The 144179-nt window shown below is 46.5% G+C and overlaps 2 protein-coding genes across 3 annotated transcripts; one reads left to right on the top strand and one right to left on the bottom strand.

The window, feature by feature from the left end:
• Positions 1 to 76011: 76011 nt before the first annotated feature.
• On the bottom strand, positions 76012 to 110495 carry EXOC5 (exocyst complex component 5). The gene is made up of 18 exons (XM_053392985.1): positions 110193 to 110495; positions 102393 to 102487; positions 100130 to 100277; positions 98134 to 98328; positions 93285 to 93349; positions 92667 to 92695; positions 92434 to 92543; positions 90684 to 90728; positions 90451 to 90591; positions 88766 to 88848; positions 86890 to 87099; positions 85404 to 85551; positions 83061 to 83169; positions 82497 to 82617; positions 80913 to 80999; positions 80352 to 80460; positions 77197 to 77412; positions 76012 to 76539 (listed from the first exon to the last, which is right to left on the bottom strand). Exons 1-18 carry the CDS (start codon positions 110301 to 110303, stop codon positions 76351 to 76353), a joined length of 2211 nt encoding a protein of 736 aa, XP_053248960.1. The 5' UTR covers positions 110304 to 110495; the 3' UTR covers positions 76012 to 76350.
• A 375-nt stretch (positions 110496 to 110870) lies between these two features.
• AP5M1 (adaptor related protein complex 5 subunit mu 1) lies at positions 110871 to 130097 on the top strand. Of its 2 annotated transcripts, XM_053392761.1 has the most exons (8): positions 110871 to 111474; positions 115571 to 116219; positions 117180 to 117407; positions 119039 to 119178; positions 120001 to 120086; positions 127764 to 127879; positions 128923 to 129019; positions 129963 to 130097. In XM_053392761.1, the coding sequence occupies exons 1-8, from the start codon at positions 111407 to 111409 to the stop codon at positions 130043 to 130045; spliced, it is 1467 nt and encodes a 488-aa protein (XP_053248736.1). In that variant the 5' UTR covers positions 110871 to 111406; the 3' UTR covers positions 130046 to 130097. The 2 variants fall into 2 exon arrangements, with proteins under 2 accessions (XP_053248736.1, XP_053248824.1); XM_053392849.1 differs by lacking the exon at positions 128923 to 129019.
• The last annotated feature ends 14082 nt before the right edge of the window (positions 130098 to 144179 follow it).

The raw sequence follows: 144179 nt of genomic DNA, 5'->3' as shown, positions 1-144179 counted from the left end.
GAGCAACAGGAGCTCACCCCATCGTGGGGATTCGAACCACCAATCTTCTGATCAGCAAGTCCTAGGCTCTGTGGTTTAACCCACAGCGCCACCTGCGTCCCATTCAACTAGGTACATAACACCAAAGGTTCTGACCTCCTTTCTACTCCTTTCCCTAGTCCTCAGGCCTTAGTTGGCACAAAAGAGTCTTTGAGAAAGAGTATTCTTGCTGCTTTTATTCTTAAAAGGTCTTCTCCAACCACGACCGACAGCTTTTACAAACACCAAATGCAACCAGCTTTCTACCATACAACCAACCCAACACAACACTAATGTTGACCACTCTATATATACAGGTACAATTTGGTGAAAAGTTGCATGAGTCATTGTAGGCCGCTGACTCATGTTGACTTAGTTCTTTTAGCATTAAAGAAACAGCGGCCTGTTTTTAGCAGTGACAGTCCAGTTGAGCTGCTGCAGATGCACCACAGCGTTTCTTCTTTCTGTGCTCCTCACAGCTCTCATTCCTCTTCTGGTGACTTCTTGCATCAGGCTTTCTCTCCCAAGTAACCCCAAAGCAGTTTGCATAAACCAGCACAGTAACATCCAGGGAGTTCACAGCATATAATCAAAATGAGCAATACAGCAACACTCCCACGAAGAAATGCAAAGATTAAAGGCTGAAATTAAACCAGACTTGGCCTATAAGCTTGGGGAAATAGATCAGTAGCTATCAGTGCAGCTGCGAGCACAGCTCAGGCTGGTTGATATGGCACTCCAGCAATGGCTTAGGTCCCAGGCCACTGTGGAATTTATATGTTAATGTTCATCCTTTAAACAAGGCCTGGTAGGTGATAACATACAGACGTGCATGCAGATCTCACAGAATCGGTGTAATATGACATTACACAGTGGTGCCACTTAAGAAGTTTCCTGCAGGATTCTGCACTAGTTTCTGGACTGTCTTCAAGGGCTGCCCTACAAAGAGCACATTGCAGCAGTCTATATCTGAGGAATCTTAAAAAGCAGAGACATCACAAAGGTCCGTATAGTTAAAGCTATGGTTTTCCCAGTAGAGAGCTGAGAGCTGGACCATCAAGATGGCTGATCGCCAAAGAATGGATGCTTTTGAATTCTGGTGCTGGAGGAGACTCTTGAGAGTCCCATGGATTGCAAGATCAAACCTCTCCATTCTGAAGGAAATCAGCCCTGAGTGCTCACTGGAAGGACAGATCATGAAGCTGAGACTCCAGTACTTTGGCCACCTCATGAGAAGATGGAAAAGACCCTGACGTTGGGAAAGATGGAGGGCACAAGGAGAAGGGGACAACAGAGGACGTCCTGGTAGTGTTCTAGAAGCTACTAGCATAAGTTTGACTAAACTGTGGGAGGCAGTGGAAGACAGGAGTGCCTGGCGTGCTCTGGTCCATGGGGTCACAAAGAGTCGGACACGACTAAACGACTAAACAACAACAATATCTGAAGTGTCTAGAGAACCCAGTGTTGTGCCTGGAAAACAAGAGACTTGGAGAAAATATGATAGCTGTCAGGGAACTGACATCAGAGATCAACGGAGAGGGAAGTCGCTCCGAGGATGCAGGGGAGGGAACCAGCAAGGAGAGAGGGAGAGCTTCCGCTGGGGAAGGAAACCAAGGTGACACCAGGAAGAAAGGGGAGGCTGAGAGTACTTCGGAGGGAAGGCTCCGAGACTCTGCCAGTGAGACCAGTGGGGAGAGCGCAGGACCTCCGCTTGGCACGCCTACTCTGCGCAGAAGGCTTCCGCGCAGAGAAGCTAGGCGGAGACTGGGGGTCAAGGAATTTTTATGTTGGAAGAAGTTCAGGAAACGCCCACTGACGGATTCTGGCAGTGATTAAGACAGTCACGTTGCAAGGCGCTGTCAAACCAGGGAAAGTTTGAGCTATATAACCTGCTTGGAGCAGTTTGGAGTTTTACGCATGAGCAACACCATTTCCCATTACAATAGCCATCTTCAAATATCTCAAGGGCTGTCACATGGAAGATGAAGCAAGCTTGTTTTCTCCTGCTCTGGAGGGTAGGACTTGAACCCATGGCTTCAAGGTTCAAGCAAGGAGATTCCTACTAAATATCAGGAAGAACTTTCTGATGGCGAGAGCCATTAGCTAAAGTGGTGCTTCAGGTTAAGAACAGTTTCAGGTTAAAAACGGACCTCCGGAACGAATTAAGTACTTAACCCGAAGTACCACTGTATATCAATAAGCATGACCCATCCACCACCCCATTCACCAGGGTACTGAGAGAACTACATGCCGCTCTTTATATACTATACCCAACTGCTGACGCAACTTAATTAACACAACTTAACAGCACCTGCTATACTGCTTCACAGCTGTAAAACTAGGTCATGTTATTTGCTCTGGCCTTTAAAGAGACACACATCTCGTGAAACAATAATGAACCTTAATACTTAAAGAAACCATTCAACACAACCAAGCCTTATGAGGAGTGCTTGAAGGATCTGGGCATGCTTAGCATGCAAAAAAAGAGGAGACTGAGTGGAGATATGATAGCCATTTTCAAATATCTCAAGGGCTGTCACATGGAGGAGGGAACAAGCTTGTGTTCTCCTGCTCAGGAGGGTAGGACTCGAACCAATGGCTTCTAGTTACAAGGATGTTCCTACTAAACATCAGGAAGAACTTTCTGACAGTAAGAGCTGTTCAGTAGTGGAACAGACTCCCACTCCTTGGAGGTTTTTAAGCAGAGGTTGGATGGCCATCTTGTCGTGGATGCTTTAGCTGAGATTCCTGCATTGCAGGGGTTGGACTAGATGACCCTTGGGTCCCTTCCAACTCTACAATTCTACGATTTTATGATTCTATTTTGATCCACAAACTGCTGTAGCTGGTGAACCAGCCATAGCTGGAAGTAAGCTCCCCTAACTAACAAGACCACCTGACACAATACCGTGAGAGGTGGCAGAAAATGTTCAGCTGGTTAAATGCAGCTCAATACTATTTTAAGCAGAATCAAGTTATTTAATCGATCGATAATAATATTAATTTAATTTAATATTTATACCCTGCCCATCTGGCTGGGTTTCCCCAGCCACTCTGGGCGGCTTCCAACAGAACATTAAAATACAATAGTCTATTAAACATTAAAAGCTTCCCTAAACAGGGCTGCCTTCAGATGCCTTCTAAAAGTCTGGTAGTTGTTGTTCTCTTTGATATCTGGTGGGAGGGCGTTCCACAGGGCAGGTGCCATTACCGAGAAGGCCCTCTGCCTGGTTCCCTGTAACTTGGCTTCTTGCAACGAGGGAACCGCCAGAAGGCCCTCGGCGCTGGACCTCAGCATCCGGGCAGAACGATGGGGGTGGAGACGCTTATTCAGGTATACTGGACCATTTAGGGCTTTTAAGGTCAGCACGAACACTTTTAATTGTGCTCGGAAACGTACTGGGAGCCAATGTAGGTCTTTCAAGACCAGTGTTCAAGATCGATGCTTCAGACGACATTCACTCGGAGGCTAACCACATGGAATAGGGACATGACTTGTGTGTCAAGAAAAATGGGAAACTGTAAAATCTTTAGATTAATTAATTTAGATTAATTAACAAAGATTTAACTGGGGTTTAGGTGGGGAGAAAGAAAGCAAGAAAGCAAGAAAGCAAGAAAGCAAGAAAGAAAGAAAGAAAGAAAGAAAGAATACTAGACAATTATATCATTGCATCCCACAAGTTAATCTCTGGGGTTGGGTGTTTGTGCATGTGTAGGAAATACCCGGGGGGGGGGGTTAAAATAGGACAACAAGCACAAAATGCAATATGGTCCCTAGTATTGCTTTGAAATGCCAGTAGCTTTCCACGTAACAGCAGCAGGAGCAAGCCTGGAATCTGCTAACTTCAGCAAAGATTTTAATTGCAAAGAAATGGCACTATTCAGCTACCCCTTCGTTGAAAGAATGGTTTGGGAAGATTTCAAGACTGGCTGAAATTTCCGTGTCAGCTGAATGGGTCCCCTTGAGAGAGAGAGAGAGCAGAAAACAATTACAGACCTCTGTGTGGTGGTGGTCGAGGCGATAGTCCCCTTTTATTAACTTTACAAAAGCTAGATATTATTTGGATATTAATGAGCACAACAGCTTTCCTCTGTTGGGAGCGGCTTGCTGATACTTCTTTTGTATACAAAAGGCATTTAAATGTTTTGCACCTTTTCCTCCTCATAATAAAATCCATTTAAAAAAGGGGGTTTCTCACAAGTCTTAAAAGTTTGCTGACAGATTCCAAAAATGGTTGGAGCGAACATTCATAGCTGGTAAACTGATTCCTCGGTAGATATGTGCATTTTTCTTAAGTCTTTGCTCCAGAGTTATGGTGTGGTTAAGTGCAAATGTTGGCCGCGGAGGAAAAGATTCCTGTGAAGTTCAGCTTCTATATGCAACCGCAACAAGTGTCTCTCTTCCACTCCCCAGGGGGGAAAATGCTTCTAAAAAAAACAAAACAGAATACCAGAAGTCCTGGAAAATAGCTGACCCCTTTAGCAGAACGCTTAAATATTCTAGCGCTGTGCCAAGGCAGCGCGCAGAGTGTAAATATTTTAATCCCTAATTAATCACTTTGGTTAGATTGGAAAAACAGAAGTCTAATGAAAATAATTTGAAATTTCCTTCCTGAATAATTGCATTGTTCAAGGGCTTCTGGGAAGAGTCAAATCGCCTGACCTTCCGCTCTCGGACGGCTGGATTGCTGAGAGATGCTTAATACATGTCCTTCAAGCCCCTCATCTCAGTCGCCGACCTGAGATTAAAGAAATACCTTTTCACACAGTTGGGCAGGGACTGGGCCAAAGGAGAGGGCAGGTGGCTGGGAGGTGGCAGAAATAAACAAATACCCATGGTTCTCTGCAAGGAGGTATAAGGGCATAGGTCATGCCAATATCTTTATTGATTACATTTGCGTGGACAGGCGGAGTCCCCCAAACCCTGGGCGGCCCCGTGTGGAATAACGAGTCAAGACAACGTGCTATGGGATTAAAATTGGCCACAACTTTATTATGTTTCAGATGTGAGTAGACCTTGGCTCAGCCAGTGGGCATTTATCCTTCCCAGTCCCCCGCGGGGGATCTGGGGAACATCAGGGTTATCCAGAAAGTGTGTGTGGGATGGGCTGGCTCTGGAGAACATACCGTATTTTTCGCTCCATAAGACACACTTTTTTCCTCTTAAAATCTAAGGGGAAATGTCTGTGCGTCTTATGGCGCGAATGTGTGGTCCCTGGGGCTGGGGGGGGGGGAACCCGGGCTCCCCCCACCGCCAGCCCCACAAGCTTGGGGAGCAGCGGGAAGGCCCTCTCTCCTCGGGGAAAAGCCTGCAAGCGCCGCACACACGCTCCACGCGGCTCATGAAAGGGAGTGCTGAGCAGAGCCCGGGATGAATACAGGCTCTGCTCAGCACTCCCTTTAAATAATATTTTTTTTCTTGAATTCCCCCCCCCCCAAAAGAAGGTGTGCCTTATGGTCAGGTGCGCCTTCTGGAGCGAAAAATATGGTATGTTCAAGCAGAGAGAGCCCGCCCTCGTTACGCCACCGTCACAGGGGAGAGCAATGACAACCTCTCGGCGTACAGCCAAAGCCTCCCCTCAAAACAACCCCTTTAACGGGGAACCCTGGTATCGCTGTCACAAAGAGAAGGGGGGCTACACGCCCACCCCCAATTTAGGGAAGATAGACTAAAGGATTCCGCCCAAGGCCTGATACCGCCAAAGTTGTGACGTTTTGCTACGGGAAAGGCAAACCTGCCAATGCAGAGGGATTCCTTTCCGGCCCTTCAACAGCGACCTTGACGTAGCAGCGCCCACGTACCTGTGGAGAAAAGGTTAACCTGCAGAAGAAGTCTGGGAGAAGCTCTGGAGCCAACTGACGATTCCCAGGTAAGATCCTCCCCCAATTGTGTGGGCAGGGTGGTCCCTCCCCCTACCTGGCCTGGTCACCTTGGCAACGCCTCCCCAGGCGGGATTGGACAACTGGCTGAGGTAGGCGGAGACCTCCAGGTATCCCACCTGGGGAAGGTGAAGCCAAGCCTGTGCTAATGGTGCCTCATAGGGCCCAGGGGGCTGCGCATGACCACGTAAAGGGCGCCCCCATTTAATGTGGGGAGCGGTCATTATATCCCATTTTTCCTCCAAGGAGCTAAAAGGTCAGGACATACTTCCCCCCCTCTGCCCATTTTAGCCCCCAAACAACAACCCTGTGAGGTAGGTTAGGCTGAGAGCGAGTGACTGGCCCAAGGTCACCCAGTGAGCTTCCTGGCTGAGTGGAGATTCGAACTGTGGTCTTCCAAGTCCTAGTCCCGCAATCTAAGCACTGCACCACATCACCTCTCTTTGTTACTATTTACAACATTTCCTTTCCTTACTTTGCTTCCCAGCCAATAAATAAAGCACTGCTTTATTAACACGTTCACTCGCATGTTAAAATTTATTTTCGGATTGCATTTACCGTATTTTTCGCTCTATAGGATGCACTTTTTCCCCTCCAAAAATGAAGGGGAAATGTGTGTGCGTCCTATGGGGCGAATGCAGGCTTTCGCTGAAGCCTGGAGAGCGAGAGGGGTTGGTGCGCACCGACCCCTCTCGCTCTCCAGGCTTCAGGAAGCTATCCGCAAGCCTTCTGAGTGCAGCAGGAGTTCCCGCTGCCCTCTCCAGGCTTGCGGATAGCTGCTTATGGAGCGAAAAATACGGTATATTTTGCCATTCCCCTGAGGAACTCAAGGTAGCATGTGTGCCATGGGTTCTACCCCATCCACCCTGTTTCACCCTCACAACGACCTCATGAGGTAGGTTCGCGTGAGAGGCAGCGACTCTCGTTTCATGAGGAACTGGTTTGATCAGCTCTGCTGGAACAACCTGCAGTCTTTGATACGAGGTTTCCCCTGGGGGAAATTGCACGTTTCGGATGCTGGGTGGCATTTCAGAGCAGGTATTCATCTATATGTTCTGCTGCTTTACATTTCCATCGTTTTGATTCTTTCCTGTGGGCACCTTCGCTTCTTTCATTCTCTCCCGCCCCCCCCCCCTCCCCATTTCATCCATCTGTTCCAGAGCAGCTAATTTTTTTAAAAAAAAGAACTCGTAAATAATTGTGAGGAAGTTGTGTGAGCAGATCCACGGCTTCAGGGATTTCAAGCTCAGAGGCCAAGCCTGGGTGTTATATGTTACTTGCAAGAATGGCGTATTCAGTAGCTAGAAAAGTGGCTGTCGGGTGTTCTGGAGCCTTGGTAGCTAAAACTTTGAATTAGGACCAAGTAGGCACAAGATGTTCTGCTTTGGATCTCCTCCCAGGGACTGGCAACTGCTTTTTTCCTGGCACTTCTGGAGCCAGAGCTCCTGGCTCCTTCTCCATTGCTGCTTCCAGTATTCTTGGGGACATTTCCTCCCCAAGTTTCAGACCACAAAAGATTAGTTCTCGGCTGAAGTATTTGTAACTGTGGGTTGCAGCATCAAGACAAAGCCTGGTGTGGGAAAATTTTGGCCCTCACCTGTCGTTGAACTACAACTCCCAGCACCCCACACCGCTTAGCATGGGTGCTGGGGTTGATTAGAGCTGTGGTTCAGCACCACAGTTGGTGCTTTGAAGGTGACCCAGAAACTACAACTAATCCAGAATGCAGCAGCTAGACTGGTGACTGGGAGCGGCCGCCGAGGCCACATAACACCGGTCTTGAAAGACCTACACTGGCTCCCAGTACATTTCCGAGCACAGTTCAAAGTGTTGGTGCTGACCTTTAAAGCCCTAAACAGCTTCGGCCCGGTATACCTGAAGGAGTGTCTCCACCCCCATCGTTGAGTCCGGACACTGAGGTCCAACGCCGAGGGCCTTCTGGCAATTCCCTCCCTGCAAGAAGTGAGGTTACAGGGAACCAGACAGAGGGCCTTCTCGGTAGTGGCACCCGCCCTGTGGAATGCCCTCCCATCAGATGTCAAGGAAATTAACAACTACCTGACTTTAAGAAGACAGCTGAAGGCAACCTTGTTTAGGGAAGTTTTTAATGTTGGGTTTTTTATCGTGTTTTAATATTCTGTTGGGAGCTGCCCAGAGTGGCTGGGGAAAGCCAGCCAGATGTGTGGGATATAAATACTACTACTACCACCACTTTCTCCTTCTCTTCTTCTCTCCTTCTCCTTCTCTTCTTCTTTTCTCCTCCTCTCCTTCTTCTCCTCTTCTTCTCCTTCTCCTCTTCTTCTTCTCTCCTTCTCCTTCTCTTCTTCTCCTTCTCCTCTCCTTCTCCTTCTCCTTCTCCTCTTCTTCTTCTCTCCTTCTCCTCCTCTTCTCCATCTCTCCTTCTCTTCTTATTCTCTCCTTCTCCTCCTTCTCTCCTTCTCCCCTTCTGGTGCCTGAAGCCAGCTCCCCGTAGAGCACATCCTTGGGGCTCCTGCTATCCTATACTATCAACATGACCAAGACAGCAGAGATGTTGCTGAGACAAGAGCACAGACAAGCTTGGAATGTTGGCTTCGGAGAGCACATCTTTGTCTGAGACTGTGTCCTGCCAGGCCATGCCCAAAATCTTCATGATGCAACACATGTGGGAGGCACTGAAGCATCACTCCTGGCAGGTAAAAGTCACCCATGTCTCACTACCATAAAGCAGCATGTGTGGTGTAGTGTAGTGGTTAAGAGCCGTAGACTCGTAATCTGGTGAACCGGGTTCGCATCTCCGCTCCTCCACATGCAGCTGCTTGGTGACCTTGGGCCAGTCACACTTCTTTGAAGTCTCTCAGCCCCACTCACCTCACAGAGTGAGGAAGGGGAAGGAGAATGTTAGCCGCTTTGAGACTCCTGAAGGGGAGTGAAAGGCGGGATATCAAATCCAAACTCCTCCTCCTCCTCCTCTTCTTCTTCTTCTTCTTCTTCTTCTTCTTCTTCTTCATGCTCATCAGACAAGCCTGGTAGACCTTCATTGGTCGCTAGTATCAGACCTAGTTAAATTGATGTGAATGGGTAGCTAAGGTTCATTCATTTCATTCAGATATAGGTATGGATATAGATATTACAAGGCACCAACAGAAGAGAGAGAAAGTAATGCAAATTGAATTTTAATGGGTCTACACTGAGAGCGACTATCAGCCCTAAGGATATGAATGAATATATATTTATATTTATATCTTTATCTACCTATGTTCCATAACAAAAACATTTGGGGACAAATGCATTCTGAGAAACATCTTTATAAGGTAGCTTTCAAATCGGGTTTCACTGGCTCATTGCATCTTCCTCTCGGCCCGGGCTTCCACACATCTTCATTACCTGGATGAATAAAAAGTGTGCATTGTGTGCCACATTCAAAGAGCAATCTTTACAGCCATTTCCTAAGAAAAGCCATTTCAATTCGCAAAACCGTATTCATCAAAATGCGATAAACAATGGCAATTTTTTTGTTCCGATGCAAATCTATAAAGTGTTTTTAGAGGGTTTCTCTCTCTCTTTTTGTCTATCTTTACAGCTGCGGTTATCTTAAAGTACCTAGAGTCTCATACACATGGCTTTTATAATTGAACAACAAAGAACAATGGGAGATTTACTAGTTTATTAAGAACCAAGATGAATGTAACTGAATATCCTCCTTTTGTTGAAAGCTACCTAGCCAAGAAGTCGGCAAGCATGTGACATGAATAATCTTCCCAGGTTACACTCACACTTCCAATATATTACCACCTCCTCAAAGCACAGGAACGGGGGGAAACAGGTTAAGAGACAAAACGTTTCCCCTTGTAAATTATATGTGGTTTTCCTGCTCCTTTTGCAATACTTCAAAATGTTTATCAGATGTTGGGCAAGTAAAAGAGGACAATATAGAGACGAATGGAATAATTCCATGGTGTGAAGAAGGACTATAGAGATGCCCACCTTTCATAATAGTAAAACTCAGGGACATCCAATAAAGTTCAATGCTGGGAGATTCAGGACATAGTTAAACTATGGAATTCAATCCCAGAAGAAGTAGTGATGTCCACCATCTTAGTGGCTTTAAGAAGAAGAGAAGAAGAGTTTGGATTTGATATCCCGCCTTTCACTCCCTTTAAGGAGTCTCAAAGGGGCTAACAATCTCCTTTCCCTTCCTCCCCCACAACAAACACTCTGTGAGGTGAGTGGGGCTGAGAGACTTCAAGAAGTGTGACTGGCCCAAGGTCACCCAGCAGCTGCATGTGGAGGAGCGGAGACGCGAACCCGGTTCCCCAGATTACGAGACTACCGCTCTTAACCACTACACCACACTGGCTTAAAAGAGGTTAGAAAAAATTCACAGTGCATACGGCTGTCCTTGACTATGTCATGGGCTGGTTGGACACAGGAATGGTGGGAGGAACCAGTTGGGGAAACCCCAAGGGAAGAAGGCTCAGAGCCAGGGGATTGGTGGTGGGACAGTGATGAGCGGTCAGAGGGAGAAGACTGGGAAGAGGAGGAGTCAGAAGCTGAAGATGTAACAGGGTTTAGTGAGCGAGAAGAATCCGTGCCAGAGAGAAGTTCAGAATCAGAGGCAGAAACTGAAGCAGGAGACTGGATAGGAAGTATCCTGTTCTTCTTCTCTGGCGATCACTCAAGGTAAAGGTAAAGGGACCCCTGACTATTAGGTCCAGTTGTGGCCGACTCTGGGGTTGCAGCGCTCATCTCACCTTATTGGCCGAGGTAGCCGGCATACAGCTTCCGGGTCATGTGGCCAGCATGACTAAGCCGCTTCTGGCGAACCAGAGCAGCGCACGGAAACTTCCCTGAACAGGGCTGCCTACAGATTCCTTCTAAAAACCAGATGGTTGTTTATTTCTTTGACATCTGATGGGAGGGCGTTCTACAGGGCAGACGCCACTACCAAGAAGGCCCTCTGCCTGGTTCCCTGTAACCTCACTTCTCGCAGGGAGGGAACTGCCAGAAGGCCCTCAAGGTGGACTGAGCAATGGGGGTGGAGACGCTCCTTCAGGTATACTGGACCGAGGCCGTTTAGTCTAGCTGCCGCATTCTGGATTAGTTGTAGTTTCCAGGTCACTGAGAAACCATTTGGGGCTACCTCCCCTCCTGATCCACTGACATCTTGAAAGGTACTGGAGGCATCTCCCAGTTTTGTCGCAGCCACGCAATCTATCGTTGTTGCTCCACCTCTCCTATTTCGGTTTAACAACTGAGTAATATTCTTAATTGTTTTGACTTGCAACTCCTACTCTGCTCGAACGTGGGATTTCCGCCCCGCTCCCTCCTTCTTCCTCCCCACCCCTACAGATGTTTATAATGAAAGAGGAAGAAACGTAAAGGAACAAATTGAAATAAGAGCTTGTCAGACCCAAAAGAAAGAATGCATCTATTATGAAATAAAATCTCTTTTAGCAGCTATTAGAATGCATTAGAAATAGTCACAGGACTCTGCCTTGCAGTTAAACTGCAAAAAGCCACACGTATAATGGCTGGGCCTGAGCTCACTGCAGTGACAGTCAATATTGTTCCTCCCAAGCCAGCGCTCGTTATTCTTTACGAAACTCATGCATTTTGTGAGAGATCAAAAGATTTACATATCCTATGGAGTGCTTTAGGGAAAAGCTTGCTGTGCACTTTAAATGCACAATGTTCCACAGCCATTTAAATACAGATTTTATTTCTCTCTTAGAGAGGGGGGGAAAGAAAGACAAGATTGAGTTATGCATTTCATTCCCTACACCACACAGGAAAACATTCTCTTCTGGGGAGGTGGGGGGATGCAATTATATAATTTAATTGTGATATGTTATTAAGTCTTTTGCCTTTCTCAAAACACAGAATGAATGCACACACGCATTATCACACCCCACAAGCCGCTGAACTGCACTGCAAGCAAGTAGACTCTGGATCCTAGAAGGATAAAAGAAGCACATAACTGTAGAATTGAAAGGGACCCCCAGAAATCATCTAGTCCAACCCACTGAAATTCAGGAATCACAGCTCAGCAATCCCTGGCACGTGAACATCCAACCACTGTTTAAAAGCCTCTGGTGAAGTCTACCACCTTCTGAGGTAGTCCTTTCCCCTGTTGAACAGCTCTTAGCATCAGAAAGTTCTTCCTGATGTTTTGTCAGAATCTCCTTTCTTTGCTAACCAACACTAAACAAGGATACAGTGGTACCTCAGGTTAAGAACTTAATTCGTTCCAGAGATACGTTCTTAACCTGAAGCGTGCTTTCGCTAATGAGGCCTCCTGCTGCCGCTGCACTGCCAGGGCACAATTCCCATTCTTATCCTGGGTCAAAGTTCTTAACCTGGATCAACACTTCCTGGTTAGCAGAGTTTGTAACCCGAAGCATCTGTAACCCAAGGTACCACTGTATATGGAAAATAAGTGAATGACAAAACAGACAAATTTAACACAATTTAGCTAAATGTTTTGCCTTTGACCTTCCTTAGTAATGCAGGAATAGAGCTCTCTCTCTCGCTCTCTCTCTCTCTCTATATATATATATATATTTCAGCGGTATTACTGAAGAGGGTGGATCTCAAAACTTTTAACTAAACAGTACTAAATCTAACTCCACTTTATCATTCACTATATTTTCCCTTCTCAATATAGACAACTGGAGGGGATGAACATTTCATGAAAAATCTACTGATTCTGTGCGGGTGGCACTGTGGTCTAAACCATCAAGCCTCTTGGGCTTGCTGATCAGAAGGTCGGCGGTTCGAATCCCCGCAACAGGGTGAGCTCCCGTTGCTCGGTCCCAGCTCCTGCCAACCTAGCAGTTCGAAAGCATGTCAGAGTGCAAGTAGATAAATAGGTACCACTCCAACAGGAAGGTAAACTGTGTTTCTGTGCGCTGCTCTGGTTTTGCCAGAAGCGGCTTAGTCATGCTGGCCACATGACCTGGAAAAACTGTCTGCAGACAAACATCAGCTCCCTCGGCCAATAAAGCGAGATGAGCACCGCAACCCCAGAGTCGTTCGCGACTGGACTTAACTGTCAGGGGTCCCTTTACCTTAGCATGAGAACTTGACCTGAAACTTCACACTGCTTTACAACTGCAAATGAGGTTGTATCTGTGGTCCCGGAGGACATTGGAAATGCTACAAAATCGTGCTTGTACATTCATGGAAGTAAGTAGCCGATGAAACACTTTAACTGTTGGGAGAGTGCTGTTGAAATCAGGCTTCCTGTAAGTATTTGATTGGCCACTATGAGAACAGGATGATGGACTGGGCGGAACCTTGGCCTGATCCTGCAGGTGATTCTGGTGCTCATCTTCAGCTGCTGGGCCTGAGACTCTCCACTCCTGAAGGATACAATATTGGGCTGGTTAGTCCAACCTGATGCAAGGCAGCTCAAGAAGACAAGAAGAGTCCTTGTGGATCAGGCCAAAGTCCCACCTAGTCCAGCACCCTCTTCCTTCAACAATGGAGAGAGAACATAGATAACTTCTGAAGGACCTTCCTTCATTCCTTCTACCTCAGCCATGTTTTCTTAACATCCCAGCTGGCAACCGAGGGTGAACTAGAAGACGTGGTTTTTTTCCTCCTGCAAACCAAAAAAAAAATTTTTTTCTTGTTTACACAGAAGGAGAAGCAGGAGGAGGAACACCCCAAATAGGAAACCAAGACACTTGTTTGCTCTTGATACATTGTGCCTCACCGTCTGAAGGCAGCGAAAGGAATCCCTCTTTAATGAGGCATAACTCTGTTGTGATTAAGGCTTATTCTGTCTAAATATTGATTCTCATAACACTTTTCTGAGGAAGAACACACAGCAGAGCCCAGAAAATCAGCCACAAAGTGAAATATGATGGGGGGGAGGGAAGAGGTTTTTCCTCCCTCCCCTTCTCCTGGTTTTTGTTTTGCTTTGTTTGAAGAGAAAACTCAATACATCCGACGCAGTAATCAAAGTCCCTCTCATTATTTACAACATCCATCCGTCCGTTTAAGGAGAGTGTGGCTTTCTTCTTCTGCTAAACTTTAAAGTTCAGACAGAGACCCTCTTCCTTCTAGCCCTCTGGGGCTCAGCTGGTAGACAGAGAGGAAGGGGAACAAGGAGGTTGGTTGCAATGGGGTGAAACAACTCTATTATTGAGGAGCCAATTGAAGGATGGCTGCTGGTTCTTTGAGCTGCACCTGCAAGGTAGACATCAGGAGTGGATGCACACAGATGCTAATCCTGGCCTCAAGAAGCCAGAAAAGGGAAAGGCCTCCCTTATCTTTGATGGGAGCGTTACAAGGAGAGAAAGTTTACTAAAGGAAAGCATACTTGAAAAGGGGTCTTCAAAGGGGAAGTGATGTTTTGATGGTGCTCCACATCTCCAGGACGACATGGTACGTTCCATCAAGAGCAATACCTGCCATGACCCCCAAATCAGTCCCTCACACTGCCTACAAGAAGATATAGATTAGGAGTTTCCAAGGTGGGTAGTATCACCCGGGGGGGCAGAATTACCTAGGGGGGCACTAGAGAGGCAGCGGTGCTGGAGTTGTAAATCTCAGACTCTGCAAAGCTGGTACTGTTGGATCATCCATTTTGTTTCATTAATTAAACTAATTGGATTTTGAATGAATGTGCAATTGTCACGGTCCGGGTTACAGGCAGCCAGAGTCCTGGCTTGGTGCATCAGGAAGCAGGAAGCAGCAGTCCAGGGTCAGCAGTCCAGGGGTCAGGAAGCCAAGAGTCCCCGAATCAGGAAACCAGGAGTCAGGAAGCCAAGGGTCCAAGAGTCAGGAAACCGAAGCACAGCTAGGTGGGTAGTGTGTTGCTGTGGCAAAGAGCAAGAGGGAAATGTTGGTCTTATATACCCCTCCTGGCCCTTGCCACCAGGTGCTACAAGTCTTCTGTCAAGCCTCACCTGTGTGGCCGCGCCTTGCCCTTCCAGGCCAAACTCAGGAAAGCCCCAGTCCTGCGAGGCCCTACCAGTCACAGGGCCTGGCTCCTGCATGCACTCCTGACAGCAATTAATTGTTACTGTTTTGAATTTTATTGTGCTATTATCTTCCTTAGTAGGTAGTGCAAGCCACTATTCTGAATAATGCTTTTAATACAGTAGGGTAGGGACCACTGGGGGTGAGTTTATGGAACCAAAGGAGCAGTGACCGGAAAAAGTTTGGGAACCACTGATATAGATGATTAAGAAATCCTGTTTACTTAATCCAGGTTACTTGATGTTTTATTCTGTTTTTAATCTAAAGTGGTACCTTGGGTTACATACACTTCAGGTTACATACGCTTCAGGTTACAGACTCTGCTAACCCAGAAATAGTGCTTCAGGTTAAGAACTTTGCTTCAGGATGAGAACAGAAATCGTGCTCCGAAGGCGCAACGGCAGGAGGCCCCATTAGCTAAAGTGGTGCTTCAGGTTAAGAACAGTTTCAAGTTAAGAACGGACCTCCGGAACGAATTAAGTACTTAACCCGAGGTGCCACTGTATTGGGAGCCACCCAGAGTGGCTGGGGAAACCCAGCTGGATGTGTGGGGTATAAATATTATTATTATTATTATTATTATTATTATTATTATTATTATTATTATGGGTGGGGGGCTCAGTGGGTACTTCTGATTTGAGGATGTAGCTTTTCTGCATTGTGCAGGCTCAGAGGATGATCCCTCAGTAACATCCCCATCCCTTCCATAGAGTACAAGTCAGCACCTGCAAAATCAGACATGGACCTTTAAAATCAGCACAGCCAGCTTCTCAAGGAGACAAGGTCAATTGCCTTTCCAACCTATACAAGCCCTCAGATGTCCCCAACTCATTGCTGAAACACCGCCTTCCAAAGCTCAGCTAGCAAGGTCACGGGCAGCTGTCCAGGGTCCTGACCTGCCTGAAGAGAGCTGCTTCGTTCTTGCTTCCAGTTCCTTTGTCTCAAGTCCCAGCAGAGCAGGAAAGTGGTCATGTAGCCTACAGTGGGTTTTCTTCTTTAAAAAATATTCTCGAGACTCTCTTTCCTAGAATTTCTTTTCACCGATAAGACCCCTTCAACCCCAGAACCTCCCCTTGTTGAGCTTTGGGACAGAAGCATTCAAGAAGTCTCCCTGTTGTTGTTTAGTCATTTAGTCGTGTCCGACTCTTCATGACCCTTTGGACCAGAGCACGCCAGGCACTCCTGTCTTCCACTGCCTCCCACAGTTTAGTCAAACTCATGCTGGTAGCTTCGAGAACACTGTCCCACCATCTCGTCCTCTGTTGTCCCCTTCTCCTTGTGCCCTCCATCTTTCCCAACATCAGGGTCTTTTCCAGGGAGTCTTCTCTTCTCATGAGGTGGCCAAAATATTGGAGCCTCAGCTTCACGATCTGTCCTTCCAGTGAGCACTCAGGGCTGATTTCCTTCAGAATGGAGAGGTTTGATCTTCTTGCAGTCCATGGGACTCTCAAGAGTCTCCTCCAGCACCATAATTCAAAAGCATCAATTCTTCGGCAATCAGCCTTCTTTATGGTCCAGCTCTCACTTCCATACATCACTACTGGGAAAACCATGGCTTTAACTATACAGACCTTTGTTGAAGTCTCCCTAATGCCTTTTTGTGCTGAGCAGATGCCACCCCTATCTCCTTCCAAAGGCCCACCACCCATCAGACTTTTCTTACGACAACCTCCGTGCCATTGTCGGCGGGGGGGGGGACAAACAAACACACAACTTCTCAAAGTCGAGCTCTTTTGCTTCCAGAATTTTAAGACGTGTACACTGAAGAAGCGGGCAGGTTAGCAAAGTGTTTGCAGGAGATAAAGACCGTTGTTTGCTTTTGAGGAGAGGGAGGCAGGAAAGGAAGGGAAAGCACCCAGCAGATTCGCAAGGGCCCTTGCCAAAAACCTTAGAGTGATGCTTTTGTTTCTGTACCAATTGCCGCTACAATGCTATAGGGTTGGTGTTCGGGACTTACCTTTGCTTTTTCACTGGGGGGGGGGCAAAGGAGTGTGGGGCGGGTGGGGTGGGGGTAGGAAAACCCAGCCAACATCAAGGATTATAAACACCCAACATGGGGGTTGTGGGCATGGGGCTAGCCGCAGTGTTGATGCTGAAGAATTCCCTGTGTTTGCAAGCTGGCAAGCAGAGTGGAAACCCAGATATCTGACAGCGTGCCAAATAGCCTGGCACATCTTTTGGCTGGCACAGGACCATCCTGGTAGCAGGCTCCCACTGCCGCTGGCTCCCTTACAGCTGTCTCTCTTCATCCCGCTCTTCCCAAAGCAGCAACCATTCCAACAGGTGTTTCCATAGACGCAAAGGGGGGGGGAGGAAACACCACTCCTGGTTGCCAGTTTCTTCTTCTCCTCCTTTCCTCTCAATATTATCTCTGGAATACATTTTTCCCTCCAGTGCCGTTTGGGTCCGTTGCCCAGCAGCAATGCAAGGCGAGAGCAGCAACCATGGCATCCCTCTGGCAGGGAGCGAGAGGAAGGGGCTGAGATGACCGTTTCGCAAGTAACCTTGGTTAGCAAAAAAGCGTGCATCAAAGCTCGTTGCTGCACCGTGGTGTCCTCTGTCATCGTTCAAACGCTGCTTAGGGGGGGAGTAGAGGGGGGAAGAGGGAGGACACGGGTTCCTGACCAAAACACACTTTACAAAATTTGTTCCTCTCCCTGGTCGAGAGCCGATGAAAACAGCAATTCAAAAACCAACAACAAGAACCACAAAAGATTATTTGAAAATAATTCAGGGTGCTCATACAGGAAGCAAATATTTGATAAAGTAACATGGCAATAAACACTGTTGAGTTAGAAGGGACACCAAGGGACAAATGACAATATTTTGGAGGTCCCAAGTCACAATGTGGTTCGATTGGTCTCAACTAGGGCCAGGGCCTTTTCAGTACTGGCCCCGACTTGGTGGAACGCTCTGTCACAGGAGACCAGGGCCCTGCGGAACTTGACATCTTTCTGCAGAGCCTGCAAGACAGAGCTGTTACGCCTGGCCTTTGGTTTGGACACAGTCTGACCCTTATGTTTCCCTCCCCTTATGGTTTTGATCTATGGGCCACTTTTAAAATGAGGCTGCATTTTAAATTGCATTTTAACCTGTATTTTAAATTGGGGGTTTTTCCCCTATTTTGTTTTTACTGTAGTTTTTACTGTTGTTAGCCGCCCTGAGCCCGGCTCTGGCCGGGGAGGGCGGGGTATAAATAAAAATTATTATTATTATTATTATTATTATTATTATTATTATTATTATTATTATTCAGGCCAACACCCTGCAATGCTGGAATCTCAGCTAAAGCATCCCTGACAGATGTCCATCCAACCTCTGCTTAAAAACTTCCAAGGAAGGAGAGTCCACCAGCTCCAGAGAGAGACCGTTCCACTGTCAAACAGCTCTTTACTGCCAGAAAGTTCTTCCTGATGTGGAGTCGGAATCTCCATTCTTGTAACTTGAAGCCATGGGTTCGGGTCCTAATAATAATAATAATAATAATAATTTATTATTTATACCCCGCCCATCTGGCTGGGCCTCCCCAGCCACTCTGGGCGGCTTCCATAAAAACCAAAAATACAGTAAAAGATCACACGTTAAAAACTTCCCTGAACAGGGCTGCCTTAAGATGTCTTCTGAATGTCAGGTAGTTGTTTATCGCTTTGACATCTGCTGGAAGGGCGTTTCACAGGGCGGGCGCCACTACCGAGAAGGCCCTCTGCCTGGTTCCCTGTAGCTTTGCTTCTCGCAATGAGGGAACCGCCAGAAGGCCCTCGGCGCTGGACCTCAGCGTCCGGGCAGAATGATGGGGGTGGAGACGCTCCTTCAGGTATACTGGACCGAGGCCGTTTAGGGCTTTAAAGGTCAGCACCAACACTTTGAATTGTGCTCGGAAACGTACTGGGAGCCAATGTAGGTCTTTCAAGACCGGTGTTATATGGTCTCGGCAGCCGCCCCCAGTCACCAGTCTAGCTGCCGCATTCTGGATTAGTTGTAGTTTCCGAGTCACCTTCAAAGGTAGCCCCACGTAGAGTGCATTGCAGTAGTCCAAGCAGGAGATAACCAGAGCATGCACCACTCTGGCGCGACAGTCTGTGGGCAGGGAGGGTCTCAGCCTGCGTACCAGATGGAGCTGGTAAACAGCTGCCCTGGACACAGAATTGACCTGCACCTCCATGGACAGCTGTGAGTCCAAAATGACTCCCAGGCTGCGCACCTGGTCCTTCAGGGGCACAGTTGCCCCATTCAGGACCAGGGAGTCCTCCACACCTGCACGCCTCCTGTCCCCCCAAAACAGTACTTCTGTCTTGTCAGGATTCAACCTCAATCTACCCTCCTACCCTCCAGAGCACTGATTATCATCATCATCATCATCATCATCTATATCCCACCTTTTCCTCAGACCAGGACCCAAGGTGGCTTACAGATCAATCCATGCATGCTAAAAAGGACATCTGCCGAGGCCTTTTGTGTCTTGGCATCCCTTTGATCATTCGGGTTGCCTTTGGGGGACCATATTAAAGAGCATAAGAAGGGCCTTGCTGGATCAGACAATTGGTCCATCTAGTCCAGCATCCTGTTCTCACTGTGGAAAACCAGATGCCTGTAAGAAGCCCACAAGCAGGATCCGAGCACAAGAGCCCTCTCCCATACCATGGCTTCCAGCAACTGGTATGTTTGCGCAGACTGAATATTTGCCATAGCGCAATGCTGAATTCCACCCTAAATTTGCAATGCAGCTTCTTTTCAAAGCCAGGTTTGCACTGCCAGAAGGAAAGCAAGCTATGGCTCCTCTGTTAACAAGTTGTCTGGTGTCACCCCGTGTTTTGACTTTGAGGGAGACGCCGGTGGGAGGGGGGGAGATTTTGGATGTGTGCGCACAGCGCACTCAAATAGTGCGTGCCCATCGCTGAGCTATAAAGCAGGCAATTTTTTCTTATTAAGGGGGCGGGAGAGATTTCCCACAACTATCTTTGCCGCAGACTTCAAAATAAATGTGCTAATTCTTACTTTGCAACATCGCAGGCACTCACTTCGTGATTAGGAACTTCCTGAGTACGTTCCAGCCGGCCCTCCATCTTCCCAACTCTCCCCCAATTCCGTTCCATTAATATGTAAAAGCTTAAGCTTGCTAAAGGGATTATTTCACATCCTATCTGATTGTAAACTGGCATTTCAATGATTACATGTATCTTTTTGTCATTTTCGCGTAAAACATCTCACTCTTGAACAGCATAATTGGCCTCTCCCTAATGTTTAATGAACGATTAAATCAGCCGCGCTGTAGCATCTCGGCTTTCTGTGGTAAGCTCGCTCTCAACCTCCAGGGCCAAAGGGATGGATCTGTGTGACAGGATCGTTTTGAAATCCATCTTACTCCGCTAACCATTTGGTTTGGGGGGGTATCTTCCGCTAACTCTAGCCAGCGCTCCTGGTTAAGCTTAAGAAGCCCTTTAGATAGCATAAAGTTATATTCAGAACGCCTGAGCACTCCATTCTACAAAGTGCTTGGGAGAGGTGCTTAATGCTCATCCATCTTCAAAGGGTGCTTTATTCCATCTTCGTTGCTTCAGAGGGGCTTAAACGAGGGACCTCAAGGACTCTAGATTCTTATTTCTGCCCACCAACACTGGGGGAACCAAACAGGGACAGGAACTGCTCATTCTTCATCTCAAGTTCCTTGTCTTGTCTATAGGGTGGCTAGCGCTTTCAACTCCAGAAACACACACACACACCCCTAACCTCCAAGCAGGTTCCAGGTTCTTACCTGGGGTTCGGTGAGCCAGTGTGGTGTAGTGGTTAAGAGAGGTAGACTTGTAATCTGGTGAACCGGGTTCGCTTCCTGCTCCTCCACCTGCAGCTGCTGGGTGACCTTGGGCCAGTCACACTTCTCTGAAGTCTCTCAGCCCCACTCACCTCACAGAGTGTTTGCTGTGGGGGAGGAAGGGAAAGGAGAATGTTAACCGCCTTGAGACTCCTTCGGGTAGTGATGAAGTGGGATGTTGTTGTTGTTTAGTCATTTAGTCATATCCAACTCTTCGTGACCCCCTGGACCAGAGCACGCCAGGCACTCCTGTCTTCCACTGCCTCCCACAGTTTGGTCAAACTCATGCTGTTAGCTTCGAGAACACTGTCCAACCATTTCGTCCTCTGTCGTCCCCTTCTCCTTGTGCCCTCAATCTTTCCCAACAATATAATATAATATATTATAAACATCATAACATAATATAAAACGGGATATCAAATCCAAACTCTTCTTCTCTTCTTCTGTTTCCTTGAAATGAAGGTCAGAAGAGCAGCGGCAGAGACCATATAACACCAGTCTTGAAAGACTTCCACTGGCTCCCAGTATGTTTCTGAGCGCAATTCAAAGTGTTGGTGCTGACCTTTAAAGCCCTAAATAGCCTCAAAGGCCCAGTATACCTGAAGGAGTGTCTCCACCCCCATCGTTCTGCCTGGACACTGAGGTCCAGCGCTGAGGGCCTTCTGGCAGTTCCCTCGCTGCGACAAGCCAAGTTACAGGGAACCAGGCAGAGGGCCTTCTCAGTAGTGGCACCCACCCTGTGGAACACCCTCCCACCAGATGTCAAAGAGAAGAACAACTACCATGTTTTTAGAAGACATCTGAAGGCAGCCCTGTTTAGGGAAGCTGTTAATATTTAAGAGGTTATTTTATTTCAGTGTTCTGTTGGAAGCCACCCAGAGTGGCTGGGGAAACCCAGCCAGATGAGTGGGGTATAAATAATAAATTGTTGTTGTTTAGTCGTTTAGTCGTGTCCGACTCTTTGTGACCCCATGGACCAGAGCACGCCAGGCACTCCTGCCTTCCACTGCCTCCCGCAGTTTGGTCAGGCTCATGTTTGTAGCTTCGAGAACACTGTCCAACCATCTTGTCCTCTGTCGTCCCCTTCTCCTTGTGCCCTCCATCTTTCCCAACATCAGGGTCTTTTCCAGGGAGTCTTCTCTTCTCATGAGGTGGCCAAAGTACTGGAGCCTCAGCTTCAGGATCTGTCCTTCCAGTGAGCACTCAGGATTGATTTCCTTCAGAATGGAGAGGTTTGATCTTCTTGCAGTCCATGGGACTCTCAAGAGTCTCCTCCAGCACCATAATTCAAAAGCAATATATTATTATTATTATTATTATTATTATTATTATTATTATTATTACAGTGATATACACACACACCTGACTGGGTTGCCCCAACCACTCAGGGCAGCTTCCAACATAATATACAGAAACACAGCAACAGCAGCAGCAGCAGAACATGACACATTAAAAGCACCCTCAAGCAGGGCTGCCTTCAGATGTCCACGGAAGGTCATATGATTATTTATCTCTTTGACATCTGAGGAGAGGACATGGCTGCTGAGAAGGCCCTCCGCCTGGTTCCCTATAACTTCACTTGCCAGACTAGTTCAGCAACAGAATCTTGTGTTAGGTTCGAACTCTCCCTGGGTACAGGATCCCAAGAACTGGAAGGATCCGTTCGTTAATGTGCTTATTTTATTCCAAAGCCAAATATTTCCTTTTTATATATCTAAAAAAGCAAAGAAAGAAACCACCAGAGAGAGGAACAGCATGCTGCCGCTGTTGTAAATGGTGTGCCTTGCATTCCTCTTCGGAAAGTTTGCCGTAACTAAGCAAAGGAGCTTGACACTAGGCAGGAGCCGACCAGCAGCGACGCACTTGGCTCTCCAGCATCATTCAAACAATTCCCATGTCAATTACGCCGTTCCATTCAAAGTACATTTAGTTAGCATCGAATTACAGGACGGCTCATAACTGAAATTCTGGTTCATTTCAAGGTTAACTTTGTCAAAAGGAGCTGTCAGCCCTTGACATCTTGTTTAGCTGTTACACTGTGGGAAGATGACTCTTACAAACATGATCCTCGGGCAAATGTTCTCCTCTCTGCGTGTCTCTTTTCACCGCATCTGAAACAGACACCTGCTCTTGGAGTTGTCAAGCAAGTATCTGCTTGTACCATCAAAGCCAGAACTCACGCTTGTGTGGTCAAAACAGATAGCCCAGGAGGTTCAAAGAAAGCCACTTAAGAACGCAGGCTGGGGAAGGGACAGGACCGGTGAGTTTTTGTGCAGGGCAATTCAGGTTGCAGGGGAAAGTATCTTCAAGGTCTTGAGACAGGGCCTAGTGCCCTCAAGATGTTCTTGGGCTCTCAACTCCCATCGGCCCCGGCCAGCATGGGAAAGAATCAGGCATGGATGATAGGAGATCATAGAATCAAAGAGTTGGAAGGTATCCCATGGGTCATTCAGACCAACCCCCTGCAATACAACACCCTAGAGGTCCCGGGCCCTAAGGAAGTCAGATTAGCCTCAACCAGACCAGGGCTTTTTTAACACTGGCCCCAGCCTGGTGGAACGCTCTGTCTCATGAGACCAGGGCCCTGTGGGATCTGATTTCTTTCCACAGGGCCTGTAAGACAGAGTTGTCCCACCTGGCCTTTGGATTGGAATCAACTTGATCATATCTCCTCTCAGTCTCCTCTTCCAGGCTAAACACACCCAGCTCACTCAACCATTCCTCATAAGGCTTCGCTTCCAGACCCCAGATCATCTTGGTCGCCCTCCTCTGCACACGTTCTAGCTTGTCAATACCCTTCTTAAATTGTCATTCCCAGAACTGGACACAGTATTCCAGGTGTGGTCTGCAAGGAGTGTTCGGAGCTGGACCCTATACCTCTGTTGATGCAGCCTAAAATAACATTAGCTTTTTTGCTGCTGCTGCTGCACCACACTGTTGACTCATGTTAAACTTAAAATAGTTGAATAGTTTGTTTAAATGTTAGGGTTCATTATTGTGTACCACTTTAAAAGCGGGGTGCATACCCTGACCTAGTTTTTACAGCTGTGTAGCAGTGCAGCGGGTGCTGATAAGTCACTGTAATTAGCTGTGTTAGCAATTGTGAATAATATATAATGGGCTGTGTGTACCTTACTCTGCCCTGGTGGATGGACGGGTGACAATTATAGACACTATGCAAGATGTATGTTTGGGAAGTTGTTATTAAACCTTGCAAAGATATCTTTGCGTCTCTTCAATGTTTCCATCTGTGCGGTCCACTCTGCACGCACTCTGTGACATGTTTCAATGCCCAATAAAAATTCCTGGAGCATGTCAGACAAGGATTTGATCTGTGTATCAACCAACAAGCTCTGGTCAAAGGTGGGTATTGCACGATGAGCAGCCGCGCTAGCAAAGAATCCTCTGGAACAGCAACAAGCCAAAAGTTCCCCACATGAATGCTTCCAGGCCACGACTGCTCCCTCACATGGGCAATAATGGAGTTATGATCTTCATCAAAAGGATGCAAGGAGAATGATCCTGGATGAAGTCAAAGCACCCTGGCGCCCTCTTTCCAGCAGACCCTGCATGACAGCGATGACCATTTCCTGTTAACCACCTAGACCTGAGGGTAGACTGTCTCTAAACAAGGAGGTTCTGATTCGCATCCATGGCTAATTGCCATTGCTAGACCTATCCTCACTGGGATTGTCTAATCCCTTTGAAAGAGACACCTACACCAGATCAACACCACACCATGAATTTCATAAGTTGACTGGAAGGACAGATCTTGAAGCTGAGGCTCCAAGACTTTGGCCACCTCATGAGAAGAGAAGACTTATACTCGAGTATATATGGTATGGTGCTGGAGGAGACTCTTGAGAGTCCCATGGACTGCAAGAAGATCAAACCTCTCCATTCTGAAGGAAATCAGCCCTGAGTGCTCACTGGAAGGACAGATCCTGTAGCTGAGGCTCCAAGACTGGCCACCGCATGGGAAGAGAAGACTCCCTGGAAAAGACCCTGATGTTGGGAAAGATGGAGGGCACAAGGAGAAGGGGACAACAGAGGACGAGATGGTTGGACAGTGTTCTCGAAGCTACCAGCATGAGTTTGACCAAACTGCGGGAGGCAGTGGAAGACAGGAGTGCCTGGCGTGCTCTGGTCCATGGGGTCATGAAGAGTCGGACACGACTAAACGACTAAACAACAATGTTCAGATGTATTTTGTTTGGTCTGGCCAAAACCTGTTCCTAAGCAGCTTCATTGAGTTTTCGGGAGGATGCAAAAAGAACTCACCTGCTCCTCTCTGCACTGCGCACATGTGTTTTATCTTATTGTTAATTAATTCTATGCCACTTTTTATTAAACAAAAAACACCCAACAACCTACAGATCCTCCCAAAACAGCTCACGGTCGTGGAGAAATTATAAGCAAAAGTCAAAAAATTAAAAACAACATCTTCTGAATCCAATCACTCACAAATAGGAAATTTAAAACAGCCATGAGCTAACAGAGCAAAATGAAAACAAAACAGCATATGGCATGGTAACAGCCAGACTAACATCGTCAAATCCCAGGATACTAAAAATAATAAAATCAAGTGTGATATTAAATGAAGACCACTCTGACTTTCCTAGCTAAAAGCAGGCTAGAAATGCCAGGAGAGCCAGCGTGCTGTAGGGTTTAAGAGCAGTAGTCTCGTAATCCAGTGAACTGGGTTCGCTTCCCCGCTCCTCCACATGCAGTTTCAAAGCGGCTAACATTCTCCTTTCCCTTCCTCCCCCACAACAAACATTCTGTGAGGTGAGTGGGGCTGAGAGACTTCAGAGAAGTGTGACTGGCCCAAAGTCACCCAGCAGCTGCATGTGGAGGAGCAGGGAAGCGAACCCGGTTCACCAGATTACAAGTTAACCGCTCTTAACCAGTACACCACACTGGCTCTCCGTTGAAAGCACTCTTATACCACTTGAAAAGTCATGGCAGTGTCCATGTGCATCACATGATGGCTGAGCCAGCTGGCCTGGGATGCATCAAAAGGGTTTGGACTAGATGACCCTTGAGGTCCCAATTCTACAATTCTATGATTCTGTGACCGGCTCTCAGTTTGCCTGCTCAGTCAGGGGCCTTTCCCGGTGGCATTGTCTGTCATGAATTGGGAGAAGGCAACCAGACACGGGTGGCGCTGTGGGTTAAACCACAGAGCCTAGGACTTGCCGATCAGAAGGTCGGAGGTTCGAATCCCTGCGACGGGGTGAGCTCCCATTGCTCAGTCCCTGCTCCTGCCCACCTAGCAGTTCGAAAGCACATCAAAGTGCAAGTAGATAAATAGGTACCACTCCGGCGGGAAGGTAAACTGCATTTCTGTGTTGTGCAGCTCTGGTTCACCAGAAGCGGCTTAGTCATGCTGGTCACATGACCCGGAAGCTGTCTGCGGACAAACACTGGCTCCCTTGAAATAAAGTGAGATGAGCGCCGCAACCCCAGAGTCGTCCGCGACTGGACCTAATGGTCAGAGGTACCTTTACCTTACTAACCAGGCAAGAGAGCCAGCCCAGGACAACATGAAAGCATTGCCACCAATGGGGTACAAGCACCAGGAAGCTAGAAATAGATGGAGGGAGCACTTGACGGGGGGGACTGGGAGTGGGGCAGCTGCCAGCTGCTCCCATCTTCCTAATGGTAGGGCCGGCCCTCAGCTCTCATGACAGCGCAGCAGTTAAACCATTTCAAAAGACTGTGAAATTGAAATAAGAGTAACTGAATCCGCCAAACGAACCAAATTAAATCCGAAATGTTTCGCAACAGCATCTCCCTCTTTGGAAAACAAGGCTCGTCGTTTCTTCTCTGGCAACAACCAAACCGTCGCCAAGGACATAAATCCTCGCCGGTTGTGTTTGAGGGCATCCCATGAACCTTAACAAAAACCACAAAGAGGCTGTATTTACATTCTCCGCAACAGGAGTGCAGCTTAGTCAACAGAGATACCTAGAAGCAGGAGACTTCTTCAAACATTGCAGGCTGGGCTGAAGCAAGCAGAGGCTGAGCAGCGGGGAGGAAGACAGAACAAAACAAAACAGAATAGACAAAAAGGTTGGTGTAAGGCTAAGGAATAAGGATAGATCTGCACCAGCTACCTGAGCTCTCTGTAACTTACCCTGTAACTTGCAGCCATCAATCCTTCTGCCTCTACCCAGAGTGACATTTGTTCCAATGCAGCAGTAAAGAGCAGGTTTTCCTGGGGAAACAGGCGGGACAAAACGAAAACCTCTCAGACCCACAGGATCATAGAATGCAGAAATCAAGGGACAAATGAAAATGTGAATGAGCCCTAAGTTTCTTAGTGTGTGATGGAAACTACCTCATAATATAATTCCTTACAATTCTGCACACAAACCAATGGTTCCCCTTTCACTTTTTAAAAATGTGTTGTTGTTGTTTTATAAAAAGCACCCTGGAACATGCCAAAGGTGCATGCCATCCAACTGGGAGCTGCCATTTTAATTTCCCACAATGCCCCTGACATGGCAAGGCTCCAGGCATTGTGGGAAATTTAAGCGGCGGCTGCCTGTTGTTGCCACTACCAAGTGTTTGACTGAAAAAAGAGGTGGCACCTCCGCAGGACATGTTTTCCAAGGTTCCCCCCCCCAAAAAAAAAAATCCCCACCTACAGCACGCAGTTGGTGCTAACTCTGAGCAAAGCTGGAGCGGCAGAAGACTTTGCTGGCCTGGGTTCAGCAGTTGTCAAAAAGAACTGGACTCTTACAAACGTTTGCAGATGGATGAGCATAAAGCACAGCTGGTCTTTCTGCTCGCATTGATGCAATTAACCAGCCTGCCAAGCAGTGATTTTTCTGGACTTGAGCATTCCCAAAATGTGACAAACAGGAACAGAATGTTGTTACCCACGGCAGACGATGCTACACAAAGGCCGAAAAACCAAGCTGATGCAGGGGCCAGGAAACATCCCCTTCCCACAGGACAGCGCATGTCGCCTCCTGAAAGCTGTTCAGGTGTGTGTTCGTGTTGGAACAAACCGGGTGGGGGGGGGTAAGGCCTGAGCCCCAAGGGACACCATTCAGCTCCTCCTAAACGAGCGTCATGAATTCATCTGTTTGCCTTATTTCAGGAAATCTATGCACCTCTGGATTGTAAAAGCAAAGAAAGCTCAAAGCGGTTTAAGATAAAACAATAATTTAAGCAGGCTGTCATACGTCCAGATTATCCCGGTGGTTTGCCCTGGTGTTGTTGCTTTTTGGCATTTTTGCCCAAACTTTGTGGTTTGTCTAAAAAAAAAAAAGCTGGACAACTTTTGGGGTTGTTCTGGTTTACTTTTTGAAATATGGCAATCCGAATTGAAGACTTTTGAAAAGTTAAAACAACAATAAGCCAAATGCAGATTAAATCTTGTACCAACTTTCAAAACATCTTGGTAGGCTTGCAGGAAAAACAAAACCTTTTTAGCAGGCATCTGCCTGATATCAATAGGCAGGGAGTTCCAAAGTGTAGGTGCTGCCACACTAAAATAACCATTTCTTACAGATGTGTAATGGGTGCTATGTGGTATCTGTAACAGTGATATTTCTGCAGATTGAAGCGGTCCAGTGGATGCATATGGAATAAGCCAATCTCATAAGTAAACTGGCCCCAAGTTGTTAAGAGCTTTATACACTATAAACAACAACTTGGACCTGGCTAACAAGTTGACATGTTTTTGTTACTCACATTTGTATTGGGTGAGGTACACCTCTCTATAATAGCAGTGGCAGCAGAGCTAATTTCGGCATCCTCCACCTTATTTTCCCAGGATACCCTAAATTTATCACTCTGGGGAAATTGGGCGTATTGACATGTGCGAGCTACCAGTTTTGTGGAAGCCACCAATTTTCTCCCAAGAATGCCCTGGAATTGCACGACAAAAGCAGCTGCCCCGCGACAACAGAAGAATAAAAGACCAGTGGCATTTGGTTATTCCTCTCTACATCTTTCTATTCCAAATGTTTGATGCGACGAGCTTCAAACTATAACTGAGCCCAAGGTTTTCTGTGTTTCCTCTTCCCTCCTCCCCTCAGAATTCCTTTTCCTTTTGTGATGTGTAAGCCAGAGAGAAGGAATGATGCCGTTACTGACATTTGGCAAGAAAGGAGTATGTTTGTTTGTTTGTTTGTTTGTTTGTTTGTTTGTTTGTTTGTTAATAAATTACCTAATCCAGGAACCTTTATCAGCTGAAAAGTGGAATGGATATTATTTTAATCCTGGTGTACATTTTTGTTGGAGAACAGAGCTCTGGGCACCATAGCCCCATAACTAGATGTGCTGGGGGATAATATCGCATGGCCAGCACTGAAGGTTCAACTGCCAGTCCAGTTGGTTTCTGTAATATGGAAGAAGGGGATGCTATCTTGCCCTTTGCCTGAAGCAAGAAAATGCCTCAGAGTGGCCTTAGTGAGAAGGCTAGAACCCCATGTCACTGAAACGGGGGTGTAAAAGATGTACAATGTGTGGAACAGCAGCTGTAGCAGGAAAATGTGTGTGTGTGTGTGTGTGTGTCTGAGTGTGTGTGTGTTCAAGGCCTTTTGTCAGAAAAAGGGATGGGGGGAGGCAGAAAGAGAGAAATCCTGTACAGCAGCATTTCAATTAACAAAGTAGGATTGGTTTACCTGATAAAATGCTCCCCGTGTGAGTGTAATTGCATATTTATGCCCCACAGAGATTTTTTAATTTCTGTTCAGTTTGTTTGCCTTGAAAGTATTTGTCACTAGAAAAAGGTTCTTGATGTGTAATTTTTAAGGCAGTGTGAGCCGACTGCGCAGCATGTTTTCGTTTTAGATTTATTTCACCGCGGAAGGGTTTGGGAGACGATGCCTTTTGCAGCCCTGTAAATACAATATAATCTTTCTCAAGAAGAGAGGCAATATTTCAAAAAGCAACAGAGAGAAAGCACGCTGAATGGAGACTGTCGAGGACCTGTTATTATAGTTTTCAGTCTCTGCAATGTTTCCTATTTTTCTTCCTTTTTTAAAAAAAGAAAAATCCTCTGTGGCTTGCAACAACTTTTATATCCCTTCCAATATTTTATTCTTTTGTCACTTGCCAAATGGAGGCATCTCCCACAGTATCAATTACAAAACAAAACTCAAAGTAGCATATCCCTTTGCATATTGTTAACATGAAGTTTGATTTACCCCTCATTAACTCAGCGTGTAGTGAGTTCATACAGAAATAGTGGAAGACAATGCATGGTTTTAGAAGTGGGATGGACCGTGGCCTTCTCAGAAGAACACATGAAGTGTGCCACCCACGGAGTCTGAAACTGGAAGCGCAGCAGAAATGTGTGTCAGATGAAAAGTGTTAGTGGAGCTCCTGTTTGCAAGACCAGAGGCAAATAAGCGGATTGCAGCGACATGCACTTTTGTCGATGCCTTGGACGAAAGGGCGCAGACAACTGTAGAGCTTTGATCTCCAGCTTACAGGAGAAAAGACAAATCCAAGCAGGCTGTCTGAACTTTTTGAGACCTACTACATGGCGAGAAAGGACACCTCCATAACAGAAGAACCTTTTCAATGAGAGAAACCAAGGCCCAACAGAGACAACTGACCAATGGGTATCCCAGCTGCAGTTCATCCTCAAAGACGGATCTTTGACTGATGGGGATGACCTGCTAAAGGACAGGATCCTAATGAGATCAAATGCAAAAGACATACAGGAGAAACCGCTCGTGAAGGATGACGTCACATTAGAAAACACCTTAAGAATAGCCAGAGTGCATGAAACATCTAAGGCGCAAGTGAAAATGCTCAACAGCAATAAGCAAAATGTGTGGTACGACAGAGAAGCAAGGGTACAATTGCACAGATCGTGTACGGAAAGAAAAATACACAGCAAGAAAGCAAACCTCTGAGGTCTGCAGCAGATGGGCACTGTGAGGGAGATTTATGTCCAGCCACAGGGCAATATGCAGGAATTGTCACAGAGCAAACCGTTCTGCAAAGGCATGCCATGGAAATGGACCTCAATTAGTCAACAAAGCCATTAATTTCAATGGGTCTAACTCTATGACTAGCATTGAATATATCCCCATATGTTCAAAAGGATACTCATACGAGGCTGCAGCTGCTGATATGATATACTCTAGTTCTTGTTCACTTTAAGGCAGAACGGTTACTCACTTTTTATGCCCATAAGAAGAGGCTGTTGATTGATGAACAGGCTAACACAACTACATAGTTGGCTTGCAGCCATTGTGAGTTTCTATTCTCTTTTAATAGTCTTACCAAGAATCTGTGGTCTGTTATAACAGGGAAGGGACCCCCATACAGATACTGGTGAAACGTCTTTAGGCAAATTATTATTGGTAGTAGTTATTTGTACCTTGCCCATCTGACTAGGTTGTCCCAGCCACTCTGGGGCATATGATTGCTGTACTTTTCTTTTCCACCTGAGAATAGACCCATTCTGATTTACTTAGTGTCCTGGAGGCATAACCAAAAAGGCATTTTCCCACTGGATCTATTTCATGGGACAGAACAGCCCCAGACCACAGGATGACGCATCATAGGGCAGACTTCACTGGGGTCGAAGTGGATCGACAGGTTTGAACCTACAGAGTGGAAGGTTGGAGCACCTTCCCTGCAAGGAACAACCTCCAGGTGATGCCTTAGTGTACAGGTGTGTGCTGTGCCAGAGAATGCATGCGCGTGAACAGCAAGGCTCGGCTGGGATGCTCTCCTGACATCTTGTCCTCCAGTTCAAGCAGCTGATACAAAGAGGATGAGACAGTAGGTTCAATCCTCATATGGGACAGGTGCATATTCCTGCATCACAGTGGGTTGGACTAGATCGGTGGTTTTCAACCTTTTTGAGCTCCAGCTACAATCCCCTAAACAATATCCAACCTTGACGGTCTCTAAGCATCAAGTGTACCATATTCCTCCTGATTTTACCATGGTAGTGAACAGAAGGAATTCTCAAGACCATCGGGAGCACCATAAATGTTTCTTGCAGAGTATTCAGCTATGAAAAGTTGCAAGCAGGGCCAGCTCTTCCATAAGGAAGATTAAAAGCAGTTGTCTCATGCAGTAGATGTTAGTGCATGAGCTCCAACTCTTGGGGTTCCTTTCTCCATCTCAGCAAGGCTACTCAGAACGTCTTCCTGCGTCTTCATGGAGGCAGCAGCAGTCCAGCCCTCTCTTGGTGAATTCCCATGACAGGAATAACCACCTCACCCGTCCAGTTCTTCTCTGAAGTCTTTATTACAGTGGTACCTCGGTTAAGAACTTAATTCGTTCCAGAGGTCCGTTCTTATCCTGTAACTGTTCTTAACCTGAGGTACCACTGTCGCTAATGGGGCCTCCCGCTGCCGCCGCCGTGCGATTTCTGTTCTCATCCTGAAGCAAAGTTCTTAACCTGAGGTACTATTTCTGAGTTAGCGGAGTCTGTAACCTGAAGCATCTGTAACCCGAGGTACCACTGTATTTGCTTAACAAGTGGCATTAACACTAAAAGGTAAAGGTACCCCTGCCCGTACGGGCCAGTCGTGTCCGACTCTAGGGTTGTGCGCCCATCTCACTTAAGAGGCCGGGGGCCAGCGCTGTCCGCAGACACTTCCGGGTCACGTGGCCAGCGTGACAAGCTGCATCTGGCGAGCCAGAGCAGCACACGGAAATGCCGTTTACCTTCCCGCTATTAAGCGGTCCCTATTTATCTACTTGCACCCGGGGGTGCTTTCGAACTGCTAGGTTGGCAGGCGCTGGGAACGAGCAACGGGAGTGCACCCCGCCACGGGGATTCGAACCGCCGACCTGACGATTGGCAAGTCCTAGGCGCTGAGGTTTTACCCACAGCGCCACCTGCGTCCGACATTAACACTACTGGTCTACAAATGAAATAAGAAACTAGAGTTATATACAGATCTCTGCTCCCTTCAGCCATCCGGCCAGAGAGACAAGCTCACAGACTTTCACATATTCTGGCTGACAAACTGACCAACACCGACTGCCTCACACTCAACTGCATCTCTCCACAACATGCCCTGATAAAGGCACCTGTTGCTGGGGAGAATTCTCGTTGCTAAGCAGATGCTTTAGGTGTGGCCTCACAAGGATGTGCTTCAAGGCTCCTTTCAAGTTTATTTTGGCAATACACCAACAGTAGATGCTTGGGGGTTGGGAGCAGCCTAAGGACATTGCCTTGTCATCAGTGCTGAATAAGATTTGGCTGCTATTCTGATCTGCTTTTATGTGTGGGGTGGAGAGGGGGCAGCAAAATGTCTTGTCATGGGGACCAGTTATACACATCCACACCCTCCAGCATTTCTCCAATGAAAATAGGGACGCAGGTGGCACTGTGGGTTAAACCACAGAGCCTAGGACTTGCTGATCAGAAGGTCGGAGGTTCGAATCCCCACAATGACGGGGTGAGCTGCTGTTGCTCGGTCCCTGCTCCTGCCAACCTAGCAGTTCGAAAGCACATCAAAGTGCAAGTAGATAAATAGGTACCACTCCAGCGGGAAGGTAAATGGTGTTTCCGTGCGCTGCTCTGGTTCACCAGAAGCGGCTTAGTCATGCTGGCCATATGACCCGGATTCTGTACGCTGGCTCCCTCAGCCAGTAAAGTGAGATGAGCACCGCAAACCCAGAGTCAGTCACAACTGGTCAGGGGTCCCTTTACCTTTACCTTTAGGGAAAAGAAGGACATTGTGGGATCAAATCAGAAACCAGGACGGCTTCCGTAAATCTGGGGCTGTCCCTAGAAAATAGGGGCACTTGGAGGGTCTGCACATCTGGTGACAGTTACAGCTGTTCCTGTTTTATCTATAAGTCGCCTTGAGTCTCTGTCGGGGTATAAATAGAAATTGTTATTATTATCATAGGTTAGCAGCTCACAATGCCTTTTTCAACAGCGATTGGGACACTCAGAAGTTGCTTTTGCAGCAAGAGTGATGGAGAGGGGGGACTTAACACTCATTACTTTTTGTGCCCCACAGGATCTAGAGAATGTGATGCTGCCTTTAAAAGGTTTTCAGATATATTGACATGCAGGACTGGCTAAATATCTACTTTTCACCTGTTTTCAGTGCTAGGGGCCCCGGTGCATTGCAGTGTCCGTCTGCAAAGTCTCCAGTTCAGTTTGGCGATAACCACCAAAATGCTAAACAGAACAAGCGAGGTTTTGTAGCCTGGAGCAATCTGTAGGTGCCACATCAACCCATCTCTCCCTTTAGACACCCACATGGAAAAGATAACGCACCATATTCAGCAAAGGAGCTTGTCAATTCTCTTCTGAATTTAAAATTCGCAAATATATGCATCTCTGTAGAAAACTGGAGTGGGGGCATTTGGGAGGGAGGAGGGAAGGGGGAAATGGGAGAGAAGCATCATAATCTCTACAGTCAGTTACTGACGCAGGTTTGGTTGGTTGTTTAATATTTACCCACCTTATCCACTGAGACTCCGAGCAGGGAATTGCATTTTCAAAGGCAAGGAAGAATATTGATGAATCTATACACTAGGGATAGGGAATCTGTGCCCCCACCCAAGATGTTGTTGTATTCCAACTCCCATCAGTCCCAGCCAGTGCTGGGTCAGGGATGATGGGAGCTGGCGAAAAGCTGGAGGGCCAGAGGTTCCCCATCCCTGCTGAGATTCCAAAATCTCAGGCAGTGTGTGGATAAAACAGGTGTGATGGCCTGGGATTTGGACTCGGAGGCTGAACCTGAGGAATCCCAGCCTGCACAGGAGTCCCCGCCTCCAGAACCAGCTGAGCCAGAGCTGGGGCTTGAGCCCGAAGGGTCCTCACCTGTGCTGGATCCTCAGGTGCAGGCACCAGCTGAGTCTGCTCTGGCTCCTGAGGTGATGGAGGACCCATTGCCTGCAGGTGCTCCACTTTCAACCCCGTCAGGGGAAGCTGAGGTTGCCTCTGGGTCTGGTAACCCTCCAGTCTCTCCTGAGCTGCAGAGGTTCAGGGCAGAGAGGTGGAGGGAACTAAGTTCCCGCAGGAGGAGTGCTCGCCTCCAGGCCAGGAGAGGTGAGTCACCTGTGGACTGGGGCCGCCCTATGCCTCGGGGGAGATAAAAGCCAGCCAGCCCAGTCCCAGGTCGTGGGAGCAACGTTGTTGGTAGCCTGTTCCTGCCTGCACCCTGACCTGCTCTTCTGCCAGAGTTCCTGACCTCACCCGACTCCCTGCCTTGGACCCAGCTTCAGCTTTGACAGACAGCCTCCATACCGCACCCTCGACCTCAGACTGGACTCGGACCTCGCCGCACGGTTAACCCTTGGGACCAGCACAGTAGGTTTCATTCTGCTCTTTAAGGATATCGCACACATGTTAGAACTATACAGACTAGGACTGTGGGCAACAGTGGTATTCTCAGTCAGGGCCGGCCCACCCATGAGACAAGATGCGGCAACCGCCTTGAGCAGCAGGATACACAGGGGCAGTGGATCCCAATGTAGATCTTTATCCCCCACCACCACCTGCTTGTTGCTGATTTAGATTTTCATTCATCCCTTCTTCCCTGGTGGGGAGGGGGTGTCTTTTGTGGTTTGCTTCAGGTGCCAAAATGTCTTGGGCTGGTCCTCTTCTCAGTCCCCAGTAGGCCAAAGACCTGCTATGCGGAAAGATTATACATGAATCCTAAGCGTGCCTACTTGAAGCAAAACCTTTAGGATCCCATCCTCAACACTATAACAGGAGACGCTTGCATGTGAGCAAGGAAGAAAGCTTTCTAGCAATGTCTGGCATTCACATTGGCTATCCCTGCTATTAACTTTCATGGACTACAAGCCCACTTTAGACGTTTGACGAAGTCGGCTGTCACCCAAAAAGCTTACAGCTGCATTCAGACGTGGAGTTTATCATGCTTGTTTTACCGGTTATAATGCTCGTTCTTCGGTCCCAATTTCTAATGTTCCTTTTGCATTGCGCTGCCTGTTGCATTATGAAACTGTGGCTCTTGCTATACCAACATGCTACGCTGCATTTTAAATGGTAGGAAAGGAATGTGTGTCAGGACACCAGCCCAAATTTTGTCAGGTAGCATTACAATGCAAACATCCACAATCTTCCAAGTTAACAGGGTTGTAAATGGAATTTTCTTGGGGGAGAGGGGGTAAACAGTTGATATGGAAATGAGTGTTGAAATTCTGGATTCCACTAGATTTCCGGAAGTGGTGTTATGCTGTGTGGAAGATCACATGGAACGTGGAAAATATCGGGAAAGGAAACAGCAGCTGAACGGAATAAAGTGCAGAACGTCATGCAGATCAGTTAGCCTTTAGGGCAGTGCTAGGTTGTCAGCTGTTTCTAGACTACAACTCCCATCATCCCAAGCTAGCAGGCCCAGCGGTCAGGGATATTGGGTACTGTAGTCCAAAAAAGAAAAAACAGGAGATATTTAGGGTGTCCCATGGCTCTTCGTTGTTTTTGTTACAACGGACTTAACACGGCTACCCGTCTGGAAATGGTTTAGACACAGTTGTGAAACCTGAGTAGCCCTGCAGATGTTTCTGGACTACAACTCCCATCATGCCTGATTCCATTGGCCATGCTAGATGAGACTGATGGAAGCTGGAGTCATGAGGGGCACCACATCTGTATTAGACATTCCTGGGTTGGATACTCTTCCTTGGTATAAGTTTCTTATGTTCAACACATGTGAAGATGTTCCCTCGGTACAAATACAGAGTTAAATTAAAAGGATTTGGAGAAATTCTGCAGAGAGACTTAAGCTGGTGTGGGTGATAAAGAAGACGAGGACAATCTGCTTTGGTGTATCTTTAGCAGAATGTGATAACCCTGGAAAATTCCTGCATTGTGGGGGGTGGAGTAGATGACCATTGGTGTCCCTCCCAACACTACAGTTCTATGATTCTACGAGCGCTTGAACGAAACGATCGTGTTTTTTAAAAAACAGAGGCTAAAGCGAAACGAGATATTCACAAATATTTTAAACGTTGAAACATTTGGGTGCTGCTGTTTTATTTACGCCTGAACATTTGAAAGGTTATATTTCAAACTGCCCTCTCCCAACAGCCCCCGTGTGTGGTCTAGACTTGCCGATCAGAAGGTTGGCTGTACGAATCCTTGCAACAGGGTGAGCTCCTGTTGCTCTGTCCCAGCTCCTGCCAACCTAGCAGTTCGAAAGCACGCCAGTGCAAGTAGATAAATAGATACCGCTCCGGTGGGAAGGTAAACGGCGTTTCCATGCCCTCTGGTTTTCCGTCACGGTGTTCGTTGCGCCAGAAGCAGTTTAGTCCTGCTGGCCATATGACCCAGAAAAGCTGTCTGCGGACAAATGCTGGCTCCCTCAGCCTGAAAAGCGAGATGAGCGCCGCACCCAATAGTCAAATTCGACTGGACTTATCCGTCCAGGGGTCCTTTACCTTTACCTTACATAGCCGCCTTATTATTATTATTATTACTATTCTTGTATATTATTATTATTATTATTATTATTATTATTATTATTATTATACCCCACCCATCTGGCTGAGTTTCCCCAGCCACTCTGGGCAGCCTACAGCACATAAAAAGTTGTAAAACATTAGACAATTGAAATTAATTTGCTTGCAAAAATTCTCCTTTGACAGCTATGAAGTTGACCATTGACCAGATACTCTGCAGAATATATTTGCTGGGTAGTCAATGAATATTGGCCTTTGTATCTTAGCCTTTGCTAAGGACATTCCTGTTTAGCAAGCCTACCCAGATGCTTAGGAAGTTTGAGGTCATTTTAATCTGTTTGAGTATTTTAACTTTTGTATGTTTTTAAAACAGCGCCGTATATTTTTCTTGATTTTATTGTTTTATCTTTTGCATGATGCTTTGAGGTTTTATTTTATTTTTTTTACAATCAAGCAGAGTATAATTTTTGTGAAACAAATAAATAAAATAAAATTTGGGCCTGACTTTGGCATTCCATTTCTGTAATCGATATTTGGCACGTGACACGCAGTGGGTGAGATCCAAAGTTAGTCCTGTGCAGAGCAGAACCATTCAAATCAATGGGCTTTTGTTACTGGCATCCATTGATGTTGATGGGTCTACTCTGAGTAGGATATAGTTGGCTCACACCGATTTCATATGTGGCTGCATGCGCTAGTGGACTGACAATGATATTTTTTTATTTATCAGTTGATACCTCATCTGATTTCGTGCATTGTGCCTGCCCAACTCGAAATATCTGAGGTTAACAAAATATAAAATAATAATCTGAGGTAAAATAATTCAATATCTGAGGTAAAAAAACAAAAAAACTAGCATCTGAATGTGTGTTTCAAAATTTCACATTGCACTTGTGAACTGAGAAACTGGGGAAATAAATAAAATTCAAGTGTCTGTGTGAATTTCAAAGATTTATGAATATTCATTTCAGCCCTGGCTTCCATTACAAATGACATTTCCTCATTCAGACATTGCCCCGGGTTAGCGGTACCATAAACAGCCTTCCGATAAAGATAAAGAATTGTCTTTTAAAAACACATTTTTGCACGCAGAGAGAGAGAGAAAAACGGCTGTTGTGGGCAGTTCTTTGTTTTCCTCGCCCGTTTCCGAAATGCGACTGAGTCACAAAAGTGCTTGCGTGTTTGCAAGTGATGCGGCGAGGCTGCAAAACAATTGGTGGCTGTGGAATAAATACCTTTTTTTACAGTCTATCAAGGTCAACCTTTTTGCTTGATGTACTTAACTAACCATGTAAAATATTACATCAGCAAGCCTACGGGGCACTTAGAGATAGATCCCTATTTGCATAATGTCCTCTGTTCCCTCCTCTGTGGTCCTTAAGGGTGTTTAGAATAACGGGCTTGCAAGAACATACTTAATCCAATCTCATTTTAGCTTTTTGCTCTTTTAAGATTTCAAAAATTAATAAATCCCCCAGATATTCCAAATTACCATGCGCTTTTATAAGCATAACTTTGTAACTTTAACCCATTTATGAACATACCCTCCAGGCATATGTACTAATGAATAAGAAATAACATTAGAAGTTTAAAAAGATGGGCTCTCTTTATGAAGTAATGTAGGAAAATCCTGTTAGCTGGATCAAGTACAAAAGTGTGATTTCTTAAAAATAGAAAATCCTTCGCAAAATTACTTGTAATTACAATAACCAAAGGATAAAAAGTAAGAATAGTTGGAGTATTGTATTATTTCACACACTTTGTGGGGTATTTTTGTGCGCGGGGGATGAAACACGTCACTGGGAAAAAACCTGAGGTAAAAGTAATCTCTCCAGCAGAGCTGGCCCACAATATTTCAGCGCCTGAGGCAGAAAATCCAAATGGCAACTTCTCTTCCAATATTTAACATGGAGCCCACCCACCCAGGACCCTTAATGCCATCCTGAATTTCCCACTTAAGATGGCTCTCAAGTCTACAGGATTCCTCACATCTCGCCTTTCTTGTTTAAATTTCCCACAGAATCACAGGGAATTAAAATGCCTTGGGCTTTGGGAGCACAATGTGCGCTTAGCATTTAAGGAAACGCATGGCAAATAAAACACACATCAGGACCACTTAGGGATAGGATATTCTGAGTTTGAGGCAAAGAATTGATCCCTTGGGCCAAACCTTTGTCACATTAATTCCTTCCCAAATAATATCCTAGCAAAGGGACACCAGGGTCACAAACTGCAGACATCCTGACTCCTTTTCCATGTTTTATTGTTCTAGGTCAGGGTTTTCCAAACTGGGGTTTCCAGCTGTTTTTGGACTACAATCCCCATCATCCCTGACCACTGGTCCTGCTAGCTAGGGAAGATGGGCGTTGTAGTCCAACAACAGCTGGAGACCCAAGTTTGGAAAACCCTGCTGCAAAACCAAGGGCAAGGAGCCTCTTGCTCCCAGTCTGTGGAACTCCCTTCCACAAGAGACCTTTGGATGGATGGATGGATGGTGTGCTGGGCCCAGGGGTAACCTGTGCAACGTGGTCCAGGTCAGGTCTAGAATCTGTAGGTTCCACTAGGAGTCAGTCCGACAGGGCCAAGGCAGTACACGAGGCAGGAAAGCAGGCAAGGACAGCTACAGGATCTCAGGCAGGGTCTGACATATAGCAATGTTGCTCCCACAACTTGGGACAGGGTCCATCAGCCTTTTATCTTTGTTGGGGTAACGGCCGGTCCTGATCCCCCGGCGACTCATCTCCCTGTCTCGCCCGAAGGTGAGCACTCCTCCTGCGAGTACACAGGTCTCTCTTTCTCTCAGACCTCAGTCTCTGCAGCTCAGGAGACGTTGGTGGGTTACTGGACCCAGGGGCCGCCTCAGCCTCCCCTGACCCAGCCAGTAGTTGAGCAGCTGTAAGTGATGGCCCAGCTGAAGGCAACAAGGTCATCCCCGCATCTGGAGCCAGGGCAGGCTCAGGCCCCTGACTCGGCCCAGTTGGTGCTTGTTGCAGGGGAACCTGTGCAGACTGGGACTCTTCAGAATCAGGCCCCAGACTTGCTTCAGATGATGCCTGAGGCAAAGGATCCGGTGCAGACTGAGACTCCTCTGGTTCCGAGTCCGAGCCCGAGTCCCAGGCCATCACAGATGGATGGATCGATCCTCCTACTGTTAGGCCAAGGAAGGAGTTGACCACAAGGATTAAAAAGTCACAATTTGACCACATGGCACTTTCAAGAGGGAACACAATCCAACAGAGAGGGCTCCATGTAGACAAGGCCTGCCCTTGGAACAAACATGGAGGAACCAAGACAAAAAATGGAAACCATTCATGAGCAAGACCCACCACAGCCAACCAGCTGGAAGAGTCAGAGCTTCCAGACTAGGGATGTGTTCTGCGTGAGGTCTCCATGGGGCCAGTCTCTTTAGGGCAGCCTGCACCAACCTGGTCCCACCCCCAGTTTTTTTGGACCATAATTCCTATAATCTCCAGCCAGTGCAGCCATGTTGGCTGGGGTTGATATGAGTTGTAGTCCAAAATATCTGGTGGACAACACCAGGTTGGTTAGGTCTGTATTAGTGGAATCTCCGCGGGTGTCCTAGAGATGGGGTGTCTTCAGATGAGGGGGCTTTGAGGGGGCTTAGATGCCATCTTCTTGGGGGAAAGGGTGCCCCCTCAAAAGAAGGGTGGGGCACATTAAATCTGCATCTTTTATACACAGAGAGAGAAAATGTGTTCCTAGTTTGGCTAATCCAGAACAACGCAGAATGAATGGTGCCTGGAATGTGGCCTGCACCACACCCTCCTTTAGGTTTTTGGAATATGGGATTTGCTCTTGTGCTTTTCACAGATATGAAATTAGGCCGACAGAAGTCTGGGTTCTGGCTCTTGCTCTGCGCTGTTGAACTTGCAGGGAGAGCTGGGAGCCAAAAGTTTTTGGAACAAGTTGCCTCTCTGCAGATGCTGCCATTCATTTGTGTGAGAAACAAGACCACTTACATCTAATTACGGTTTCTGCTCAAATTAACAGGACAGTTATGACAGCCCCGGAGTGGGGGGTGGAGGGACATTCTCGGGATGAACTGGGAGACCTTTGCCCAACATGGATTAGGACATTAAGTTGGCTTTGAAGGACACCAACTCTTCGACGGGGCCTACTTTTCAAAATTAACGGAACGCTTAATTTGTGTCAAAATGAAAGGCTTATCCATGCAGCCCTGCAAAGCACACTCCAAAAAAATTTCCCCCGCCGCTTTGAGGAATCCCCCCACAAATCCTTCAGAAGGCCATATATGGTTCCCATGGGATAGGGTCAAAAGCTTTGCCATAGCTACCTAAGGGCATTTGAATTACCAGGTCGAATTTCCCTATTTTCACCAGAGAAATGTTGGAGGGTATAGGACTGGTGAGAGTAAGAGTGCATGTTCCGAATGCATTCCCTGCACATAGAAAACTAGTATGTCAGTCAAAAGGCTTCAGTCTAGTTTTCTCCCTGAAGTGCTACATTACTATATGCAGTGAGTGATCTGTCTGCTGATTCTTCAAAAACATGATTCTTCCACCTGTAGGGGAAATAAGTCCAGTCCAGGAAAGGCATTATCTTTGGATTCTACTGAACATGAAAGCCACCCCTTGGTGTTGGTGCTTGGTGACCTAACACAATATCTTTGTCATATTTCATTCTGTAGCCTTTACTATTTTACGTCAACATGAAGAGGGTCAATGAACTTAACCAGGGCACTGGGGCCACTCCCTCTGGGCAGCAGCACTTTCTGGCTTCTGAGACTACACCTGGAATTGCTCTCACAAGTCATAAGGACTAGTGCCTTAAATAAAATTTAAAAACTGAGATTCTTAGGAAGCTAGAGTGACCAAGACCTCCATTGTACAGCTATTCTGTGCTTCCACTGTACACATACAACTCTGGTTCTGCTTGATTTTGTAGTTAAACTGATCTTCTTTCTCCCTTCCCTTCCATATTTTTCTTCATTCCTTCCATACAAACATAAGAAAGACTGTTTTCAGAAGTGGCCAAGCAGTTGCATTCAGGTATACTACCTCTGAACATGAAGGTTCCATATAGCTATCATACCTGGTAACCATCAATCTTATCATGAACCTGTCTAGGGGGGAAGTGTCATAATTTGATGACAGAGCGCATGTGGCTGCAGGCAGGTTCAACCTCTATGGTTCAATCTCCAGGCAGAGCTGGGTGGGAATGTCCCCTGCCTGAAACTCTGCTGAAAGAAGAAGGAGGAGGAGGAGGAGAAGGAGAAGGAGAAGGAGAAGGAGAAGGAGAAGGAGAAGGAGAAGGAGGAGTTTGGATTTGATATCCCACCTTTCACTCCCCTTAAGGAGTCTCAAAGCGGCTCACATTCTCCTTTCCCTTCCTCCCCCACAACAAACACTCTGTGAGGTGAGTGGGGCTGAGAGACTTCAGAGAAGTGTGACTGGCCCAAGGTCTCCCAGCAGCTGCAGGAGGAGGAGCGGAGACACGAACCCGGTTCCCCAGATTACGAGTCCACCGCTCTTAACCACTACACCACACTGGCTCTCCAGTGTGAATTGAGGAGATGCTCAGGCAAAACTAGCCTAGTAGGTGCAGGCAAAACTAGGCTAGATGGACCAATGGTCTGACTCAGAAAAACACACAAAAAAAACCCAAAACAGCTAAGCTAGTGGCCATCAGCACAGCCTGCTCCTCTTGTAAGCTTGTTTCCAAGCTTTCAAGAGAATCTGGAAGACCCCATGTTTTCCTCTGCTGGGCAAACCTTGAACACTCAATCTGTGAAATGAAGACAGCTACCAGCCTTGCGTCCAGCCTTGGACACCATTCTGTTCCCCCAACAGAGACCTCTCTCTAGCCAGCCATTAAGGTTGCTGAAACTCAGTTCCAAGGATAAATTCCTGGCGCCACTCTGGCTCATGTCGACAGGATGAGTTTATCTGGAGGGAATTTGCCATGGAATGTGCTGCAAAACAGATTTCTCATTTGAAGTCCAGTCCAAGTGCAGCAGCAATGGCAAGGAGCAGCTACCCGGATTTTGGACAACCACCCTTTGCTTGTTACCTTTTCAACTCGTAAGAAGATAATGTTTTCATTCTGCTGCTGCTGCTCAACAATTTTTACTATTTTATTTTTTTGCGGAGTAACAATAAACGACCGGTTTCTGTTCACAATGAGTTTGCAATATGATAATCATCATCTGAATTCAAGGTAGCGGTAAGTGGGGAATGCAAGGTTCATTTTATAGGGGAAATTCCCCTTGGAAATTCACACTGAATTCCCAGCTAGTCTGACTTTATTCAGTAATAAATTACTGGACAGAGTCCACAGAGTATGCGAGAGAGCATTTCCATTAGGTCACATGCTATACAGAAAAATGTGGGATGTAATCCACTGGGAGCAGTCAAGTACAACATTCCTTGTTTTCCTAGAGTGGACATGCAAGGGAATGTTTGGTCCAACCAGTCAAAATTTCCTGTTCCTCCTGGCCTGGAACATCCTTCCTTTGCCTGTGATAGAAGGTGGGTGTGACTTCACCTGTCCAGGTAACAAAAGGACAAGTCACACAGCACACCTCTCTCTTTTTCCCACCTTCCTTCTGCCGTGTGAACTGCAGGACTGCAAGCCTGCAGCCACTGGGATTACTCCCCCATATGGGGTAAACCTGTTTGTATATGTTTGAAACTTTAAGCCTTAAGCCTGCCTTCAGGGACCACACTGTGCTTGCCGGATGTCAGGGAACTGCCATCGGAACGAGAGGAGGAGGAGAGGCTCCACGACGATGCTGGAGAGGGGCCAAGTAGGGAGAGAGGCAGGTCTCCTGTTGGGGAAGAAATTCAGCGCGACACCAGGGATGGAGGGGGGCCAATGGGGGAAGCGGAGAGCAGGCTCCGAGACTCTTCACTGGACACCAGCGGAGAGAGCACAGGTCCTCCGCTACCCACGCCCACCCTGCGCAGAAGGCTTCTGCGCAGGGAGGCTAGGAGGAGACTGGGCGTCAAACAACTTTTATGTTGGAAAAGGTTGAAGAAACGCCCACTGTCGGATTCTGCCAGCGACTGAGCAGCCACGAAGTGAGGGGCTGTCCAGCCAGGAAAGGTTTAACCAGGCCACCTACCCAGGAGTGGCGGCAACTTACGCATGAGCAACCCCATAACCATTACACCTGATCATGAGTAAAATTTCTTTTTGTTACTTGTGAATAGGACTATGGTGTCTTCATTTGTTTAGGAGGGATTCAAGGGCACTTACCAGGAACGTACAATTCAATCTGAGACAGACTGAATTGTATAATAGTCAGATGCTCACACGAGCCTGCAACCAGCTATCTGCTGTGCATGTGTACAGGGGAATGTAAACTCTGCTAAGTAAAGGAACTTGCTAATGCAAGATAGGAAGGATATTAATCAACAACATATCCTCCCCTGCCACCCTGAACATTCCCACAAAAAACATACGTCATCTTAGCTGCTCATCCTCCACCCAACCACCTTCTGCCACCCCAGGACCCCACCATCTCTCACCCAACCAGAGTCCATGAAAACACTTACTCAACCCATTTATTTATTTTTTTACTGTATGTATCAGAACCTACTTTGTACCTATGATTAAAACCTAATGTATTACTTGTGTATTCCTTTGTTCTGTTTATCTGGAAACAGTTCCTATCTCCAATATCCTCTAAAATTGTTTCCCCTTCCCTCTCTCCCCAAGGCACTTTCATGTACATTTGTGGGGAAATGCCCTGTGTGATTTATAAATGTTAATTGTATTTGTTGTGCTGACTGAAGGTTTTATTTAACTAAACTGGAATATACTTTTATTCATTAGAAAAGGAAGTGGGGTGAGGGCTGTTGAAAAAGAGAACACACTTTTGCTCTCCTTCAGCAGTTCTCAAATGCACATGCTTAATTTTATTATATTTACTGTACTCAATGGAGTCAACCGTTACTTTAGGTTGTTCATATTTATATGTTTGCAAGATGAGAAGGGTTTTAGGGAAGCTTTTAATGTTTAACAGACTATTGTATTTTAATATTTTGTTGGAAGCCACCCAGAGTGGCTGAGGAAACCCAGCCAGATGGGTGGGGTATAAATAAATAAATTGTTGTTGTTGTTGTTGTTGTTGTTGTTGTTGTTGTTATTCCTTATCTTAAACTGTCTTTCCCTTTAACATTCGGCCGTTAGGTTCCTCCTCAACTGGTTCTTACCCATTTTGCGGTCAGGTCACATTCTTGCATATGTGACACTGGTGAGCCCATGCAGTAAATTTCCCCCTCTCCCCATGCGCCCCTGCACATCCCCTAAACTCGGTCTGCGGTTTTTGCCAACGGTTCAGAGCAGATTTAGGGGGCAGACAGAGGTGGAGGAGAGGAGGGAAAAAATCCCATTGCACAAGCAAGCCTCATTCCATGCCTGCAACAACTTAGCTGAATCCTGCTCAGTGCTTGTTAGTTGCTTGCTACTCAAAGGTCTTACAACACATTTAAAATAAATACATTATTCCATAAAACAGGTGGGAGGGGGACACAAGTTCTGTAACAACCACAGGAAACTTGGGCAGCACACTAGTAGCCAAACAACATCATTGGAAGCCTTGGGAGGGAAGAAAAGTCTTTATCTGATGCCCAAAATATGTCAGTGAAGGCACCAGGCAGACCTTGCTGGGGAGCACATTTGACAGATGGGGAACCACAACTGAAAAGGCCACTCCTTTGCATCCGTCTTCCTCAAGTGCCTTTGGCTGGCTTGGATGTGTCCTATGAAGTAATATGTCTCGCTCATGTGAAAAGCAAGAATGAAGAGATATTTTGGAGGAAGTGAAGGATCATCCAGCTGGAATGTGGCCTACTAAACAGAGAGAAGAGCCCTATCCATCATCCAGCCCACTTGTGGAGATGTTGTCCCCCGCCCCGCCCCCCATTCCTCCTGCCATGCAGCCCCAGAAGGGAATGTGGGCCTCTGGATGAAAAAGGTTTTCCCCATACTTGCCAGAGGGGCAGAGGAGGAGGGGTGAAGGGAGGGCAAACAGGGGAAGCGTGTGATCAAGCTCACTTGCATGTCCGTACGTTTGTCTCACAACCCTCGGATCTGTCTCCCATCTTTCAGGGAGAAGAGCAAGGATCTAGCAGACGCACCTGACTAAGTAATGGCTGCCGACGTTTCCTAAGGGCATCTGGTTCACCACTGTGAGATCAGGATACTGGACCAGGTGGGTCACTGGCCTGATCCAGCAGGACTCTTCTTATCTCCACTGTTTCAAGTCTAGTACAAAATAAACCCATTTTATCAGTTCCTGTCCAGCACAGGGGGCCTCTGACTCTGGCAGCTTGAACGCCCTACGTGAGCTGTCCAAGGTGCTATTCACAGCCTGTTCTCCTGTGTTGCCTGGCCTTATGTGTCAGGAGTGCGTGCAGGAGCCGGGCCCTGTGACCAGTAGGGCTTCGCAGGACTGGGGCCTTCCTAAGTTTGTTCTGGAGAGGCAAGGCGCAGCCTCACAGGTGAGGCCGCTTGGTAACTCACTGCACCTGGTGGCAAGAGCCGGGAAGGGATATAAGGTCAGCATTTCCCTTCAGCTCTTTGCCACAGCAACACATTTCCTGCCTTGCTGTGTTTGGTTTCTTGCTTCCTGATCCTCAAACCTCGGCTTCTTGACTCCTTGCTTCTCAATCGTTGGACCCTTGACTTCGTGCCTCCCTGCTTCTTGACCCTTGGACCCCTGGCTTCTGCACTCTCATTCCTCCTCCCACCCTGCCATCTTGCCCCCGGTCCCGACATCCTCAGCCGGGACTTCGATCACCTGTAGACCGGACTGTGACAGTATGCTACCACCTTGCCTCGCTGGACCCTGATGTGCTATGCCAAAATCTTGACTTTGCCCTGCTCTTCACCTGACTACAAAAAAAGATTTACGTGGGGCTACCTTTGAAGGTGACCCGGAAACTGCAATTAATCCAGAATGCGGCAGCTAGACTGGTGACTGGGAGTGGCCGCCGAGACCACATAACACTGGTTCTGAGAGATCTGCATTGGCTCCCAGTACGTTTCCGAGCACAGTTCAAAGTGTTGGTGCTGACCTTTAAAGCCCTAAATGGCCTCGGTCCAGTATACCTGAAGGAGCGTCTCCACCCCCATCGTTCAGCCCGGACACTGAGATCCAGCTCCGAGGGCCTTCTGGCAGTTCCCTCACTGTGAGAAGCCAAGTTACAGGGAACAGGCAGAGGGCCTTCTCGGTAGTGGCGCCTGCCCTGTGGAACGCCCTCCCAGCAGATGTCAAAGCAATAAACAACTATTTTACTTTTAAAAGTCATCTGAAGGCAGCCCTCTTTAGGGAAGTTTTTAATGTTTGATGCTGTACTGTTTTTAATATTCAGTTGGAAGCCGCCCAGAGTGGCTGGGGAAACCCAGCCAGATGGGCAGGGAATAAATAATAAATTATTATTATTATTATTAACTGCTATATGAGGAAAAACTAAAGTTTTGTGTTTTAACTCCAATCTGTATTTTATTTATTTATTTTATAAAAAATGTATATACTGCTCACCTGTATAAAATTTCAATGTGGTATAAAACAATGCATACGGATACAGTAAAAGATTATACCAACGCAATATTCAGGCAGTGGTCCAGGTATGGAGAAGTAGTTCTGTATGTCATTAATGTATTGACACCATGCTCCAGACACCCAAATGGCTATTCCCACTGGCTTCATATAGATGCTAAACAGCATTTGGAGACAAAGTTGGAACTCCATAGCACAAGGGCCAAGGAGCATCCAGTGGCAGGTGGTGAAATTCTTTTGTAGGGCAACAGTTAGGGCCAGAGGCGCCAGCTTGTGAGGGCAGTGTGTGTGTGTGTGTGTGGCTTCAGGGAGTCCTATCCCTCCCACGCTGGCAGCCAGGAGGCAGCTAAACAAGAGTTCTTACCGAAGTAGTTTATTCAATATTCACAGAGAGAGACGAAGGGATGTGGTCTCACTTAGACAATGGCGTTGCTCCAAGAAAAGTCCCACCCCCCTCAGTCCCTCCTATTCTACATCAACGCTGCACTGGCTGATCAGGGCCTCCTGCCTCTGAGCTTTCTGTTCTCCTACTCTCAATGCACACCTGGTCCTCGGAGAGGGAGGTCAGCAATGCTTTCCAAAGACACTGAGTGCCAGCTTCCTCCTGCTGCTCTCCCAATATTTCCCAGCTTCTCCCCTCTGCAGCCTCTGAACCATGACCTTCTGCAAACCACTGTTCTAAATCTACACTGTCCCCCCTCTTCTCAGGAAGGGGGGCGGTCCCCACCATTCCTCCTCAGACCAGTCCCTGACATCGGGTGACATCACAATGTCCTGACATCATGCGTGTGAGCATCTTGCCTCCCTCCCTAAACTGGGTAGAAGCTCCCCAGGCTTCGGGAAGGTGGCAGCAGAGCTCTTAAACCCGTCAGAGGTCCCTAAACCAGGGCACTGCAACACCTAACACTTGGGCAGAAGAAGAAGAAGAAGAAGAGTTTGGATTTGATATCCCGCCTTTCACTCCCTTTAAGGAGTCTCAAAGCGGCTAACATTCTCCTTTCCCTTCCTCCCCCACAACAAACACTCTGTGAGGTGAGTGGGGCTGAGAGACTTCAGAGAAGTGTGACTGGCCCAAGGTCACCCAGCAGCTGCATGTGGAGGAGCGGAGACGCGAACCCGGTTCCTCAGATTACGAGACTACCGCTCTTAACCACTACACCACGCTGGCTCTCACCTGACTTTGGCAGGTGTGTCCAAAGTCCATTTCGGGGGCCTAATCCAGTTTAATCTGGCCCCGGTGGCAGTTTATTTCCTGGGGTAAAATCCTAAAATAACCTCAACAACTCCAACCCCCCCCAAAAGCTCAACAACTTCAATCCTAAAACAAAAACAACTCAACAAATCTGAGGTAAAATTATAAAAAAAAGTCAACAACTTCAATCCTTAAAAAAGGTCAACAACTTTGGTTGGCCCTTTGGTCGGTCCTCATGGCCCTTCACTTCATCAAATCTGCCCCTCTTTGAAAAAAGTTTGAACACCACTGACTAGGGTCTTATCAGTCCCTCACACTGTGTGCCCTAAGGGATACATTTAATCCTAGATATGGTCAACCAACAACCCCCATGCATCTCAGTCTCATATAACAATGCAATAATGGCAATATTGACGGTGTGAGGGGGGTGCCTTTGACCTAATCCCACCCCTCCAAAGGAACAATTACCTTTGCTGTGTCCTCTTCGGGGTCTAAGCATTATGGTCAGTCCACGGTCAGCCACAGCAGCCCCCAACTGTTGCTGGACTACAAGTCCCATTATTATTTAGCCCTGGTTCTGCAAGCTGTGGTGATGTTGTCCAATAACAGCTGGGGACCCACGTTTGAGAAATAACAGCTGGGGACCCACGTTTGCTCTAGGGGCTGGCAACCATCTGGCCAGCTGCTCAGCCCCAGCTGTAAGAAATCCATCATAGATCAAGCTTGCTGCTGTAGCTTTGGCTTCCGGTGATCTGACAGGAGTCTAGCGAGATGGCAAAATAAAGCAACAACAGCCTTGCTGGTGGGTAAATGAGGCAGGGAGGGGGGAAATGACTGCAAATCTACAGTTTATAATCCTCTGTAGTGCAGCTGCATTAGGAATTCTGTGTACCGCTCTGGTCGCCTCACCTCAGAAAGGATATTGCAGAGTTGGAAAAGGTTTGCCCGAATTATTGAGGGGACAGAACGACTCCCCTGCAAAGAAAGCTTGCAGCCTTTGGGACTTTTTAGTTTAGAGAAAAGGCAAGCGAGAGGTAACAAAATAGAAGTCTATAAAACAGTATGGTGAAAGTAGATGGAGAAAAGGTTTTCTCCTTCTCTCATAATGCAGGAACTCGTGACAAAATGCTGGAAGTTTCAGGACAGATAAAAGAAAGTGCATTTTTCATGCAGCGCATACCGTATATACTCGAGTATAAGCTGACCCGAATATAAGCCGAGTGTTATGTACTGAGTTGAATAGGATCCAAAATACAGCAGTCTGATTGGTCCTAGAACGATACAGCAGCATGATTGGTCTGCAGGAGCCACCCAATCCGGCTCCAGATGGAAGTGAATCCACAACCTGATTGGCCTACAGGAGAATTCCGGAATTAGCTAATCACGTGCGGCCCATTGTGTAAATAATGTATATAAAGCAGATACTTTGAGGGGACTTTTTCCTCCTCACCACTATGAGCTGAATAAAGAGCATGAAATCCACTCTCGACTCAGAGTATATTTCACCAAGGCACCTAATTTTAGGACAAAAAACAGGGAAAACTTATTGACTCGAGTATAAGCTGGTTCACCACACCACAAACCTGGTGGTGGAGGCAGTGGAGGAGGAAGAACAAGCAGCCTCTGACGCTCGCACAGTGCAGCGCAGTGCTTCTCCCAGCCGTGGCTCCTGTGCCTGCCCTTGCGAGAGGCGGGTGACGGCAGAGGATAAGTGGTGAGAAAGGGCTCCTTTCTCACCACTCATCCCTCCGCCGCCGCCCGCCTCACCCGGGTATAAGCCGAGGGAGGCTTTTTCAGCATTAAAAAATATGCTGAAAAAGTCGGCTTATATTCGAGTATATACGGTAGTTAAACTGCGGAACTCTCTCCCACAGCAGCTGTTGACGGCCGCCACATTAAACGGCTTTAAAAGAGGATTAGACTAATTCACAGAGGGCAAGGCTGCTGATGGCTACCAGCTCTGTTCCGCCTCCACAGTTGGAATCAGTGACGCTTCTGAATATGAGTCGCTGGAAATCACAGGGAGAGAGATTGCTCCTGTACTCGGATCCAGTTTGAAGGCTCGCTGCAAGCATGTGGTCAGCCACTGCAAGAATAGGATGCTGGACTAGGTGGGCCATTGGCACTTCTTATGTTCTTATGGTCCCTGTTGTTGTTGTTTAGTCGTTTAGTCGTGTCCGACTCTTCGAGACCCCATGGAGCAGAGCACGCCAGGCACTTCTGTTTTCCACTGCCTCCCACAGTTTGGGCAAACTCATGTTGGTATCTTCAAGAGCACTGTCCTACCATCTCGTCCTTTTGTTCCCTTCTCCTTGTGCCCTCCATCTTTCCCAACATCAGGGTCTTTTCCAGGGAGTCTTCTCTTCTCATGAGGTGGCCTAAGTCTTGGAGCCTCAGCTTCAGGATCTATCCTTCCAGTGAGCACTCAGGGCTGATTTCCTTCAGAATTGGATCTTCTTGCAGTCCATGGGACTCCCAAGAGTCTCCTCCAGCACCATAACTCAAAAGCATTGATTCTTCTGCAATCAGCCTTCTTGATGGTCCAGCTCTCACTTCCATACATCACTACTGGGAAAACCATGGCTTTAACTATACGGACCTTTGTTGGCAAGGTGATGTCTCTGCTTTTTAAGATGCTGTCTAGGTTTGTCATTGCTTTCCTCCCAAGAAGCAGGGGTCTTTTAATTTCGTGGCTGCTGTCACCATCTGCAGTGATCATGGAGCCCAAGAAAGTAAAATCTCTCACTGCCTCCATTTCTTCCCTTTATGGTCCCTACTCACCTGCAACCCCTACAGTGTCTTCAGCATCCAAATGTCATGGTTCTAGGTCAATGGTAGGCAAGTTGTGCCCCTCTAGATGTTGCTGGGTGATAACAGCTCCCTTCATTCCTGAGCCAGCAGGACCAGTGGTCAGGGATGATGGGAATTGTAGTCCAAAAAAAAGCTGGAGACCCCCAGGTTTGCAAAACACTGCTCTACAGGCTGTGTTCAAGTATGCAACCATTTTTTTTTCTCCATCAGGACCATGTGTTTCTGTTCCATTGCTGCAACCACTGTGGCCTACAGTCTTTCTCCTCAGAGCCAAACAGGCCTTTAAAAGCTTCTGAGCATATGAGATAAGGAGGTTTAATCTCACCTGTACTATTAAAATGACATCACTGGACCCCTTCCCTTCCTCTGGTTTGCCATCTGTGCTAGGTAAACTAATGCAAAATAAAAATAAAAATTAATGCTTTTTCTTTCTTTGTGGGAACTCAGAGCAAGCACCTGCGCCTTACAGAAGTACCATGAGCCCAATAAACAAATTATTTTTAATTGCCAGCAGATATAAAGATGTGTGAGGTTTATGATTAGTGGTTCTTGATATTATCATCATCATCAAATCAGGGTTACTATAGCCATGCATATTGCCTTTCTCTTCTCTCTGATCTGAATTTGTATAAATGGCTACTGTCCCCGCAACCCCTCCTCAGACTGGCATCCTTCCACCCAGCAAGGGGACATTTTAATTGCATGTGCATTTTGAAAGAGTTGTTAAATTGCACCCATGCCTATTTGCTTTTGTTTTTCCTTAATGGATCCGGCGATGGATACTCTGAATGGATACTAATCTGTAAGTATCCAGAAAGTATCAGAGCAATGTAGCATCAATTGCACCAGGCCTCCGTTTATTTGGAGTTGAATAATGCCACACGAGAGATGCACATAACATCAAACTTGCTGGATTAGAGAAGGGGACCTCGTGCTCTAAATCATGATTGTCAATCATTGCCCGGGATTAAGGGATATGGTTTAAAAACCTAAAAAGGGAGCACTTCCTTTTAACTTCTGCCTACTGTGCATTTTGGATTATTGTCGCCCAGAAATAGCCTTGCTTGAGTCAAGGCTGCCTCCCTTCTTCCGCGGGAAGGAAATACATCTCTTTTGCCATCTGCCCGGCTCACTTTCAGCTGGAATCCAAGCCAGAGAGGGATGCAATAGAGAGGTTTCCTACATCTCAACCCGAATGACTGAGCTGCTGTTCAATTGCACTGTTTCCCCCCCTCTCCCAGTGAACTGTGCCCAGCACATGAGTAGATTTTCTAGCGGTAGCAATTTCCAAAGCAAAGTGACTCTCCGTCAGCAGTCTCAGCTGTGGGCTGTCAAAACAGAAGCTGTAAAACAAAGATTTGGGGAAAATATTTCTTGGGTTTCAAACCCTCCAAGTGTCCCTATTTTCCAGGGACAGTCCTGGGTTGACAGAAGTTACTGATTTGATCCCGGAATGTCCTGTTTTTCCTTAGGTAAAGGTAAAGGTAAAGGGACCCCTGACCATTAGGTCCAGTTGTGGCCGACTCTGTGGTTGCAGCGCTCATCTCGCTTTATTGGCCGAGGGAGCCGGCGTACAGCTTCCGGGTCATGTGGCCAGCATGACTAAGCCGCTTCTGGCGAACCAGAGCAGCGCACGGAGACGCCGTTTACCTTCCCGCCAGAGCAGTACCTATTTATCTACTTGCACTTTGACGTGCTTTCGAACTGCTAGGTTGGCAGGAGCAGGGACCGAGCAACGGGAGCTCACCCCGTCGCGGGGATTCGAACCGCCGACCTTCTGATCGGCAAGCCCTAGGCTCTGTGGTTTAACCCACAGCGCCACCCGCGTCCCTTAGGATGTCCCTATTTTCATCAGAGAAATGTTGGGGGGTGGAGTTATGCGACCCCCAAGTCAAGGAGCTAAGTAACTATGCAACTTTTAGAAGACACCTGAAGGAAGCCCTGTATAGGAAAGTTTTTTAATGTTTAGTGTTTTATTATGTTTTTATATATGTTGGAAGCCACCCAGAGTTACTGGGGCAACCCAGTCTGATGGGCGAGGAATAAATAATAAAATTATTATTATTATTATTAAATAGGACATCCCAATTTTCATTAGAGAAATGTTGGAGGGCATGGGATTTACTTGTTTACACAAGTAAAATACAATAACAGAAGGACTGAGAGTGGTAAACGAGCCAGGAGTGCCCCTGTCTAAAAAGGTTGGTGGGTTGTGGTTGTTATTCCTCAAAGAGCATAGTTAGTAGGTTGATTTATGAAACAAAAATGGGGGAGGATGTAGTTGAGTCGTAGAGCACCTGCTTTCATCTCCCGTAAGGGCTGGCTGGACTCAATATAAGGCAGCTCAGACAGTGTGGTGTAGTGGTTAAGAGCAGTAGACTCATAATCTGGTGAACCGGGTTCGCTTCCCGGCTCCTCCACAGGCAGCTGCTGGGTGACCTTGGGCCAGTCACACTTCTCTGAAGTCTCTCAGCCCCACTCACCTCACAGAGAATTTGTTGTGGGGGAGGAAGGGAAAGGAGATTGTTAGCCACTTTGGGACTCCTTTGGGTAGTGATAAAGCGGGATATCAAATGCAAACTCTTCTTCAGCATAAAGCAGTTTGTCTCTTCCTATGTTTCCATATTTGAATCTCCTGCATACCGCCCTCGATCTCAGCTCCCTTCTGCAGTATGGGGGTAATAACACACTGGTCTACCTTACAGGGTCGTTGTAAGAATTGTCCAGAGAAACACTTGTTGTTGTTTAATCGTTTAGTCGTGTCCGACTCTTTGTGACCCCATGGACCAGAGCACACCAGGCACTCCTGTCTTCCACTGCCTCCCGCAGTTTGGTCAAACTCATGCTGGTAGCTTCAAGAACACTGTCCAGCCATCTCGTCCTCTGTTGTCCCCTTCTCCTTGTGCCCTCCATCTTTCCCAACATCAGGGTCTTTTCCAGGGAGTCTTCTCTTCTCATGAGGTGGCCAAAGTAGTAGAGACTCAGCTTCACGATCTGTCCTTCCAGTGAGTACTCAGGGCTGATTTCCTTCAGAATGGAGAGGTTGGATCTTCTTGCAGTCCATGAGACTCTCAAGAGTCTCCTCCAGCACCAGAATTCAAAAGCATCAATTCTTCGGCGATCAGCCTTCTTGATGGTCCAGCTCTCACTTCCATACATCACTACTGGGAAAACCATAGCTTTAACTAGACGGACCTTTGTTGGCAAGGTGATGTCTCTGCTTTTTAAGATGCTGTCTAAAACGCTACCTCCAACCCTACGAGGGGCTATGGAAGAAAGTGTATCCCTTTTAAGTCGCTGGTTCTGCTTATCTGCAGTTTGGCTGTCCAGAGGGGCTCGTGTGCCTGAAAAATTCATCCACTTTTGCCAAATGCAGGGATAGGTATAACCATTTTTCAAATCCCTTTTACCGTGAATGGGGAATACAGAACTTTGTTTTATACAAAGTGGCTCAGAGGACCCAAATTACAGATCAGAACCCCAATTACAGATCAAAGTGGAAGGCGAGTACAGAGTGACTCAGAAACAGATTGGGTTTTTAAAAAAACACTAAAACGAAAAACAACAACAGATACAAGGCAAATCTTGAGGTCCATGAACCCCGGCATGTACAGCATATATTTTACAGTTTTTGCCATGCATTACAGCTGTCAGCAAAAAAACCTTTCCAGAATCTCCTCCTGCGCTGAAACAAAGGAGCCCCTAGCTAAAAAGAGAAACCCAGTCCTATATCCTTTAAAACAAGAGGGAAAAGAAGGTAAGGGTACAAAGAAATGAAAGGGGGGGAAATCCTATCAACACCTAACCTTTTAATCTGATTATTGCAACAACATGTTAATTTATTTATTTTTTGAGGGAGGGGGAGAAGTTTGGCAGTTGGTTAAATTGCTAACACCGTTGTGAATGGCAGACGCAACAGGTCGCTTCATTGAATGCCTGCAGCCGCTCCTGGCGGAGAAATTCCAAATTTGGACTTAATTAATATTCCTAGCCCTGGTTTCCATAGTTTCTTTTTAAACACGAGTACCAGCAGAACCTTGGCAGCAACTTTGCCCATATTCTCAATAATAACACCCCTCTGGCTGTCAATATATATAAAAGGGGAAACATTTTTTGCATACCTAGAACAGCCTGTCTTTTACCACCCCCCCTTCAAATCTTTTGTTTCACCCCTGCTGCCTCACCCCCCCCTCAAAAGAGAGGGGGGCAGCGGCAAAGTTTTTTTGTAGGGTTTCATGATTATCATTTTTTTAATAACAGGTTTATTTATTTATTTATGCTTTGCCCAGCTTAATCAGTTTAACTCTTTCCTGGCTTGTGTTATGCAAATGCATGCACGCACACACAAACGTGTGTGTGTGTGTGTGTGTGTGTGTGTGTGGTGCTTTTTTTTTCTTTAAAAAATGTTTAGGGGTATTCTTAATTTCCTACTCATATTGAAATACTGCCCCTCAATGAGGCCAAACTTTGATTCACAAAATGGTTAGCGGTATGTGTACCCCTGCGTCCCCCCAGAAAAAAAGATAAATAGATGATAGATAGATCATAGAATCATAGAGTTGGAAGAGACCCCAAGGGCCATCGAGTCCAACCCCCTGCCAAGCAGGAAACACCATCAGAGCACTCCTGACATATGGTTGTCAAGCCTCTGCTTAAAGACCTCCAAAGAAGGAGACTCCACCACACTCCTTGGCAGCAAATTCCACTGTCGAACAGCTCTTACTGTCAGGAAGTTCTTCCTAATGTTTAGTTCTTCCTAATGTTTAGGATGATAGATAGATAGATGATAGATAGATAGATAGATAGATAGATAGATAGATGATAGATAGATAGATGATAGATGATAGATAGATGATAGATGATAGATAGATGATAGATAGATAGATAGATGATAGATAGATGATAGATAGATGATAGATGATGATAGATAGATAGATGATAGATAGATAGATAGATAGATAGATAGATAGATAGATAGATGATAGATAGATGATAGATAGATAGATGATAGATAGATAGATAGATAGATAGATAGATAGATAGATAGATAGATAGATATAGATGATAGATAGATAGATAGATGATGATAGATAGATAGATGATGGATAGATAGATAGATAGATGATGGATAGATAGATGATAGATAGATGATGATGATAGATAGATGATAGATAGATAGATAGATAGATGATAGATAGATAGATAGATAGATAGATGATATAGATAGATAGATAGATAGATAGATAGATAGATAGATGATAGAGATACACACACACACATGCACACTTCTTCCCTCATATCTGAAACTGCATTGTTGTTTCAGAGAATAAACTTTTTAAAAAGTCATTGCAAATGGAATATTCAGGCCTGGTTTCAACAAGCTACATCGGGGTAGACAACCTAAGCCCGTGGGCCAGATGCAGCCCAATCGCCTTCTCAACCCGGCTCATTTTGCAACTTGTCCCAGCAACTTGTCTAAACTTATGGCATCCTTGAGTCTGCCCCTCTCGCCCTGAGATTTCCCTCTTTCCTCTGCAGGGGAAAGAGAATAAGAATAAACCTTCAGCTCGTGCCCTGCCAATGCAATCCAACACAGAAAGAGGCCTCACTCAGACCTACAGTGATTGTTAGAAGGACCAAATCGCACCTGGCTGCCTCCGGGCAATGAACAGGTGAGCAGAGTCTCAAGGTGGGGCAGGCACACCTGTGCGGAGAACCTGTAATTGCTGCCAGCCGTGTGAACAGGCAGGTTGAGCTGGAGAGAATCAAAACCTGAGGGGCTCCGAGGCTGCCTCAAAAAACTGCCAGTCTCTTACTCAAAGTAGCCACATGATGGCTTTAACCCTGTGATTTGATTCAACCTTCTCCTGAGTGAAAAGTAAAACAAACGGCATAATAATCATTTGGGATGGGCTGTGCCTTTTGCTGATAGTGCTAGAGACTGACCCAGAAACTCCAGCGGGTGCAGAATGCCGCGGCAAGACTCCTTACGGGGTCCTCGCGGCGGGATCACATTCACCCGGTGCTATACCAGTTGCACTGGCTCCCGGTGGAGTACAGGATCAGGTTTAAGGTGCTGGTTTTAACCTTTAAAGCCCGATACGGCCTAGGACCCTCGTACCTATGGACCGCCTCTCCTGGTATGTCCCATGGAGGACCTTACAGTCTTCAAACAAAAACATCTTGGAGATCCCAGGCCACAGGGAGGTTAGGCTGGTCTCAACCAGAGCCAGGGCCTTTTCGGTCATGGCCCCGATCTGGTGGAACACTCTGTCACAAGAGACTAGGACCCTGCAGGACTTGACATCTTTCCACAGGGCCTGCAAGACAGAGCTGTTCCGCCTGGCCTTTGGCCAAGGCACAGTCTGACCCCCTCCTTTGGCAATCCTCACAGAACTCTAGCCCAATGGTTGCCATTGATTTGATTTGAACTGATTTTATAATGAAATGATTTTAAGGTAAAGGTAAAGGTACCCCTGCCCGTACGGGCCAGTCTTGACAGACTCTAGGGTTGTACGCTCATCTCACTCTAGAGGCCTGGAGCCAGCGCTGTCCGCAGACACTTCCGGGTCACGTGGCCAGCGTGACAAAGCTGCTCTGGCAAGCCAGCGCAGCACACATGGAAACGCCATTTACCTTCCCACTAGTAAGCGGTCCCTATTTATCTACTTGCACCCGGGGGTGCTTTTGAACTGCTAGGTTGGCAGGCGCTGGGACCGAGCAGCGGGAGCGCACCCTGCCGCGGGGATTCGAACTGCCGACCATGCGATCGGCAAGTCCTAGGCGCTGAGGTTTAACCCACAGCACCACCCGCGTCCCTACGGATTTTATGATTATGATTATGATTTATGATTAAATGATTTTAGAGTGTTGTATTATTTTACTGTTGACAGCCGCTCTGAGCCCGGCTTTGGCTGGGGAGAGCAGGATATAAATAAAATTTTATTATTTTATTATTATTATTATGTGCTGTTGATGTACATTTCTTAGAAATGTTTTTCCCCTTCCAGTGCTTTTTTTCTAAAAAAATAAATAAAAATGTTTAGGGATACTCTCATTTCCCTACTCATATTGAAATACTGCCCCTCAATGAGGCCAAACTTAGATTCACAAAATGTTTAGGGGTATGCGTCCCCCCCCAGAAAAAATGCACTGCCCCCTTCCAACTTTTAACCGAGCACCCCATCATGTTATCTAAATTATAGCATTTGGCAGAAACAACGCCCAAAGCTGCCCACTTTCCTGCGGTTGTCTGCCTCTTATGGCAGGCCAGAGATGCAAACAGCAAGATAGCTTACGTTATTCCTCTCCAGAAAGAATAATTGATGAAATATACTCGGAGTCAAGAGTGGATTTCATGCTCTTTATTCAGCTCATAGTGGTGAGGAGGAATGGAAGTTCCCCCAGAATGTCTGCTTATATACATTATTTACACAATGGGCCCCACATGATTGGCTAATTCTGGGATTCACCTGTAGGCCAATCAGGTTGCAGATTCACTTCCACCTGGAACTGGATTGGGTGGCTCCTGTGGACCAATCAGACTGCTGCATTCTGGACCCTATTGTTCTAGGACCAATCAGACTGCTGCATTCTGGACCCTATTGTTCTAGGACCAATCAGACTGCTGCCTTTTGGATCCTATTCAACTCAATACATAACAATTGACTTGCTTCTTTGCTGCAGCCAGGGTCTCTGCAAGCTTTCCGATTCAAGGGACTATTCGCTTTCCTGCCAAGAAACTTCTGAATGCAGAAGAGGATTTGCAGGCGCACGTTTGAAGCCACCAGCAAGAAAGTGCCTTCTGGCCAGCGCCTTTCCACAGCGTATTGTGGAAAATCAAAATGGCAGCTTGCTTGAACCACTCAGATCTAAAGGGGGGCAGGCATCAGCCGTGCGTCCTGCTGAGTCCATGGGGCCAGAAGGTGGCCACTCATTAAGAACTGTGCAGTTAACGTACAGTACAATACTCCTCAGACATGTATTTTGTGATTAAGGGGTCTTACTCTCAGGTAATCATGAAATTAAAAGACGCCTGCTTCTTGGGAGAAAAGCAATGATAAACCTAGACAGCATCTTAAAAAGCAGAGACATCACCTTGCCAACAAAGGTCCATATAGTTAAAGCTATGATTTTCCCAGTAGTGATGTATGGAAGTGAGAGCTGGACCATCAAGAAGGCTGATCGCCGAAGAACAGATGCTTTTGAATTATGGTGCTGGAGGAGACTCTGGAGAGTCCCATGGACTGCAAGAAGATCCAACCTCTCCATTCTGAAGGAAATCAGCCCTGAGTGCTCACTGGAAGGACAGATCCTGAAGCTGAGACTCCAATACTTTGGCCAAACTGCAGGAGGCAGTGGAAGACAGGATTGCCTGGCGTGCTTTGGTCCATGGGGTCACAAAGAGTCGGAAACGACTAAACAACTAAACAACAACACTCCCAGGTAAGTGGCTAAAGAATGGCAGCCTAAGGTTACCATTTGGTGAAAATAATAATAATAATAATAATAATAATAATAATAATAATAATAATAATAATTTATACCCCACCGATCTGGCTGGGTTTCCCCAGCCACTCTGGGTGGCTTCCAACAGAATATTAAAATACAATAGCCTATTAAACATTAAAAGCTTCCCTAAACAGGGCTGCCTTCAGATGTCTTCTAAAAGTCTGGTAGTTTTTTCCTTTTTGACATCTGGTGGGAGGGCGTTCCACAGGGCGGGTGCCACTACCGAGAAGGCCCTCTGCCTGGTTCCCTGTAACTTGGCTTCTCGCAGCGAGGGAACCACCAGAAGGCCCTCGGACAGAGTTAATAGCCATATCTCCACAATCAGGACCAGCAGGACATAGTTGAAATCCCCTGAGAAGCATGAGGTTGCCAGAACAGAAATGCCCTTCCATGGCATCCGTTTTGCCCAATGTCACACCTCCTCCCCAATGCCACCATTTTGTGACTGGCGCCCACAACACTCTCTCAAATTTTGATATGTGCTCACTGGTCCAAAAAGGTTGGCAAGCCCTGGGGTCTGGGGAGTCATGGCTTTCTGGGCCTTTGGGGGCTAGCACCACAACAAATGGTAGGGTCAGAGATCCGCTGATTGCAGGCTAAATAGTATTGCTACAGACCCCAAATCTCAATAGAGGGCAGCTACTTACCAAGACAGAGGAAATGTGTCACGAAGATTGGGTATTCTGATTTGCATAAAACTTTCAGGTGTTAATTCATATGTAGGGGGCAATTTTTTTTTAAAGATATTTATTAAGATTTTCAATTTTTTTATACAAACAAAAAACAAACAAAAAAATTAAAAAAGACATATAGTTCATAATACAATCTTTTCAGTAACATATTTCTCTGACCTCCTCATACCCCCCCTTCTTGTATTCCCTTTTAAATTCTTTGTTCAGCAAATCCTTAACTTAAAGCATTACAGCTTATAATATCACCTTATTTTCTATCCAAACCCTTTTTTTTCATCCATGTTCCTTTATATCATTACAGCTAGAAACCACTCAGTTTCAATCCAACATCATTCAGCATTCCTTAATTTTACAATATTTCTGTAAATAGTCCTTAAATTTTTTCCAATCTTCTTCTGCTGACTTTTCTCCCTGGTCATGGATTCTGCTCATCATTTCTGCCAATCCCATACAGTCAATCAGTTTCATCTGCCATTCTTCCAGAGTGGGTAGATCTTGCGTCTTCCAATACTTTGCGATGAGTATTCTTGCTGCTGTTGTAGCATACATGAAAAAAGTTCTGTCCTTCTTTGGCACCACTTGGCCGGACATACCCAAGAGAAAGGCCTCTGGTTTCTTCAAGAAGGTATATTTAAATACCTTTTTCAATTCATTATATATCATTTCCCAGAAAGCCTTAATCCTGGGGCACGTCCACCAAAGGTGAAAGAATGTACCTTCATTTTCCTTACATTTCCAACATTTGTTATCGGGCATGTAGGGGGCAAATTTGGAAACAAACGCTACAATTTAAATAGAAGTGCAAACACAGGGTCAGCACAGTGAAATGGGGAGCGTGCAAGTAATAAAATCTTCTTCTTCTTCTTCTTCTTCTTCTTCTTCTTCTTCTCCTCCTCCTCCTCCTCCTCACCTTAGTGGAGACAGGCCTCTGCTCCCCATCTTTAAACTGGATACCTGTAAAAATAGGCCACACGGCCACCACAACTTCCACCCTGCCTGAACTTCAGGCAAACTCAGAAGCTAAATCTACTGCATGTTTCCTTAAATTCAGGCGGAGGGGCCCATATTCGGGATATTATTTATTCTTTCTTTTCCACAACAGAAGAAAGCAAGCAGGTTCAGAAAGATAATTCGCCTCAGCTAAGCTAAGTCTTTAATTTTTGTCTCAATGGGGTTCTTATTTCACACTAGATGTAGCAGGTGGTAGCAATATCAGGCTACCGTTCCTCTCTGGGGTGCTTCCTGCCCCCCCCTTTTTTTGCACAGGATTGTTGCAGACACATTGCACTATCTTTTGCCCAATGAAGTCTTCAAGAATGGGCTAGAGGAGGCTCTGGTGATTTGTGTTTGTATGGCTATATTCTCTCTCTCACACACACACACACAGCCTCATACGCAACATTTTGCAGCGGAGTGTTGCGGTATAATTGTTTCTGACAGATTTATGTTTTTTAAAAGAAACGTGCTGTCCCTTTCTCACTATAGATGATAATAGCTCCCAGCCAAGGAACTAAGTAGGAGAAAAGACAGGCTCACCAGGAAAAGGAAGGTGAAAAAGAAAAAGACAAGAAGGGGAAAAGGCAAAAAAAAGGAGAAAGAAGGGGAGACTCCAAATTTCCACATAATAAATATGATCAGTGCATGGCCAACGTGGGGGGGGAGCCTCTATATGACTCCCTTCATTCATGCCTGCTGTAGTTCAGTAACATCTGGAAGGCTGAAGATTCCCCATACAGTGGTGCCTCGGGTTACAAACACTTCAGGTTACAGACTCTGCTAACTCGAAAGTAGTACCTCGGGTTAAGAATTTTACCTCAGGATGAGAACAGAAATTGCGAGCCAGAGGCGCGGCGGCAGTGAGAGGCCCCATTAGCTAAAGTGGTAGCGCAGGTTAAGAACAGTTTCAGGTTAAGAATGGACCTCCAGAACGAATTAAGTTTTTAACCCGAGGTACCACTGTACCTGGTTTAGGGGGACACCACTTCCCACAGCATGTGCCGCCCGAGGCAGTTGCTTCCCCTTGCCGAATGGTAGGGCTGGTCCTCCTCTTTTCTTTCAGACAATAGCATAGTAAATAAATTATTATTATTATTACTATTATTATTATTAATATCCCACCCATCTAGCTGGGTTTCCCCAGCCACTCTGGGCGGCTTCCAACAAAAGATAAAAAATGCATTAAAACATCAGTCATTAAAAACATCCCTAAACAGGGCTGCCTTCAGATGTGTTCTAAACGTCAGATAGTTGTTTATTTCTTTGACATCTGATGGGAGGGTGTTCCACAGGATGGGTGCCACCACCGAAAAGGCCCTCTGCCTGGTTCCCTGTAACCTCCCTTCTCTTAGTGAGGGAACCGCCAGAAGGCCCTCAGCGCTGGACCTCAGTGTCCGGGCTGAACGATGGGGGTGGAGACGCTCCTTCAGGTATACTGCCATTACAGTGCTGCCTCTGGTTACGAACTTAATTCGTTCTGGAGGTCCGTTCTTAAGCTGAAACCGTTCTTATCATGAGGCGTGCTTTCGCCAGTGGGGCCGCCAGAGGCGCGCGCTTTCCATTCGCATCCTGGGGCAAAGTTTGCAACAAGGGGCAGCTACTTCCGGGTTAGCGGAGCTCATAACCCAGGCATCCCCAACCAGGCCCTCCAGCTGTTTGGGGACTACAACTCCCATCATCCCTAGCTGACAGGACCAGTGGTCAGAGATGATGGGAATTGTAATCCCAAAACAGCTGGAGGGCCAAGTTTAGGGATGCCTGTCGTAACCTGAAGTGTTTGTAACCAGAGGTACCACTGTAGTTAAAAGAGTGCTTTTATTGAGGGGTCAGCAAACTTTTTCAGCAGGGGGCCGGTCCACTGTCCCTCAGACCTTGTGGGGGGCCGGACTATATTTTGAAGAAAAAATGAACAAATTCCTATGCCCCACAAATAACCCAGAGATGCATTTTAAATAAAAGCACACATTCTACTCATGTAAAAACACGCTGATTCCTGGACCGTCTGCGCGCAGGATTGAGAAGGTAATTGGGCCGGATCCGGTCCCCGAGCCTTAGTTTGCCTACCCAGGGTTTAGGAAACTGTTGTTTCAACCTAAACGGAAGATGAGCATCATCTGCTTCTTTCCTCCCTGCCCTCCCTCCCTCCCTGTAGGAAAACTTCCACTCATTAAATGTTTTTGAAAAGTTCGTCTTCGTCATGCATTCCGCCCCCCCCCCCCAATTTGCTTTGTTTCTGCTCCCTCCCCTCGCTGCCCCCCCCCCCTCGGCAGAACACAGCAATATAAATACTGCTAACGCTGTAGAAATGAATTATTGACAATTTTAATACATGTTGCACAGTACATATTAATATAGAAAAATACATGTTATCAGCACTGTACTGTTGACTGTCTACTAATCCATTCCACCTGCTCAAATATTAGTGCAAATAATTATATATTTGTAATGCATCATTGCTGTCTAGTTGGAATCCATGCCTGCGGAATAAACGTCTCTTTGGAGACGCTGTTTGCCATCATGGGGACAATGCACCATATTCACACTCAAATTGACTTTGGATAGATAAGTAAGGAGATGGAGCAACCTTCAAAAAGCCCACTTGTCTGAGACTTAGCTAGTTATTTTAATGAATTGTTTACAGTCAGATGAATGTTACCACCACACACAAAATGGAGAGAAAAAAATGTCACCTTTCATATGGACAGCCAAATGTGATGGCTTCTCTCAAAATACTCAACAGGGGCCTTGCGAATGATGACCAGGGTTCAAAGTCCAGCAATACTTGCGCAGAAAAGTCTGCAGAATGTTAGGTCTGCACATTTAGAATGGATTAAAGTGCTCTGCCTCTCTTTACTTTTTTTTAAAAAAAACAGACTTTTTGCAGTTTGGAAAGTGAGAGGGAAATGGTCTGAGAAGTGCAGGGTGAATGAGGCAGGGGTCAGCAAACATTTTCAGCAGGGGGCCAGTCCACTGTCCCTCAGACCCTGTGTGGGGGCCGGACTATATTTTGGGAAGGGAAAAAAAATGAACGAATTCCTATGCCCCACAAATAACCCAGAGGTGCATTTTAAATAAAAGCACACCTTCTACTCATGTGAAAACGCCAGGCAGGCCCCACAAATAACCCAGAGATGCATTTTAAATAAAAGGACACATTCTACTCATGTAAAAACATGCTGATTCCTGGACCATCTGCAGGCTGGACTGAGAAGGCGATTGGGCCGGATCCGGCCCCCAGGCCTTAGTTTGCCTACCCATAACTTAAGGGAATAAGAATAAGAACAAGAATAATTACAACAACAGCTTACAACAAAATATTAAAAATACAAGAAAACATCAAACATTAAAAACTTCCCTAAACAGGGCTGCCTTCAGATGTCTTCTAAAAGTCAGATAGTTGTTTATCCCCTTGACATCTGATGGGAGGGCGTTCCACAGGGCGGGTGCCACCACCGAGAAGGCCCTCTGCCTGGTTCCCTGCAACCTCACTTTTCGCAGTGAGGGAACCGCCAGAAGGCCCTTGGAGCTGGACCTCAGGAGGCTGGGCGATGGGGGTGGAAATGCTCCTTCAGGTATCTTGGGCCGAGGCCGTTTACTGTTTAGTACAGTCATACCTCGGGTTAAAGTTGCTTCAGGTTGAGCATTTTCAGGTTACTTCCGGGTTTCGCCACTTGCACATGCGCAGATGCTCACAATGACTTCACGCGCATGCGGAGAAGCGATGAATCGGGTTGCGTTCTGCTCTGGATGCAAACGGGGCTCCGGAACGGATCCCGTTCGCATTCAGAGGTACCACTGTATTATATTCTAATGGATTGTTGAATGTTGCTTTATTGTTAAAGTTATTGTGACGTTTTCTGTACTGGGTCAGATTGATTTTTAGGTGTGTGATCTTTGCTGTCTATTTCGTTGTTTCTTCAGCTTGTAAAAACCACCTTGGTATACTAATATAAGAAGGCGGAATACAAATTAAAAGTGAAATGAAAATTTTAAAAGTTTAATGTTTTATTATGTTTTTATATATGTTGGAAGCCACCCAGAGTGGGTGGAGGAACCCAGGCAGATGGGTGGGGTATAAATAGAATAATAATAATAATAATAATAATAATAATAGAATAGGATGTCCCTATTTTCATTGGAGAAACGTTGGAGAGAATGCTCTTTTTATATTCTTACATTATGGGATGAGGCGGCTTCTTATGTTTGGTTGAAGCTTGAGCAATGCTGAAACTCGCAAAGCAATTTGTGTGCTCCCCCCGCCCTCCAGATTCTGAGCTCACCCCAGGACTGTGGAAATTTGTATGTTTGTGTTTTCAGGGCTTCAAAAAGGCTTTCCAAGTGTTTCCGCTGCTCTTAAAATGTTACGGCTGCCTTCACCATTTATGACTCCCCATCAGCTTGTTTCTAAGCATTTAAATATCTTTCTTTTCTACAATCCTCCTCCAGGTTCCCTTTTCACAATATGCATACTTCTTCTTCTTCTTTCCCCCCTCCCAAGTTGCGCGGATGGAGTTGTAACTACTCTGCTTTCACCCCTTTCATTATCGTCACCCCTTCGGCTGGAAAGCAAAACGGAATACAAAACGCCAAGTTGTGTTAAAAAATTATAGGACTTGTAAATTGGGTGGGGAGGGGGAAAACACATCTGTTATTTTCTGCCCCATTGGCAATTTCCTATTTTAACCAATTGGAGGGCGTATAATTACACCCGCCCCCCTCTCAAGACCTCGCTTGATTGCCGCTCATTAAATGCCAATGTTAGAAGAGGGAGCCGTGGAAAGGCAGCACTTTTAACTCATTACCTGAAAATAAAAAAGGCATTTTTGAAATTTAGTTGTGGATAGTACTTAAAATTATATTGAGGTGCGACTGGAAAATATTTTCCCAAATTGCACGCCGTAATAGCTATAATACTTTGAAACGCACAGCGAGTTTAAATTCCCCCCCTCCCCAGTGCAAATTTTGTTCTTCAAATTACTTTTGTGTTTTGCTTGAGTGGGGAGGGGATATTCCACCAGCGAGCTCTCTTGGGCCCCACTGGTGGGAAAATATAGACTGTACATGAAAACGCATAAGCGCATAAGAAGGGCCTTCTGGATTAATGGCCCGTTTTGTCCGGCAGCCTGTTCTTGCAGTTGCTGCCCACATGCCTGTGGGAAACCGACAAGCAGGACTTGAGCATGAGAGCACCATCTTCCCTCCTGTGGCCTCCAGCAACTGGGATTCAAAAGCATGACCACCTCTGACTGCGGAGGCAGCAGGTTAAGGAAGGCTATGAATTCTGGTGCTGGAGGAGACTCTTAAGAGTCCCATGGACTGCAAGAAGATCAAACCTCTCCATTCTGAAGGAAATCAGCTCTGAGTTCTCACTAGAAGGACAGATACTGAAGCTGAGGCTCCAAGACTTTGGCCACCTCATGAGAAGAGAAGACTCCCTGGAAAAGACCCTGATGTTGGGAAAGATGGAGGGCACAAGGAGAAGGGGACGACAGAGGACGAGATGGTGGGACAGTGTTCTCAAAGCTACCAGCATCAGTTTGACCAAACTGGGGGAGACAGTGGAAGACAGGAGTGCCTGGCGTGCTCTGGTCCAGGGGGTCACGAAGAGTCGGACACGACTAAACGACTAAACAACAACAAGGAATAGCCAAAGGTGCCCAGTTTGGTCATCTTGGTTCTGAGAATCTCAACTCTGGCACTCCCACCTTGACATTAGCCGAAGTTTGCTTTGTAGGATTATTGGCCAGCTTGTTCTTTCCAGAGTTTCAAGCAAAGATGTGCTCTTCCAAGCGCACCTTCCCAGCATGTTCTCACTCCTCAGTGACATCTAGGTAAAAGGTAAAAAGGTAAAGGACCCCTGGACAGTTAAGTCCAGTCAAAGGCGAATATGGGGTTGCGGCGCTCATCTCACTTTCAGGCCGAGGGTCATATGGCCAGTAGGACTAAGCCGCTTCTGGTGGAACAGGACACTGTGACGGAAGCCAGAGCACACGGAAACACCGTTTACTTTCCCGCTGCAGTGATACCTATTTATCTACTTGTGCTAGCGTGCTAGGCTGGCAGGAGCTGGGACAGAGCAACAGGAGCTCACTCCATCGCGGGCATTCAAACCGCCGACCTTCTGATCGGCAAGCTCAAGAGGCTCAGTGGTTTAGACCACAGCGCCATCCGCGTCCCTTCAACGACATCTACACTGACTTGGTCATGGCCGCAGAGTGGAAGATGGAAGGATCTCCAAGAATGTGCTCTACGGAGGCACCAGGCCTCTCCCCAGAGCAATGCTGAGCTACAAAGATGTCTGCAAATGGGACATGAAGGCTGGCAACATGAACCCTGCTGTGTAGGAATCCCTTGCAGACGACCGCAGTGCCTGGAGACAGATAGTCAGGTGGTGCATCTATACCAGTGACCAGAGGAGGAATGACCGCTGGGAGGAGCGCAGAGAGAAGAAACGCCATGGTGTATCTGCACACCACAACCAGACGCGTTCCTCTGCCCCAGCTGCAACAAAACATGTTTCTCCCGTATCAGTCTCTACAGCCACAGCAGGCGCTGCAACCTTCCAGCCGTTTGACTTCACCCCCAAAGGCGTACTTCTCCATTGTTTCCTGAGACAGACGGATGCCAACCATTTGTTCTTTCCAGAGTGCAACGTATCACACCAAATCAGACAGTTGCCTCTGAAGATGGTTCGGAAACTTCAGCTGGTGCAGAATTCAGCGGCCGGATTGCTCACTGGAGCAAGATGGTTTGAGCACATTACACCAAACCTGGTCCGACTGCACTGGCTACCAGTTAGTTTCCGGCCCAATTCAAAGTGCTGGCTTTGACCTATAAAGCATTAAACGGCTCAGGACCCCAATACCTCAAGGACAACCTCTTTCCATATGAACCTACCTGGAGCATGAGATCATCTTCTGAGGCCCTTCTTCATGTGCCTCCTCCTCAAGAGGTCAGGAGGGTGGCAACACAAGAACGGGGCCTTCTCTGCAGTGGCTCCCTGTCTGTGGAATGCTCTCTCCAGTGAAGTTCACCTGGCACCTTCATTATACACCTTTGTTTAGTCGTTTAGTTGTGTCCGACTCTTCGTGACCCCATGGACCAGAGCACACCAGGCACTCCTGTCTTCCACTGCCTTCCGCAGTTTGGTCAAACTCATGCTGGTAGCTTCGAGAACACTGTCCAACCATCTCGTCCTCTATCATCCCCTTTTCCTTGTGCCCTCAATCTTTCCCAGCATCTTTTCCAGGGAGTCTCCTCTTCTCATGAGATGGCCAAAGTCTTGGAGCCTCAGCTTCAGGATCTGTCCTTCCAGTGAGCACTCAGGGCTGATTTCCTTCAGAATGGATAGGTTTGATCTTCCTACAGTCCTTGCAGTATACACCTTTAGGCACCAGGCAAAAATGTGTTTTTTCAAACCAGGCCTTTGGCTTATCCTATTTACATCCTATGCCCTTTTAAAATGTGGGGTTTTGTTGGGGGGGGGTATTGGGTTGTTGTTTTTATTTCTATTAGGTATTTTGTGGTTTTATAACTTGATGCCCTGAGATGGTAATAGTAATAGTAATAGCAATAGCTAGTAATAGTAATAATAGTAATAGTAACTGGGACGCGGGTGGCGCTGTGGGTAAAAGCCTCAGCGCCTAGGGCTTGCCGATCGAAAGGTCGGTGGTTCGAATCCCCGCGGCGGGGTGCGTTCCCGCTGCTCGGTCCCAGCGCCTGCCAACCTAGCAGTTCGAAAGCACCCCTGGGTGCAAGTAGATAAATAGGGACCGCTTACTGGCGGGAAGGTAAACGGCGTTTCCGCGTGCTGCGCTGGCTCGCCAGATGCAGCTTTGTCACGCTGGCCACGTGACCCGGAAGTGTCTCCGGACAGCGCTGGCCCCCGGCCTCTTAAGTGAAATGGGGTTACAACCCTAGAGTCTGTCAAGACTGGCCCGTATGGGCAGGGGTACCTTTACCTTTGATAGTAATAGTAATAGTACAGTCATACCTCGAGTTGCGTTTGCTTCACATTGCATTTTTTCAGGTTACGAACGAGGCAAACCCAGAAGGGTTTACTTTCGGGTTCGCCGCTTTGCGCATGCACAGGAGCGATCTGTGGGCTTCACACATGCTCAGGAGTGCTCTATCACGTTACGCGCAGAAGCGGCACTCTACTTACGGACATTCCGGGGTGCGAACGGCACCCTGGAATGGATCACCTCCGTAAGTAGAGGTACAGTTGCAATAGTAATAATTGCTCCATCTAACCCAGTGCTGGATGCACTGATTTATAGTGGTTCTCCAAAATTTAAATGGGAAGTTTCTTTAGCCCTGCCTGAGTTGCTGGATTTGCAAGCTAGAGTTTGGACCTGGGCATTTTGCAGGCAAAAAGCACTTTCCCTCATTGCTCAGGGACAGAGCAACGGGTTTGCATACAGAAAACCGCAGGCTCAGTCCTGAGCATCTGCTGGTAGGACCAGGAAAGACTCCCAGTCTGAAACCCTGATGAGCTGCTGCCAGTCAGAACAGGCAATTGAGTTCAATAGCTCATTGGTCCGATTTGGTGTAAGGTAGCCTTTCCTCATCTGATGCCCTCCAGACATTGCCCGACTACCGTTCCCGTCAGTCCAAACTGGTGCAGCTGTGTTGGCTTCAGCAGAGGGGAGCTGAAGCCCAAGATATCTGGAGGGGGTCAGATTGGAGTGTTGTTGTTTAGTCGTTTAGTCGTGTCTGAATCTTCGTGACCCCATGGACCAGAGCACGCCAGGCACTCCTGTCTTCCACTGCCTCCCGCAGTTTGGTCAAACTCATGCTGATAGCCTCGAGAACACTGTCCCACCATCTCGTCCTCTGTCGTCCCCTTCTCCTTGTGCCCTCCCTCTTTCCCAACATCAGGGTCTTTTCCAGGGAGTCTTCTCTTCTCATGAGGTGGCCAAAGTATTGGAGCCTCAGCTTCAGGATCTGTCCTTCCAGTGAGCACTCAGGGCTGATTTCCTTCAGAATGGGTAGGTTTGATCTTCTTGCAGTCCATGGGACTCTCCAGAGTCTCCTCCAGCACCATAATTCAAAAGCATCAATTCTCCAGCGATCAGCCTTCTTTATGGTCCAGCTCTCACTTCCATACATCACTACTGGGAAAACCATAGCTTTAACTATACGGGCCTTTGTCAGCAAGGTGATGTCTCTGCTTTTTAAGATGCTGTCTAGGTTTGTCATCGCTTTTCTCCCAAGAAGCAGGCGTCTTTTAATTTCGTGGCTGCTGTCACCATCTGCAGTGATCATGGAGCCCAAGAAAGTAAAATCTTTCACTGCCTCCATTTCTTCCACTTCTATTTGCCAGGAGGTGATGGGACCAGTGGCCATGATCTTCGTTTTCTTGATGTTGAGCTTCAAACCATATTTTGTGTTTTCCTCTTTCAGACTGGAGTAAACTGGTTCAAAAGGAGGCAGTGCAAAGGGGAAAGGACCCCACTCCATCTTTGCAGGACCTGACGTGATGCACCTCCAAGTTTCAGCGCTGCTCACAATAACACCCCAAAATGGTACCGCAGCAAACGGCTTTGAAGAGTAAGTTCTGGTGGCAGCAAGTTCTGGCTTCTCTCAGTTTTGAACCCGGAAATCGTCGGCTTTCCGCAGGCAGGAATGACTGCAGATGGGGATATTGAACAAAAACATGTGAATAGCACAGAACCCCAGAATGGAGAAGGCTGGTGCAGCGATGGTTGTATGACTGAGTTTAAAGGAACCATCCACAACTTCCTCCATTAGTATTGATGTTCGTGGCCAAGCCGAGAAAAGGGACATCTATAACAGCATTAGAACTGTATTTTAAAAGTGTGTGTATGTGTGTGTACAACCATAGGAAGTTTTGAAGTACTCTTCTGATGCGATTTGCAGACATACGATGATGCCAAACGCTTCTTGCTTGCCATTCTGAAATCTTTCACAAATGGACTAAATCCCCTCCTTTTTTTACAGAATGATTTGTAATACTGGTGAGCAGAACCACTGCTTTAAAAAAACAACACACCAGCAATGCTGGCACTTAAGATCCAGAGGTATCAGAGAGGTATGCTTGGAATCCACATCACAGCTCGCAAAAATGGCAGCTGTACAGCTAGCGCCTTCCTTCTCCGGTGTCCACCGAACGCTTTGTGCCTCTGCCATGGCCAGCGAAGAGAGCAATGCAAGGGAACAAAGCAGGCGTTTTCCCAGAATGCTTTGGGAAAGCTTGGCATGGCTCTCCCTCGCTCCTTTATCACAATAATACTGAGCTTGTATGTATTCACCACCCCCCCAAAAAAAACCCCATAAAAAACTACAGCGCTATAAATCAGGCATACTTATTGGGCCTGGAGACCTTCAAAAAGGTTTGCAGGAAGATCCTTGCAGCTTGAAGTGCTAAGTGCAGGCCTGAGAGAAAAGACCTTTTGTAAGATGCACTAAAAACCACAGGCCAGTTATCTCCTTGGGGGCGAGCCAGGAGGGATTGTTTGGTCCCAATAGTACGACCGGTGTGCGTCTTTGCCATGACAAACTGCCCTCACGTGCATACGCTGTGACTCAAAATGTTTCATTTGTATTTTTTTAAAAAAGATATTTATTAAATTTTCCAATTTTTTAAACAAACAAAAAAGAACAAACAAAAAAAACAAAAAAAAACATATAGTTCATATAACATACTTTTCAATAACCAATTTCTCAGACCTCCTCATACCTCCCCTTCTTGTATTCCATTTAAAATTATTTGTTCAGCAAATCCTTAACTTAAAGCATTACAGCTTATAATATCACCTTAATTTCCAAACCCTTTTTTCCCATCTATGTTCCTTTATATCATTACAGCTAGAAACCCCTCAATTTCAATCCAACACCATTCAACTTTCCTTAATTTTACAATGTTTCTGTAAATAGTCCTTAAATTTTTTCCAATCTTCTTCTGCCGACTCTTCTCCCTGGTCACGGATTCTGCTCGTCATCTCTGCCAATCCCATACAGTCAATCAATTTCATCTGCCATTCTTCCAGAGTGGGTAGATCTTGCGTCTTCCAATACTTTGCGATGAGTATTCTTGCTGCTGTTGTAGCATACATGAAAAAAGTTCTGTCCTTCTTTGGCACCACTTGGCCGGCCATGCCCAAGAGAAAGGCCTCTGGTTTCTTCAGTAGGGTATATTTAAATACCTTTTTCAATTAGTTATATATCATTTCCCAGAAAGCCTTAATCCTGGGGCACGTCCACCAAAGGTGAAAGAACGTACCTTCATTTTCCTTACATTTCCAACATTTATTATCGGGCAAATGATAGATTTTTGCAAGCTTGACTGGGGTCATGTACCACCTGTATATCATTTTCATAATATTCTCTCTTAAAAAATGTTTCATTTGTATTTTACCCAGCCTCAGGGCATGCATGACATCACAGGTATGCCCAGCCCCAGGTGCCCCCCCCATCATCTCATTTGCCCTACAGAATGGAGAAGGGATCCAGTTCTAAACCAGAGGGAGCGAGAGGTGATCAAGAGATGCTCCTTGTCATACTAAATTTGCCCTGCTGGCAACTCTTTATAAAGATGCACATGTACCAAAAAATTTTAGGAAACTTCCCTAAAGTACCGTATTTTTCGCTCCGTAAGAGACATTTTTTTCTTCCTAAAAAGGGGAATTGTCTGTGCATCTTATGGAGCGAATGTGTGGTCCCTGGAGCCGAATTGCCCAGGGGCCAAAAGCAGATCATGCTCCCCCCCCTTTTTTTTTGAAAGAGGGACGTGGGTGTTGAAACAAAGCCGCTGATGGCAAGCGATCGGGGACGGAGATAAGGGATGCTAGCGATAAAGGAGGCTGCCTGGGAAGGGGGAGGTAAAAGCCCATGGATCCTCAAGATTTTTGTACTGAGTCACCCCAAATTCACCATCAGATCACATAGCGTGTCCATGGCTACAGCCTGCACCAAAAAAATAAAATAATGCATCCAGTTTTGTGGGGCTGCAGTGGCGCAAAAACGTGGTTACAAAGCACGGATCCACATGGATTCTCAGGATTTTTACATTGGGATACCCCAAACTCACCGTCAAATCACATGTCTATGGCAACAGCATGAACCACAAAAATCATACATCCACTGTTTCATTTAGAATTTTTTTTCTTGTTTTCCTCCTCTAAAAACTAGGTGCATCTTATGGTCAGGTGCGTTATGGTATTTCCGACAGATGTTTTCTGCTTAAAACAGAAACAGAAAAGTTCCATGCCACTTCTGAGAAAGGGAAGGAGTTAAAACTTTGCCTGTGAAGGTTGTATTAAGCACATTGGATTTGGCTCAGAGTTTGTGTATACATGGTTCTAGAGTTAATAAAATGAAGACCGCATGTTGTCTTGCTACGTTCTGAACATGGTCTTATGAATGGGGGAAAGAGGCTCTGTTAACAGTTTCATGGGGCTTTTAGATCTCACCAGAACTAAGTCAAAGTGTAGTCAGGTGTATTCCCTTAGGAGCATTGTGAAAATTGTGAGGAGATACTACACAGATTTAAGTCAGTTACTGGAGGGTTCAGCACCGCTCTCCATCTATACACACTGCTAACGTGTGTGTCACAATTCTTTTAACGTCCATGTAACAAGCACAAGTCGTCTGTGCAAAGCTTTCCCCATCATGGCATCCGCAAGGAAGGGAAAAGGTTCAGCTGCTGAAGTTCAGTGCATCAAACCGCTGTCAAAGCTTCAGGAACTCTTTGTGGGATGTAATTCATTGATACAGTCAAATTCAACACTCCTTACTTCCCTAGAGTGGGTTGCTGATATTTTGCTGCCATACTGCTCTCCTGCAGCCATTTTGTTATCTTAATGTAGTCTTGCTGTCTGCTGGCTCTCAGCCAGCAACACACGAGTTCAGTCTCCATTTGAGACAAACTCAGACTTTGTTATGTAATTACCGTATTTTTCGCTCTATAGGACGCACTTTCCCCCCTCCAAAAATGAAGGGGAAATGTGTGTGCGTCCTATGGAGGGAATGCAGGCTTTCGCTGAAGCCTGGAGAGCGAGAGGGGTCGGTGCGCACCGACCCCTCTCGCTCTCCAGGCTTCAGGAAGCTATCTGCAAGCCTTCGGAGTGCGGCGGGAGTTCCCGCCAGGCTCCAAAGGCTTGTGGGTAGCAGCCTGCAGCCCGAAGAGCTCCGGGAGCTGTGCACAACCTTGCCGCCGCTCCCGGACATGTTCTGGGGGCTGGGGTCAGGGGAAGCTCGGCCTTCCCCCACCCCAGCCCCACGGCTAAAAACAAAGCCAAGACAGCTGGATCCCGCTGGCTGTCTTAGCTTCTTTGCTCTTTGGGCCTGGGGGGGGGGGGAATAATTTTTTTTCTTTGTTTCCTCCCCCCCCTAAAAACTAGGTGCGCCCTATGGTCCGGTGCGCCCTATGGAGCGAAAAATACGGTATTAATTAAAGCCTGCCTTTCAGGGATCAAACCGTGAACTGAAATGTGAGTAAACGTTTTGTTACTTTACTCAGAAACTCTTGTGTCTTTATTCTTTTGAGGGGGATTAAAGGGGACACCAGGAAATAATCTTAACTAAGAGATTCAAACGAATCTGCAAACCAGCTTCCAGCTATATAGCAGGGAATCTGCTCTGCTACATCACTTACTAGTGTGAGTGAAGGACGGATACTTATCCAATATATCCTTTCCTACTGTCTTTAACATTCCCACACTCTTCCAGGGGGGAAAGGGAGTGGGGCAACCCTGCAAGCTGTCACCTGTCCCACAGGTACACTAAGCCTCATCACTATGTTTCATCAGGATCATGCTGCAGAGATGTGCACAAGCCTATCAGCGGAAGGAAAAGGAGGCAGCGAGACGGGGGCCGCTGGAGGCTACTGGGAGCAAGGAAAGGAACGGCGAGAAAGGAAATGGAAAAGAGAAAGGAAGAGCAAGGAGACTTGTTCAGCTGAACAGAGATGCCAGCCATAGAATGAGAGCTCTGCCTCAGGAACATCAGGGGCAGACGATTCCTGATGCTTTCCCAAGTTTCCTCAAGCAAAACTTTACATCTGTGGCGGTTGTCATTTTGAGAGAGCACAAAGCGGTTTTAAGGAACGCCCATCTACAAAAAGCCTCTGTTCCCTTCTCTCCACTGGGTAACCGTAAGGTGTCAGGTTGCAGCGCGGGCAAAGGAATCCATTTCGGATGTTCTGAAATACAAGTCATTATTTTTGAACCAGTGCTGAAAACGTATTTATTTGCTTTTATTTATTTAATTGATTCAGAAGACAGCGAGTCAGAAAGACTGGCCACGTGGCGTTCCGATGAACAGGCAATAGGAAGTGCTTTTGCAGAATCTAAATTTCTGGAGGCTGTTTATTTTACACGGAAGAAGAAAAGAGGACAAATGGAAAGGACCAGTTTTAAGTTACACCTGGACATTTTTCTACCAAGAGCTCTCTCTCTCTCTCTCTAGCCCCCTCCCCAATCCGGCCCCCACCCCACCCTCAGAAAAAGCCACCACTATGCTCTCTAGGAGGCCAAGTCCCAGCAAACACTTGGGTTTTGCTTCTTCCGCGCTCTCAGCTGAAGTGGCGGCCGAGGCGAGCGGATCTGTAGTCAAGGCGGAGCTGTACAAAGGAATGGAGGATGTTCTTGTCCAGAATAGCAAGCTGCTCTCCTGAGCAGACCTGCTTCAAGTTATCCGGAGCGACGACAAGGAGGTTGCAAAGGGAGTGGAGCGTGTCAAAAAGCTGCAGTACCAGTGCAATCTGTAGCAATGGGGGGGAAGCAAAGCACGATCAATTTAAATATACCGCAGGCCTTGAGATTATAGTGGTACCTCAGTTTTCAAACGCCTCCGTAATCGAACGTCTTGGAACTCGGACATCGAAAACCCGGAAGTAAATGCCTTGGTTTTTGAACGCATCTCAGAAGTCAAACAGGAAACACGGCTTCCGATTTGAGTTTTCCGTATTGAGCAGGCATAGGCAAACTAAGCACTCCAGATGTTTTGGGACTACAACTCCCATCATCCCTAGCTAACAGGACCAGTGGTCAGGGATGGTGGGAGTTGTAGTCTCAAAACATCTGGAGGGCCGAGTTTGCCTATGCCTGGTTTTGAGGCTTCCGTTTTGAGGCTTCCGCTTTCAGTTTTTGAACGTTTCGGAACTCGAACGGACTTCCGGAACCGATTACATTCGAAAACTGAGGTACCACTGTATTAGCAAAACATTATTTACGTAATGCACCCAATGCACAGATATTTTTCTCACCTTTGTTCATGAATGCAAGAAACCTTTTGAGGCTGACAGTTTGACTATTCCCATTTTACGGTAAATCCCGTTTTAACATTAGGCCACCCAGTCAAAGACAAGGACAAGGTGCTGCATCTCAAATTGCATTGGGCATGCCTACTGGCCACATACCTTGAACTCTTTGGCACATTTCCGGTATTCAGCCACATCGCAGATTGCCAACATGCCCCCCATGCAGCTGTAGGAATATTGTTGCAGGTGCTCATAGGTGAGTCGGTGGAAGCGAACTCCAAACTCCGTCAGAACACCGTCCACGTTCTTGCCATCCATAGAATGCCTGATCTTTTCCACTTGCTTTCTGACATAGATGCAGACTTTGGCACAGGCCTGGAAAGTAAGTAGGAAAGTTAGGAGGAGAAAAAGAAAAGGTCTCTGTCAGTCTTGACAGCCACTGGGGGTGGAAATTGTGGGGCGTGTGTTGGGTTTCTGAACTGACGACTGGCGAAAGGGGACACCTCACATATTGTGGTCATACAACATTTTTCAACTGAATAAAGAACGGACACTTCACTCTTTCGCAAACCTCTCAGCTGCCCTCTTGGAAGAAAATGAGTCCAATACTTTTAGATGGCATTCCTGGGATGTGAAACTCCCCAAAACTGCAACAAAATACAGGTTGCATTCTTGTGCCCACTTATCTGAGAGTAAGCCCTATTTAACTCAATGGGATTCACTCATAAGGAAAAGTTTCTAGAATTGGCTTGTAATCCCTGCTTATCACTATATTACGCTTGTTTAAAGTGAAAAAAATACTGATGTGGCAGTTATTTGAAGTGACTAATGTACAAGAATCATACTTGTGATTTAATCATTTTTTCCAGTCTGTCTGACAAGTAGTTCTGTGTAACCCAGAAGTTTGCATGCAGAGAGAGATGCTGATAATAATAATAATAATAATAATAATAATAATAATAATAATAATAATTTATTTGTACCCCGCCCATCTGGCTGGGTTTCCCCAGCCACTCTGGGCGGCTTCCATAGAAACCAAAAATACACTAAAATATCACAGATTAAAAACTTCCCTGAACAGGGCTGCCTTGAGATGTCTTCTGAATGTCAGGTAGTTATTTATCGCTTTGACATATGATGGGAGGGCGTTCCACAGGGCGGGCGCCACTTCCGAGAAGGCCCTCTGCCTGGTTCCCTGTAGCTTTGCTTCTCGCAATGAGGGAACCACCAGAAGGCCCTCGGCGCTGGACCTCAGCGTCTGGGCAGAACGATGGGGGTGGAGACGCTCCTTCAGGTATACTGGGCCAAGGCCGTTTAGGGCTTTAAAGGTCAACACCAGCACTTTGAACTGTGCTCGGAAATGTACTGGGAGCCAATGTAGGTCTTTCAAGACCAGTGTGATGTGGTCTCGGCGGCCGCCCCCAGTCACCAGTCTAGCTGCCGCATTCTGGATTAGTTGTAGTTTCCGAGTCACCTTCAAAGGTAGCCCCACGTAGAGCGCATTGCAGTTGTCCAAGCGGGAGATAACTAGAGCATGCACCACTCTGGCGAGACAGTCCGCGGGCAGGTAGGGTCTCAGCCTGCGTACCAGGTGGAGTTGGTAGACAGCTGCCCTGGATACAGAATTGACCTGCGCCTCCATGGACAGCTGTGAGTCCAAAATGACTCCCAGGCTGCGCACCTGGTCCTTCAGGGGCACAGTTACCCTATTCAGGACCAGGGAGTCCTCTACACTAGCCCGCCCCCTGTCCCCCAAAATCAGTACTTCTGTCTTGTCAGGATTCAACTTCAATCCATTAGCCGCCATCCATCCTCCAACAGCCTCCAGGCACCCACACAGGACCTTCACCGCCTTCACTGGTTCTGATTTGAAAGAGAGGTAGAGCTGGGTATCATCTGCATATTGATGGACACCCAGTCAAAACCCCCTGATGATCTCTCCCAGCAGCTTCATATAGATGTTAAAAAGCATGGGGGAGAGGACGGAACCCTGAGGCACCCCACAAGTGAGGGCCCAGGGGTCTGAACACTCATCCCCCCCCACCACTTTCTGAACACGGCCCAGGAGGAAGGAGCGAAACCACTGTATAACAGTGCCCCCAGCTCCCAGCCCCTCTAGACGGTCCAGAAGGATGTTATGGTCGATTGTATCAAAGGCCGCTGAGAGATCCAGCGGAACTAGGAAACAACTCTCACCTTTGTCCCTAGCTCGCTGGAGATCATCAACCAGCGCGACCAAGGCAGTTTCAGTTCCATGATGAGGCCTGAATCCCGATTGGAAGAGAGTTCGTCCTGATGTCTAGTCAGTATCTCTCGTAATTTGAATCCATGTGCTACAATTATCCCAATACTTTGGCTGCTACCAAAGTCAGTCAAGGTTCTGGAGTTATACTGTCCTTATACAGTGGAATCTTGGGTTAAGTACTTAATTCGTTCCACAGGTCGGTTCTTAACCTGAAAATGTTCTTAACCTGAAGCACCACTTTAGCTAATGGGGCCTCCCGCTGCTGCTGCTGGGCCGCCGCTGCGTGATTTCTGTTCTCATCCTGAAGCAAAGTTCTTAACCCGAGGTAATATTTCTGAGTTAGCGGAGTCTGTAGCCTGAAGCGTATGTAACCTGAAGCGTATGTAACCCAAGGTACCACTGTATTATGTAATGCCTTCAAATGTGGTCGCAAAAGGTGCACCGCTATTAAAATAAGTTCCCTGGTAATTTAGGCATCATTCATTCTGAGCATTTTGCTCCATGTGCAACATTTGGATTTCTTCATACACTGTGGCTCTGTTGGTGGCAACCACGAATATCTAGGACCCTGAAGTGAGGAATGTATTCATTTTTACTCTGTGCTTTTTGAACGCGGCACACTTCAGCTGGGGTGGTGGGAGCTACTCCGCAGGGTGGGAGGGTGGGTTTGGCTGCTGGTGCGGTATAAATGCTAAATTGCAGTCGTCAATACAGCGTAGCTTAGTACATAAGAGGATACAGCCTTTTTGCAGGGGGCTGGGCTAAACTATCTGCAAGCCTCACCCCACTCTATGCTTCCACATTCTTATGATTTCTATACAGCACAACAGGACACCAATGACTAAAAACGCTGAGCATTTAGGAACCGCTATTGTTCTCGCCCAGGCTGAAATCGCACAATGGAAATGCATCAGAATTCCTAGAAGAGTGAAGAAAACTTGACTATTACGGGAGGCGCATGTGTGATAAAATGCATATGCTGAGCGGAGTCAGCAGGGAAGAACGCCAGCGGCAGTCCAATTACTTGCCGTGTCACTTGTCATTGACTAATCTATATATAGTTACTCACATTAGTGTACTGAATCAGAACATTGTTCTCATCTTCTGGTTTGAAATCGGTCTTCCTTTGTTCCGCCGCCAAGATGTGCTTCATCTGCCCAATCATGCAATTCAGCGTCCTTCAAAGTTAAAATACCAGGTGGCTGTTTTAAAGTTAGCGTTTTGAGCCCCACAAAGCCCAAGCCAACACGATCCTCTTCTCAAAGCGACCGCTAACTTGCGGTGAAGTGTGCCGTCGCAGGCCTACTCCCCTGGGCTTCCAGAAATGGTGGGCCGCTAAGGAGCAGCAGAGGCAATTTAAAACTTCGCTCTTAAAATTAGAGATTAACACGCACATTATTTATATAACACCATCTCGATACTCTGCACTTCACAAAGTCCCTTCCTCCAAGGGACTTGCAATCAGAACTAGGCACTGGGATGGAGGGATGGCTAGACACAGGTCCACAATTCTCCCCACCCCTAAATTTTCATTGTTTGCCGGAATAATGAAGTGTCCCAAACCATGAACAGTCGATGCAAAAGGGGAAACTGAGTGATGGTTCAGCAAGGTGATGGAGCCTTCACTTGCCTGTCAATGCCCATGTCCAGCTTCACCTCCATTTGTTCTGTGACGTCCTTTTTCTTCTGAAGACATTCGGAGAGCTTGGGGGAAGAGCTGTAATAAAAGGAGGGAGGGGAAGTTGTTAGCTACCATTCTCTGCCACACACACATCGACTCCAAGTGAGGGAATGGGTTTCCCAAGCCCAAAACTGACTGTGCAGGCAGTTTGAAACTGCACCAAAATCCCTATTTTTCCTTAGCTAACATGCTTTAACTTGAGCTCTTGAGCCGAAACCCAGCTGTATAAACAAGTGCTCAGAACCCTCTCCTTTACCAGTTTGTGATGGCAAGTATGGCCTTGACTGTACCAGTAGAACAGGGAAGACACGTCTGTGCCTTATCTTATATCCTGACCACAAAAGACACACAGACCTAGTCTGGGAATAGCGCCAGAGGGTGTTCTTGGAGATGGTGACCTCTTGCTCCAAGATAAGAGTAGGAACAGGAAGATCCTTTTATGGTCAGAAGTACAGGAAGGAATATCCTTTTATGGTCAGAAGTATAGGAAGGAATTCCCTTTTATGGTTAAGAGTGCCAGAGCAGGAACATCTGTGATGTCAACCTGCGTGTACAAGCTGACGTGGCTGGATTCCTGGGGAAGGGGGGAGAGGGTGCCTGGAGAATATATATACTGCATGTAATCTCTCATTTCTTTGGACTTGCTGTGGACTGACCACGCAAGTGCCTTTCTGCTGTTCTGGAGAGCAGAAATAAAGAACTATTTCTCTGAACCAACCCTCGGTGTCATTTGACTTCCTTCCTCCTGTCCGGGAGCAACGCAGACCCAATCGGTGAACTCCAATAAGGCTACACAAGCACCCTCGATCCCAGGGCACTTGAATCTGCAAGGGTTTCCCAGTTCGTCCACCCTGTCATTTTCGCTTCTCGTGAAAGAGGCCTCCTAGTCGCAGTTATGTGTGGAACAAGCTACGTGGGAGAACCTGGCTGTGCAACTGTTGGGGATGCAGTGTGGAGGCAAGTATGGAAAAGTATTACATATGCAGAAGACTATCCAAAGAGCCCAGCTGGATCAGATAAAAGGGAGCCCACCTCCTTCTTGCAGTGACCAAGCAGGTGTCTATGGGAAGCCCAGCAGAAGACCTGAGTGCCAAAGGCCTCTCCTATTGCTGTTCCCCAGTGACTGTCATTCAGAGTTAGCCCACAGCCACCGTGTCTAATAGCCACTGATGCCTTTTATCACTCATGTAATGCCATTCTTGGACTTCGGTAGCCAACAGAATACTGAAAATCTCAGTTTGCAAGTTAACTAACTTAATTTGGAAAAAATGCAAAATAAGGTTTTTAAACCTCCAGAGGATTACATGGAAATATGTGATCTCTCAGAAGTCAGTATGGGGGCTTCCAGTAGGTCAGGGTGCAAGAAATCCCACAGTGTCTGCCTCCATGTCCTGCTTATTCTGGAGCTTTTATGTGGCCCCAGACAGGAGATGACTCTAGCATAACACTTTTTGCCCCTACGAAGGAACATTTATGAGTCAGAATGTAAACTCGACATGGCTTCTTGGCCTGAAGACACAACAGGTAACCTACCTAACCAACGGCATCAGGTGATCATTGAACTGCTTGTCAAAGAGGTGAAAAATGGTATTAGCCTGGTTCACGACATCCAGGAAGTAAAGATTTGCAGTCTTGGCATCTGGAGAAGGAATTCCTAGAGGCAAGCAAATAATGAAACCAGTAAAAACTTTTGAATGAGTCTAAGGAAACAACCCATCCAACAAGCATCAGGAATCCTGAGAACCAGTTAGCAGAATCGCCAGCGATAACAAGGACACTGACTTTAAGCTGTATGAAGGTTAAGTGTTTGATATTTTCATTTCTTTAAAAGCTGAAAATGGGACTACTCCAATCTATTTCATCAGAGTTGCTTCTAAATTATATACATTTCAGCAATTTTAAGAATGGTGATTACATTACATTTTGTTTCTTTGTTTACGATGCTGTTTTGTTTGGAGCCTAAACCGCTAGGGCAAGTTACATCAGAATACTGCAGCCTCGAACTTTCCATAAATGTATGGTTTCAAAGAAGGGTCACATATTTTAGCTCCATTCCAGTGCAATATTTAACGGGAATAAAGGCAGTATTGCACTTACCAGCCAACCCAATTTCCAGAGCATAATCAATGTGCTCGATGCATAAGAACTCCACGAGCAAAGAGAAAATTCTGAAGGCATTTTTCGGCAGATCTGAAGGGTCAGAAAGCTTTAAAAGTGGAAAGAGCTTGTTAGGACCTTTGTGGCACTAAGATGTGAAGAATTATATGCAAACTATTTTAAACACAGACCACTTTGCACGGATTCATGCAAAGACCAAGCAAAACCACGTAATTATGAAGAGTTGGAGCAACTTGCGAGTGACAAGTTTTTGTTGGCCATCCTAAGGACTAGGGCTGGGCAATATCTGGTTTTCAACATCCTGATATATCACCAGCTAAGCATCACTATGTGTGAAATAAGGATGGAGCTATGCAGAGGCACAGGCTGACTTCATGGTTTTTCCCGCATCGTGATTTTTGCCGGCGCCTGCTCTTGTGATCTGCTGCCTCCTGCAGGCGGCAGGGAGAGCCGAGACAGCAGAGTTAACAGGGACTGCGGGAATCGAGAGAAGCATTGGCCGGCTCCATGTCTTTCCCCACACTGTGATTTTTGCAGAGCGTACACACACATCATGATTTGTGATATACTGCCAGGTCAAAAATTATGGTATGATATGGTATGATATAAATTATGGTATGATATGGACTTCAAACCGGTTTTGGACGATATATCGCCCAACCCTACAAAGGACCCCTACCTTTATTTCCTGAAAAGGAAGTTCTGAAAATGAAGGGGTGGGGTAGTGAGGGCCACTCCCTTCTAAGCAACATGCCAATTGTGGGTGGGGCCAGTAGCAGGCAGAGCAATGAGTGGAAAACGTTGCCCTTGTATAGTGCAATAGGTTTTTTGAACAGGTCTCTCTCGGTTCCCCTTTCAGACAAGCAGGAGGAGTGATCAGAGTTCAAGGACACATTCCAGTCAGGTGAAAACACTGAAGGAAGGTGTGGCGTTTGCCTCCTAGGTGGGTCATAAGGAAAGGGTTAAAATGAGTGTGATGTGATTGGCCAGTGGGAATGCAAGGGAGGAGTAAAAGTTAGAGTGGGAGGTTTTGAAAGTCAGTTGAGGTTTGAGAGTTGGAGAAGGAAGAGGGAGAAATAGGCAGCGGGTTGGTCGAGTTGCGTTGTGAGAGAGTGAGGGGAATTGTTAGGTGGAGTCAGATAGATAGTTGGGAATAATCAGTTTGAAGGTTTTAGGAACTAAGAATAAGAAACTGCCAAGAAAAATTAACTGTAACCATAAGCTTGTTCCTGCATTTAAAAATAAACTTGATTATTTGTTAATGTTAACTACTGACTGGACTCCGTGTGTCCCCGTGAGATACGGGGTGGTGGCAGCGGAAAAAGCAATCGCAGTGGTGGCACAGGGTCAATAGACCATCAAACGTCCGGGGGCCCTGTGTGATCGCCACAGAAGGTGTGAAGGAAGTCTGGGTGAGGGGAGAGCTCCCTGGGCCGGATAGAGAGGGCTGGGAGGTGCATTCTGCCCTGGGCCCAGGGTTCCCCACTCCTGCGCATCCGCCTTCTGGGCCCCTCGCGGCTCCTTGCATCTTTCACGAAACAACCCTTCCTACTGCTCCTCTTGCCCTTCTCGCCCTCTCTCCAGACTCCAGTGCTATTGTCCTTTCCCCCCAACAACTTCTGAAAATGCTATTGGAAGCTGGGTGAAATGGAGGAGAGCAACCAAACACGGAAGTGAGTTTGGCAATCTGGACTGAAGGCACATCTATAATACCAAGGGAAGGTGGGGTGGGAAACGCACTATCGTACTGCAAAAGGGAATCCAGAAGGGGGAACTGCGGTCTTGCAGCTCCCGTCAATTTCACTCTAGTCCCAACAACAAAACTTTATTAATGAATATACTTAGAGATGCCTGAAAGTCAAGAGAGAGGGTGTTGTTGAATCTCTGCTGGAACAGCATTCTGAAGCATGTCACCAGCAGCATTTAATAATAATAATAATAATAATAATAATAATAATAATAATTATTATTATTATTATTATTATTATTATTATTACATTTAAATACCACCCTATACCCATAGGTAAATGCCCAGCTACTTGTTGAAACTCCTCCAGATTATCTCAGGGACTGAGCTGGGATATAGGAGCTCAGGAAGAAACACTTATTTCATGCATCTATATGCCACTTTTCTACTAAAAAAAGTTTTCAAAAACAGCATAAGAATTAAGATAATTTTAAAAAAACTATTAGTAGATGTAAAAACAGCAAAATGGGAGCACACACTCAGAAAATGTTTGTGTCAACACAGCAACATTCACAGTGTATACTGATAAACCATTAGAGATAGCCTAAAATAATTCTATTAATAAGTGTACACACCCTGTGGCACCTTTCAAAGGCTTGCTTAGTTTCTTGCAAAAGATTAACCACCACATCCTGGGACAGGAAAGTTTCGCCGTGGGTGTCAATACTGGGGCCCAATGGCAGGTTTGTCCGCTGCCGTATTCGCTCTTTGAATTCTTGAATGCTAGAAAGAGATGCACCAAGCAGGAGCCATTAATCCCAGTGAAGTCTGGTTATGCAAACCGGGGTTAACTTTTCAGCCACATGAAGAACAATGCTAGACATTTTAAATACAGAATGCAAATTCCTCAGATTTTTGAAGAAAGAACAACAAATGCCACACCATCAATACAAAAGAATTGGAGACAGGCAACTCATATGAAGAAAGTTAAAGCTGGTACAGCAGAGGCAAGCCTGCCTGTGGGGTGCAGAACCATTTATTTTGTCCTGCTATCGTCTCTGGCACAAGAAGTTTTGCAGTGTTTCAAAACCAGCAAAGTCCGTTAGACCAGGAATAATAATAGGGCAAAAGGTATGCATGTGTCCACCACAGGGAATGTCTTCTCCCTCGTGCTGCCTCCAACACTCTCTTAAAAGCTACTGCTTATGCCAGGTTAGCACAGCCAGGAAACAGAGAGGTGGTATTGGTGGCTATTAGCTACAGCAAGGAAAAAACCTTCTGCTGGAGTATCACTATGGGCTGGACAAAATCCTTCAGGCATCCACAGGCAACGCATATATTGTAAACCTATGGGGTATACATGGTATACAGCTGGCAATTTCTCCTGCCAACCTAGCAGTTCAAAAGCACACCAGTGCGAGTAGATAAATAGGTACCGCTGCAGCAGGAAGGTAAACTGTGTTGCTGTGTGCTCTGGTTTCGGTCACGGTGTTCCGTTTATTTCACACAACAAACATCCCTGCAGAGTTTTTCGCTTGGTTTTGTGACTGCATCATTAAGACATGCAAGCAACCATTGCAGCAGATGGCAAACAAAATTATAAATGTGTGCATAAAAGGTAAAGGGACCCCTGACCATTAGGTCTAGTCGTGACCAACTCTGGGGTTGCGGCGCTCATCTCGCTTTACTGGCCGAGGGAGCCAGCGTACAGCTTCCGAGTCATGTGGCCAGCATGACTCAGCCACTTCTGGCGAACCAGAGCAGTGCACAGAAATGCTGTTTACCTTCCCGCCGGAGCGGTACCTATTTATCTACTTGCACTTTGAGGTGCTTTCAAACTGCTAGGTTGGCAGGAGCAGGGACTGAGCAATGGGAGCTCACCCCGTCGCGGGGATTCGAACCGCTGACCTTCTGATCGGCAAGTCCTAGGCTCTGTGGTTTAACCCACAGCACCACCCGCATCCCTGAATGTGTGCATACCCAGTATCTTAAACAAAAGACTTGTCTTTAATGCGGATTTGAGAATACTGCAAACTTAAAATCAAGAAAGAAAGAAAGAAAGAAAGAAAGAAAGAAAGAAAGAAAGAAGAACAGTAAACAAGACTGGAAGCCAAACCTTACCCTCCACTTCCAATGGCTCTCTTTTGGTGGTTTTTCGACTCATAATAGCGCTGCAAAATCATGGAGCTCCTGCTTCTCAAATAACCAATTTCCACCTCGATGTAATTCTCCAAGTAGGACACGAAGATGGATTTGATAAGCTTAGACAAGAAAGTCTGCTTATCAGTGCCCAAGTTAAACTCCATCAATTTGCTCGAAAGATTAGTAGTCCTTTATGTTAAGGAAGGGAGAGAGGGGAGGGAGCAAGAAGGAAAGAAGGAATGCATTAGCAGGAGGTAACAATCAGGTATAAAGTATTTCCAGTGTTCACTAAGGGATTGGAGTGAGGGGTCTGGGCACAGCAAACACTACAGCACTGCCAAGGCTAAGCAAGTGTGGACCTGGTCTACAGATTCAGGTAGGTAGCCGTGTTGGTCTGACACAGTCAAAATAAATTTTAAAAAAATCCAGTAGCACCTTAAAGACCAACTAAGTTTGTTCTGGGTATAAGTTTTCGTGTGCATGCACACTTCTTCAGATACACTGAAGCAGAAGCCACCAGACCCATATATATAGTGGGAGGGTGGGGTGGGGTTTTTCTCAGGAGGGTAGTAGGAGATGGGTGATTGACTCAATGGGTATGGTAAACCTGTTGACGACTGTTAACAACTTGTCTCATTACATATGCTAAAGCTATTTTTGGTCATCTGCATACAATCCCTTGCTTTTTCCTGTAGGACTAATTGCAGTCCTTAACAGTCATCAACAGGTTTACCATACCCATTGAGTCAATCACCCATCTCCTACTACCCTTCTGAGAAAAACCCTACCCCACCCTCCTACTATATACAGTGGTACCTTGGGTTACAAACACTTCCGGTTACAAACTCTGCTAACCCGGAAGTAGTACCTCGGGTTACAAACTTTGCTCCAGGATGAGAATGGAAATCGTGCGCCAGCGGCACGGCAGCAGCAGGAAGACCCATTAGCGAAAGTGCGCCTCAGGTAAAGAACGGTTTCAGGTTAAGAACGGACCTCCTTAGGTACCACTGTATAAGGGACTAGTGACTTCTGTTCCAGTGTATCTGAAGAAGTGTGCACATGAAAGCTTATACCCAGTACAAACTTAGTTGGTCTCTATGGTGCTACTGGACTTTTTAAATTCATTTTATTACAGTTCAGTTTGAGAATGTCAACCCCAACCCTTCCCGGGTGATTTTCACTTTACTGGAAGAGGGATAGCTTACTTAGTCTACTAACTTGGCTCCCCATACCCTGTTATCATAGAATCATAGAAATGTAGAGCTGGAAGAAACTCAAGGGCCATCTAGCCCAACCTCCTGCAATGCAGAAACTAGTGCTACTCTCCCTGTTTATTTAGCGTGAAGGCATCCACCTTCACACAGTGCAATCCTCTCATCCCAGTCACCCTCCTGCCACTCCTCCTTCACCACCAATCAAAGCTCCTGCTGCCCTGAGTACAAACAGTACTGAATGTACTTGGATCAAATATTCACCTGGGGCCACCAGTAACAGTCACTGTTCTTTGAGGCATTTCTTGTGATGGCAGAAAGCCCTGGCTATTGGCACTTTCTGAACACCACGGAAGCAGAGGTGTCTAGCCTGCCCCCAGCCCTGAATTTCTCCTTTCGTATTACAGCAAATTTAGGCATGGGTGCACATGTAGGAAGGCACAGAGGTCAGCAGGCACACATTATGAGCAGACATTATTTTTTAAAAAGAAGAAACAACCCACAGTTCTGGGAGGAAATAGCATCTATGGACAGAATGTCCACAAAGTGCTGGAGAAGGACAAAAAAGGGGGAGTGGCAGGGAGGGGGACACCAGCAGACCTTGCCAGTGCCCAGTTTTAAAATTTGTGACGTACAGCACCAACCTTGTATACAGTTCATAGAGGCTCTGAAGATACTGCTCTGCGTCAGACTTCTTGTGCTCTTCCAACTGATCTTTTATATAACTCTGTGAAATGAAGACCAGCACCGCTAGTTCTCAAACACATTCATATATAATAATCCAGTTTTGAAAAACTTCCCACCTGTCAATGGATAATGATGATAATAATAATAATTCATTATTTATACCCTGCCCATCTGACTGGGTTTCCACAGCCACTTTGGGAGGCTTCCAACAAAATATTAAAATATAATGGAAGTTCTAAGAAAAGCAAAGTTTCCAGCATGATCAACGGCAACATCACACTGCCTCCATTTACCCCTCTGTCATTTCAAAACAACACACACTGCCATTTCTGTGTTGTTCAGATCTTGCCTTTTCACTGTAACCTAACTACCACTATTCTGCCTCTTTTTCTACATGATGGGGAGAGTGGGAGTGGAGATGTGGCTATCCCGATCCCCTTTTTATCATTTCCACTAATGTGCTGTATGAACTTCCCCTTGAACCACCCACCTCCCCATTACAGAAGGGGTGCCAAAGTACCTGGATGAGGTATTAAGCATAGATATACACACTGCCAGCACAGGCACCAGGGGCCCTGCCTACTCACAGATTGTTCACCACACTCAGGGATGCAGTCAGGTGGAAAATCCCTGGTCCCAGAGGGGAAACAACACAGTTCATAAAGAGCGTAGGATGAGCGACAGGCAAGGGACAGAAGCAGCCGCTTTGTGGAATATGATGCTCACTTGGCGGTTGCTTGAGGTGCCATCCCATTCTCAGCAGCAAAACGTCCCACAATCCTTTCCTTGCTTATGCCCACAAAGATTCTGTGCAGTTGGCTATTACTATTTTCACTGTACATAGGGGAATCTGAAGCTATGTTTTTGTGACTTGCCGATTAAGGCCCATAACACCGACCATATAACACCGGTCCTGAGAGACCTGCATTGGCTCCCAGTGCATTTCCAAGCACAATTCATAGTGTTGGTGCTGACCTTGAAAGCCCTAAACGCCCTCGGCTCAGTGTACCTGAAGGAGTGTCTCCACACCTATCGTCCAGCCCGGACATGGAGGTCCAGCTCCGAGGGCCTTCTGGCAGTTCCCTCACAGTGAGAAGCCAAGTTACAGGGAACCAGGCAGAGGGCCTTCTCGGCTGTGGCGCCTGCCCTGTGGAACGCCCTCCCATCAAATGCCAGGGAAATAAGCAACTATCTTACTTTTAAAAGACATCTGAAGGCAGCCCTGTTTAGGGAAGTTTTTAATGTTTAATGCTGTATTGTTTTTTTAATATCCAATTGGGAGCTGCCCAGAGTGGCTGAGGAAACCCAGCCAGATGGGCAGGGTATAAATAATAAATTATTATTATATATTATTATAATGATTAGAACCAAGCTGTGGAGTTCAAAGCCTTGTACCACAAAAAGATTCTCCCACACAACTTCTATAGCATTGGGGGAGCAAGCACAGCACAGAGCCATAACTGCACAGCATATATCAAACAATGCATTCTTGCACCAAAACACTTCAAGGTTTGTAGTAATTAAGGTTGCTACAGATAACCATTTTGAAAAGGAATGTACCACACAAAGAACACAATGAAACAACAGTAACTTGTTTGTATTTGAAGAATACTTATAATGTTCTTTTAAAAGTTCAAGTCACCTGAAGCCTGATTTCGAAGATGTTCTGGATAAGTTTGGCCATCACAGTCTCAGGGCTGCTAAATATATCGCCAACCTGCTTGTTCACGTTCTGGCAGAGGACAGTAGTATCTTCAAATATATCGTTCCTCAAGTAGGCACCCTGAGTAAGTTAGGAGAGAGTTGCCACCATTAAAATATCCATAGTTGTAAAACAATGTTATTTAGATAGATCCTTCATAAGCAAAACCTTACCTCTTGGCACTGTTTTATATACACATCGACACAGTGGGAATAGCCCTATTGAAAACAGAAAAAAAAATCGAAATTTAGGCACATTGCGACTACCATTAATGACTGTTTCACATCCTATTTTGACAAGGGCACTGGGGGAGGAACTCTCTGCCTCCCAGCTCTCTTTCTTTGCTTGGCCCCTGGGGAGCTCCACTTTGCCAGCAACATACTACCAGGAGTACAAAATAACCAGGAGAACAGATGGGTCTGCTGGATGGACCATTGGTTTCTCCCCAAAAAGTGGCACTTCACTGCACATGCTAATGGCTATTTAATCTGTCGAACTCAACAGCCTCTCAGATACATTATTTGCTTAACAAAATTGGAAGCAACAGACCTGGCACTACCCATTCAGAGTGGGGCCTTTAATACAAAATATCCAAACTTGCCTTGAGACAGGCAAGAGAGGAATTAACACATGCCTTGAGATATACGTGCCCATTCTGCTTCCAACCAGGTGTAGTCTTGGCCACCCACTGAAGCTCATGCAGGTGATCATACAATGCACTTCCCAAAACATACACAGTTTTGAGCCCTTTTATAGAGGAAAAGAAGCCTGCAGTTGTGGGGTGGTCATTGACAATTCCTTTCTATAGGTCCCAGTGGTCTGAACTTGCACACATAAGTTTGACTCAAATAACGGAGTTCTCTGCCAACTGTAGAAATCACAATGAAGCAGCAGAAGCTCTTAGCAATGGCCGTTGAACATTTGCGCGTGTATGTAAAGAAACAAGGAAAGAGTGTAGTTTTCATGGAGAGGCTGCTGGAAGAGAAGCTAAGAAAATAAAATGGCCCGTGCTTTCAAAGGGAGAGTAGGAAGGGAGAGCCTTGTGACGTGCTTTGCAATGGACATTCCCTGCTACCCATAAACTTGAGAGCAACTGCCATCCATGCAGGTAAACGGTACAAAAGTCAAACATACAGGGGGCAAAACAAACTGCTTTTTCCAATGGCACAATGTTCTATGTGCTGGGAATCGCTTTGCTGTAGCCACATCATCTGGATGGATTAAGTAATGGCTGCAATCTGGAATGCCCTGTTTTGAGCCTAATCATTCGGATACTTATTCTTCAAAACCCTTGCTGACTGGCTGAGGCTGCAGCACTATGCATGCTAGTTAGAGGTAAGTCTTCCTGAGTTCAATGGGGCTTGTTATTGTTGTTTAGTCGTTTAGTCGTGTCCGACTCTTCGTGATCCCATGGGCCAGAGCACGCCAGGCACTCCTGTCTTCCACTGCCTCCGCAGTTTGGTCAAACTCATGCTGGTAGCTTCGAGAACACTATCCAACCATCTCATCCTCTGTCGTCCCCTTCTCCTTGTGCCCTCCATCTTTCCCAACATCAGGGTCTTTTCCAGAGAGTCTTCTCTTCTCATGAGGTGGCCAAAGTACTGGAGCCTCAGCTTCGGGATCTGTCCTTCCAGTGAGCACTCAGGGCTGATTTCCTTCAGAATGGAGAGGTTTGATCTTCTTGCAGTCCATGGGACTCTCAAGAGTCTCCTCCAGCACCATAATTCAAAAGCACTCATTCTTCGGCGATCAGCCTTCTTTATGGTCCAGCTCTCACTTCCATACATCACTACTGGGAAGACCATAGCTTTAACTATACGGATTTTTGTTAGCAAGGTGATGTCTCTACTTTTTAAGATGGGGCTTACTCCCAGGTAAGTGTGCACAGGATTCAAACCTTAGAAAGAGACTCTCGCCTCTTACCTTAAAGTGAAGCAGGACTGCAGCTACTTCTCTCATCCTGTAGATTTGCCCCCTTCTTTGTGCACTGGTAAACTCCTGGATCAGTTGGCACTCTAAATCGTGATACTTACCTGAATGCAAGAGGAAAGGAGGTGGGGGTATAAAATAACATTCCACAAGTTAGTGAAAAGGGAGCATTAAGGACGTTTTCAAGTCAATTTAAGAAATTCGGGGCAGCAGAGAGGGGAACTTACTTGCTATTTTGGATTTTACTTCTGAAAACCTATTGACAAAATAACATTAAAATTAAAGGCTTGCACTTCAACCTTCTAGCAAAGAGCTAGCTTCACACATCACATTTTTACATTTATTTATGATTTCTACACCACCTCCCCAAGTTTCAAGGTGGTACGCAGCAGTATCTTAAAATATTATCAGAGAATCTCATATACAATATATTAAAATACATATTGAAACATCAACATACAAGAAGAAAATGCAATGGAAAAATTAGAGCAGAGTTACAGTTGTAATTATTTTTAGGTGCAGCCCTCAAAATATTTTGGCAGGAAATCAATATGACACTATGGCAATTGTCCTGTCAGCACAAGCTTTTCAGCTGGCCAGAAAGAATTATCCCCCTCTCCTACCCCCACCCCCCATGTGGGCAGAAATCCTTATGTGGCCTTCTGCTAGCAGAACTAGTTAGTTGTATTTTAATGATTTTTTTTTCACTTGAAATGTACTGTTTTGATTTCAGCTCATGACTACTCCCCTACCCCACTTTTCCCCCCTTTAAAATGATAGCAAGAGTCAGTTGAAATCCAGTAGAAATCACAAAGACCATTTTACAGCTGTCAGTCATACTTCACCTGTCAAAAGGTAACTCCTGTGCTATCAGGTGCAGTTTCTGGATAATATCAGCTGCCTCTTCAATCTATTGGGAGAAGACGTACAATTTACCACAAGAGATAAACCATGCAAGCAGATCACTTGCTCCCTCAAACCAAAATCATTTCCTAATGCCCTTCTTAATGCACGGAAGTGATAGCCACCACTTATTTCTGAAGATTCCCACAATCGACAGAAAGAGTAGCCTGGAACTCCCCCCCCCCCCCCGCCTGGCTCCCCCACTCCAATATTCTGAATCCTCTTCCTAAAATGACTTCCTAAGAGTTTATTTCAAGCTTTAGTTTCTTGCCTTTATTCATGAAACTTGCAATCATCTCCTTTATGGAAATGGACCAAACTAATAATTTTTGGGACATTCCCCTAGTTCTTATATCTGTTGCTCCTTTTGGCACAGCTGCTGCCAGGACAGGCTAAAGTGGAGTATAATGGTTCTCTGATAAGTCAGGAGGTAAATTTTTCTGTACGCATTGCAGACAGACCTTGGGTCATGCTATCCTTTCCTCTGTATGCCTTCTCCCAATCTAAAGTGAGAGTGGTGCATGTTCTAGTTATCTCCCGCTTGGACTACCACAATGCGCTCTACGTGGGGCTACCTTTGAAGGTGACCCAGAAACTGCAATTAATCCAGAATGTGGCAGCTAGACTGGTGACTGGGAGTGGCCACCAGGACCACATAACACTGGTCCTGAGAGATCTGCATTGGCTCCCAGTACGTTTCCGAGTACAATTCAAAGTGTTGGTGCTGACCTTTAAAGCCCTAAACGGCCTCAGCCCAGTATGCCTGAAGGAGCGTCTCCACCCCCATCATTCAGCCCGGACACTGAGATTCAGCACCAAGGGCCTTCTGGCGGTTCCCTCCCTGCGAGAAGCCAAGTTACAGGGAACCAGGCAGAGGGCCTTCTTGGTAGTGGTGCCCGCCCTGTGGAACGCCCTCCCATCAGATGTCAGGGAAATAAGCAGCTATTCTATTTTTAAAAGACATCTGAAGGCAGCTCTGTTTAGTGAAGTTTTTACTATTTAATGCTGCATTGTTTTCAACACTCGATTGGGAGCCACCCAGAGTGGCTGGGGAAACTCAGCCAGATGGGGAGGGTCTAAATAATAAATTATTATTATTATTGCTATACAAAATTGAGTGATGTGGACAATGGTCTCACTCGGTAGAAGGTGACTTCCTATGTTCGTAACTGGCTGACCATGGGCCAGTCACCTCCCCCTGTCTAACTTACCACACAGGTTTGTCGTGAAGATAAAATATGGGAGGAGGAAGAACACTGTAAGCCACCCTGGGCTTCATGGAAGAAGAACGTGATTCAAATGTCCAAATGTTTAATCTTTGATAAGGAGAAGTTGTCAAAATAAGAGTAACCCCAGAGCTCCAATTTTTAAAAGCAAAGAGCTAACCCTGGGCCTGTATGAAGGAAACATTCACTAAGGCTGAACCAAGAACTCCAGCGCTAAAAACATACTATGTATATAAAGCAGTTTATGCAAAATTCTAGTCTGTGTGGCGCAGAGCAAGATGGCCTTGCCTGACAAGGTGAAGCCCGTGATTCATCTCTTCATGACTGCTTGTCATGACAGGCAAGGGTAGCTGAGCAGGTTTTATCACTCAGGCTAGTAAACTTCAGTGAGATTTCTAAAGCTGCGCTAAAAATAGGCAAAAATTACGGTTCTGAAAACTGCTTAGTAGGCAATCAAAACCCTTTGAAGTATAAAGTGGCCCTGCGAACACAGAGACGATTGGAGATTTGTTGTGGACAAAACCCCAAAGGGCATCCTGTGGGAAGTGATGGAAACATATTGCCAAGATCTCAGAAGGGCTTGATCTCGCAAGGGTGGGAAACAAGCTGGGGAGATGTGGCGGGAGAGCCATTCTCCCTTGGTCTCGGAGCAAAAGCATCTTGAATCAGGCAGAGGTGCATTAAGATAATCGGGTGAAGTACACAAAACTCTCTCACACACCCATTCAAACATGTGAGTAGAGGGGAAGAGATCAATGCAGTTCTATCGAGCTCTGAGGATGCTGTGGGAGCAGTACAAACAGGTCACGTTGTAGGTGCATTGTAAGCAAAAGAAATTAGTAAATTATATAGCTATGGGTGGAAAGGGATTTCTGGATTATACAATTAAAGAGCACCTGCTAGCATAGGCCACCTCCTAGGGCAGTCTTCCACAGCCTAGTGCACTCTAGATGCACTGGCTGATGGGACTTGAAGGCAGTATCATAATCTATTACAAGAGTGGAAACCTGTGACTCTCCAGATGTTGCTGCACTACAACTCCAATCATCCCTGACCACTGGAGCCAATGTAGTCCAGCAACATCTAGAAGGCACCAGGCTCCCCAACCCTGATCCACCAGGAGGAAGGCTCTCCACTACCCTACCAGTCTTCTATCAGTGTCTTATAGATTACATGTAGAACTTGTAACCCCCGGAGTTGTTTACTAGCTGTTTTTCCACTTCTGCAAACCTACACTTATTCATACCTCCTCACAGGCAGATTTAGGGGAATGTAACCAGTTTGATCACACTGGGCATGGAGCCTTTGGGATGCTGCAGGGGGCACCACAACTATGACGTAAAATGGAAGGCAAGAAGCGCCGAATTTGGCATCACACAGGGCACTGCTGAAATTTGAGACCCCAAGGTCCACCACTGACCTCCCTCTTGTGGATGCATCAGGCTGTTCTAGCTGCTAAAGGACCAGCAAACAGAGAAGCAAGTTTGTTTTATTTTTATACACACACACACGTATATATACATAATGTAAAGGCAGGGGGTTACTGCATTTACTAATGGGGAAAAGGCTTTTGACTGCATGGAATGGGAGCATGACTTTCATGGATTAAAAGCTGCTAGCACTGGAACATTTATCAACTGGCTTATCAACTGCCCTCTTCCACATATGTACAGTCATAAATGCTAATTTAACAGTGACAATTTATTTGTGGGACTAGACAAGGCGGCCCCTTGTCCTCACTTCTGTTGAAATTCAGAGCTCCTTGCTGTTATGATAAGAAACCATTCTAAAGATCAAAGGTTTAGAAATCAGCAGGAAAGAATTTAAAGTGTGCACATATGCTGACAGCGTTGCTGTTATTTCCTACTCAACCAGAACAGTCATTAAAAGATAACACCAATCAAGTTTAAAAATGAACAACAGAAGGTCCGAGGTATCATGCTTACATTTAACTAAAAGAGGAAGATGGTAACATACTGGAAATAACTCATTTAAGGCTTTAGAAAGAGCAAAAACCTGGTGTTTTTTATAGCAACAACTAGGGAAGCTTGAAAAGAAAACTAAAATCAGATTTAGATAGCTCAACTCTGCTGAAACTTGTTTTTGATGGGAGGATAACAAGAACTATGATGAACATTAATTTTTGGAATGATGCAGAAAAGGAGAAAACACTGTGTTCAAAATATCAGAGTATACTTTTAGGAGGATGCTATTCCCAACCTTGTTATGATTAAAAACTAATTAAAAGCCCCTTAGAACTTAGGAAAAATACATTTCTAGTTTCCATATAGAGCATTTGGGATAAGTTTAGGTAACAGCTATCTCCAAATCTGTTCACTGACACTCAATCTACATTTCAATGAATTTGGGAGTAGTGGATGCTTTAAAAAGTGAGAATGTTTTGGAATAAATAAGTACATGAACCCAAATGGAAATGTATGAACTGCATGAGAACATACAATCAGATTAAGGAAGCAGTAGGAGAAAATAAGCCACCTTTGTTTGAATTATTTCATATCAGAAACTTCTTAATTGAAAATATAAGATGCTGAAAGACCTTGCATAACATAAAAGAAGGATATAAAAAAAGACACTCAAGTACTGTTACAGATATATAAACTGTTAATACAAAAGGACAATAAAAAGTAATCTATGTATTAAAATGAGAGGGAAAGTTGGTGATAATGCTGGAGGAAAAGACTTGGGAAATATACATGGAAGAGAGTAACTCTGTATGTTTAGCCCTTAAAGAAAATTGCTACAAAATGTTAGCTCAATGGTATTTGATGTCTGTACTGAGAAACTGGCATAAGAGTGGTTTGCAAACCAGGGTATCAAACTAGGATCTGATTGAACGTCATGGGAAACTGTGGTTTGACAAAACCTCAGTTATCTGTCCCTAAGCCAGGGATGCGAGGGGAAGAGTAGGTGCTCAGGCACAAAGCTCACTCTCGATCCGGCAAAAAATAGTTTATCAAACAAGATGGCAACACTTAAACCAGGCCTGGTCAAAGCAACATCCTGGTGCAAAACAGGGAAGTCAGATTTGCAGAAAAGGACACACACATACTTATCTGCAAAATTTATTTTAACACACCTCAGTTTTCTCTGTATGTCCCCAGGAAGAGGAGGAGTACATTAACCATTCTGTAGAGCCAAAAGACGCATCCTGATAATACTTCTAGCTACAAAGAAGGATTACCCAAGAGACATATAACAGGGAAATGTTCATTCACAAGTGAGAAGAATTAGGGCAAGAGTTTCGGAAGAAGGAGAGGAGGAAGAAGAAAACACAAGAGATTTCCAAGGTATTCTAAAAAGTTACTCTCTCAGCATTCTTCCAAGTCGCTTATGATTTTTGCAAAATGAAAAAGTGACAGCCTTGCCACATTGAGAACGGCTGAATCTGCAGGCAAATGAAGTTAATCTGTACTCCAGAACAATGGCGCTTGGACAAGTTGCTCGCTAGGGAGTCAGAGCGTGGAAAAGTTGCAGCAAGGGGTTGTAATTAGGGCAACTCAGCTTATGGCGTGCAACTTCTTTCAATTCTGCTGACGGGCCTTACCTTTTCAGGGTTGGTGAAAACGTCAGACTTCAGCTCTCCATCTAGAAACTCATTAAAGTATTTCATCAGTTTGTGAGCCTCCACTAGCCGTTGCCGCGGCGTGTTTACCCCCTCCAGCAGGTCGCCAAGGTGACAGACTTTAGTTGCCACGTAGCTGACATGCTCATCTAGCTCTTGGAAGTGTTGGAAGGCAACCTGGGAGAAGAGGGCAGACAAAGTAATAGCGGTTGTGTTTACTGTAATTAAGGAAAGTCAAGCTATTCAATAACATTCTAAAGAGCAGAAGAACAGAAGCCAACAAAGGGAAAGGTTCAGTACTCGTTCCCTCTCCAGTAAAACAGAGAAGCATCCACATAAATCAAGTTGATGAAAGTGCATCAAGTTGCATTAACTGAGCTAATTCCATTGGTATCCAGTGCGGATCTTAAGATTCAGTATGGTTAGTGAATGACTGACTGCCTAGTTGCTCACACAGACTGGTTCCAACCATTTGGTGAAGTATCCGGAATAATTCATATTATTCCTCTTAAGATTAAATTTGTGTTATATAGAAGCAGCTATATCTGGCTAAATCACACACACTATTGAGCGCTAGAATTTGGAGTTCCCCATTTGCAGATTGCTGCATAACCAGCAGGAATAGGTAATGGTTGCAGATATAGAGGCTAATGTACTCAAAGCAACTGGAGAAAAGTCGCTTGTATAGATCGCTTGTACAAAAGTCGCTTGTACACTTAGATATTAAGGTAAGCTGAGTTGCCATTCTCTCACCTTCCATTCCTCCCCAATGGTGGCTGACTAGGCAAGAAGTTGATCCCACTATCATTGTAACTACCTATCCAGAACAGTGAAGATGCCCTCTTTTGCCTAGTTGCCAATTTTTGTTATTGAAGAATGTCAAATATAACTGTTTTAGTTAATTTCCATTTGTAACACTGATCCTTAAAGCATATTATATCTATGTATTTACTAATGTTTTATAACGTGAAATATCCTTGTACATCTATAACTAATTTTTATGCTCAATGTTTATTCTGATGCTAAAGAGGTTAATGGTGTTTTGTAGAATATGGATATTTTCTAGAATTTTTTGCATTTGCTTTTTTAATTTTAAGATGTCTCCAACTGCATTGTAAGCCACTTAAGAGATTTTATTAAATATAAATGCTATATAAATTGTCCAAATAAATAAAACAATATGTCTTGAACACACACCTTCCCTTACAATAAATAACAGATACCACCCCTTCAAATTTTGTTTGCAGTTAGGTGTGTGGGAAGGCAGTGGCAATTGCAGAGAGACTGTTAGTGTGTGCCTCTACCACTCCTAGGTTGGACATTCAAAGGACAAAAATTACCGTATTTTTCACCCTATAGGACGCACTTTTTCCCCTCCAAAAATGAAGGGGAAATCTGTGTGCGTCCTATGGGGCGAATGCAGGCTTTCGCTGAAGCCTGGAGAGCGAGAGGCGTCGGTGAGCACCGACCCCTCTCGCTCTCCAGGCTTCAGGAAGCTATCCGCAAGCCTTGGGAGCCCAGCGGGAGTGCCCGCCGGGCTCCCAAGGCTTGCGGGCAGCAGCCTGCAGCCCGAAGCATGTGGCGCACAACCTCGCCATCGCTCTCAGGCTTCCCCCGCCCCCAGCCCCGCAAGCAAGCTCCGGGAGCGATGGTGAGGTTGAGCGCAACCTCGCCTTCGCTCCTGGACCCCCAGTCCCGAGGCTAAAAACGAAGCCAGGACATCCATCCTACTCGCTGTCATGGCTTCTTTGCTCTTTGGGGCCGGGGGGGGGGAATATTTTTTTTTCTTTATTTCCCCCCCCCCCAAAAAAAATAAGTGCACCCTATGGGCTGGTGTGCCCTATAGGGCGAAAAATACGGTACATCAAAACCTGATGTATAAGCTTAGGACACAATCTAGCACAAGTTCTCCCATGCAAAATAAATTGAAACGATGAGAGAGTACTTCAAGGATGTGAACTGAGCCCTGACTTCTTACCTGGTTGCTTTTCTGCAACTCTTGAACCTTCTTGGCAAATTCCTTGGCTTCTCTCTGGACTTGCTGCTCTAGCTTCTCCACTCTTCTCTGGATTCTTTCATCTAGCAACTTGAGTTCATTGATATGATTCACAAATTCTTCTTGTAACCTGAAAGGTTTTTTTTATAAAGGGTTTGAGAAAGCAAATTGCAGTATCGTGATGACACTGTGTGATTGGTGTTACCAATTGTGTGATTGGTGTTACCAAATAGTTCTGAAGGCACTGGTGAAGGTACATCAGTACTAAGACTGAAATGCTTAAAAATACACACCACACAACCTAACTTCTGCAGCATATCTTCATTTTAGTACAGAAGTACTGTTTTGGTGGGACAGGGGGCGGGCAGGTGTGGAGGATTCCCTGGTCCTGAATGGGATAACTGTGCCCCTGAAGGACCAGGTGCGCAGCCTGGGAGTCATTTTGGACTCACAGCTGTCCATGGAGTCACAGGTCAATTCTGTGTCCAGGGCGGCTGTTTACCAGCTCCATCTGGTACGCAGGCTGAGACCCTACCTGCCTGCGGACTGTCTCACCAGAGTGGTGCATGCTCTAGTTATCTCTCGCTTGGACTACTGCAATGCGCTCTACGTGGGGCTACCTTTGAAGGTGACCCGGAAACTACAACTAATCCAGAATGCGGCAGCTAGACTGGTGACTGGGAGCGGCCGCTGGGACCATATAACACCGGTCTTGAAAGACCTACATTGGCGCCCAGTACATTTCCGAGCACAATTCAAAGTGTTGGTGCTGACCATTAAAGCCCTAAACGGCCTCGGTACAGTATACCTGAAGGAGCGTCTCCACCCCCATCATTCAGCCCGGACACTGAGATCCAGCTCTGAGGGCCTTCTGGCAGTTCCCTCGCTGCAAGAAGTGAGGTTACAGGGAAACAGGCAGAGGGCCTTCTCGGTAGTGGCGCCCACCCTGTGGAACGCCCTCCCACCAGATGTCAAAGCAATAAACAACTACCTGACATTCAGAAGGCATCTTAAGGCAGCCCTGTTCAGGGAAGTTTTTAACGTATGATATTTTACTGTATTTTTGGTTTCTATGGAAGCCGCCCAGAGTGGCTGGGGAGGCCCAGCCAGACGGGCGGGGTATAAATAATAAATTATTATTATTATTATTATTATTATTATTATTATTATTATTATTATCATCATTTCTGTCCTACCCTCCCCCTGTATTCCAAAAACTTCAGTCCCTAGTCTAATTGAAGTCTTCTTGCAGGATCCTAATTTGTCCCATAACGTGATACTTTCACAGCACACTTCTGGCCGTGGATGACTTTAGATAAGGACAACCATACAAGTTTACCCCATTAAAAAAACAAATCTGGGCTTCACATAGCTGGTCATCCCCACACCGTAAGTCTAGCAAGTACATAGACCAAGAACAACCTTGGGACACCTTTCATGCAAACATGTGGGTGCACAGTTGTATAAAACAGGAATCCCAAACTGGGCAAAAGACACCCAGAGTCCCACGTCCCAGTTAAAGGATTTCAAAAGAATTTAGAAAGGCCTCTGGACCTAGTGAAGAACTAGGTTCAAGGTCCAAAGCCATTAAAGCCTGTCAGCCTTTATGTCCAGCTATGCACCTGAATAAGCTACCCTGCCAACCTTAAAAACAGCAAAAACAAACTCTAGAGGACTTGGGGAAATAAGACAGCCATGAGAAAATTGATCTGCTTATTAAAATGGATTAAAAGAATGTTGTGAAATGGCACTTAACCTTATCAAAATACCCCTATTCACTCCATTGCACCAACACCTAGCAATTATGTCATATTGAATTCTATACTAAACTAGCAACTTGCAAGAATTGGTCAAGTATAGCAGTTTAGGGATTAATCCTCCAAGTTCCTTAACCATGCTCTTAATGTTACTTGTAGAAGCCAATATGGCCATGTCAATAAGCCACGTAAGACCCGTTCCTTCTCCAATATGGGCTTTCAGAAGAAAACTTCCCCCTTTCTCCCTTGTTTACTTCTTTCTTTCTACGTTATACTTCCTCAACCCCCTTTCTACCCTCAACACGCTATTATGAAAACCACCTAAGGAGCTTGCACGGGGGGCATGGAGGAGGGGGTGTCATAGCGATCCAGCGGCTTCCACAGCAGGTGTTTATTGGGTACTTATATGATTCGCATAGTGCTTGCTCTTTGTTAAGGGATGGTTAAAAGTGTTCATTGTGCAGCTGGATTATGCGGCTGGATTTTACCTTTTGGGATCAAAAGCTTCCACGCTACTTCGGGAACCTCCGCCAGGAGTCCTCCACGCCAGGCGTTCAATGTACTCATCTGCCACAAAGGGCTCCTAACCACACAAGAAAAGAATCACTTTTTTACAGCAAGCCACAGCAGGAAGTGCAAGATACATATTGTTTACACCTCGCTGAGTGAAAGCGGCTAAAAGCTTTTTCTGCAGTGAATGCTTTACAAACCATAGATAATAGGGTCAGTGGCACTTTACACATTTGTGCACGTAATCTAAAAATTAGGCATTTTGAATATAGTGAACATCTCGTTCAGCGCTTGCAGAACTGGCCCGCTATAAGCAGCGGCTCCCAGCCTTTTACACTCCAGGACCTGTCATTCACTTCAAAGCCCAATCAGGATCTAGGCCCAATGCATTCAAGAGTGTGCTCACTCAGTGGTGACGTTAGCGATTTGCACACAGGGACCTTCCAATCCAACAGCTCAGAGAGAGGCTGGATTAGACAAGGAAAGTCGCAAGCTGTTCCCTTAAGTTTGTCAGCCTCCGCTATCAACTTCCCACACTCTAATCGTGTGCCTTTCTGCCATGCAGCTCCTTATGGGTAGAGAGGCAGTATCTCAGCTGTAGGGGAACACGCTCTGAATGCGCAAAGGGCCAGGCTCAGTGCCACCATTTCCATTTTCAAAGATCTCAGGAAGCAGGAAGCCTCTTTCCTTGCCTGTTCCTTCACTGCTGTGAATCTCACCTGCCACCCCACATTATTCATTTCTCTGTCCCAAACCCTGAGCACATTCCTATCTTCATGTGGATTGTAGACTTCATAGGAAGACTGTATCCCTTCTGTATGGCACACTCTGTTTACTTTTAGAGGGTTTTTACATTTACAACATTATTATTATTATTATTATTATTATTATTATTATTATTATTATTATAGGTTTCTAATCCACCCTTCACCACAAGGTCCAAGGGCAGGTTACAGCAATTCAAAAGTTAGTATTAAAAACAGCTTAAAATAAATTACAGATCAGTCCTACACAGAGTTGTAGAAGCTCATCAAGAATAGATCTTATGGGTTTTTTAAAAAATTAATTGCAATATATTTTTTCAAAAAAGGAATAAAATGAAAAAAAGCAAAGAAAATGTAATCTTATGTCTTTGAGCTAATTTAAAAACCTAGATTGCTGGAAAGTGATAGGAGGTTTTAAAAACATGATATTGAGGGCAATAGCAATAAGCCATTTTTTTCCAAATTCAAAGTGCTCAGAGGCCACAAGCAGTTTTTTATTCCAGGCATTTTTAATATCAGTGCCAAGCGTTAGCACCTTGAAAAACAATACCTGACTAGATAGACAAGTTATTCCACACCTACAGTGCACTGAAGTTATACCACAAGTTTGTTCTGTTTAGTGGCAAAGCCAAGCCTCTCCTTCGGTTTAACTTGTCTTTTTAGCATTCCATTGCTACATTTGTTTATAATGCGATTGTTCCATGCGGCATAGAGATTTTTTTAAAAAAATGGTAGACATGCTCACCACACAGTTTTAAATCACAAGTTCAGAAACCCATTATGAATTTCGTATCTGATTCAAAGGGACAATACAGATCATGAGACCACTGTGAAATTTCGTATGGACATTTGCAAACATTTCCAAGAGGAATAACCATGTTAGGTTCTTGCAGCAAAAACAATCAGAGAGTCTTGCAGCACCGTAAAAATTACGTCACAATAAATTTATTAGTCTCTAAGGAGCCTCAAGGGTCTTTGATCACATTTACAAAACTTTTTTCTGTTTATAGTTCAAGTACCTGTTGGACCCCCGTTTTAAAAAACTCCCTAGATCAGACAACAGGCCTACCTAGTCCTATATCCTGTTTCCCAACCAGACGCCCACAAGCAAAGTGTTGCAACGTGCCTCTTGATTGAACAATGTGTATTCCCTAAGTGGCATCTGCACCCTATAGAGTCTTTCACCAGGCAAGTGTGATGTGCAGTTCCCTCCTCAACAGAGATTGTCTGATCACTACAGTGGTACCTCTGGTTACGTACTTAATTTGTTCCGGAGGTCCGTTCTTAACCTGAAACTGTTCTTAACCTGAAGCACCACTTTAGCTAATGGGGCCTCCCGCTGCTGCCACGCCATCACCGCACAATTTCTGTTCTCATCCTGAAGCAAAGTTCTTAACCCAAGGTACTATTTCTGGGTTAGCGGAGTCTGTAACCTGAAGCATATGTAACCTGAAGCGTATGTAACCCGAGGTACCGCTGTATTATTAATACTCTACTAACCTATGGACTGGACTCCCACAATGTGTTGTTATATGGGACTGCCTCTGAAGACTTCTTGGAAACCTCGGTTAACACAAAGTGCAGCTGCCATGCTGCTAACTGGGAACATCTTTAGGGAAGGTAGCTCAGCAGGTCTCTTAAACAGACAACACTACCTGTCAGTCCATTTCAGCATGAGCCTTTGTTCATCTTCTGAGACCCTCCTCTTGGTCCATGTGCTATGTGACATTAGGCAGGTGGTGACTGGGGAGAGGGTGCTCTTGGCTGTGAAGCTCTGTCAATAGAATGCCCGCCCCAGAGACACTTGCCTGGTGCCAACCTTGATGTATTTTCAGCAGCAGGCAAATGCTTTTTTGATTCCTAGGGGCAATCCGGCATGTTTTATATCCGTCAGTTTTAGTTTTATGGATTTACTGATTTCACTGGTCCCTGGCTATTGCTTCTAGGATGCGAACAGATTTAACATAGTGCTTTATTGTTTGCATAGCATGCCACCCTGGGAGACATGTACCACAATCACATGTGAGTTGACAAAGCAAAAAGGTTGCTTCCAGACCTGGGTTTATTGTTAAGATTGGTGCTCCTCAAGTGTGCAAGCTCACAGTATCCAAACAACATTATTAGCATAAAAGCCAGCCTGAACTTCCCTCCACCCCCAAATTAAGCCAGATTTACCCTTTCTGAAGAAAACCCAACATGCTAAAAAATGTCCTGTTGCCAGCAACCCATCTGCAATATCCAAATACCCATTTACAATATTAAGTCCCCCTCCGGAAGTACCCAAAGCCTTACTGAGTGACCAGGACTTATTCCCAGGTAAGTGTGCCTAGGATTATGGCCTTACACTGAAGGGATGTCTATATGTTTCATAAATAAATATTCTGGGTGGGGTAGAACACAAATGAGGCACAATAAAGTGGGAAACAGGCCACCAAATGATAGTCAATGTGCTGGCCAAGGTCCACTGTAATCATGAACTACTTTTTAAAATGGATGGAAACATAGCACAAAAGGAATCATAAATGTTCCAGGTAGTGTTCAGTTTGGGCAAGGTATGCCCAAACTGAACACCACCTGGAACATTTATGATATAATGCAGAGGAGGAATGTTTATTCCAATGGAAGGTCAATTTCTTCTGTACACCTGCCAACTGTGAGAACATTCCACACTCCCCACTTTTTCTGTAATCTAACAACAATACATATTGCATTGCTAGCTAATGGGGCTGCCTGCAAAACTGGAAGACTCTGTATAAAGGTAAAGGCAAAGGTACCCCTGCCCATATGGGCCAGTCGTGTCCGACTCTAGGGTTGTACGCCCATCTCACTTAAGAGGCCGGGGGCCAGCGCTGTCCGGAGACACTTCCAGGTCACGTGGCCAGCGTGACGAAGCTGCTCTGGCGAGCCAGCACCAGCGCAGCACACGGAAACGCCGTTTACCTTCCCGCTATAAAGCGGTACCTATTTATCTACTTGCACTTAAGGGTGCTTTCGAACTGCTAGGTGGGCAGGAGCTGGGACCGAAAGACGGGAGCTCACCCCGCCGCAGGGATTCGAACCGCCGACCATGCGATCGGCAAGCCCTAGGCACTGAGGTTTTACCCACAGCGCCACCCGCATCCAAGACTCTGTATGGCCTACACTTAATTGTAAAGCCAGTAATCATGCCAAAAGACTCTGTATGGCCTACACTTAATTGTAAAGCCAGTAATCATGCCAAAAGTTCTTTAAAACTTTTGGCAAGTGGCATATTGTCTACCACAGTGGTACATTTACAGTGCAACCCTAACCATTACTCAGAAATTAAGCCCAACTGAATTCAGAAGACACACTCTCCAGCTAAGTACGTAGAGCACCACAGACCTAGAGATCCAAGGTTCACATTCTCTGGAAACCTCTTTGTATTTAAGGATGGCTGATAGAACTGCACGGATGAACTCATCTGTTTTCCCCTCTCTTCCACTAATCACATAGGTCATGTTACAGTACGATGAGTGCATGCCAGTGTTACATTATGTCTGGGTTACTCAAACTGCCTGGCAGGCCAGTCCCTAGGCATTTGAACTGCCATTTGAACCATCACACAATGAATGCAATCTTCCTTTCACTGCTGCTACCTATGGGGATTATGCTTCCTTAGCATGCCTCCCATTTACAGATAAATATTGCAGCGTTCACAGCATCATAGAATTGTAGAGTTGGAAGGGATCCCGAGGGTCATCTATTCCAACCCTGTGCTACTCAGGAATCAATTCAGAGGCAACTACAGAGGAAGTGGAAGGAAATAGAGGCAGGGTAAAACAAGGAATGAATTCAATGTTTTTTTGGTTCCACGTGCTTAGGCCAAGTTACAGACACAGTTACAGTCAGGCTCTGGAATTGGGGGTTGTTTCAAAGAAAAAATACCCCTGTGCATCTTCACACTTGTTCACAACGAAAACCACCTCACAGGTTCTGGTACAACCTGAAACACAGGGATATAAATTTAACAGACCAAGTGAGGCTATTTAACATGCCTTGCTTTTATCGTATATATTATCTTTAAGTTGGAAGATGATTGGGGCCACTTCATGGGCTGAAAGGTGGAGGAGAAATGTTTACAGAAATTAATAAAATATGGCAGCTGCTTCTTGTAGCCTGTCAACATAAACACACACACACACATCCATTTGCAGGGTATTTCAAAGAAACGTGTCCGGCCTAAGGTGTGATTGGTCACTTCGTTTAGCCAGTATCTTTCCTAGCAGGGATCCTGTCCTTGAACAGCTACAGAAGTAGAGGCAATGCAGCAAATGAAATCCCATCTCCATGCCGGCTGCACTTCTGCCTGAAATGCAGCTGTTATGGGCCCAAGGGGAAGACATGCCAAGAAAAGAAAGAGTGGCAACCATAGACCATCTCTTAATACAAATCAGTACATGACTTCTTCAGCAGCTTAGGGCTGCAAAGAATACTCAAGGCCAGAGCAGTGGAGGCTGTTCCAACAGGGCAGATGGGGAGCTGCCCCACCAGCCCCCACCTGCCAACCTTCTTACTTACAAGCACTGGCTGTCAGCCTCCTCCTCCTTAGTCTGCTGCCTTTGGGGAACTCATCAGGGAAGAGGATGGAGATGAAACTGGAATTTGTTGGGTTCTTTCTGACCCTGGCCTCCTTGCTTTCCGCCCTTTCAGTCCCATCAGCACTGGACCAGGGATAGTTCAATGCCCTGATTACCTCAATATTGGAGGAAAGTGGGCTAAGACATCATTTATCAAACAAACTCTTAAGACCTTTCCCCTCCAATAAAAATAACCTTAGAAGTTCTTCTACAGTATTTTGGGGGGAACAGCAGCAATGCCACCAGTTCCAGGGGGGAAATTGCCTTTTACTGTATTATTATTATTATTATTATTATTATTATTACTACTACTACTACTACTACTGTTGTTGTTGTTGTTCTGAATTTGTCTCTCTGGCTAAACTTCATCATCTTCGCAGACACAACTCAATGAAGCATCTCACCCACCCTACTGCACCTTCAAAACAATGGCTCCCCAATTTCCACCCACCGTTCACAATCTCTTGCTCCCCATCTCATTCACCCTGTGCCACACATGAGGCTTCCCAATTTGTTATTATTATTTAACCCTAGTAGAGCATCAACACTAACAGCTGCATGACAAGCAAATAACCCAGCAGGAGAATCTTTTGCCTGTCGCTGCATCTCCATCTCAGGGAGGGGGGGGGTCATTTCTCCATTTCACGTGGCTGTCAAAGTAAGAGGTGAGGGGAAAGTCCCAGTACTAGACACTTTTACCCCCCCCCAAAAAAATCCTTTCCCCTCTAAGACCAACCTTATGCCTCCCTATTTCTGACCTAACAAACACAAGATGTTACCCCACTACATCACTGACAACTGCCCCTCCCCACCTTTCCCTGCAAAACACACACCCATTTTGCTCTCCCCGGAAACCCTCGCTGCCCCACTGACAGCTCCCTTCCACCACCGCTTGCCTTTCCTTCCCTCTCCCCTTCAGTGACACTCCCCCCTCCCCAAAATCAGCTCAACCTAAACCCTCTTCCTCCCTTAGCAGACATAGAAAAAGGCAAGTTTATAGACAAAGGAGCATGCCATTTGCACCCCTTTGCCGCCTGAGGCTGCGACTTTGCCCACCCATCTTCTTCTCCCCTCATCTCCATGTATGAACTTAATAGGGTTTTGCTTATTTTTTGCTTGCTACTATTATTATTATTATTATTTGCTTGCTATTCTTGCTATGTTGTTAATATTGTATAGATTATAAATGCTTGTTAATAGATTATAGACAGATCATATGATTTGTTAATCATATGACATTTGCTTTAATTCTGGTGTTTTGTTTATTTCTTAGCTGTTGCTTTGTCAACAGTGTTTTTTGCAGGTTGTGACTGCTTCTCCGGTGATTTGTTAACTATTCTATATGATTTATGCTGCGTTTGTGACATTCTACGCTGCTATTGCTCATTGTCCGTAAGCCGCTCCGGGATTCATGTGAACGAAAAGCAGTAGAGAAAATGCAATAACTAAATCAATGAAACCACCCCTTGTCACTCTGCTTGCCTTCAATACTTCACTCCTGGAGGGACAAGACCACCCCACCCCACCCCCCAAAGAAACACTCTGCCTATTTCCTCACCTCAAAGAAAACACTCCCTCCCTAGGGGGTGCCCCACTGCAGGAGAGGGGGTATCACCCCACATGGTATCATCCCAAATAAGGAGAGGGGGTGCCACCCCACACGAGAAGAGGGATATCCCCCACACATGAGGAGATGTGGTGCCACCCCACATAAGAGGGATATCCCCCCACATGACAAGAGGAGGTATCCCCCCCATGATAGGGTGTGCCACCCCACTGAGAAGATGGATATCCCCCCCCACATGAGGAGCGGGGGTGCCACCCCACATGAGGAAAGGGTGTGCCCCCCACATGAGAAGAGGGATGCCCCCCACATGATAGGAGGTGCCACCCCACATGAGAAGATGGATATCCCCACACACATGAGGAGAAGGGGTGCCACCCCACATGAGAAGATGGGTATCCCCCCACATGGCAAGAGGTATCCTCCCATTATAGGGGGTGCCACCCCACATGAGAAGATGGGTATCCCCCCACATGACGAGAGGTATCCTCCCATTATAGGGGGTGCCACCCCACATGAGAAGATGGGTATCCCCCCACATGACGAGAGGTATCCTCCCATTATAGGGGGTGCCACCCCACATGAGAAGATGGATATCCCCCCACATGAGGAGCGGGGGTGCCACCCCACATGAGGAGAGGGGGTGCCCCCCACATAAGAAGAGGGATACCCCCACGATGAGAGGAATATCCCCCCACATGAGAGGGAGACATTCCCCACCCCATGAGGAGGAGAGGGAAGCGGGCATCACCCCCCCACACACACCCCATTCTCTCCCCGCCCCAATCTTGGCTCAGTGACAGCTCCCTCTCTCCCACCTCCCTCCCCCCGGGTCGCCCCCCAACCCCTCACCTCGAAGAGCTCGGGCGTGACGGCCGCCATGGCGCCGCTCCCTGCTCCGTCGCCGTCCCTCAGCCGCCCCCGCAGGCCCGCCGCCCGCCGCCCGGACCAGGCCTCCTCCATGGCCTCTCTCGGCGGAGGCGGCGGCCGAGTCCCGAGCCCTCCTCCTCCCGCTGCTGCTGCTCCTCCTCCGCCGCCGGAAACCGTCCCTCACCAGGCCGCGGCTGGGCGCTTCCCCGGCTCCTCGGGGCCTGCGAGGCGGCTCCGCCCAGGCACAGGCGCCCCAGTCAGCTGCTGCTGCTGCTGCTGCTGCCGGCGCTGTGGCCGCCGGCTAGGCCCCAAAGCCGCGCCTCGGAGGAAGCGGGAAGGCCCGGCGGAGGAAAGGGGGCTGAGGAGGCGGAGGCCGCTCCTGAGGAGAGGGGCGCAGGCCTGTCAGCAGCGTCGGTGGGGGGCTTTTGAAAAGGGGGGGTGTCCCACGGAGCGAAGTGGGGAGGGAGGGTCTCCTTCTGGTAACAAGGGTAGGAAGGTGAGAATATATATATATTTATAGTCCATATATATATATATATTGAAAGACTGTTGGGGAGTTTAAGGCAGGGCTTGGGGGGAGGAATCTGCTCCAGGGGTCGGAAGACCCTCTAAATAGGGGAGCTGTGAGTAGGGGAAGGGGTGCCCTGACCCCCTACTGCAAGATCTTGTGGTTTGTGCAAGAGCTTCTGGGACAGAAAAAGGGAGAGAGAGAGATCTGGTTCCTTCTGTCTGCTTTTTTTCCTGATTGCAAGGGTGCAATTAGGGTGCATGCTCCCCATTGCAAGGGGATAGTGGGGTTGGGGGTCCTCAGCCTGGAACTGGTAGGGGTCTCCGCTTTTGGAGCGTTGCCTTTGCTGATTTGCAAAGCTAGGGCGTTGTTTGGGGCGCCTGCGACTTTTTGAAGGCCTGCTACCCCGGGGAAGCGAATCTTCGGAGGGTGGGTGTTGTTTTTTAAGTAGATTTGGGGTTGGGGCACGGTTGGTGAGAGGGGTGCCCTAACCTGTGGGCCAAATTCTGGTTGAGGAACAGAGGAACCGGTGCTCATCCAGGGGAGAAGCTAGCAGTTGCTCTTGGGTTGAGGAACTGGGTGGTTCCGGATCAGAAATTTCCCTTGGCACCCGAATGATGCCTGCAAGAAGAAGTTCCTAGACGTGGTGATCCTTTGCGATCTTTTGTGATCCATTAAGCCACCCACAATGGCCTTGAGGGGACTCTGGCTCGTTGGCCACGAACAAGGGTCCTGCGGCACCGTGCTGTTTTCCAGGTAATACGCTGTAGTGAACCTACATAAGAGCTGGTCAGTATGTTCCTTTCACCACCCAGTGACTGGGTTTCCCTGCCCTCTCTCTGCCACTGTGAAGCAGAACGGCCTCTTGTGAGTTGAGCCATCGTGTAAGGAGCATCTCTGTAAGCGATGGGTCATATCTCGATGACAGAATGCCATGCTTTGCATTCAGAAGTTTCCAGGTTCAACCCTGGGCATCTGCAGTCAAAATACCGTATTTTTTGCTCTATAAGACTCACTTTTTCCCTCCTAAAAAGTAAGGGGAAATGTGTGTGTGTCTTATGGAGCGAATACAGGCTGCGCAGCTATCCCAGAAGCCAGAACAGCAAGAGGGATTGCTGCTTTCACTGCGCAGCGATCCCTCTTGCTGTTCTGGCTCCTGAGATTCAGAATATTTTTTTTCTTGTTTTCGTCCTCCAAAAACTAGGTGCGCCTTGTGGTCTGTTGCGTCTTATAGAGCGAAAAATACGGTAGATTGGGCAGATTCGATGAGAAAGACCCTCCTCCTCCGCCGCCTGAAACTTTGAAAAGCTGTTGCCAGTCAGAGTAGACATCATTGGGCTGGATGGGCGAATAGTCTGAACTGATGCAAAACAACCTCTGTGGTTGCTGTTCCTGCGTAGCCGTTCTCCTGCCCAGTTTCCCCCGGGGGTTGCCAGCTTGAGATAAAGACTGAGGATGATCTCCCTTAGAGGAACCAGCCCACCAATGACATTGTGACTTACTGTCATTTTGGTTTCCTAGCATGCGAGCCAAGGCATCTGAAAACAAAGGGCGTATTTACACTACATTCCCTCTCCCCAAAGATCTCAGGTAGTTTGGAGCGTCTGCATGGGATAGCGCTCTAACAAGCCCGAGCTACAATTACCAAGATCCTTTTCAAAAGTCATGGCAGTTAAAATTCTTCCTATACAGTAAGCCTGCAACGCATGCACATTTTGCATTCTGGGGACTGCGCCTAAAGCCAAAATCGCATATAGTCAAAAGACATTGGGTGCAATGGTGGGTAGGATTGCCAGAGACTTTTTTTCCTGGACATCCACCCTCTTTTTATTATTTGCACGTAAAGGTGAATGTGCATAAGTTAAATGTGCATACGTTGCGGGCGCACTGCATTGATAGTGGCTCCTCTGTGTGACGGATACACAGTACAGTAACATTGTATTTTGGGTGGTGAGGTACATTGGTGGGGCCCACAGGAGGCGATTATTTATTATCACCAATGTTTTTGTTCCAGGTCTATGCTTGGGAGTTTGCGTTGCGCAAGCATGGAGGGAATAACCAGGGGATTCCTAGCTCTCTAGTACAGCATTGTCTTCCTGAACAGGACCAAGAATGTGGTTGTCACCAGTTCAAGGCTGCAATCACAAAACCCTAGTGGCAGCTTGCTCTGTGTGTTTGTGTCTCAGCTGCTCCAAAGGCCAGTGTATTTGACTATGAGCTCTGCCTCCTCTCCAGCTTCATGGCTGGGAAAAAAGAGATTGGAGCTCATGGAGCTTAGCAGAAAACAGTGGAACACACTCAGTTGCAAGCAGAATCATGGAGCCCTTCCCCGCTTTTCCGGAGTGGCTATCGAGAATAGCAACACTCCGAACAATGCATAAAACTGGTTGGTGACGTGTTCCTCCATATTGCAGAGAAAGACCTCAGAAACCACATCAAGTGTCCTAAACATAATGTGTACTCTGCCTCCAATATTATACCATTTTCCTCCTGTTTCCCCACGGGGACCAAATTCTTGGCAACCTTGGGTGGGCTACTTGCCCTGGGTCCTGCATTTAAGGTAAAGGTAAAGGTACCCCTGCCCGTACGGGCCAGTCTTGACAGACTCTGGGGTTGTGCGCCCATCTCACTCAAGAGGCCGGGGGCCAGCGCTGTCCGCAGACACTTCCGGGTCACGTGGCCAGCGTGACAAGCTGCATCTGGCGAGCCAGCGCAGCACACGGAACGCCGTTTACCTTCCCGCCGGTAAGCGGTCCCTATTTATCTACTTGCACCCGGGGGTGCTTTCGAACTGCTAGGTTGGCAGGCGCTGGGACCGAGCAGCGGGAGCGCACCCCGCCGCGGGGATTCGAACCGCCGACCTTTCGATCGGCAAGCCCTAGGCACTGAGGCTTTTACCCACAGCGCCACCCGCGTCCCTGGGTCCTGCATTTACATAGGAACAAATGCCTTAGTCTGAGTCAGACCATTAGTTCACATAGCTCAGTATTGTCAACACTGTTTGGCAGCAGCTGTCTAGGGTTTCAGGCATGCTTTTGCATGGTGGAGGAGTGCGAGTGCCTCTCCAATCGCTAGGCATGTGACATTCCATAAAATATGTATGTGGCACATGGTTGTGTAGTCATGCAGGTACAGTGGTACCTCTGGATACGAACGGGATCCGTTCCAGAGCCCCGTTCGCATCCTGAAGCGAACTCAACCCACGTCTGCATGGGTCACAATTTGCCGCTTCTGCACATGTGCATGACGTCATTTTGACCGTCTGCGCATGCGCGAGCGGTGAAACCCAGAAGTAACGCATTCCATTACTTCCGGATTGCCGTGGAGCGCAACCCGAAAACGCTCAACTTGAAGCAACTTCAACCCGAGGTATGACTGTACCCAATTTTGCTTCCTCAGAAAGGAGGGGAAGAGTTTGCCTGGAGCGCCCATGTTATGGATGTGGGGAGAAGACGGGTCTGTCCCAGTATACAAAGTCGTGATGAGCATGTGAACATTGCACGCACTTTCACTCGCAGTTCTCTGTTACTTTCGCATGAGCATTGGGAGACTTAAAAAGAGAAACATAAAGAGCATATGCCAGTTCTGTAAAATCTCTACACAAACTGTGCTTGTGATTGTTGAGGTTCAGCAGTAATTGTAGTCTGCATTGTAGACTCAGGAATACTTCAGCCATCCTTCAGCCAAAATGGGAATTAGAGACAACAAATAAAAACCTTCCACCATGCCAGGTTCAAACACCGATTCCACATAATGCCAATTATCCCCTTTTGTTCATTCCTACTGTACTTTAAAGTGACACTGTCAACTTGATATTTGGAATTAAATTAATTTTGATGGGGGGAAATTGAGCTTCTGACAGTGGCGTCTTTTAAAAATAATTGCTGTACAACGTAGTAGTTAAATCCAATTGTTTAATATATAAAAAAAAGGTTTTTCTGTTCTCCCGTGGATATTACAAGGGTTTGATATTTCTTTTACTCCTCTGAATAAGGGGAGAATTAACTATGGAGCTGTAGTTAATAAAGGAAGATACAGAAGCAGTTGACAATCAGTTGACAAATCAGAGCCTACAAACAGCAGTAAAGGTTTCTCAAATTTAGGGGGCTGGAAACGGACATGAGCACAGAAACAAATGAATTGTCTGTTTTATTGGTAATAGAACTGTAAACAGGCAGGGCTCCAGGTTTACCAAAGTATTGGGTCACAACTCAAGCCTTGGAGTGCTTGCAAAGCCTCATTCCCCTGGGTATAGATAACATCTTGTGTGAAGCGGAACTTCAGATGAAGGCCTGTGTGTACAATGGCCTGATTCATGCTGTGATTTCTCCCCAGAAAAGGATTGTGCCAAAACAGCCATTGTGCGGATAGGTGTCTTCATGAAGCCTCCACCTCGCTTATGAATTGTAAAAGCAGCTTGGTGAACCAACCCCTTAGGAGTTGGGTCAGTTTGGTGCCATGCAGCTCAGACCTATTTGGAGCATGCAACAACAGCAACAACAATTTTATTATTTGTACCCCACCCATCTGACTGGGTTGCCACAGCCACTCTGGCTGGCTTCCAGCAGATAAAGAAACACAATAAATCATCAAACATTAAAAACTTCCATATACAGGGCTGCTTTCAGGTGTCTTCTAAAAGCTGTATAGTTATTTATCTCTTTGACATCTGCTGGGAGGGCGTTCCACAGGGAGGGTGCCACCACCGAGAAGGCCCTCTGCCTGGTTCCCTATAACTTCACAGTGGGGGAACTGCCAGAAGGCCCTCGGAGCTGGGCCTCAGTGTTTGGGCTGAATGTCTCAAGCAACATAATGTTAACTTTCCTGCAACCTGTGTGCTTCCACATTGCAGGCGTTACCCCACGGTTGAAAAGCGAGCAAAATGCCTCAACGGAGCAAGTTATGTGGCCGTGCCTGAAGACGGCCCTTTCCTTAAAGCGCTGCTTTTCGAACTGAGACTGGCCGATGAAGACCAGAGCTTCATAGAGCGTAGGGATGGCTGCTCCCGAATCAACAAGACTTCGGTCTATGCCCTTCAGACCGAAAGCGGCGAACTTTGGCCTGTGGTGGCCTTCCAGAAGAGCGGGTTGGTTTACGTCGGCCTCCCGTTGGTAGAGCAGCCCTTAGCACCACGCCCACCTCTCATCAGCATCAGCGGGGTCTCTCAGGCTTTTGCGGTCTTGTCGGGGCTGCTGGCTTTCATGAACTCCAGCCAGAAGAGCAAAGCAGAGAGGACTTCCAAAATTGGCCAGCTCCCAGGCTTGCTCATGCAGAGCTGTCCTCTTGGCACCCCGCTGGATATGAACTTGAACGGCTCGTCATTGGAAAGCAATCACGTTGCTCCAAGTAGCCATCCTCAGAAGCCACCAGCTTGGAGGACCAGCACGTACAAGGGAAAGCCTCAAGTTAATGTCTGCATTACTGAAAAAGTCAAGTCTGTGCAGTATGACAAAAGGGATGTGTCAGACATGTGGCAGGTTTATGGAACTGTAACTTGCAAGGTGAGACACTTTCTGGCGCAAATCTCTCTAACCTATTTGACACATGAATGCCCCTGGAAAAGCAAAAATTCAGCTCATTTTTATCTTGGCATATGGGGAAGCTGAACCTAATATTTTTAATGCTTCAGCATGCCGCAGAGGAAACGCTTCTTTTTTTAGATTTGTGAACTATACCAAACTGAAAATCCCGCTTTACAGATATGCTCTTGCGTATCTCCCTCCTAGTTTTGCTAGCTGAATAAAGAGTTAAAAGATGCCACTGCTAATTTCGATATCATTTTTCAGTGTTTAGATTTCATCCTGCAGCGCTTGCATTATTCATCCTCATAATAGCCCTGCGAGCTGAGAGACACTGTCTCAGTTCAGACATTGTAGGTTGTACTTGTAATAAATTATAATAGTAAGAATAGTAATGAAAACGATAATACAATTCTAGTTATAGTCAGCAACATCTGGAAGGTCGGAGGTTCCTCTTAAAGGGTAAAGGGACCCCTACCATTAGCTCCAGTTGTGACTGACTCTGGGGTTGCGGCGCTCATCTCGCTTTATTGGCCGAGGGAGCCAGCATACAGCTTCCGGGTCATGTGGCCAGCATGACTAAGCCGCTTCTGGCAAACCAGAGCAGCGCACGGAAACGCCGTTTACCTTCCCGTAGGAGCGGTACCTATTTATCTACTTGCACTTTGATGTGCTTTCGAACTGCTAGGTTGGCAGGAGCAGGGACTGAGCAACGGGAGCTCACCCTGTCGCGGGGGTTCAAACCGCCGACCTGATCGGCAAGTCCTAGGCTCTGTGGTTTAACCTACAGCGCCACCCGCGTCCCCGCTATTTTGGCTATTAACTATTTAAAGGGAAGCCTTTCCAGGAGGTTGTGAAGTGGGCCGTTCTCTAAGGAGGTCTGTTCCATTTTCATGGATAACTAGGGATGCTTTGAAGACTTCTCTTTCTTTGTCTTTGAAGTGCGACATCGAAGGCACGGCTCCCAACGTGACCATCAGCTTGAACCTCCCTGCCAACGGCTCTCCTCTCCAGGACATTTTGGCCCACCCTTGCGTTACGTCCCTCGACTCCGCCGTTCTGACTTCCAGCAGCGTTGACGTAATGGACGACTCTGCCTTCAGCGGGCCTTACAAATTCCCTTTAATACCTCCTGCAGACCCCTTCGACCTGTGCTTTTATACTTCCCAGGTAAGGCTGCACGATTTGCAATATTAATCTGGCAGCGGGGGTCAGGCACTTGCCAGAGTCGGTCCCCAGCAAGAGGCGCCAAGATCCCCTGGCCCTCCTCCTCGCTCTTCTCCCACCCTCTGGCCTGGTGAGGATGACCAAGTGAGCAGCAACAGCAGTGAGGATAAGGAGCAGCTGGCAGCACTGGTGATGAAGTGGTGGTGATCGGGACCTGATCCGGAGAAGGAAAGCGGGGGGGGGGGGGAGAGGGAGGATGGTGGCCATCTGTCATGGATGCTTTAGCTGTAATTTCTACATTACAAGGGGTGAACTGGGTGACTCTTGGGATCCTTTGCAAGTCTAAGATTCTATGAACAGGAAAGAATCTGGGCTGGCACACTTACCAGATTTATGAAGGCTGCAGAAGCAAGAGACCTGCCTGCCTGCCTGATCAGTTATCCATTTAAAAATACTTATCATATGTGCCCGTCTTGGCCTGGTTCATTTACCGTATTTTTCGCTCTATAACACGCACCCGACCATAACACGCACGTAGTTTTTAGAGGAGGAAAATCCGTAGGCATGCCACCCGTAGGCATTGCCTCCATAACACGCACAGACATTTCCCCTTACTTTCTAGGAGGAAAAAGTGAGTGTTGTGGTGCAAAAAATACGGTATTTACAGCATGGCACCACACAATGTGAAGTTTAAGGGTTAAAAGCAACACTTTTAAGCTGGGCGCTGTCAGACTGACACATCACAGGTGCAATATCATCAAATTATCAGTCCCGGTTAATAATCTTGCGCCCCTTTCCCGGACCAACTGTGGTTTCCGGACTGTTTTTAAATGCAGCCGCACGTACAGAGATTTACATCTATGGAAGGCAAAGTTACAATCACACCTTCCTGTATAATAACATGGTCTCTCATAACAAAGCCTGGTCTCTTCTCATCTCTGTCTCTCTCTGAAAGGAATCTGCAAGTTAGCAATGGCCCTCCATCTCATTACATGCTTTGAGTGTGGCACTGGGCAAGTTTTTGGCCTCCATCCTAGAAATCTTTCCAGCACCCTGTTGATCAGTGGTTTAGAGAATCTAGCTTGCAAATGAGTTGTTAATTCCTGTTTTCCATCAGAATTAAGCACTTTCTGCCTAATTATCTTACTGTTTAGCAATCAGAGAGTTTATATCTGACATCTGGACGCTGTCAACCCATTTTAATTTTATTTATTTTACTTTATTCTAGAATTTGCACTCTATCATGCCTTCAAAGAGGCCTCTGGGCAACTTGAAAACCTGCAACCATAAAAAAGCCCACAACCATCAATTGATAAAACGCATAAGAATGGTTTTAAAATACAGTGGTACCTCGCAAGAAGAAATTAATTCGTTCTGCGAGTTTTTTCGTCTTGCGAATTTTTCGTCTTGCGAAGCACGGATTCCCTGGGTATTAACGGTTTTAAGAAAAAGGAAACAAACTCGCAAGACGTTTTCGTCTTGCGAAGCAAGCCCATAGGGAAATTCGTCTTGCGAAGCAACTCAAAAAACGAAAAACTCTTTCGTCTTGCGAGTTTTTCGTCTTACGAGGCATTCGTCTTGCAAGGTACCACTGTATGAATATAAGGAATTCAACTCTCTTTCCTCCCGCTCAGGTGCCTGTTCCACCAATTTTGGGGTTTTATCAGCTAAAAGAGGAAGAGTCACAGTGGAAGTTCACCGTTCACCTGAAGCTTCATGAAAGTGTGAAAAACACTTTTGAGTACTGTGAGGCCCGTATTCCCTTTCTCAACAGGTGAGAATCATACAATTGTCCCCTCTTTTCTGGGAGTGGGATTTTCAAGAACCAACATGTTTCCCTCCTTGGGTGCAGGTAAAAGTTGTCGTTGGAACGAGGCTTGAAATAGAGCATAAATGTAAAGGGACCCCTGACCATTAGGTCCAGTCGTGACCGACTCTGGGGTTGCGGCACTCATCTCGCTTCACTGGCCAAGGGAGCCGGCGTACAGCTTCCGGGTCATGTGGCCAGCATGACTAAGCCGCTTCTGGCGAACCAGAGCAGCTCACGGAAACGCCGTTTACCTTCCCGCTGGAGCGGTACCTATTTATCTACTTGCACTTTGACATGCTTTCAAACTGCTAGGTTGACAGGAGCAGGGACCGAGCAACGGGAGCTCACCCCGTCGCGGGGATTCGAACCGCCGGCCTTCTGATCGGCAAGTCCTAGGCTCTGTGGTTTAACCCACAGCGCCACCCGCGTCCCGAAACAGAGCATAGGACAGATCATATCCAGCCCAGTGTTGGGAAACCACTGACCTTCCAGATGTTGCTCAGTGCTGCTCATCACAATGGGCAATGAGTAAGGACTGGACCAGCAGTTCACCTTTTACCAATATGATGGAAATGGGAGAGGTGTCTCCACTCGCCCTACAGCTGGAACAATTTATAACGGAGGAGTGTCGAAGGCTACTGCTTACATCGTCTGCTGGTGCAAATGTTTAATTTGCACCAAATTCACCTCGTACAGAAAGTGTGCACTGTTACCGGTTATTTAATGAAGGGGTTCCAGGTAAGCCCCAGGTTGCTGTAACGGGGTTTGTTCTTCTGTTGGCGACAGGGGACCCATTACACACCTGGAATACAAAGTTAGCTACGGCCAGCTGGAGGTGGCGAAAGAGAAAAGCTTGCTGGTTTGGGTCATAGGTAAGATAAAACCTATTCCCCCCCCCCTTTCCTACTGAAGGATGGCTGCTTACTGAACTTGTTTGAAAAGGCATCACAGCCACCTTGCTGGCTGCTCCATCCACTCTTGGGCCATGGGAAGATCAGCCAAGTCCTCATTAAAGCCTTTTCCCTCCCGGTGGGCTTTGCCAACCACGACTTCTTTTACTTCTCTAGCATAGAGTTGGTGGTCAAGAGTGTGAGCTCTGAACTCAGGCCAGGCATGCTCTCATCTCAGGCAAAAACTCACAGCGTCTGCGCATGCGCAGGTTGCGATTCGGCGCTTCTGCGCATGCACAAAGAGTGATTTAGCGCTTCTGCGCATGCACAACTGCTTAAACCTGGAAGTAACCCATTCCGGTACTTACGGGTTTTGGCGGTCCGTAACCCAAAAAAACACAACCTGAAGCGTCTGTAACCCGAGGTATGATGATAATAATAATAATAACAAACCTTTATTGTCACTACACCACCTGTGTGCAGTGAAATTAAACGAGCCCCCCTCCCCACCACATATACACTCAGTCTTGTTCGCGCTCTGTGTGCTTGTCGGAAGTCAATTACACCACTATTTTTTCCCATTCGGCAGCCCAACAGCCCATGGATAAAAACTGTTCTTTAACCTGTTGGTGCGGCTGACTATACTTCTGTATCTCCTGCCCGAAGGTAGGAGATTAAAGAAGTGCCGGCCAGGGTGTGAGTCGTCCCTAAGAATTTTCCTCGCTCTCCTGAGGCCGCGGTCTCCCGCGATGTCATCTAGCGAACTCCGAGGACAGCCCATGATGTCATGTGCGGCCAGCAACTCCTTGAATAGACTTGAGCAAATAATTCTCAGCACTCGGTCTGATTTATTTCACAGGCCTATTATGGTTCCCATTTACTCTGATTCCCACAAAAAGAGCTGGATTGTGCTTTATTAGCGTCCCTGATGTCTCACTTTGTGAACAATTTCCCAAGCTGCATTTGTCAGATACGGGACACTTAATTCTTGGAACTGCTTATTCTGATAATTGGGTTAGCCAAAATTTAAAACCTTGGCTCAGCCTCGGAAAATCTTAAATGGCACCTGAGGATATTTTCCTCTTGGTTGTCGAATTCCCTCTATGCCCTGCAGTCCCTTCCTAGGTTGCCTTTATGCAAACCACAAACAATTCTATCCGCCTCAGTCCTTCTTGCCTCCATCTGCAGTATGGGGATAAAAAATACTGACCTACATTATGAAGCTTGCTGTAAGGGGGACTGAAATAAACCTTAACAATGTGAAGCGCCTGGAATATTCCAATGTCAGGTGTCAATTCTAAATGATGCAATGTATTTATTTCAGCAATTTGTATACCACTTACACACAGTTGTCTCGGAGTAGCGTGCTGGTGAGCCAATACAATAAGACAAAAATGTCTTAAAATCAGAATTCAGTTAAAATGCCTGCCCAAAATTTTTTTTTTAAAGTAAGTTTTGAAGGTGCCGCATTTGTAAGGTGCCTAAACTTTGGAACTCCCTGCCTGGAGAGACCTGCCCAGGCACCTGCTAAAAACATTATTAGAAACAAGCTTGGAAAGTTGAGGAAATTTTAATCTGTTTCAGTATTTTAATTTTTGTACGTTTTAAAGTATGGCTGCACATTTTTCTTGGTTTTATTGTTTTCTCTTTTTGAAACCACTTTAATGTTGTGTGTGTGTGGTTCTTTTTTACAATCAAGCAGTGTATAAATTTTACGAAATAAAATAAACAAACAGGGAGGGGGTTCCGTCTGACCTCAACTGGAAGGGGGTTCCACAGAGCTCCTGCTGGTTATGAGCTGTGCATTCAAGCCATGGGGAACCACTAACAGTTATTCCTAAAATTCCTCCTCCTCCTCCTCCTCCTCCTCCTCCTCCTCCTCCTCCTCCTTCTTCTTCTTCTTCTTCTTCTTCTTCTTCTTCTTCTTCTTCTTCTTCTTCACAGCATTGGGGCAATATTTGCCTGTAAACTGGATTTAGGTCCAAAGCAGAGGTGCAGGTGTGGCCAGATCCATGTGTTTAAACCAGACAGGAAGTGGGGAGGGTGACTGATTTAAAGATCGATGGGCCGGGCTTCTTTCAGCCTTCGCTCAGGACTTAAAGTACCCCAGGTGGGGCTGCCCCAACAGTTCTTTCATGTTACGAGTGGTCCCTTTAGGAACTGGTTCTCATGGGCTCCAAATCTTGGGCTTCACCCCCCCCCCTTTCTTAGAAGTTGTAAAGGTAAAGGGACCCCTTGTTAGGATATTTCCGTTCCACCTTAAAAGGGAGCAGGATGTTTGCATAACAGCCTGCGTAAGTTCCTGTCTCACAGGATGTTTATGTTGTAAGTTCGTTTCGTTTTTGGTTTTTTTGCCTGAGCAGTCGGAACAGACGGTCATGCTTTTCTTTGTTCTGACCAATGCCTAATAAACTGTAAATATGCATGTTCTGCTCTCTGCTTGTGCAACTTCCTGCTGTGTGAATTCTGCTGATATAGTGTGCACTAAGCCTGAGGCTTAGTGTCGCTGAATTGCTGATATTGCCTGACTACGGGAGGTCGATGGATCGTCCAGCACCGAGCTTGGGGGCCAAGATGGACTTTATCTCCCTGGCAGTATCCCAACAACAGGTTTCGGGCCCAGATTCACGGCACTTGCAGGAGAGTAAGACTGCGACAGACTGCTAAGGTATGTGCTGGAAAAGTGAAAGTAGAGGCTATTCTGGATGCCGCGGAAAGGCCTTTGATGTCCGGCAAAGCCTAATTGGCCTGGGAGCCGAGCCAGAGGCATCGTGATTTATGGGCTGCCGAGATAAGAAGTCTTAAAAGGCTCACGGCTGAAGCAAATAGCTGAGATGGATCTTTTACAATCCTCTGAAGCTGCTGAGTGTCCTAAGTTAAATCGGGACAATTATCAGACCTGGGCTAAATGGTGTGAGAGTTTGCTGCGTCAGTTTGGAGTCTGGCATACTGTATTTGAACCCACTCCAGTTCCTCGGACAGAGAAATGGCAGGCCCAGGATTCGAGGGCCGTGGATGTTATAGTCTTATCCGTCTCTCTGGAGGAAATAAAGACGCTTGCTGGAAATCTCACGGCACGTGACATGTGGGATGCTTTGAAAAAGGCCCACCAGCCAATAATCCCAGCCCAGTGTTTGAATGCATCGGAGGTCCTGGCTGTTTCCCAGAATGCTAGTGAATGCAGGGATGCTGAGGGCACCGATTGCAAGCTGCAGGGGGAGAAGACTGCCACGTCATCCCAGGCAGCATTCCAGCCTCCAGGGGGAGCCAAGGAGTCGGCAGCTGAGAGCTCTGTTTCTCGTGAGAACCAAGGTCAGAGCCTTTGCAGAGGCCGGAAGACCAGATGTAAACAGAGCAAGATGCTTGCAGGTGGCCAGGAGCAGGGGGGCAAGTTGCAACAGCCCACGCCAGTGGAAAACAAGGCTATGTTTGCTGGCACAGCTCCACCAAAGGCTAAAGGCACGTCTGATGGCCAGGAGCAGGGGGGCAAGTTGCAAAAGCCCTCGCCAGTGGAAAACACGGCTATGTTTGCTGGCACAGCTTCACCAAAGGCTAAAGGCAAGCTGCAAAAGCCCACGCTGGTGGAAAACAAGGTTTTGTTTGCCAGCAAATCTGCTTCGAAGGGGAAGGCCAGGTTTATTGTTGACTCTGCGGCCACGCGCCATCTCACCAAAGACCGCCATCTGTTTGTCTCCTTCACACCTCAAGATGGAGAGGTCCAGCTGGCTGATGGAAGGACTTTGCAAGCTACAGGAGTTGGGACTGTGAAACTTGAAAGTCTGAATACGACCATTAGTAATGTTCTTTTTGTTCCAGGAGCTGTGGACAATTTGATAAGTGTACCACAGCTGACTGGGCGTGGTTTTGAAGTATCCTTCAAGAAGACTATCTGTGTCATCAGAAAAGGCAAAGAGGACATGTGGCATGCAAAGTTGATGGATGGTTTGTTCTGTCTAACTTATGATGACAATGGTGTTGCTATGTCTAATGCTGATACTTGTTGTGTTGCACAAACTAACAAGGTTCTTCATGCAGGTTGCATTCACGATGCACATCGCAGATTTTGTCACCTCTCTTGGCAAGCGCTAGCCAAGATGCCTGGGTTGGTTGAAGGTTTGGACATCAAACCTTGCAAATATCACATGAAATGTGTATCTTGTGCAGAGAACAAGGTGAAGGTTGCTCCGAAAGGCAAGGAGTCTAGCAGGCAGGCTTCCAAACCCTACCAGCTAGTTCACGCAGACCTGGTAGGTCCTCTAGCGCCCTCTTTGGGTAGAGCAAGGTACTTCATGGTTCTAATTGATTCTTTTTCCAGGTACATTCATGTGTTTATGCTCGAGCAGAAATCGCAAGCATTTCCTAAGTTCAAGGCATTCTGTGCTTGGTTGGAGAATGCTCACGGTAAACGTATTGGTTGTCTGTTTACTGATCGAGGCGGGGAATTCACTTCTCAGCAGTTTGAAGCTTTCCTGACTGAGAAGGGAATCCAGCATGACTTGTCAACGCCTAGATCGCCATGGATGAATGGGCTTGCGGAGAGAGCAAATCAAACGTTGCTGCAAGGAATAAAAACCTTGTTGCATGATGCCAACCTCCCTGAGAAGTTTTGGGGGGAGGCTCTCTCGAATTTGGTTTACACTTTTAATCGCAGACTGTCATCACCTATTGGCTGCACTCCCTATGAGAAAATGTTTGGTAAGAAACCTAATGTCAAGCACTTGAGAATCTTTGGTTCTGACATGTGGGTACACACCCCACAAAGCAACAAGCTTGGGAAGCGTGGGGCACATGGTTTGTTCATGGGGTACGAAAAAGGTGCATACAGGGTATGGATGACTAACTCTAAATCCATAAAGTTCACAAGGAGTGTTGAGTACAATCCTAAGTGGGGGGAAAATGTGGGAATTTTCCAGAGTTACCCAGAGGAGGATGAAGGTGATGTGAAGAAAGCAGATCATGCTGAGAAAGCTGAGGAAACGGAGGATGATGATGATGATGATGATGATGATGATCAGAGTTCGGATTCCAGTTCAGTGGGCGGCGCTGCTGCTGCTGTCAGTGACAGTGATGACACAGCAGACTACAAGAGCGCAAAGGCCTCAGTCAGACCATCTGATGAGTCTGACAATGAACTGGAAGAACCACTGTTCACCATTGGTCACTTTTCTCCTAAGAAAGAGGAGATGAGTCCAGAAGACTTGCGTCTGGTTCGCAGGTCTGAAAGGGCGACCAAAGGCAAACCTCCAAAGAGATTTGCTGATGAGTTTGCTAAGATGGCAACTGCTGTTCTTAGTAGCTCAGAGAAGGTGTGGGAACCTTCAAGCTTCAAAGAGGTCCAGGAGTTAACCTCTAAAGATGCTGAGCCTTGGCTTAAAGCCATGAAGGCTGAAGTTGATTCCTTGAACAGGAACCAAACTTGGGAGCTCGTACCGGTAGTCCCAGGAATGAGACTGGTTGGCAGCAAATGGGTCTTCAAGGCCAAGACAGACCAGAATGGCAAGGTTGTCAGACACAAAGCCAGATTGGTTGCCAGAGGTTTTTCACAGGTACCAGGGCAGGATTACCACGAGACCTACTCACCCACGGTCAAATATGAGAGCATTCGGCTGATGCTCAAGATCGCTGCGGAGGAGAAACTGCATGTTTCCCATCATGACATTAATACAGCTTTTTTGTACGGGATTTTGAACGAGCAGCTGTACATGCTTCCACCTGACGGGATGCAGATACAGAAGGGAATGGTCTGTAAACTGCGGAAATCCTTATATGGTCTCAAACAGAGTGCCAGGTGTTGGAACACAAAACTCACTGAAACGTTGCTTTCTCTAGGTTTTCACCAGGGCAAAGCTGATCCGTGTGTGTTTGTCAAGGAGGAGGGGCAAAACAAACTGTATTGTTTATGTTTTGTTGATGATCTTCTGATGTTTTGGAAGAATCAGGCTTTTTACCAAAGCACCCTAGCTCAGCTGAAGGAGCACTTTGACATGAAGGATCTTGGTGAGGTATCCAACTATCTTTCTCTGCAGGTGGAGAGGGACCAAGCAGGTAATTTTCTGGTACACCAAACACAGAAAATTGCTGACGTATTAACCAGGTTAAATTTGGTTGATGCAAACCCAGCAGACACACCGATGGTCACAGGTTACCAGGTAGACAGTACTGCTGAAGCGTTTTCTGACACAACGCTGTACAGATGCATTCTAGGCAAGTTGAATTTCATTGCTAGATGTTCGAGACCTGACATTGCTGTAAGCACTAACCTGCTTAGCAGACATGCTAACAATCCTACTGTTCAGGATTGGAAAGCTCTGAAGCGCATAGCCCGGTATTTGAAAGGGACTATGCACTACAGGCTGAGGTTCACCAGTCAGAAGACTGGAGGTCTTGAAATCTTTGCAGATGCAAGTTTTGGAAGTGACACCACGGATGGTACAAGCACTTCTGGAGTATGCTACATGTACAACCACTGCCTGTTTGACTGGTTGTGCAAAAAGCAGACGACAGTTAGCCTAAGTTCCTGTGAAGCAGAACTCAATGCTCTGTCATTTTCACTCATGGATTGTGAATGGTTGATGCAACTGTTTAAGGACATTGGGGTTTCTGTGAAATGTCCTATACAAGTGTATCAAGACAATAGATCTTGTTTGGCTTTGCTGAACTCGGAGAGTTGCAAGCAAAGGACCAAGTACTTGCAGATTAAACTACATCGTGCAAGAGAGTGTATTCAGAAAGGACTCATTCAGGTGTCCTACATGCCAGGAAATGAAATTCCTGCTGATCTGTTGTCTAAGGTTGTTAACAGAGAACAACTGAAGGTTTACGCACAAAGGTTGCAATTGGGTTGAACCACAGGTACTACAGGTTACACGGAAAGGGGGAGGATGTTAGGATATTTCCGTTCCACCTTAAAAGGGAGCAGGATGTTTGCATAACAGCCTGCGTAAGTTCCTGTCTCACAGGATGTTTATGTTGTAAGTTCGTTTCGTTTTTGGTTTTTTTGCCTGAGCAGTCGGAACAGACGGTCATGCTTTTCTTTGTTCTGACCAATGCCTAATAAACTGTAAATATGCATGTTCTGCTCTCTGCTTGTGCAACTTCCTGCTGTGTGAATTCTGCTGATATAGTGTGCACTAAGCCTGAGGCTTAGTGTCGCTGAATTGCTGATATTGCCTGACTACGGGAGGTCGATGGATCGTCCAGCACCGAGCTTGGGGGCCAAGATGGACTTTATCTCCCTGGCAGTATCCCAACACCCCTGACCATTAAGTCCAGTCATGACCGACTCTGGGGTTGCGGCGCTCATCTCGTTTCATTGGCCGAGGGAGCCGGCGTACAGCTTCTGGGTCATGTGGCCAGCATGACTAAGCTGCTTCTGGCGAACCAGAGCAGTGCATGGAAACGCTGTTTTTCCTCCCACCGGAGCGGTGCCTATTTATCTACTTGCACTTTGACGTGCTTTCAAAGTGCTAGGTTGGCAGGAGCTGGGACCGAGCAACAGGAGCTCACCCCGTTGCGGGGATTCGAACCTCCAACCTTCTGATTGGCAAGCCCTAGGCTCTGTGGTTTAACCCACAGCGCCACCCGCGTCCCTTCTTACAAGTCTTACATAAATGCTATTGCTATTGTTACAACTCTGAAACCTTTCTTTTTCCTTCAAAGGACAAAAATTCCCCAAGTCATTGGAAATATCCCTTTCTGGGACTGTCGCTTTTGGCGCCTTGAATCAGGAGCAGCAGATTGACCCTGTGTGTACTGGAAACACCACTTACATCAAAGTAAGTTGTCAGCTTCAAGAGAAGCTGGGTCATAATTGTGCAGTTGTGTGTTGTCGTCGCCCCCCCCCCAAAAAAAATTGATGGACTTGGGCACTGTTTTCATCAAGAAACTTTGTAAGGGCCTTCAACCTGGATATGGGTGGATGTTAGGAAACAAGAGGGCATTTTCTGTTCCTGTCATCCAATTCTACTCACTTATGTGCAGGAATACCGAAACAGTTCAAGGGGTGTGAGAGCCTTCACTAGCTGTAGGAAGTAACCTCCTTGTGCAAAGATTAAGTAAAGGTAAAGGGACCCCTGACCATTGGGTCCAGTCGTGACCGACTCTGGGGTTGCGCGCTCATCTCCCTTTATTGGCCGAGGGAGCCAGCGTACAGCTTCCGGGTCATGTGGCCAGCATGACTAGGCCGCTTCTGGCGAACCAGAGCAGCGCACGGAAATGCCGTTTACCTTCCCGCCAGAGCGGTCCCTATTTATCTACTTGCACTTTGACATGCTTTCAAACTGCTAGGTTGGCAGGAGCAGGGACCAAGCAACGGGAGCTCACCCCGTCGCGGGGATTCGAACCGTCGACCTTCTGATCGGCAAATCCTAGGCTCTGTGGTTTAACCCACAGCGCCACCTGCGTCCCCGTGCAAAGATTAGATACACCATATTTTCCCGTGTATTAGACGAGGTTTTTTGACTCAAAAATCATGTCAAAAAACTAGGGTCGTCCAATACACAGATAGTGGCATTGGGGGCGGGGGAGAAGCGGCACACCAGCCGGTTGGGAGCGCAACTTTCTCCGATGTCGCTGTACGCGGGAAATGATCTAAGGAGTGTTTCCTGCCCGCAGCTGCGTGGGGGGAGAAGCTCAACAACTTTGGGCCATCTCCTCTCATTTTCTTAAAATTGAGTCCCCAAAAATAGGGGGGGGTCTTATACATGGGGGCGTCGTATAGACGGAAAAATACGGTATATTCTACCTAGTCGATGGGGACAGGGAGGTGTTTGAGCAGAGGATCTGTACATCTTACTGTTTTCTGCTTTGCTGCGCTTAGCTTTATTTTAGAATCCTGGATTTCACGCTTACCGGATGTTACACAGACCCGCATTCCATCCAGGTCTTTTCCTCAGGAAAACCAAAGATCAGTACAGGTGAGCGGGGTCACATCTGCCGCTGGTTTTACGTTAAAACAGAAGGACACCTTTAGCAAGGTGTAAATAGGTGAACTTGCCTTGGGGCCTCCATTTCAAAATTACCTTCTGCAGAATTTATCATTATTGTTATTAATTAAATTTCTACACCACCCGTCGTGCGATGATCACGGTGCAGTTTGCCGTATAAAAACACAAAAATGCAACAGAAATAATAACACACACACAGTTTAAAGGGCCATAGATTTAATTAGCCAAAAGCCTGGGAGAAAAGGAAGGATTTTGCCCATCGCTTAAAGATATATAATGAAGGTGCCAGGCGCATCCTCCCTGGGGAGAGCATTCCACAAGCAGGGAGCCACTGCAGAGAAGGCCCCGTTCTTGTGTTTCAACCCTCTGGACCTCTCGAGGAGCGCCACACGAAGAAGGGCCTCAGATGCTGATTGCAGGGTCTGGGTTAGTTCATATGGGGAGAGGCAGTCCTTAGGTATTGTGGTCCTGAGCCATTTAAGGCTTTATAGGACAAAGCCAGCACTTTGAATTGGGCACCTGCCACCCATCTGGTCTAGGGAACTGCTCACCAACAGAGTCACGGTCTTACCTGGATTGAGCTTCAGTTTGTTGGCTCTCATCCAGTCCGTTACCGAGGATAGACATCAGTCCAGCGCTTCCACTGCCTCACCTGCAGATGTAAAGGAGAAATAGAGCTGTGTGCCATCAGCATATTGCTGCCAACATGCTCCAAAATGTAGCTTTCAACTATATGATTTATTTATTATGTCTAGTATAAACATGTTTTTTTTAAATTATGACATTACAAGCTCAAATGTATTTTAATCATTTGTGTGTTTTGAGATATTGTATAGTAGCTTATTTCTCTCTCTCTCTCTCTCTCCCTCCCTCCCTCTCTCTGTGTGTCTGTGTGTGTTTATTTTAAATTCAGCTCGAGAATTGCTTTCTTCAGATTACTACATCTGGAATTCCAAAGCCCCGGCACCTGTAGTGTATAGAACTTTACTTTTCTAATTTTCCCTCAATTTTGTACTTGAAATGGGAAAAAAGTACTGAAATGTTTTAACTGATCTGTTCATTATTTAAGACCATGTTTGAGGGGGGGAAACAACAAACATCCTTATTTCGCTTAAACGTTGTTTATTGTTTTGTGAGCCCACACACCCCTTTTGTAGCTACCTGTAGCCAACGACATTGTAGGCTTTCTTTCACCACCAACACATCATCAATGGTCTGCAACTGGTCCTCCTGCCTTTCTAGAAATCCAAATATAGGAGTGCTGTGGAGTGGGATCTTTATTAGGGGGGGCAAGCTTTTGCAGGTGCTGTGGACCTTAGTGTCATAGCCTTTTTAACCTCCTGTTGAGCACAACCATCTATCCTCTTTGGCCAAGCCCATTTGTAAAGCAACCTGTATGAAGTAATACTTTTTTTAAAGTAACTCCGTGCGTGTGCAGAGTGCCTTTCACTCACCACTGAGCAACTGTAGTCTGGCGCTGTACCACTGGAATTCTAGAGCTGGCCTTCCTTCCAGGGCTGTTCATCCATTGGGAAAGGCAGAGCAAAGTATTTGATTCACGACTCAATTCGTGCTTCTTGAAATGGATCTTTAAATCCTGCAAGCCTAAAGGTAACACTACAAGCCTATTACATTAGTCGGTGCAAGTTGACAAGGGGTGAAATCCTTTTCCAAAGGTCACAGTGCAGCTTACAGCATAAAAACACAAAATGCATAACATAATGAGAAACGGTTGCCCCCGCTCCCCCATTTAAAAGGCTGTAGATTGTCAGATGCTGCTGCAAAACATTCTGACCACCTTTAACAGCTTCCAAGCTCCTTTTCCATATACAGTGGACGCTCGGGTTGTGAACATGATGCATGCGGGATGCAGGTTGTGATTCGGCGTGTCTGCGCACCCGCAAAGCACAATTTAGCACTTCTGTGCATGTGCGACCGCCGATACCCGGAAGTAACCCGTTTCTGTACTTCCGGGTTTCAGCAGTCCGCAACCCAAAAAAATTCAACCTGAAGCGTCTATAACCTGAGGTATGACTGTAAACCCAGCAAGCAGAAGAACAAACTATTCCAAATTTAGTGGAACAGAGAAGTCACAAAAGCTGCATGCTAATTCTGCATTTTAAAAAATTATTCACTGGTATCTTCAGGAATACAGGAAACGGTTTCAGCAGGCTGTTGGGATAAATGGGCAAAATTGCAAAAGGTGGGGGGGAACTTTGGGACCCTGGAGAGTAGCACAAAAGGAGAGACAAACAGCACCTTTCATCACCAGGCACAATGGCCTGACTTTTGTTTAACTGTGTTGCTGTGTGATAAATAAGATCAGTGATTGTGTATGGGGAGAAGTTTCAAAAACTATAATTTGAAAAACTGCTCAGGTTGAGATACCAATCTGACGGCTGGTTCAGCATCATAAAGAGGAGATTGATTAGTGCAAGCCATGATGCTCGGCCAAAAAAAGACTGCCTGGCAAAACTTCTGAAAGGACAGCCAGGGTGTGCTGAAATTAAAACCCCCTGTTTCTCAAAGATACCATCTAGGAGATACCACCTGTATGCAGACATTAGTTTGCTTCTTGGTAGTTAGAATATGTGTGTATAACACTGTGTACGCACATGCGGACAGAAGAGCCTGGCCTCCCTGCCTTCTGGGGGAGAGAGTTCTGTGAAGAAGGACTTCTGTTATCTGTCCTGAATCATCCATCATTCAACTCCATCGGATGTCCCTAGTGTTACGAGAGGGAGAAAAACCTGACCTACTTTCTCCACATACAGTGGAACCAAGTTTTCGAACGTATTCCATTCCGGAAGACCGTTCAATGTTCGAAAACTAAGGATCAATGAGGTGGCTGCAAAGTCGGGGGGGGGGAGAAAAACGCACCTCAAAAGCTGTTTGACTTCTGAGGCACATTTGAAAACGGAAGTAATTACTTCTGGGTTTCCAGCATTCGGGTTCTGAATTGTTTGGCTTCCGAGACGCTCGAAAACCAAGTTTCCACTGTACAAGGTGCAGATCAGTTGCAAAATGGCTCCTGGACTGGGCCACTGCAGGTGGCCGATGTATCATTCCGTTCCAGGTGCTGCCATAGGAACACCAGAAGCTGCCTTCTACTGAGTCAAACCCTTTGTCCACCTAGCGCAATATTGCCTGGCTGGCAGTGGCTATCCCAGATGCAAGGCAGCCCTACCCAGAGACTGAACCTTGGACCTTCTGCAAGCCAAGCAGGTGACCGGCCACCAAGCTACAAATCTTCCCTGTCTCTTGGCTCCGACGCCCTTCCTCCACTTTGCCGCACTGGCTTCGAAAGCAATTGGCCAAAGTAACGCAGAGGCAAAAGAAGTCTGGGTATGAGCAGCTGATTCCCCGGGAGAAGAAATCAGGGGTGCGCAGGAGGAAGAAGGAGACTCCCCGTCGGTCGGCGCCAAGCAGACTGAGACGCCTGTTGGGAGGGGAAAGTCCATTGCTCTCTGCGGTAAACTCTCCTCCCGTCGCAGGACAAAGGCAGCACCCCTGTGTGCATTCCAAGGAGATCAGCTGGACATCCCAGCGCTGCTTTTGATTCTGTCTAGAAACCTATCTTTTCAAGATAATTTCTTTCACAAAACAAAAAAAAGGAAGGGGGGGTTGGGGTGGAAGACAAAAGTCTGTTTCCCATTTGGTAGGTGACCTGTTTAATGTTTTCTCTGTGTCTGGGAACTCCTTAGTGTAATTAGGGACCTTTGAACTCCCCAACTAATCCGGAGCTATTTTGTATTCCTGACTCATCTTGAAGGCTGGACCTTTCTTTTCTTCCGAGTCTGCTGCCACAATTAAAGAAGAAACAGCTGCATTTCAAAGAGATTCCAATTCCAGAAGCTAAATCGTGATTGACACGTTCTTATTCTAAGCTATAAGAAACTCGTAAGAGTCCTTTCTTGGGTTAAAACTTCAATCATTTTCTAAAAAATTATCTCAATATGGATTTTATTCATTTTCTTTGATAGCCATTCTTTGCACAGATACACACACACACTGCGTTGGTGGCAAATATGAACTGCTAGCATAAGGGAGTCTTAGCCATCTTCTGGAGACAGCAATGGGCAAATTCCGTTTAGTGTCAAAAATTACGATTAGGGAATCAGACACCTGCCACATAGCCTAGCATGGTTCCAGACAGCCAAAAGATGAAGGAAGTGGGACATTCTTGAAGTCGGACACCAACGGTGAAGGCTTGTCATCAACCCAACAGTGAAAGCCGCCAATCGGAATTCACATTTTTACCATTTTAGGAATGTATAGTCTCTTATTCCAGTTTAGCATAACTTCTTTCGCTTCCTTAACCCAAAGAGCAGTAGTTTTGCAAAAATGCAAATTATTAGTCATTAATTCCCCCCTCCCCAAAAAATATCTGAATGTCTGCTTTGAAACGGCTAGCAAAATACATAAGGTTTTGAGATAACGCTGGCAGCCGTTTCTGGAACTGGAAGCAACACAGGTGGCCAAACTGAACGGCTGGAAGTAAGGAATTGTGGAAATACAGTAGCCAGACTCCTTAAATGGATGCTCTGGGTTTACTAAAAAAACAACCTTTTACAGAATGTGCAGCCAGAATCCAAATGCATAAAATTCACTTGAGTTCAATTTCCAGATTTGTTTTGGGCAATGCAGATGCTTATTTAAGATTGGGGGCTGGGAGGTAGCTGTCCACATGCTGCTGTTCTGCTTTCGGCTTGCAGTGTCTCAAAAGGAGCTTGCCGAAGGGAGAAAATTAACTAGCCTGCAATCCTATACTCGCCTTCAGCAGGGCTTACTGTGTAGACGTGTATAGAACTGCACCGTTCGCTTTTAATTTTAGTATCGCATTTATATCCCGCCCTTCCTGCAAAGAGCATACATGGTTCTCCCCTGCCCTCTCTATTGTACCCTCACAAGAACCCTGCGAGGCTGGCTAGGCTGAGAGATAGTGACTGGCCCAAGGTCACCCAGTGAATAGAAATCTGAACCCTGGTATCTCCCAGGTCTTATTCCAGCACTCTAACCACTGCACCACACTAGGTCTATAATTACAATTTCTTTTGTACAGTCTCGCCTGCAATAGGTTTCTCTTGAGTTGCTTCTGCAGTAAATTCATCTATGTCGAGACCCAGCAAAGTTCCACTTCTCCATTAGGCTGCAGGTCAAGTCCCAACTGCTTCGAGACGTCTGTGAGAAGCAGCGATAGGGAACATTTTTAGGCCCGCAGGCCGGATCCTGGTCAGGATCAGCCTCGCAGGCCCAAGTTTTATCATTGGGCACCTGTCAATCACCTGCCATCACAATGAGATCAAGTGCAGCCAGAAGATTCTTTTGCTGGTTGCAGAACTTTGCAGAATTCCCTAAAAAGGGCGGGGGGGTCCCCTCCTTTAAAAAGGATCAGAAATAGAATTTCTAGGTATTCTGTCATCGTTATATCAATGATGAGTACATTTGTTCACCGCTTTTTACAGAGCATCTCTAAGCGACTTACAGGAAATTTTGAAAAAAATGCAGAATGCACCAAACATTTACAATCTGAAACACTTATCTAATACATTGCAGGGGGGGACCCGATTAAAAAAATAAGAATGCCTTTCTATGGCCGCAATAGACCCACCTTTTATGATCTCCCCCAGATACATTTGGAAGAATGAAACCCATGAGAAGGGAAAGATGATAAAGAAGCCAGGATGCTACCCTTACCCTGATTCAGACCATTGTTCCATCTAGCTCAGCATTCACTACACTGACTGGCAGCAGCACTTCTAGCCCTACCTGGAGATCCCCACGATTGCACCTGGGATGTTTGCATGCTGGGCAGATGCCCAACCACCCAACCACAGCTTTCCCCTTGAAGGAAGCTACTTTATCCTAAGACCAATTGGTCCACCAAGCTCAGTCCACACTGGCTGGCAGAGGCTCTCCAGGCAGAGTCCAGCTAGGGAGCATTCCCAGCTCTACCAGGAGAAGCCAAGGGGTCAACACAAATCTCTAGAAAGCCTTTGGGAAACCCCGATGCCTACGGGCAGCAACCATGAACTGTTACCATTTAATGCACATACTGGACTAGACTTGCTAGTTTCAGAAGCTTTTGGCCTCTTCATACCTTCCAGATGTAAATATTTACAACGAGAAGGAATCCTGCAGCACCTTAAATGCAAACCCCGTTATTCTGGGGTAAGCTCTCATAAACTACAGTCCATTTTTGTTGTTCAGACGTTTCCGACTCTTCGTGACCCCATGGACCAGAGCATGCCAGGCACTTCTGTCTTCCACTGCCTCCCGCAGTTTGGTCAAACTCATGCTGGTAGCTTCAAGAACACTGTCCCACCATCTCGTCCTCTGTCGTCCCCTTCTCCTTGTGCCCTCCATCTTTCCCAACATCAGGGTCTTTTCCAGGGAGTCTTCTCTTCTCACAAGGTGGCCAAAGTCTTGGAGCCTCAGCTTCACGATCTGTCCTTCCAGTGAGCACTCAGGGCTGATTTCCTTCAGAATGGATAGGTTGGATCTTCTTGCAGTCCATGGGACCCTCCAGAGTCTCCTCCAGCACCAGAATTCAAAAGCATCCATTCTTTGGCGATCAGCCTTCTTTATGGTCCAGCTCTCACTTCCATACATCACTACTGGGAAAACCATAGCTTTGACAATACAGTCCACTACATACCCTCTCTAAGTCTCCTCACCAACACTCCGTAGCTAAGGAGTGAAATAAATCAATGCCCAGAATCACTTAAGCAGGATCTTGCTCACCCTTCGCAGTGAGTAAGTCCTATGGTTATCAGTGGGGCTCACTTCAGAGTAGGCATGCATAGGATTGCACTGGGTTGGATTATGATCTGGGCAAATCTGCCCCTCCTAAGCCCAGGATAACCTTTGATGGGCAGAACAGGGTGCATCGGGTTTGTTGAGTTTGGAGCACAATCGTGTGTGTGTGTGCAGGCAGACAGATGATTCTTAATAAATCTTGATTTCAAATTTAAGAACCAGTTGGTCATATATTCATAGAATTGTAGAGTTGGAAGGGACCTCAACCCCAGAAAATAGCAAGTCTATGTTAAGATTGGGTGATCAGCCTGGGAGGTTCTTAAGCAGAGGTTGGGTGTCCATCTGTCATGTATGATCTAGGCAGTTATCTTTCCACAAGGGCCAACATTGATGCCAAAATCCAGCATCGCCTGAGCTCTGCAAGTGCAGCTTTCTCCCAGTTGAAGTGCAGAGTGTTTGAGGACCAGGACATTCGCAGCGAAACCAAAATGCTTGTTTACAAAGCTATGGAACTACCAACCTTACTACATGCTTGTGAAACATAGACCATTTATAAACGCCATCTCCAACTCCTCGAAAGATTGCATCAACGGTATCTCCGAAAAATTTTACACATCACTTGGGAAGACAGGCGAACTAATGCCAGTGTACTGGAAGAAGCAAAGATCACCAGTGTTGAAGCAATGATTCTTCAACATCAACTTCGTTGGACTGGTCATGTTGTGCGGATGCCTGATGATCATCTTCCAAAGAAACTATTACAAACTTAAAAATGGAAAGTGTCATGCTGGTGGTCGACAAAGGAGGTTTAAAGACTCTCTCGAGGCAAATCTTTAAAAATGTAGTATAAACACTGAGAACTGGGAAACACTGGCCTGCGAGTGCTCCAGTTGGAGAACAGCCTTTACCAAAGGTGTCATGGGCTTTGAAGACACTCGAACTCAGGACTCAAGGGAGAAACGTGCGAAGAGGAAGGCACGCTTGGAAAACCCTCACCGGGATCAACTCCCGTCCGGAAACCAATGTCCCCACTGTGGAAGGACATGTGGATCCGGAATTGGCCTCCACAGTCACTTATGGACTCATTGTTAAAACCGTGTTTATGGAAGACAATCTTACTTGGCTATGAGGGATCGCCAAAGAAGAAGAGTTTCTTGCACTGCAGGGGGATGGGCAGGATGAAGAAGAAGAAGAAGAGGAGGAGGAGGAGGAGGAGTTTAGATTTGATATCCCGCTTTATCACATCCCTAAGGAGTCTCAAAGCGGCTAACATTCTCCTTTCCCTTCTTCCCCCACAACAAACATTCTGTAAGGTAAGTGAGGCTGAAAGACTTCAGAGAAGTGTGACTGGCCCAAGGTCACCCAGCAGCTGCATGTGGAGGAGCGGGGAAGCGAACCCGGTTCACCAGATTACGAGACTACTGCTCTTAACCACTACACCACACTGGTGTCGGCGGCAAACCGCTAAGTACAGCGCATGTGTGATGTTGCATGCATGCACTGTACGTAGCGACACCGCACATGCGCTGTATAGCGGTTTGCCTCCAGCGCCGCTCCAGCACCGTACAGATGGTGCCGGGATCCTCTGCTTGCGGCTGAAGCCGCGAATGGAAGATCATCCATTCGTGGCTGTAGGGCCACGGAGGGATCCCAGCACCGTCCGTACATCTCTAGACCAGCGCTAGTGGCAAACTGCTATACAGCGCATGTGCGGCGTCGCTACATACAGCGCATGCATCGTACGTAGCGACGCCACACATGCGCCCTACATAGCAACGCCCGCCCTGGGTGTCACGACTCCTTCCTGGCTCTACCCCTGAATAACAGACCTTTCCCAATAGGAGTTTAAATAGCTGCCTCATACCAGGCCAAACCTCATTTGACTCAGGGTTGCCTTCTCTGACTGGCAGCTGCTCTCCCGTGTTCCAGGCAGGGGATATTCCTGAACATCAGAAGAGGCTCCTGGATCAGGCCAATGGCTCATCTAGTCCAGCATCCTTGTTCCCAGAGCGGTCAGCCAAACCTGCAGATGCAAGATTTGAGCGCAAGAGCTCTCTCTCCCCTCCTTTAGAAGCTCTGCTGCATCCACCTCCTAATTCTCTCTTGAAATTCCAGGGACTGGGCCATAGCTGTCAACTTACAGTTTTGAAAATAAGGGACCAGCAGCCTCGAGAATAAGGGACCAGCAGCCAAAATAGGGGATTTGAGTCAACCAGCTGAAATACAAAGTTAAAATGGACCAGATAATTTGGGAGAGCAGCGCCGGTTTTTAGCCCTTCGTTTCCAGAGGTTGCTGCTCAAGACACCAGCCGATGAAACGCTGCAATTAAATAACTACAAGCAGCAACCACTTTTCGAGCAAAACGAAGTCCAAGCTACGAAGATGCTGCTGCAGTTCTGTATCTTTCCTCTCGTGCTCCATCTGCAGCTCTCAGTTCCATCAGGCGGGGCGGGAGGAAGAGAGAGGGGGGGAATAGCGCCCGAAGTCAACCCGCAGATCAGACCATCTATGCTAGTCTACCACTACAAATCTATGGGAGAAGCGCTTGCGGTCCTTCCCTTGTAGCCCTTGGAACGCCTGCCCGCGCCTCCGCCTCCTCCTCCCCCCTCTGAACTGCTTTCTCTATGGTTGCCCTCGCTCTCCTCTCAAGGCTCCTCAGCAATTCACAGGCCACGCCAGGCTGCCCATCTCATCCGGGTCCTTCAGCAGCACAGCCACACAGTACGGCCTACTGGGAGCGGCAGCGGCGGGCAGAGGGGAAGCCCCAGGCAGAGAAGCTCAGTTCGGCGGCCACGAGGAGGATGGCGGCGGAAGGGCCCGAGGCTCCCGCCAGTCCCGGCGGGGAGGGGCTCCCGGGGGCCGAGGCTGGTGAGAGGAGACCGGAAGGGGGGCGAGCTGGGCAGCCAAGCAACACAGTTGGAGCCTCCCTCCTCCCTGGCTGGCTGGCAGGGAGGCAGGGAGGGAGAGGAGCTACTTCCTTTGAAACCCGGGAAATTTAAGGGACATCATCAATCCGGGACAGCAGCACTGGGATAAGGGAGTTTCCCGCCAAATAAGAGACGGTTGACAGCTATGGACTGGACCAGGGAATTTCTGCATTCGAACGATGCTCTGCTGCTGAGCTACGGCCCTAGATAATGTATCCCTACACGTCCATGAAGTTCAGTGGGAGAACTCGACCCAGTCACTCTCTTTCTCTCCGCCTAAACCACGTCATTCGCTTGCTGCAAGGATAAAATGGGGCAAGGGAAAGAGGGATCAGCAAACTTTTTCAGCAGGGGGCCGGTCCACTGTCCCTCAGACCTTGTGGGGAGTCGGACTATATTTTTTTTTGGGGGGGGGGAAATAAAATGAACGAATTCCTATGCCCCACAAATAACCCAGAGATGCATTTTAAATAAAAGCACACATTCTACTCATGTAAAAACACCAGGCAGGCCCCACAAATAACCCAGATATGCCTTTAAAATAAAAGGACACATTCTACTCATGTAAAAACATGCTGATTCCCAAACCATCTGCGGGCCGGATTTAGAAGCCGATTGGGTTGAATCCGGCCCCTGGGCCTTAGTTTGCCTACCCATGTTATATATTATAAAATGCCAGTCCTAGGAGGCTTCAGAACAGAGTTCCTGCCACAGACATTATATATCAGGGGTCAGCAAATTTTTTCAGCAGGGGGCTGGTCCACTGTCCCTCAGCCTTTGGCTATGTGCAGTAAAACTGACTCTGACCGACTGACCAGATGACCCCTGGGGTACATTCCAACTCTACATTTCCGTGCTTCTGTGAAAATATAGTTTACAGATAGGTCAGTCGGACTTGAAATAGAACACTGCAGGGCAAGGTGTCCCTGTTCACTTTCCCAATTAGTCAGTCAAGCCCTGCTCCACAACACATTTCTCTTCCTACCTGTTCCTTCTGTTGACTCCTCTACCGAACTCCCCACCCCAACAGCTGGTCCATATTCTCTGCCCACTGAGCATATTCAGTCCTCACTGGGCTGAACTGAAGTCATCCACTTTAAAGTTGTTTCTCCATTCCACAACAGATCAGCGCAAAAAAACAAGGGTTTCGCCACCCACCGTCTCGGATTTTGATGAAACTTGGTGTACACCCTTCCCTTATGGTTGAAAGAAACCCCCTTAAATTTTCCCCCTCTATCTCAAACGGTTTTGATTTTATAGCACTTCAAAGTTTCGTGAAATCTGTGTTTCTGTCCCTCTTGAGATCCTCGGTCTTGTGTGCATTTTATTTTTCCCCCTCCATAACCAATGATCAGATCTCTTTGAAATTTTACACAGAGCTCAATAACATGATGAAGATTTCAGGAAAAAATACACCAGCACTCAAAAGATTTTATAAATGCGTTAAAAAATGTATAAATGTAGTTTTTTTGGTGGAAAAACTAGGTTTAGAAAATCTAAATTTTCAGCGTGAGGGCACGATGGAATCAAAAGTTTTTGATTATGAAAATTATTGCAAAGGCATGCTCTTTCTCAATAAAGAATAAAAATTTATGGGTCTCTTATGTCTTGTAACAAAATTTTACGTTTTTTGGACATCGTGGGGAAAAAATGGCTACTGGGTACAACTTTCCTACAATCCATAGCTATAATAGAAAAAATTAATGAAACAAAGTTGTTCATCTTAAAATCTAAAATAATATTGATTATTACAGGGCCGTTTTCAAAAGTGCAGACTTGTTTTTCAGTTTTGGGGGATTTAAAACTATGGAAATTGGCTATATCATGAAATCAATCTTTAAAAAAAAAATTGGTCAGAAACTTTAAATGCTGACATGTAAGGAAATAAGACCTAGCAAGAAAAAGATTAAAAGAATGTAAAATGATGCATTATATTCAGTTTTGCAAGTCCTGCTCATAGCTAACCTGAGTCAGTCATGCCCATTAACTTCTATGAGTCTACTCTGAGGAGGGCTATAACACTGGCTCACAGCTCCCCCCCCTTTACCTCCACAAAGAATAATTAGGCTTAACTTCCTGCCTTGAATGGATAACCACTAAATATATATATATGTGGTTTTGAATATGACCGTGGCGGAACAGAAGGGAGACAGCAGACGTTCAGAACAGACTTTTCTAAGGGGGGAAAGGTCAAAAAGGAGGTGGAAAAGAAAGAGAAGAGAAAGGAGGGGAATGTTAATAAACAGCCTTTGGGGGGGGGGTTTAAAGGGTTTTCTCCGTCTTTTTTTAAGGATTACATCTTAAATTCCAACAAATCAGATTTGGGAGTTACTGAAATTGATCCATCCCTCATCCAAACTTTGCAATACTTGGCTGTCCTGACATCATTTAGATAGTGAGCTGTATTATCAGATTAGGAGGGGGACCTATTGTTCAGGGCTAGTGAAAGGTTGGGGGGGCAGAGACCTTGGGGAGGCCAGCAGAATTCGGAACCTTTTAACCTGGCTGAAGCCTGTATGGTCCCTGTTATGCAAATACCCCCCAATCCTCTGCTAAGTTCACTGGAAATAATTTTCTTGAATGACAGGTTTATTCAGCGAGGATTCAGTTGGTGATTAATCCCCCTTTGATCTAGGGAATTTTACTTAACTAGCAGTTACCTCGTTTTGACAAAGTGCAACCGAGATTTTGGGGAGGGGGGAGCAGGGCAGGAGGACGCAGCCAGGGGTTGCTTTCATTCTCCTGAACCTTTTTCTCTCCCCCCCCCCAAAAAAAAGAAAAGGGAAAAAAGGGGGATGAAACCACGGCACCCCCAACTGCGACAAGAAAGGAGTTTGGAATGCCGTCCACTTGCGGTATTTGAAGGCAAATCTTGAGTTAGAAAGTCAACGGAATGGCAGGTGGCATTTGGTCCTCACACAAGGGAATGGCCGGCATCCTGGCTTGCATTGGGGGGGTTATTTGCTCAGGGAAACCGGCCTCATCCAGGGATGACAACCGAGAAACCAAACGGCACGCCCTGAAAGCCCAGGCCCAACAAGGATGTCCGAAGCAGAACGGATTCCAACACGGGTTTTGCCCCGTTTTATCCGACGCGGAGCATCAATCGGCCCGTCAAATGAATAGGCATCTTCTCCCTTCGGCACGGCGAGTTAGCAGCCCAGGCAAGACAATGATCTCCTCCTCCCCCGGCTCGTCCCCTGCCAGGCTGGGTATTATGGCTATTAATTAAAATTTCCCCATGGTGCCCTCAAAGCAGCCGGCCGAAAATGCAACGCAACAAAAAAAAAAAACCCAACATAAAATCCATCCATTTGTTTTAGCAAGGAGAACCAAAAATGCATCACAGAACCACCCACCAACCACGCAAGAAGCGGCAGGCCAGTTTTCACCGCATCTGGACATCCACATATGGGAGGAAGCCGTCCGCGAAAGGATTGGTTTCTCCTGGTTTTCTAAAAAGGAGAGGCCAGATCAGCTTTCCTAGGTCTTGAGTCTCTATAGATGGGATTGCATTACAAAGAAGGTGCGAGTCCTCATGATGCCCAGGTTGATATCTTTTCGTTCCTTTTCTTATGGGACATAAGCAGGGTCAGATTTAGGTTTGATGAGGCCCTAAGCTACTGAAGGTAATGGGGCCCTTGATATGTCCAGCTGTCCTTTGCTAACAACAAATTGTCGCTGGTTGTTTTTTTTGTGTGCGTGTCTTGAATATATACTATATGGTAATTTATGGGCATCCTATATATAGAAATGGGGACGCGGGTGGCGCTGTGGGTTAAACCACAGAGCCTAGGACTTGCCGATCGGAAGGTCGGTGGTTCGAATCCCCGCGACAGGGAGAGCTCCCATTGCTCGGTCCCTGCTCCTGCCAACCTAGCAGTTCGGAAGCACATCAAAGTGCAAGTAGATAAATAGGTACCGCTCCGGCGGGAAGGTAAACAGCGTTTCATGTGCTGTTCTGGTTCGCCAGAAGCAGCTTAGTCATGCTGGCCACATGACCCGGAAGCTGTACGCCGGCTCCCTTGGCCAATAAAGCGAGATGAGCGCCGCAACCCCAGAGTCGGTCATGACTGGACCTAATGGTCAGGGGTCCCTTTACCTTTACCTATACATAGAAATGAGCAAACCAGTGATATTTTAGGGAGCAGGCTAGCAGGCGGGGCCCATGTCTTACATCATAGGAGCCTACACAGCACAAAACACTGTTGCTGTAAGTAGGTTTTAATTTATTTTATTTATATTTTATATTTTGGGGCATGTACAGGTTTTTCCCCCTTTAATTTTCTTGGGGGCCCCCAAGAGAGTGGAGCCCTAAGCTATAGCTTGTTTAGCTTATACGTAAATCTGGCAGTGGACATAAGGAAGAATCCAGTCATGTAGGACTACAAATTAAAGTCAGTATTTAGGGTTTTAAGAGGACCATTTGAAGGGTTGTCAGAGGAGAGTCCCCTGCTTGAGGAAGGTATGCTGCTGCTGCTGCTGCTGTTGTTGTTGTTGTAACCTGTCTGTTAACAAGAGACAATGGACTGTGCCTCTGGGGTGAAGTCAAACCCCTTGAGAATCACAGCGCCTGCTGTGGCTGCAAAGATGGGTAACTCATAATGGAAGTGATCTCCCCAGGACACAAGCCTGGGCAGCACGTCTGGAGGTCCTGGGCTGCCCAGACAAGACACACACCCCGAGCCTCACTGATGTGGTCCAAAGGAAAGCAGAGCAATGTGTTTGACCCCAGCTTGGCTGCAGGAGTTGCTGGAAGGAGGCGTACAAGGCGCCATCCAACCGCCTTAGGGACTCCACTCTGGATTTGTGTATTATTATTATTATTTTAGAAGACATCTGAAGGCAGCCCTGTTTAGGGAAGCTTTTAATGTTTAATAGGTTATTGCATTTTAGTGTTTTGTTGGAAGCCACCCAGAGTGGCTGGGGAGGCCCAGCCAGATGGGTGGGGTTTAAATAAATTATTATTATTATTATTATTATTATTATTATTATTATTATGGTGGTGCTGTGGTCTAAACCACTGAGCCTAGGGCTTGCCAATCAGAAGGTCGGCGGTTCGAATCCCCGCGACAGGGAGAGCTCCCGTTCCTCGGTCCCTGCTCCTGCCAACCTAGCAGTTCGAAAGCACCTCAAAGTGCAAGTAGATAAATAGGTAACGCTCCAGCGGGAAGGTAAACGGCACTGCTCTGGTTCGCCAGAAGCGGCTTAGTCATGCTGGCCACATGACCCAGAAAAACGGTCTGCGGACAAACTTTGGCTCCCTCGGCCAGTAAAGCGAGATTAACGCTGCAACCCTAGAGTCTTAACTAGACTTAACTGTCAGGGGTCCTTTACCTTTTTTACCGCCCTATACCCAGAGGGTGGTTCACAGAATAAAATCAAAATATAAAACCACAAGTCAAGTCCTCCATCATGGAAGGCACGTGTTGCGGTGAGATAA

The sequence above is a fragment of the Podarcis raffonei genome, chromosome 1 (assembly GCF_027172205.1).
Source record: "Podarcis raffonei isolate rPodRaf1 chromosome 1, rPodRaf1.pri, whole genome shotgun sequence".
NCBI classification, from domain to species: Eukaryota; Metazoa; Chordata; class Lepidosauria; order Squamata; family Lacertidae; genus Podarcis; species Podarcis raffonei.
Note: the sequence above shows the minus strand (reverse complement) of the source record. Positions and strands in the feature narration are given on the sequence as shown.

Bases quoted from the DNA above. Each gene is read 5' to 3' on its own strand.
- EXOC5 (XM_053392985.1), bottom strand. From the start codon at position 110,303: ATGGAGGAGGCCTGGTCCGGGCGGCGGGCGGCGGGCCTGCGGGGGCGG. The intron at 102,488-110,192 runs GTGAGGGGTTGG...TTGTGTGGTTAG, and splicing joins TCACGCCCGAGCTCTTCGAG to GAGCCCTTTGTGGCAGATGA. The intron at 93,350-98,133 runs GTAAGGCCCGTC...TTCTCCCAATAG, and splicing joins TTTTCACCAACCCTGAAAAG to ATTGAAGAGGCAGCTGATAT.
- AP5M1 (XM_053392761.1), top strand. From the start codon at position 111,407: ATGGCCTTGAGGGGACTCTGGCTCGTTGGCCACGAACAAGGGTCCTGC. The intron at 117,408-119,038 runs GTAAGGCTGCAC...CCTCCCGCTCAG, and splicing joins TGTGCTTTTATACTTCCCAG to GTGCCTGTTCCACCAATTTT. The intron at 119,179-120,000 runs GTGAGAATCATA...TGTTGGCGACAG, and splicing joins CGTATTCCCTTTCTCAACAG to GGGACCCATTACACACCTGG.